Raw genomic sequence first — 144,179 nt, 5'->3', positions numbered from 1 at the left:
ATCCAACCTCACATGGGCGGCATGGTTGTGTAGTGGTTAACACTGCTGCCTCATGCCACCAAGATCCCAGGTTCAATTCCAGCCTTGGGCAACTGTCTGTGTGGAGTTTGCATGTTCTCCCTGTGTCTGTGTGGGTTTCCTTCAGGTGTTCCAGTTTCCTCTCACAGTCCAAAGCTGTGCAGGTTAGGTGAATTGGCCATACTAAATTGTCCATATTGATAGGTGCATTAATCAGAGGGGGGTGGGTTACTCTTTGGAGGGGTGGTGTGGACTGATTTGGCTGAAGGGTCTGTTTTCACACTGTAGGGAATCTAATCTAATAAAAACCTAGTCCTAAAGAAACGTTACACCCGAAACATTGACTTTTCCACATCTTGACGCTTTCCAGCCTCCTGCTTGTCTACCTTAGATAGAATACAGAGGCAGATGCAGTATTCTTGGGGTTCAGTAAGGCTCTCTTAAAAAGCTGGGTTGAGAGTGTGTTGCTAGAAAAACACAGCAGATCAGGAAGCATCAAAGGAACAGGAAAATCGACATTTCAGGCTGTAGCCCTTCATCAGGTTCCTGATCTCCAGCATCTGCAGACCTCACTGTCTCCTCTCTTAAAAAAACTGCTAACTAAAATAAAGATAGTGGGAATCACTGGAAATATTACACAATGGAAATGTACTTGGTTGAACAATGGAAAAGAGAGAGAGGTGGTAAAGGAATTACCATCAGCCTGCAAGAAAATTAGCAGCAGCAAGTACAGCAAAGAGTACAGAGGACATTGAAAGTCTGCAGAGGGATATAAATAGGATAAGCGGGTGGGCAAGGGTCTCGCAGATGAATACAATGTTGGTAAATATCATGTTGTCCACTTTGGTAGGGCTAACGGCAAAACAGACTATTATTTAAATGGTGAAAAATGGCAGCATGCTGTTGTATTGAGGGACTTGGGTGTCCTTGTGCATGAACCACAAACGATGTTCTTGTGCTGGTGCTGAACTGGGGTGGACAAAATCACAAGTCACACAACACCAGATTATAGTCCAACAGATTTATTTGAAATTACAAGCTTTCAGAGAACTGTTCCCTCACTTGAGCAAAAGTCAGCCATCTGGCCCATTGAGTCTCGAATACTGGGTACAGTTTTGTTCTGCTCACTTGAGAAAGGATGTACTGGCACTGGAGGGCATGCAGAAGAGGTTCACTAAGTTGATTCCAGAATTGAGAAGATTGCTTTATGAGGAGAGATTGAGTAAACTTAGACTGTACTCACTGGAATTTTGAACAATGAGAGGGGATCTTGCAGAAACATATAAAATTATGGTGGGAATAATTTAATGTGTTACTACAAGGAGGCTGTTTGTATTTGCAGGTGAAACTAGAACTAGGGAGCACAGTCTCAAAATAAGAGGAAGCATATTTAGAACTGGGTTGAATAGCAACCTTTACGTGCAAAGGGTTGTGGATCTGTGGAATTCCCTGCTCAATGAAGCAGTTGAGGCTACCTCGTTGGATGTTTTAAAGAAAAAGTTGGATAGATTTTTGAACAGTATAGGAAGTAACGACTATGTTGAGTGGATGGTTCAGTGGTGTTGAGTCCACAAATAGATCAAGCATGACCTTATTGAATGTTGGAGCCGGCTCAAAGGGTCTGATAGCCTACTTCTGCTCCTACTTCTTATGTTCTTATCCCACAGGTTTGTGGACCTCGATAGATCAGAGTAGTGCTGGAAAAGCACAGCAGGTCAGGCAGCATCCGAGGAGCAGGAAAATCGACGTTTTGGGCAAGGCCCTTCATCAGGAATCGGATGCTGCCTGACCTGCTGTGCTTTTCCAGAATCACTCTGATATAAACTCTGGTTTCCAGCATCTGCAGTCCTCACATTTGCCTTGTGGACCTTGACAGTTGACTTGGTGCTCAGAGTCACAGGCATTGTGGCCAAATTCACAGATAATGATGGTGGTGGGCAAACTGTCAAACAAAACATGTTTCTAGAAGCTGTGGACATATTTAGTGATGCGTTAGACAAAAAAATCAATGAGAAAACAAGTGACCTCGAATGCTGATGGGCACAACATTAAAATTACTGCAACAGTGGCAGTGATTAAAATAAATCAGATTTTGGAAAGTATTAAAGAATCAATACAGAGCTAATACCGTGACGACCCTGCACTTTATAAATCATTACAACCACTTAGAATACTAGATATGGTTCTCATCACTTTAGCACATAAAATGTATTGTAGCTATTGTAAGGATACAGAAGAGGATAACCAGAATGATTAAATGGATGGAGAGATTGGTACCTGGTAAGCTATTATTTAAGCAAAACATAAATTCATTGGGAAAGAGAAGGTTGAGAGACAGTGTCATTGTTGTTGTGATTAGATGTCTAAAGGAACTATAATGTAGCCACATCAATGGATTTTGCCTTGTTCTGAACAGTAAAACCACACAAAGATTGAAAAGGATAGAGTGGTAGACGTTGTCTACATGGAGTTTAGTGAAGCCTTTAACAAGATTCCAAATGGTAGACTGATTAATTAAGTTGAATCACATGGGATTCAGGGAGAGCTTGCCAATCGGATACAACATTAGCCTCACAGTAGATGACAAAGGGTGGTGGTGCAGTTTTTCAGACAGGAGGACTGTGACCAGCCATGTTTTGCAGAGATTGGTGCTGCGTCCATTTCGAAAAGTGTGGTGCTGGAAAAGCACAGCCAGTCAGGCAGCATCAAGGAGCAGGAGAATTGACATTTCAAGCATAAGCCCTTCATTATGAAGGCTGAAACATTGATTCTCCTGCTCTTCGGATGCTACCTGACCGGCTGTGCTTTTTAACTCTGATCTCCAGCATTTGTAGTCCTCACTTTCTCTTAGCTAGGTCCATTGTTGTTTGTCATTTATATAAATGATTTGTATGAGAATTTAAGAGGTATGATTAGTAAGTTTGCAGGTGATGCCAAAATTGGTAGTATAGCCAACAGTCAAGAAGGTTATCTAAGATCACAAAATATAAGGTTGAAGCATATGTACCTCAGGCACCTTGTATCTAAGGTAGCGCCATAGGTGGCAACTTGTAAACTTTTCACTGTACTGATTTGTGCACACATGATAATTAAGCTAATACAATTTAATTCAATTCAAATAAGTCTTGATCTATTGGGCCAATAGGCTGATGAGTGATATATAAAATTTAATTTAGATAAATGTGAAGTTTGAATTTTGATAAAACAAGTAAGGGCAGGACTTATACACTTAATGGTAGTAGTCTGGATAATGTTGTCGAACAGAGAGGCCTGGGAGTTCAAGTATATAATTCTTTGAAATTTGCATCACTAGTAGACAGGGTGGTTATGAAAGCATTTAGCAAGTTTGCCTTCATTGCTCAGACCATTGAGTATGGAAGTTGTGATGTCATGTTGAAGTTGTATAAATATTGGCGAGGCCACTTTTGGAATACCTTGTGCAGTTCTGACTGCCCAGTTACAGGAAGGATACTATTGAATTGGAGAGGGTTCAAAAAAGATTTACCAGGATGTAGCCGAGAATGGAGGGTTTTAGTTAAGGGGAGAGGATGCATAGTTTGAATGTTTTTCAATGGTGCGTAGGAGGTTGAGGGTTGACTTTATAAAGATTTATAAAATCATGAGGGGCATAGATAGGATGAATAGCAAAGGTCTCTTCCCTAGGTTGGAGGAGTTCAAAACTAGAGGGCATATTTTTAAGGTGAAAGGAGAAAGATTTAAAAAGGAGCAGAAGATGGCTCAAATATGGAATGAACTGACCGAAGTAGATGCAGGTACAGTTACAATATTTAAATGACATTCCGATAATTAATGGGAATCACTCCAGAGTCTGTGGAATTTTGGAAGATTATCACAAATGCATTGACTACTTCTAAGCCCATCTCCTCTGACAATGGTATGCAGACTAGCTGTTCCTGGAGATTTATTAACTTTCAGCCCTTTAATTTCATTAGCACATCTTCCTACTCGTGATAATCTCCTCAAACCTTCATTCTCTATAGCCATTTGGATCTCTAGTTGTGGGAGATTTCTTGTATCTTCCTCAGTTGAAACAGAATAGGAAAGCTTTGGAAGGGTATGGGCCAAACATAGGCAAATGGAAATAGTTTAGTTTGGGAAACGTTTGGCATGGATGAGTTGGAACAAAGGGTATGTTTCTGTGGAGCATGACTCTATGACTCTATCGAAAACTGAATTTGTACAGGACATGTGGATAGAGAAAGTTTAGTCAAAGATGGTGCAGGCACGGAGAGATGGCCTTAATGATACTTAGGTAAATCCTAAACTGATCTCGGAAAGAATGGGCTGAATTTTCATGTCAAGTATTGGCTGGCAATGCTACTGCAAAGTCTCTTTGGTTGCTTTCCAATATTAAAGATGTTATACAACCACTAGTTGTTAGTGTTGACAGCACAAGTTCATCCAGCGTATCTCCATTGTTAACTCCATGGTAGAACTAAATATCAGGAGGAACTAGGGAGATACACAAAATGGACGGGCTCCTTGCAAATCATGATACTTGTTGTCGTGAGTTATATTCCTTGGACGACTGGAAACAATTTCAAAAAAACAGTCACTCACCATGTACAGTGTTCTGTGAGTTTATTGTAAATATATTAGTAGACAACTTTGGTAAATTTATATAACAACTCTTTGTTTACTCAGTGTTCCCATTGATTTAATTCAAATAAATTTAAAAAGTAAGAACAAAATACTTGAGTTTTTCTAATTCTTTCAATGAAATCTGGGGGACAAAATAATTTTGTGGTCAAATTAAATGCTTTTGAAATGCAGTCACTGTTGTAATGTAGCAAAATGGGAAATAAATTAAGCAAAACTCCCAAAAACAATATGATGATGATTTCAACATCTGTTTTAGTGACATTGATTGAGAAATAAAAAATTACAACTGTGTTAAATTCCTTGTTTGACTTTATAAAACTGTGTCATGAGATCTTGCTGATTAATCTAACTGGTTCAACAAGTAATCTGAAGTTCAGCATCTCCAATAGTACAATGCTCCTTTAATATGGCATTTTGCATTCAAGATGTTGCAGTGGATAATGAACCCACTTCCTTCTGACACCAAGTACTGCACATTGGAATATGACTGATTGCTCTAAAATGAGCTCTATTTCAAAGGCAGAAGCAGTTGCCTGCAGTTGGATGAAACAGAAATATGGAAGCCACCAGACCTTTGGAGGTTACCTCAGATGCCCCATAGGCTGGTTAACAGATGTAGCACATGTCTGCAAGGTTCACATGGATAGAGGAGTGGCTGCAGGCTTTCTTCCAGAGCAGTAATTGGATTCTATCTTTTTTACGATGCTCTTTTTTAGCATGAGTACTACTTGCCACTTGTCAGCATGAACTTGGATCATGTCCAGGTCTTGTTGCATTTTGACACAGACTGCTTCAGCATCCGAGGAGTCATGAATTGTGCTGAATATTATGAAATTATCAGGAACATCTCCACTTCTGACCTTATGATACAGGGAAGCTCATTGATGAAGTAGATGAAGATGGTTGGGACAAGGATAGTACCCTGAGAAATTGCTGCAGAGATATCCTCAAGGTATGATGACTGATCTCCAACAACCATAGCCATATATCAAATGAATAGAGAAGCTTTCATACCCACCTCCATTTTGTATCTGGATGTCTCCTTCCAGAGTCACTTACCTCTCCTGGTGAACTACCAGCCTGATGACTCAGTGGGCCCCCTAATGGTCCTTTTGGTTTTCGGCACCATTGATCATTCTTAATTGCCCATGGACAGTTAAGAAACTCCTGTTGCAAACAGGAGTGTCAGGGGTTCAGTTCACTCTGAGAGCTGGCTCTGACAGAGAGAAAAAAAAGGAAGAAGGAAAAGAAAAATGTAAACAGGAGTGTCAGAGATTCTGTTCACTCTGGCACTCCTGAAAAAAGAAAAAACAAAGCTCCTGTTGTAAACAGGACTGTTAGCGGTTCTGTTCACTCTGAGAGCTGGCTCTGATGGAGAAAAAAGAAGAAGTTCCTGTTGTAATGGTGCCAAATGGCATATCACTACAGCCATGTCTGAAATGGAAGCCAACATCAAAACAATGTTCTAACGATGAACAGTAGGAACAAACAGTTTCACGTCAAGTATTGCTTGGCAATGCTACTGTGAAATCTCTTTGATCATCCTGGTTCCTTCTGATACTTAGTTCTACCGTAGAGTAAACAATGGAGATAGCACAAGATTGTCCAGTCTATCAACAACAACAACGACTTGCATTTATAAAACACCTTTAATATTGGAAAGTAACCAAAGAGATTTCACAGTAGCATTGTCAACCAATACTTGACATGAAACTACTTAATATGATATTAAGACAGGCAGAGTTGGTTTTTACGGGCTATCAGAAAAGAGGAGAGACAATCGTAGGAAGATGGAAGGCTTAGGGAAACAATTCTAAAACAGAAGGCCTTGACAACTGAAAGTATTGATTCTAATAATATAAAATCCAGGATGTATAAGAGTTCAGAATTGGAGGAACATAGATCTTAGAGGGTTGTAGGGCTGGAGGAATTCACAGAGACAGGAATGGGTAATTAGGCTAAATAGCATTTTAACCAGGGGCAGGAAAATAACCACCATTACAACCAGCAAATAAAAACAAAGAATTTGACTGTATGCTTTAAAAAAGTAAAAAATGAGGTCTGCAGATGCTGGAGATCACAGCTGCAAATGTGTTGCTGGTCAAAGCACAGCAGGTTAGGCAGCATCTCAGGAATAGAGAATTCGACGTTTCGAGCATAAGCCCTTCATCAGGAATAAGAGAGAGAGAGCCAAGCCGGATCCCTACCTTTTATCTCAGCCGGCTTGGCTCTCTCTCTCTTATTCCTGATGAAGGGCTTATGCTCGAAACGTCGAATTCTCTATTCCTGAGATGCTGCCTAACCTGGTATGCTTTAAAAAGCCAACAAAGGCTCACTGACACTCTTCTTCATGTTATTCACTCTGACACAACTTCAAAATCATTGGGAATCTAGACAAAAAGGTTCTTTGCTCAATGATCAGCAAAATCCAGCAAACATGAAGTTCCTTTAATTAAACAAATGCATCTGACAAAGTTCCCAGTGAAATGATATTTTACAAGAGCTTTGGTAATGAAAACTCCATGATGTGAATCCTGTCAGGAGTTGAGAATTAAAGGGAAGTGGAACAGAAGTCATACTAAGGCAGTGAGCTGGTATGAGGTAGACTTTTCCAAATGTTCACATCACAGTTCAAACATTGATTGTCAATTCCACTTGTATTTTGAGGTTTTTGGAGGTTTGCTCATGGTTAACGTTAGTTGAGTGGGGTGATTTTGCCGATTATGATCATAGGCAACACGAAACAGCAATCCCTATCCACTGTTCATGACAGTAATGATCAGTGAAACACTCAATAACTTAAATCCTGGAGATAAGAGAACTCTTCAAGGAAACTTCTGATATACTGAAAATGTTTGTTCTAAGTTCAGAAAAAACACTACAGCCAAACTTTAAAGCTAGGTGCAAAAGCTCAGAAAAATTCTAGTATTGAATATGTGAAATATTAACAGGAAACACAGGATAACGGAGTAGGGTAGATTTAACCTTTCAGCTGTGGATTCTTTATGAGTATTGAACAATTTGTTTAGTGCATCCAGCATTTCTAGTTTTGGAGGCACAAGGTGATAACGATGTTTAAAAAAGAAACATGAGATCTCATTAGATTCATTCAGCACAAAATATTGGTCCAGATCTTGGAAGATCAAGAACGCATTGTTACTTATTTTCCTTTGCGGATCAACTTTCCCCTCACTCTTCCTTGTCCAGCTGCTCAGTACATCATCCTCATAACCATTTACCTCCACATTTTCCATGCAGTTTTCCTCATCTCTGTTTTTCCAGTTACAGCTCACCGAAGTAGCATTCCAGAAATCAAGATGTGCTATTCCTGTTCTGAAGAAGAGTCAGTGGACTTGAAACATTTGCTTTGCCTCCACAGATGCTGCCTGACCCGCTGAGTTTTTCCAACAATTTCTGCTTTTATTTTTCCTGCTATTCCTGAAATCATCACTAATGTTAAATATTTTAGAAATATGTAAAGTTGCCCACTTTATCTGTCTTTTAGACTTACATTGATAAAAGAGCATGGACCAGGATTTTGTACTCAACAAGAATGACTATTTATTGCAAGTAATTACTGTCTAGCTGCACATAAACAGTTATAAACTATCCACATTTAATACTACCAATTAAAACTCTATTCCCCTTTTCAATGCATTGACAATGGACATGTTATAGACAGAGGAATAAGTGCAGAGACAGTTCACTCATGAAATGATTCTTGTGACTCTCCTGCTGGTCAGCACAGTGCTTTGGTTTTCTTTTTTCAATGCTTCCATTGGTTGTTAAGTCATGCAAGATGATTGGTTCACTAATAAATCATTACTGACTTATCAGTTAACAGTCACAGATTACAACAGTTATAGGTAAGATAAATTGCTTTTTTATCAGATCACAGTGAGTTTTAACTGCAGAGAACAGAGAGGGTCTGCTCTCAAGCTGGGGAGGACTGAACACTTGAAGCGAAATAGGTGGAGAAACTCAGCAGGTCTGGTAGAATCTGTGGAGAGAAACAGGTGCTAATATTTCAAGTTCAGTAACTCTTTATCAGAACAACCCCCATGTCCCAGCAGCAGATGTCCTGACCTTCCTGAGAAGATACATCCAGCTTCAGGGAAAGCGTACCGATGTGGTCGATCCTTTCGGGATCTGGACCAGCAAAAGACAGGTCAGGGTAACACTGAGGGGTCGATGCCAGTGGGAACATCCTCCACCCACCCTCCAGCTTTGCCATCAAAGGAAGCAGAGGTTACCTGATATACGCAGGGCAGGCAAAAGTGTGCCAAACCTGCGAGAGGTCAGGCCACATGGCGACGGATTGTAAGGTGACCGTCTGCCAAAACTGCAAGCAGGAAGGCCACCCAACCAAGGAATGTAAGGAGGCCAAGAACTGTAATCTGCGCAGAGAGGCGGGCCACATGTACAAGGCCTGCCCAAGACGAAGGGCTACCACCTACGCACATATTGCCGGAGGTGGCAACATGAGCCATGGACCACCTAAGACCAGCAAGGTACCACAAAACAGCACGGGAACGGTGTCTGGAGGCACTCAGAAGGAAGGGCAGGCTGTAACGGAGCAGACAACAGACAGCGGGGAGATGCAGCAGCCAATCCAAGCTCCTTCAAGACAGACGAAGGAAATGGAAGAGGAGGGATCAAAGGAGGCAGAGGATTGGATTACTGTCAAAAGCAGGAAGAGGAAATCTCGCCAGGCCCCCAAAGCCACCCAGCGAAGGAGGAAGTGACACCTACATGATGAGGGTACAGACAGCTCTTCCAACGGTGAGGACGGGTGCAAGGAGGGTCGTCACCAGAGGAAGTGACAAAGCACCATGGGGAGAAAGGAGGGCAGCACCGCCCAAGCAGGGAAAGAGAATCAGTCTGAGAGGATGAGTAAAGGCCTCCCCCTGCCCCGTAAGAACCAAGAGGTACCCACCGGCCCACAGCTCCAGGTAACTGGGAGCAGCGGTCCTATGACAGCCCCGCTGTCAGATGGAGAACTGGACGGTGTGGACCCTGGGCCTGATCCGAAGACACCAGAGCAGGGAAATGGCCCCAGCATGGAGCTGGACAGCTACCTCAGCCCTGGGAAGGTCCAACAGTTTGCCGTCACACGGGGATGCACACAGCTACCTCAGAGGGGCAAGACCAGCAGCAAATGGACACTGTTAACCTCGTAAAGTGTTAAAATGGGGTTAAAAATTGCCAGCATCAATGTGCGTAGCATCAAATCGGCAACGCGATGTGGTTCTACGATGGCCTTCGTGGCCAGCATTAAAGCCGACATCCTGTTTCTGCAGGAGTGTGGGATACCGCACCTCAGCAGCTACAGGAGATGGTCAAGCTTGTGGGCCCATGGGCTGTCAGTTTGATCAGGGGGGGCAACGATAGCCGTGCCTCCTGTTGCGAGGAGGCAACTTCACCATCTCCGAGGTTAAGGAGGTGGTGGGCGGGCGCCTCCTCGTCACCGACGTCATGTACAGGAATGCTCCCCTGAGACTGATTAATGTTTACACCCCAGAGGGTAAGAGGGAACGGTTGGCCATCCTGCAGCAGCTTCCACTGTTGCTGGCTACGTCCAGGCCGGACACTTCAACTGTATCATTGAGGCAGATGGACTTTCCAGCGTGGGGGACAGTAAACTGGATGCCACGTCCTGAGCCCTGATGGACACGGTAAAAGATGCCAAGCTGCACGACATCTTCAGCACCCCCGCAGATGGCGTACAGCGTAGATACACCTGGTCACAGGCAGACGGGTCTATCTGCTCAAGGATAGATTATCTGTTTGTGTCCCGACCGCTCTCGGTCAGACCCATCGAAGTCAAGCCGGTGTTCTTCTCTGACCACTGCCTCCTGCTGGCCGACTGTCACCTACAGGACGAGCAGCGGGCTGGTAAGGGAACGTGGAAGCTGAACACAAAGCTGTTGACTCCGGGAAACATTGAGGAGCTCAAGAGGGACTATGCAGGTTGGAGAACCGTGAAGCCCCTCTTTGAGTCCCCAGCGGACTAGTGGGAAACAGTAAAAGGGAACATCAAGAGGTTCTTCATCCTCAAAGATGTTCAGGAGGCGAGAGAGAGTCAGGGAAAACTGTCCCAACTCCAGGAAAGTATGCAGAACCTGCTCCTGCTGCAGACGATGGGGGTCGATGTCACGGAGGATCTCCAGGAGGTGAAGGACCAGCAAGCCTCGCTCTTCGCCTCAGAGTCCTCCAAGATAATCTTTCGGTCCAGGGTCTGCTCGGTGGAACAGGACGAGACGTGCTTACGTTTCTTCTTCCAAAAGGTGCACAAAGAGAGCTCAGTGCTCAGCAGCCTGAAGGAAGAAGATGGCTCCATAACGTCATCTCAGGCTGATGTCATGAGGATCAGTAAATCCTTCTATGCCAGTCTGTATGAAGTGAAGCCGAACGACAGCGTGGACTCCCAGTCATTCCTGTCCTCTATCATGGAGGTCTTAGACGACAGAACACGCGAGAGGCTGGACCAGCCACTATCTCTGTACGAGCTGACCAAGGACCTCAAGTCCTTCGAAAAGAATAAAACTCCCGGAAAAGACAGCTTACCGGTTGAGCTCTATTCAGCTCTGGGGGATTGATTGGCCAGGACCTGCTGGAGGTGTATGTCAGTATGCTTCGGGCAGGTACCATGAGTGAATCCATGAGGAAAGGCATCATCATCCTCAACTACAAGCGGAAGGGGGAGAAGGAGGAACTCAAAAATTGGAGACCAATCTCACTGTTGAATGCGGATTACAAAATTTTGTTAAAGGTAATCTCCAGCTGGGTCAGGTCTGCTCTGGGGTCGGTGATTCACCCTGACCAAACCTGTGCTGTACCAGGCAGGAAGATTGCTGAGAGTCTCGTACTCCTCAGGGCTACGATCGCCTTCGTGCAGGACAAAGGGTTGGGCACCTGCCTGATCAGCCTGGACCAGGATAAAGCCTTTGACAGGATATCACACACGCATATGAGAGATGTTCTCTTCAAAATGGGCTTTGGGGAGGGAATCTGCAATTGGATCAGACTGCTCCACACCAACATTGTCAGTGCAGTCTCAATCAATGGGTGGGAATCAGATAGTTTCCCAGTCAGATCTGGAGTCAGGCAGGGCTGCCCTCTCTCTCCTGCCTTGTTTGTGTGCTGCATGGAGCCATTTGCCGAGTCCATCAGGAAGGATGCGAGCCTGAGAGGGGTGACTATTCCTGGCAACGGGGGCCTGCAGGTTAAGGCCTCCCTGTACATGGATGATGCCGCCATTTTCTGCTTCGATCTGCTGTCCGTGTGCAGACTCATGTGCATATGTGACCAGTACAAACGGACCTCGGGAGCCAAGATAAACCAAGGCAAGAGCGAGGCCATGCTCTTCGGGAACTGGGCCGACCAATCCTCGATCCCCTTCACCGACCACCTGAAGGTGCTGGGTATTTGGTACGGGGGTGGGGGTGCGGGGCATGTGCCAAGTCTTGGGAGGAGCGTATCAGCAAAGTGAGGCAGAAACTGGGCAGATGGAAGCGATCGTCGCTCTCCATTGTGGGAAAAAACCTGGTCATCAGGTGTGAGGCACTGTCATTGCTATTATACATGGCACAAGTATGGCTGATTCCCAGAACCTGTGCCACTGCAGTCACCCGGGCCATCCTCCAGTTTATATGGAGGTCAAAGGTGGACCGGGTCCAAAGGGACTCGCTGTACAAAGATCTGGGCAACAGGGGAAAAAATACACCCAATGCCACCCTCACCCTGATGGCCACCTTTGTGCGTGGCTGCATCAAGCTGTGCGTGGATCCCCAGTAAGCAAATATCAAGTGTCACTATGTACTGAGGTTCTACCTGTCCCCGGTGTTGCGAAGGATGGGCCTGGCCTCTCTGCCGCGGAATGCTCTGAATAGTTGGACCGTTCCGTATCACCTGTCCTTCATGGAGAAGTTTATGAAGAAAAACACCTTTGACCACAAGTCTATCAGGAAGTGGTCAGCATGTAGTGTCCTTAAGACCGTTCAGGTAAAGGAGAGGGTGGATCCTATCGAGCGGTTCCCTGAGCAGACTGTCAAAGCCATTTGGCAGAATGCCTCATCGCCAGAACTTTCCAATAAGCACCAAGACATGGCTTGGCTGGTGGTAAGAAGGGGCTCTGCCTGTGAGATCCTTTATGCACGTCCAGACTCTCAATCGCACTGCACACTGCCCTCGAAACGATTGCAGGGGGAAGGAGACTGTCACACACCTCCTTCTGGAATGTGCCTACGCAGAAGAAGTCTGGAGAGGAATGCAGTGTGTTTGTCAAGGTTCGTCCCGAGCAGCGCGTGACGCGGACTCCGTGCTCTATGGCCTGTTCCCCTGGACGCACACCGAGAGAACATCAACTGTGCCTGGAGGATCATCAACTTGGTGAAGGCCGCTCTCTCGACAGTCTGAAACCTGTTGATCTTCCAGCTGAAGTAGTTGACCCCGACTGAGTGTTGCAGATTGGCACATTCCAAGGTCCAGGACTACATGTTGAGGGACGCACTGAAGCTTGGGGCAACTGACGCCAAGGCGCGGTAGGGAAAGACCACCGTGTAACATTTGCCTGCCTAAAGAAGAACAGGGGGCCCGCACAGTCATTTGGGCTCTGCTGACGCCTCAGCTAAAAATGTAATCGTACAGACCTGTAAATAGGAATGATTACACTGTTTCAGTATGCAAACAAATGGAATGTTTACATATGTATGGCATGTCCAGTTGTATAGATCATCAAAGTATTTATGAATGAAGTATATTTTTGAAATAAAAAAAAACGTTTCTTTGAAAAACACCTTTGACCACAAGTCCATCAGGAAGTGGTCAGCATGTAGTGTCCTTGAGACATTTCAGGAAAAGGAGAGGGCGGATCCTATTGAGCGGTTCCCTGAGCAGACTGTCAAAGCCATTTGGCAGAATGCCTCATCGCTAGAACTTTCTAACAAGCACCAAGACATGGCTTGGCTGGTGGTGAGAAGGGCTCTGCCTGTGAGATCCTTTATGCATGCCCGGACTCTCAGCTACACCACACGCTGCCCTCGAAGAGGCTGCGGGGAGGGGGTGGAAGAGACTGTCAGACACCTCCTTCTGGAATGTGCCTATGCAGAAGAAGTCTGGAGAGGAATGCAGTGGTGTTTGTCGAGGTTCGTCCTGAGCAGTGCCATGACGCGGGACGCCATGCTCACCAGCCTGTTCCCCGAAATGCACACCGAGATGAACATCAACTGTGCCTGGATGGTCATCAATTCAGTGAAGGATGCTCTCTGGGTGGTCTGAAACCTGTTGATCTTACAGCTAAAGGAGCTGACCCTGACTGAGTGTTGCGGACTGGCACATTCCAAGGTCCAGACTACATGTTGAGGAACACGCTGAAGCTTGGGGCAGCTGCCGCCAAGGCGCGGTGGGGAGAGACCACCGTATAACGTCTGACTGGCTAAGCATAGGGGGCCGACTCAGTAAGGGGCTCCGCTGACCCCCCCCAGCTAAATATGTGAATAGTAATCGTACAGACCTGTATATATGAATGATTACTCTGTCTCTGTATGCAAAGAAATGGAATGTTTATGTATGTATGGCATGGCCAATTGTACAGATCAAAATATTTTATGAATAAAGTATATTTTTGAAATAAAAAAATCTTTTCTTTCTCTACAATGGGTCTGTGTGAACCCTGGTCCTGAGCCAGAGGCAGGGAAATGCCTGCAGCGTGGAGCCGGACAGGTACCTCAGCCCTGCAAGGGTCCAGCAGTTTGTGTTCGCCATAGGAATGCAGATAGCTACCCCAGAGAGGCTGGACCAACAGCAAATGGACACTGGTAACCTGACAAACTGTTGAAATGGGGATAAAAATTGCCAGTATTAATGTGCGCAGCATTAAATCTGCTACGTGATGTGTCTTTATGATGGCCTTCCTGGCCAGCGTCAAAGCCGATGTTCTGTTTCTGCAGGCTCGTGGGATACCGCACCTCAGCAGTTACAGGGAATGGTCGAGCTTGTGGACTCATGGGCCGTCAGTTTTGTCGGGGGGCAACGATAGCCGCGCCTCCGGCCTGGGTATCTTGTTGCGAGGAGGCAACTTCACTGTCTCTGAGGTTAAGGAGGTGGTGGGCAGGCGCTTCCTCGTCGCCGATGTCATGAACAGAAATGCGCCTCTGAGACTGATTATTGTGTGGGTAAGAGTGAACGGTTGGCTGTCCTGCAGCAGCTTCCACTGTTGCTGGGGAGGGAATCTGCAACAGGATCAGACTGCTCTACACCAACATTGCAGTCTCAATCAATGGGTGGGAATCAGAAAGCTTCCCAGTCAGATCTGGAGTCAGGCAGGGTAGCCCTCTCTCTCCTGCCTTGTTTGTGCGCTGCATAGAGCCATTTGCCGAGTCCATCAGGAAGGATGCGAGCCTGGGAGGGGTGACTATTCCTGGAGGCGGGAGCCGGCAGGTTAAGGCCTCCCTGTACATGGATGATGCCGCCATTTTCTGCTTGGATCTGCTGTCCGTGAGGAGACTCATGTGCATATGTGACCAGTTCGAACGGACCTCGGGGGCCAAGGTAAACCGAGGCAAGAGCGAGGCCATGCTCTTCAGGAAATGGGCTGACCAATCCTTCGTCCCCTTCACCGTCAGGACCAACCACCTGAAGGTGCTGGGTATTTGGTACGCGGTGGTGGAGAGGTGGCTGGGGCATGCGTCAAGTCTTGGGAGGAGCGTATCAAGAAAGTGAGGCAGAAACTGGGCAGATGGAAGCTACAGTCACTCTCCATCGCAGGAAAAAACCTGGTCATCAGGTGTGAGGCACTGTCAGTATTGTTATATGTGGCACAGGTCTGGCCTATTCCCAGGACCTGTGCCATTGCAGTCACCCAGGCCATTTTCCATTTTATATAGAGATCAAAGATGGCCAGGGTCCAAAGAGACTCAATGTACAAAGCTCTGGGCAATAGGGAAAAAAACACACCAAATGCCACCCTCACCCTGATAGCCACCTTTGTTATTGGCTGCATCAAGCTGTGCGTGGATCCCCGGTACGCAAACACCAAGTGTCACTATGTACTGAGGTTCTACCTGTGCCCGGTGTTGCGAAGAATGGACCTGACCTCGCTGCCGCGGAACACTCCAAGTAGTTGGACTGTTCCGTATCACCTGTACTTCCTGGAGAAATTTAAGAAGAAAAACACCTTTGACCACAAGTCCATCAGGGCGGCACGGTGGCACAGTGGTTAGCACTGCTGCCTCACAGCGCCTGAAGACCCGGGTTCAATTCCCGACTCAGGCGACTGACTGTGTGGAGTTTGCACATTCTCCCCGTGTCTGCGTGGGTTTCCTCCGGGTGCTCCGGTTTCCTCCCACAGTCCAAAGATGTGCGGGTCAGGTGAATTGGCCATGCTAAATTGCACGTAGTGTTAGGTAAGGGGTAAATATAAGGGTATGGGTATGGGTGGGTTGCGCTTCGGCGGGTCGGTGTGGACTTGTTGGGCCGAAGGGCCTGTTTCCACACTGTAAGTAATCTAATCTAAGAATCAGTAACTGAAGTGGTCAGCACGTAGTGTCCTTAAGACCCTTCAGGAAAAGGAGAGGGCGGCTTCTATTGAGCGGTTCCCTGAGCAGACTGTCAAAGTCATTTGGCAGAATGCCTCATCTCCAGAACTTTCCAATAAGCACCAAGACATACTTGGCTGGTGGTGAGAAGGGCTCTGCCTGTGGGATCCTTTATGCAGGCCCGGACTCTCTGCCGCACTGCACGCTGCCCTCGAAGCGGCTGCGGGGGGACGAGACTGTCACACATCTCCTTCTGGAATGTGCCTGTTAAAAGGAAGTCTGGAGAGGAATGCAGTGGTGTTTGTCAAGGTTGGTCCCAAGCAGCACCATGACGCGGTACTCCGTGCTTTACGGTCTGTTCCCTGGGATGCACACCAAGACAAACATCAACTGTGCCTGGGGGATCATCAACTTGGTGAAGGACACTCTCTGGGCGGTCCGAAACCTGTTGATCTTCCAGCTGAAGGAGCTGACCCCGACTGAGTATTGTGGACTGGCACATTCCAAGTCCAGGACTACGTGTTGAGGGACGTGCTGAAGCTTGGGGCAGCTACCACCAAGGCGCGGTGGGGAAAGACCACCGTGTAACGTCTGCCTGCCTAAGCACAGGGGGCCCACACAGTAAGTGGGTTCTGCTGATGCCTCAGCTAAATATATGGATCGTAAAAGTACAGACCGATATATACGAATGATTATTCTATCTCTGAATTCAAAGAATTTGACGTATGTATGGCATGACCAATTGTACACATCATGAAAACATTTTTATGAATAAAGTATATTTTTGAAATAAAAAAAATCTTTCTCTGCAACTTGTTCCAGCATCAAGCAGTTCAGTTATCTAAGAACCAATCACACAATTGTTGATAGGCAAAAGAAAACTCCATCATTTATAACTGATCACTAGTCCCAAGACCAATCAACTTTTTGTTGCCAACAAACATTGCACAAATGCATTCCTTTACTCCAAGAAATGCTGCTCCAAGTTACTCATTCAAACAGTTGCTCACATGATGACACTGTCACGGGTGTCAGGTTACGTGTTTTTGAATCTGCGGCCATTTTTTCTTAATTTTTTTTTAAACTGCTCTTTCTCATCTCAATTTTAAAACACAAAATAATAAGGAATGATCACAACAATCCATCCATTGCTCTACACACCTTCCTGGTTGTGCAATGTCAATCTCATAGTTACCCTCACCAAATGCCATCCATTCACTGGATGAACTAATGGTATTTCTTTCATTTATGAATATCCTCTTTTCCACCTGACAGGAGAAAAGAGATCTCTAGCTTGTTTATAGCTCCATTCTGCCACTCGGTATATCCAAAATCATTTGTCACTGTTGTAGACCAACATCATTGATGCCATCTGTAAAAGGCCATAGTGCACCCAGACAAGCACTGTTCTTCTGAAGCTGCCCTGTACCTGACATTTCACCTGAATATAGCAGAGAAGAGAAAATTGTCACCTCATTTTGTGAGCAAGGGCCTGGAGGTCTTGTTGGTCAGGATAGCACAAAAGCAGGAAATACCCTTCCTGCAGGAGTAGGCCACAATCCCAGACCATGTCAGCCAGGCCCAAGGTTTATAGCCTGGTGCATTCTCAGCCATCTGAAGGAATGAACAATAATGCAGAAAGAAGGCTAATGAATTTTTGTACTCCACCAGTCTAAAGACCAGAAATGTCCCTCTGAAACCATACACTCAACCTCTCTCTGCTACTGCAGCTCCCTCAACCAAAGCTCAAGCTCCACCCCTCTCACTATTACCTGCAATATCTTCCCCATTCGCTGTCACCCATTCCAACTGCAGACAGCACTAACTTGTACATATACTCACTCACTTAGGACATCTTTCTAACTGGATCAAAAGTAACAGCTGTTCCACCTATTTTTCTCGCCTTTAAAACCTGCCACTCTCTCATCCCAAGAGGAAACCTTCCCAAAATGGGTCTTTGCAAAAATGTGTTCAGTTCTGCAGAAAAGTTATAATGGGCTCAAACCATTAACTCTGCTTCACTCTCTACACATGCTGACTGACCTGCAGAATTTCTTCAACATTTTCTGTTTTTGTTCTTAATTTTGAAACCTGTGTGCACCTGGCATATTATTTGAAAATATGTCCAGGGTGAGTGGGAAAGGTGGGAGTATCACCTCTCATATCTTCATACTTGCCCATTAAAAACATGTTGCGAGGGATGTTGAAATCAGCGAATGGAGTTTTAATTTTCCAAATCTAGGGATAAAAGTGCATTTTCAATTCACTTTATGTATAATTCTTTCAAAATTGTACTTAAAGTTCATTTAGAGTAAAGTCACCATATTCTTACCAGACCACAGGACTGCTGCTTAGAGAGAGAGAAATCTAGTGGTGGATTTACCTGAGGGTCACCACATCTCAGGCAAAGGGAGAGTTGAAAAGGAGAGTCCTTCATGGTAACCTCAGCTGTTGCAGGAATCAAAGCCACACCATTGGTGTCAGCTTGCATTGTCAAACCAATCATCCATGCTACTGAGCTATAAATGAACCCCAGCACATTCAGGGTAATGCCACATTTATTACAGGGCTCTATAATAAATTTGCATCCTATTGCAGATGCCCTTGTGGAGTGATGGGTTACGTGAAGCTACAGAGTGCATGCATAAAGAGCAAGATCTTACTGCATGAGGTCTAATGGAAATTTAGCATGGGTCTGTAAAATTTCAGAAAGACGTTTCCTCTTGTCGTCTCTTGTCACACTCAACGATTGTTAACATTTACTCACCTGAGTAGAGATGAGCTTGCTACTGTTTTATTTCATTGCAGGTTGTGTACAATTCCTCTAAGCATTGGAATGTGATTTTTTTTCTCATAATATCTCCTCCATCCTTGACACTCCATCTTATGACCTTCATGATCGTGGTATTGAAATTTGCTGAGTCTTCGCCGTTTCAATGCAGGATAAACCCATAAATTGCCAGGAAGTGAAATTTGATGGTTCATCAAAATGATTTGTGCACCATCTGTTAGACAGTAAAAAGGTAGATAAAGAAATTGTATTAATAATAAAAAAAATGCGCCGTGTACAATTTCTGGTCTTGAGGATGAAATAAAAACGTGCATGATGGAAATCAGACAATGGCAGGTCAGACAGCATATGAAAGAAACAAGCTGTCACTACACTTGGAAATAATACAAAAAAAGAACATCACTAGATTAACAAAAACCAGTGCCCATGCCACACTCAGTTAAAGGGATCACCCCTGGCACTCAGCCTATTTGTTTGGTAAATTCATTTTGATATTTCCATATACCAAGAGCTGACCAGTACTGGGGTGACACTAACACAATGTATAATTGGTATTGAATACCTTTGTTACATTTAGATTTGACTATCTTGCTGTTCTCCTTACCATCTGTACATCCTTCAGCTGCCATATAATTAAACTCTTGCAAGTATTGCTGCCGGTATTCTAACTTGTCTTCAGCCTTGTTCACCCACCATCCCTTCTCGCTCTGATTTATACTGCTTCCAAAGCTGTCTACTCTTTGTTCTTTACATAAGCCTTTTATTTTCAAAACTCTCCAACAATCCACCAGCCTTTCTACATTCCTCCTGTTCTAGACTTCTGTGCAACTCATGTCTCCTTTTGGTTCAGGTCGCTAACTTCCTAAGTTTTAAATGTTGTAATTCCATTCCTAAATCTCTCCATCTCTCTCTCCATCTTGCTGCTCCTTTTTATACTCTCCTTAAAACCTATTCATCAGCCCAAATGTTTGGTGGCTTGATCTAATATGAGGAAAGAGGAGGCATATGTTTAAATATATTGCATTTGTTGATAGCTGCTGTTTTCTTTGTGAATCTAGTTGCAAGATTTCAACATCGTGCAGACACTTTGATAGATGAAAATATTCAGCAGGCCAGGCAACAACTGTGAAGAGAAACAAAGACATTTCAGATTGTCACCAACCAGAAATATAGAGAAATCAAGATTCTTCGCCCCTGATCTCAACTCTAGTTCTTCTCCCTTGTTCATCCTGTACCTCCTCTTTTCCTTTTGCTTAAGGAAATTTGCTTAAATCCATACTTCTCTTCAGTTTGGATAAAAATGTTACCTACATGAAATGCCAACTGTTTCTCTTCAGAGATACTGCTGTGTTCAGGCATTTCTTTTTTTTGCGTGGTGCAGATTTCAGCATAGAGTCATAGAGATGTACAGCATGGAAACAAACCTTTCATTCCAAGTCGTTCATGCTGACCAGCTATCCTAAATTAACTTAGTCCTATTTGCAAGCACCTTGCCCATATCCTTTATAACAATGTTCATTTTATCTCAGAAAAAGGAAAAGAAACAGGGATATGTATTATCGCATTGAAGAATTCACAGATCTTCTTTACAATTGATTTTTAAATACAAATCTTATATTCTTTACTTATTTTTATGTCTGGCTGAATTTAAATTTACTAGATCACCACGTTAAAGCATGTTTACAATACAGGGTCATGCTTCAAATGATCCAAGGTGGGATGGAGTCTGATGTCTTTATACCTTTAGGTCAGATGCTATGATACAATGACAATAATGTAAACATTTCCCATCATTGTACACTGACATGCGATTGTGAGGTGTAACAAAACAGATGTCAGAAAACATGTCAGACGTGGGAGGAGACAGCTAATGGTGAGTGTCAGCTAGAAACTCCATGCAGATTGAATACACTATATTATCTGTGGTAATTTAGGGGCACAAACTTTTGGTAGATATCAAAAAACGTAGATGTCACCACAATATAAATTTCCTACTCAAATCGAAAGACTGTGTGATCAGATCTGATGCTTTATTGGAAGTAAATAAGGTCAGGTTTAGAGCTGACCTTAAATGTATGGGGACTCACACATAGTGAATCCATGGATTGTAGTGATTGGAACCATGTGAAATATCTAGGCTATGAACTCCTTGATTGGGGTTGTTAACTTGGGCCAATCAGGAAGCTCTGGCTGACCAACATAAACTGAAGATTTAAATAAGCACTACCGCAGTTAGGCGATAGTGTGGGGGTTAATAAAAAAAAATATAAACAGGGGTTCACCCTCTACAGATGGGGAAGGTTAAGTCAGAGGATTCCCTGTGGGTCTACTCCTGGGCCTGATCATTAATAGAAAGAAAAAAAAAGACAAAAAAAACTGAAGATTTAAATAAGCACTACCGCAGTTAGGCGGTAGTGTGGGGGGTTAAAAAAATATATATATAACCAAAAAAAAAACAGGAGGGTGTGAAGGGCACTGCTTAAAAAAAACAGAAGATTTAAATAAGCACTACCACAGTTAGGCGGTAGTGTGGGGGTTAATTTTTTTTTAAAAAAGGAAAAAGAAAAAAAGGAAAATAAAAAAAACAGAAGATTTAACTGGAAGGGGCATGGGGTGGACCAAGAACCAGAAAGTGGATAAGGGCAACCTGCCTGCCTGCCTTAGAGTGGTTGGAAGGTGGGAGGGATGGGGGCTTGCTGGGTCTGTATTGTCTGCACTTCTGTATGTAACAATATTGTCAAATGTACAAATGTCATTGTCACTGTCTTGTCATATGTGGAACTGGGATTTGAGGTTTGTCCTCATCTCCCTGTAAAATGGTTGAACGGTAGAGTTTGGGGCCTAGCTCTGCTGCTCCTCTCTCTTGTAAAATTGCTGTCTCTTGTGTACAGCTGTAAAAGTTTTTTGTAAACTGTTTTGTAATATGTTTAATAAAATAAATAGGAGATTGAGTCTCCTCAGTTTAGGGCATTGACAAAAAAACATATAAACAGAAGATTTAACTGGAAGGGGCAGAGGGTGGACCGAGAACTAGAAGGTGGGTAGGGGTGGCCTGCCTTAGAGTGGTCGGAAGGTGGGAGGGACGGAGGCTTGCTGGGTCTGTATTGTCTGCACTTTTTTATGTAACTGGATTGTCTTATGTACAAATGTCATTGTTGATGTCTCTTTATATTTTTATGTGAAACTGGGATTTGAGGTTTGTCCTCGTCTCTCTGTAAACTGTTTGAATGGTAGGGTTTGGGGCCTGGCTTTGCTGCTCCTCTCCCTTGTAAAATTGCTGTCTCTTGTATGCAGCTGTAAATGTAACTATTTGCTGGAAACTGTTTTTGTAAGTTGTTTAATAAAATAAAAATTTTTAAAAACCAGAAGATTTAGAATCTCCTCTCTTCAGGGGATCGACTCTGAACTGGCTGGGCACAGCCAGTGTACTGTACACAGGTTAATCCAGAATGACTTGGTGATGAAGTATCGGTCTGTGTTAAGTTATTTCACAGATAATGAGGAGTATGTGTAACTGTCCTCTGAGCTTCTTACTCCCTCAATTAGAATGCTTTCCCATGTTTTCTAAACCTGCACTGGCATGAACTTTTTTGCCAACCGCATTCATCTCACTCTTTAGAGTCAGAGAGATAACAGCATTGAAACAAACCCTTGCGTCCATTTTTCCAGCATTTGCCCCACATCTCTCTAAACCCTTCCATTTCATGTACCCATCCAGCTGCCTTTTAAATGTTAGCATTGTACCAGCCTCCACTACTTCCTGTGCCAGCTCATTCGATACACGCATCAGCCTCTATGTGAAAAGGATGTCCCTTACGCTGCTCTTAAATCTTTGCCCTCTCGTCATAAACCTATGCCCTCTAGTTTTAACTCCCATACCCAGAGAAAAAGATCTTAGCTATACATCTTATCCATGCCCCTCATAACTTTATGAACCTTTACAAGGTCACCCCTCAGATCCTGCCACTCCAGGGAAAATAGCCACAGCCTATTCAGCCTCTCTCATACGCTCCAAACCTTTGCAAGTTTAACAACATCTTTTCTATAGCAGAGAGACCAGAATTGAACACACTGTTCCAAAAGTGGCCTAACCAATGTCCTGTACAGCCGTAAATGACTCCAGTAAAGGCAAACATACCAATTGCCTTCTTCACTGTCTTATCTAGTCACGACTCCACTTTCAGGAAACTATAAACCTGCACTCCAAGGTCTCTTATTTTGGCAACATTCCTCAGAACCTTAAAATTAAGTGTATAAGTCCTGCCTGATTTGCCTTTCCAAAATGCAGCACCTAAAGTAAACTCCATCTGCCACTTCTTGGCCCACCAGCCCATCTGATCAAGATCCCGTTTTACTCTGAGGTAATCTTCATTGCTATCCACTAGTCAAGAATCAAGAATCAAGAGTAGCTTTATTTATCTGATACAACTGATCCAGTAAAAATGTTTTTACAGAAAAATGACACTATACCTCAATTCTCATGTCATCTTACAAACTTACTAGTCATAATTCCAATATTCACATCCAAATCATTTATATTAATGTCAAAAAGCAGTGGACCCAGCACCGATTCTTGTGACACACTGCTGGTCACAGATCTCCAGTCTGAAAAGCAACTCTCCGCCACCACCACCCTCTGGCTCCTACCTTCAAGCCAGTTCTATATCAAAATGGCTAATTCCCCCATATTCCATGTGATCTAAGCTTGTCAAATGTCTTACTGAAGTCCATATAGATCACATCCACTGCTCTATTTTCATCAGCCCTCTTTGTCATTTCTTCAAAAAACTCAGTCAAGTTTGTGAGACACAAGTTCCCATGCACAAAGCTAAGTTGAATATCCCTAATCAGTTCTTGCATTTGCAAATACATGTAAATCCTGTCCCTCAGAATTTCCTCTAACAATTTGCCTACCACTGACAACAGGCTCACCAGTCTATAGCTCCGTGGCTTTTCCTCACCATCTCTCTTAAATAGTGGCACCTCGTTCACTACCCTTCAGTCTTCTCACCTCATCTGTGACTATCGATAATACACGTATCTCAGCAAGTGGCCCAGCAATCTCTTCACTAACTTCCATAAACTTCTTGGGTATACCTGATCAGGTACTAGGGATTTATCCATCTTTATGCATTATAAGATGCACAAAACCTCCTCCTCTATAATATAGACACTTTTTGAGATGTCACAATTTATTCCCTCAAGTTCTTTAGCTTTCACATCCTTCTCCACAGGAACTACTGATGCAAAATACTTAGTATCATCTCCTGTAGTTCCACACATAGATGATCTTGCTGATCTTTAAGGGACCCTATTCTGTATCCAGTTACCCTTTTGTCCTTAATGTATTTGTAGAATCATTTTGGATTCTTCTTAACCCTATTTGCCAAAGTTATCTCTTGTCCCCTTTTTGCATTCCTGATTTCCCAATTAAGTATACTCTTACTGCCCTTCTACTCCTCTTGAGATTGACTTGGTCCCCCCTGCTATCTATACCTAACCTATGCTTCCTTCTTTTTCTTGACCTGAATCTGAATTTCTCTAGTCAGCCAGCATTCCCCACACCTATCAGCCTTATCCTTCACCCTAACAGTGACATATTGTCTCTGGAATCTTATTATCTCATTTTTGAATGCTTCCAATTTTCCAGCCATCCCTTCCCCAATCAACTTTTGAAAGTTCTTTCCTAATTCTGTCAAAATTGGCCTTCCTCCAACTTAGAATGTCAACTTTTAGATTAGGTCTATCCTTCTCCACCATTATTTAAAAACTGATAGAATTTGATCACTAGCCCTAAAGTACTCCCCCACTGACACCATAGTCACTTGTCCTGCCTTATTTCTCAAGAAAAGGCTAAGCTTTGCTCCTTCTCTAGTAGGTACATGCCCATACTAAATAAAAACATTTTCTTGTACACACTGAACAAATTTCTCTCCATCCAAGCCTTTAACAGTACAGCAGCCCCAATCTATGTTTGCAAAGTTAAAATCCCCTAGCGTTACCACCCTATTATTCTTACAGGTAACGGAAATCTCCTCATAAATTTGCTTCTGAACTTTGTATTGATTGTTGAGTGGTCTATAATATATTCCCTTACTTTCATTCCGGGAGAAAAGATCCCACATTAGGATGAAAAGATCCAAAAGTGGTGAAATCTACCTGCTCATTTCCTGTGAGGAGACGATCCTCACCAGAGTGGGATAGGGCCATGATGGCTCATGTGGTGTTACTAAGATATCCATCTCCTGGCAGCTAAGTAAGATTCATTATCTAATTATGTACTGTTTTGTTTTCCCATTCCAGTATGTATTCCTCATATGCCTAAACCGCCACTGCTATTTTATTACTCATGTTGTCTCTCTTATCCGCAGGTATTCGTGGCAACTTCATGATCACTGGCCTGAAGCGGACAACCCTTCCAGCCATCAACTCTTCCCCTACCTTTGAGGAAGAACCACAGATCCCTCAGGGGATGCAACTGACAAGTTACTTTATGTACCCTTCACCAGCTCAGATATGGGCACCTCCTCAAGTATGTCACTAATATAAAGTCAGAAGCACATTCTGGTGAGTACATCGTTGCCACGTCTGCTTGATTGGTCAAAGGAAAAATGCCCCCAGGCCACTGGCAATGAGAGGAGTGACCAGCTCTGCCTTACCAATAGCTATGCTTTCCATAGAACCAACACTAACATAAAACTCTATCAATATTGAGGAAGAGAGAGCAGATGTTGTGAGGACTTCCATCAATTTGTCATCACAATTTTTATTAAATAGCATGACCCTCATAGAAAGACCAAACTGTTCGCCTTCATCTGCGGTTCAGATTATCGAAGTAATATCTTAATAATAATCTTAGTAACAATAAAATAATCATGCTCAGTGATGGGTGACTTCACACAACTCAGTTCCATTGAACAAAGTTCATAAAGATGTCCTTTGTATTGTTTTGGCCCAAGCTGCTTCACTCTAGGATGCTTTAAATGCTGTTCAGTCTGAAGAAAATCTGTAGTGCTCTGTCTCTCACAGATCTCCATCACACTTCCCATAAAGTCAGTGCTCCCTCCAGTTGTCCGGAGCAGAAATTCTGTAGATCAAGCAGCACCCTCTGGCTGAACAGTACTGGCCCAAAGCCATTGACATATCCTGTATGGAAACCGGATGTGGAGGGGTCTTTGTATGGTTTTCGGTGGCCCAAGTAGAAGATTGCAAATTGTCTGGTCATCATGAAGTGATGCTCTGACTTCATCTCTGGACAGAATATGACACTGCCACCTGTCTCTCATCTGTTCAGCATTCTATGGGGGACAGGTGACTGTGGCTCTCCTGCATCTTAACTAACTCATTTGGGCATCTACAGCTAGAAGGTCTGCAGTAGGGTTAGATCCACATCAGCTGGGGACTGATGCTGGCATGTGTTCAACATTCATTCATATAGTATCCTCCAGCAAAGTTATATCCCTCCTATAATGTAGATTCCAGAACTGCAGTTTTGAAAGAGATGGTTATGGAGAAAATGGATCTAATGGCGATCACCTTTCAAAATGCTATGAATTCTGCAATACTGCTTGCAAACATAACCCCAGTTAATATGAAGGAAACTAGAGAGAAAATAGATAACTATAGAGTTTTAAGCCTAGTTGTGACAATATTAGAATTTATTACAAATTATGTGGTTACTGGATAATTAGAAAATGAAATTTGGTGAGGCAGATTGAACATGGTGCTATTAAGGAAAAATTAAATTTGACAAACATGATAGAGTTTTTTGAAGATGTTACTTTTAGATTCACTAAGGTGGATCTAATGTGTGGAACGTATTTGAATTTTCAGAATTTTGAATTTCTGATGAAGTCTTACTCAGGCAGTTGTTGAAAGAAATTAAAGTCTATGGAATTGTGGACAATATGGGGGTGGATTGAGGATTGGTAACAAACAGAAAGAAGGCAACAAGAATAAATGAGATATTTTCAGGTTGGTAGGCTGCAACCATGGGGTACAACAATGATCAGTCTTTAGGCCCCAACTGTTCACAATCTATATCAACGGTTTGTTGTATGGGGTGGTGGGGGTGGGGTGAAGCTATTCAACTTTTTCCAATTTTGCAGATGATGTAAAACTTGGAGGGATTGAAAGTTGTGAGGAAGGTGGCAACAGACTTCATGAAGGATTTAGGCTGGATGAGTCAGTGGGCAAGAACATGGCAAATGAAATGTAACATGAATAATCATGAGGTTTTCCGCTTTGGTCGAAGGAACAAAAATGCAGAGAATTGTTTACACCATGAGATATTGGCAACCATCTCTCCCTGTCCACATTCACGATTCTTCCAATAACTCATAATATCTTAACAATTTTGTTTCTTCGCTCAAACTGCCTTCTCTTCACTACGGACATGCACTCAATAAGATGCTTAAAAAAAGTCTTGCAACCTACGTTATTGGTGTATTTGTGAGTTTTCTATCCTGGTTGGTGTGTTTCCTATATCATAGAGAAAACAGTTGGACTTCATTGACTATAAGAAACTCTGGAGGGGCTTGACTCTGTGAAAGGTGAGTTAAGATTAGATTAGATTACTTACAGTGTGGAAACTGTAAACAGTTAAATTGAAAACATTTCTGGACTATCCTGTTTTTAACTTCTTATGCTCTAAAGATCTGTTGTATAAATAGTGGTGTTCATTCTGTATTTAAGAATACTTCAGTTGATATTTAGTAATACAATCTTACCTGAATGAGGCAAATTATTTGCAACTCAGACAACAAGTAAGCGATTTGCTTTGGTCTTCGAAGGACAAATCGTTAGCATTAAAATGCTGGACAACCACCAAGCCATGTGGCATTAATAATTGCTTTTACTGAAGTACAAGTGCCTGTGTGTTTGACCAGAAGCTGTCAACTGACTGGATTTATTATTGTCTGGCAACACTTGTTTTTATCTGAAGACTGCTTAGTTTCAATAATCTTTCCAGCTGATATTGCCATGACCTTGGGATCTACTTAGAATGGTTGGATTAAACTCAGAGAAGCTGCTGCAGCAAGAGTTGAAAGGTTAGAGGTGAACAAATGTTTTCATTTTAGCTGTCAGTCTCATCATGTCTGACTCCAACCTCATTGGCAGCAGGTACTCTTATGCAGAACAGCATGTGAGGCATTGATTTACTGTAACTTTCATCTGACCTTTGCATGGAAGATGAACTGAGACCAAAATGAAACAATTGGTATTATCTTCATCTCCTTCTGAATGCATACAGCTTTTCTCATCTATCTTGGAGATTGACTGAAGCATTTTCTTCCCCTTATTCTCTTCCAGTTAATTCCACGAGTAAATAAAGGAATTAAAGATAATCCTATTTATTTTAAGTGATAATAATTCTATTTATTAAACAATGAAGCATCAATGTTTTTTGAATTTTAGTTAATTCTTATTGTCTGGGTTTTTGTTTTATAAATATTTGTTAAGATTATATTTTTTCAGTTTATGTAGTTTACACTAAATTACATGAATTGTGAAAGAATATAACATGGTCAATGGTAGCACTAATGGGATCTCAAATCTGTATTGTTATACGTAGTTCAAATATTCACGAGCATTTTCCTTAATGTGATCTCCAGGGATGCAGCAGACACTTCAACTGACCTGTGATGCACTGTTTTTAATTATTCAACGCAGCAGGCTTGCTCGTACTTAGACAGTTATATAAAATATCCAGCACAGAAACAAGCTATTTGGTAAATTGATGGTCGTTAGATTCCATGCAAGTCTCTTTCCACCCCTTCTCATCTATCCCTTCCCAATATATATTCTATTTCTTTCTTCCTTGCCTTCCAGCTTCCTCTTAAAGGCACCAATGTGTTGTTGAGCTTCATTTTGTACAATTTATTTTATGTTAAAAGATGTATGCCCTTTTTGTCTTAACAATAATTGCCCAATAATTTGGGCAGCACGGTGGCACAGTGGTTAGCACTGCTGCCTCATAGCGCCAGAGACCCGGGTTCAATTCCTCAGGCGACTGACTGTGTGGAGTTTGCACGTTCTCCCCGTGTCTGCGTGGGTTTCCTCCGGGTGCTCCGGTTTCCTCCCACAGTCCAAAGATGTGCGGGTCAGGTGAATTGGCCATGCTAAATTGCCCGTAGAGTTAGGTAAGGGGTAAATGTAGGGGTATGGGTGGGTTGCGCTTCGGCGGGTCGGTGTGGACTTGTTGGGCCAAAGGGCCTGTTTCCACACTGTAAGTAATCTAAAAAAAATTCTATTTATGATCTTTTGGGTCCCTCCAACTGAGTACTTCCAATCAATGAGTAGTTGGTATGGAGAGTTAGTCAGTTGGAGCAATACAGTGACTCCCTTCTCCACTAGAGATAATGTCCAATCTCTGCCAGTGGCTCATTGAATGCTGATTTGCTCTTTCTTTGTTGATCTCAGATTTGTTGTCATCTACCTGTAGGCATGACAATCAGCCCTACTGACAGCAGCCTGGGAAGAGAAGATTCAGCCAGAAAGCCCATTTTTAATCCACTAGTGTCGTTGCCTAACAATCTATGAAAGTTGATAGACCTCAATTATGTCATCTGTCCAATATGTATTGCCAAAAGCCATTTCTCAAGTGTAGGACCTAGTGGAATGCAGCAGAATGAGACTAACGTGACAACATTGGGCCATTGGCAGGTGAATAGTGTCTGGCCTATTCTTGCAGTCTCTCTCAAATCTAAAAATCCAGGCAGCAGAATGAAGACTCACATCCAAACAATAGGCATCTGGGCCAGGTTTTGGGGGGTCATAACATTATGAATCTGCATAAAGGACCAACTTTAGGGGATGTGGGAAAATCAGCATAGATTTTCTAAAATACACCTGTTAAATACATATGAAAGATTTTCAAATCACTGCATTGGATCAGCCAAAAAATATAGACAGAACCCATTTTTCATCTCACTGATTTCAACCAAATGTTTGACACCAGTGTCACCCGCTGAATGTCTCTCTGCTATATATTGGCCACTCAGACAAGCTTCTTTTTGATCTTTTATTCTGTGCACTGATTCACATTGTGCCAGCTTGCTTGGCAACAGAAAGCGATATCTGCAAACTGCCTGTCACTTTCCAGTCTCAGGAGAGCCAGCTTATTTGTTCCTTAAATTGTTGTCAGAGAAATGAATTATTGTGAGTAAATCAGATAGTTATCTCCATACATAATTATAGCAGGTTCTGAATCGTCTATGATCTTTGCATTCTTCAAAAGTTCAAACAGTTTAGTTCCCATAAAGGGTTTTGAAGTGAAGATCAGTCTGTTTTAGCTCTTTAAAAGAACTGCCATTTGAAAAGATAGTGACAAAATCCCAGTTATAATGTATGGCTTCAGGATGTGTAAGAAATATTCAGTAGGCAGTGTGCAATAGATCTGCTTATTGCATTGAGTATGTGTGTTTTAGTTTCTGCTTTATGTTAATACACCCACTTAGTGTAATTAGGGTGTAAATTGCCCTGAATCAGTTTCAAGCTATCATTAAGATATTACATCAATGAAATAAACTATAAAAACTCCAATTTTGCAGGACAGCTGCCGAGTCAGGGATTAAAGATGTAGATGTGGCAGTGTTGGACTGGGGTGGACAAAGTCAGAAATCACATGACACCAGGTTAAAGTTGACCAGGTCTATTTGAAATCACAAGCTTTCAGAGAGCAGCCGTTCGTCAGGTGAAGTGAGAGGGAAGCACACAGACACAGAATTTATGGGCTAAGAGATCAAGGGCAGAGAGACCAAAAGATCATACAGATGGTGTGAGTGGTGTGTCAAATAATAAGTCTCTGCAGGTGAGTAAGGGTGTTCGACAGTGTGAGCTAAGTGTCAATAGCTGAATAACAACTGAGGGGATGACCTATACTCTGATTTAATGAGGCAGCGAGATAATTACAAAAAATTAAAAATAAGGTGGTGCTGGAGATAAACTAAATGAATGGAATAATGTGGAACACAATCAGAAGCCACTGGAAAAGCCCAGCAGGTCAGGCAGTATCTGTGAAGAGAAACCAGAGGAAGGGTCAGCAGACCTGAAACGTTCACTCTGATTTTTCTTCACAGATGCTGCCAGACCTGCTGAGATCCCCCACTCTGCCCCCACCCACCCCCCAATCGAGCAACTCCTGCCCCTGCTCCTGATTTACAGCATCCGCAGTTCTTTCGGTTTTTGTTTGATTGGAATAGCATGAGAGGTAAAAGAGTTGCATACCGAGGGTCTAACAAAAGTAATAGGTAACCCAAAACTGTTCAAGCTAATTAAGGTAGAGAGATCATAATGATTTGTCATGGTGATGATGTTAAAACAGGGCAGTAAGGAAGATTTTACAGATTCAGAATATTGTGGTGGGTCACATGGAGGGCAAGATGACCCAATAGCACAGTTGAAGCCATCTTTATGGGTATGGAACGTGGCTATCAGTTTCCATTTGATGACTCCGTGTTATTGTGCATCTCAAAGGTCACCTTGGAGGTCGCCTACCTGAAGATCGGAGGTTGAATGTCCTTGACGTGTTCCCAACTGGGAGGGAACAGTCCTGTCTGGTATAGTTGCGCAGTTTCCACTCATCCGTTGTCATAGTGTCTGCATGATCTTGCCAATGTACCATGCCTTGGGGCATCCTTGCCTGCAGCATATGAGGTAGACAACACTGGCCGAGTCACACGAGTATCTACCACGCACATGGTGGGTGGTGTTCCCATGTGTGATAGTAGTATCCACATCAACAATCTGAGATGTCTTACAGTGGTTGCCATGACAGAGTTATGTGGTCTTGTGGTCGATGTGGTTGGTGTGAATAATGGCCTGTTTAAGATTTGATGGTTGTTGGAAGGCAAGAAGTAGAGGCGTAAGGATGATCTTGTCCAGATGCTCGTCATCAGCATGAAGAACATGGCATTGTCTCTCTGCTCCGGGGGAATATTGGACAATGAAGGGTACATTATCGTTCATGTCCTGTGTCTGTCTTCTGGGGAGTTTGGTGTGGTTTTTTGCTGTGGCACATTGGAACTGGCAATTGATGAGTTGAGCATTGTATCCCATCCAGTCAAATAAAAACTGAAAGAACTGCAGATATTATAAATCAGGGGCAAGAGCAGGGGTTGCTCATGGGGTGCAGGGTCAGCAGGTCTGACAGCATCCGTGAAGAAAAATCAGTGTTAACGTTTTGGGTCTAGTGACCCTTCCTCTGATTTCTCTTCACAGATGCAATTGGCCCTGCTTGTGGGCTTTTCCAGCAGCTTCTGATTGTGTTCCACGTTATTCTAGTCATTTGGTTAGTCTATAACACCACCTTATTTTTAATTTTTTGTAATTATCTCGCTGCCGCATTTAATCAGATCATAGGTCATCCCCTCTTTGATACTTTACTCTCACCATTTGTATGATCTTTTGATCTCTCTCTGCCCATAAATTCTGTGTTCCGAGTGCCTGCCCGTCACATCACCTGATCAAGGGGCTACGCTCTGAAACCTTGTGATTTCAAATAAACCTATAACCAGAAATTAATGATAAATCATAACAGTAAATGAAGATGAAAGTAAGAAGTGACAGATACAAATGGATAAGAATCTCTAAATAATAAACTGAAGTCGAAAACAAATCGTGCACCAACGTTTAAATCTGTAATTCAATAGAAACAAAGAGGAATACAGTTTTATACGATGTCTCCTATTACCTCAAGAAATACAAAGTAACCAGGCAGGTATTTTTGAAGTGTAGACCCTTTAATCTGGGAAACACAGCAGCTAATTTACACTCTGCAAGGCCCCACAGAGAGCAATGTGATAACAATCAGATAATCTGTTTCAGTTATGTTGTTTCTGGATAAATATTGACACCTTGGTATCTCACGAGATTGCTTTACAATAGCCACAGTGATTGTAAAACAATCGGGTGAAGTTTGCAGTCAATGCCTTTGCCCATTGATTTACAATATTTAATTTATTGTGAATCCACGAGGGCACTCAGCTCAGAATTAGGACAATTTTAGGAGTGCAAGTCCAATTCTTGAGTTTAAACTCTCAGTGCAATGTTAAAGGAGCACCCCTCCCCTGCCCCACATTATGGGAAGTGCCACCTTGTGGAGAAAGTGCTGAGCAAAGGCCCTACCTTTCCATTGTGGTACACCTAAAGGATGCTATGAGGCTATTTTGAATGGAAATTTTACTGGCCAAGAGTTATCCTGAGACCTCATAACCAGTATAGATAATCTGATTGTTATCACATTGCTCTAGTAAGAACACTTGTTGCTGACTTTGAAGAAAACTGCTTGCAAGTATGAAGTGATCACTGGGATGCAGGATTATTCTTTGCCAATAGCAGTTTGAATCTGTCACTAAGTCAAGGGGATCTCTGGATGTCTGGCAACAGTGCTGTCAGCAAACAAGGTAAGTTGCCTCAAACATCAAAACAATCTTATGGACAGAAAGCCAGGATATTAAAGGTAATGATTATCTTTCAAAACTAACAACTTCTAGAGAGCAAAATAATAATTATTATTTCCTTAACAGAAAAGGTAAAATACAGTATCAACTCCATTAGAAATAAAAACAGGGAATAATTAGTCATTTGGCCTGTAATGCCATTCAGTAAGATCATCTTCCGCTTCCACATTCTCACATTATCCCCACATTCCTTATTTCCCTTAAACCTCAAATACACATGGACTTCTTCTTAGGAGGTGCACAACGATAACTTTAATTTGTTTTGGAGCAGGAAATTCCAAATAATAACTATTCTCTGCACAAAAGCATTTCTCTTCATCTCAGTTCTCAATGGTCAACCTGTTTTTCTGAGACTATGACCTATGTTCTTGATTTCCCAGCCAGGGAAAAGCATTTTGCCTGTCAAGCTCCATGAGAATTTTCCATGTTTCAATTAAATCATCACTCACTCTTCTAAAATCCAGGTAATATGGAACCCAGACTACACAGTCTCTCCTCACTCAACATTCCTCACATGCCACAAACCAGTCCAATGAAACTTTATTGCACTCCTTTGAGGACAAATGTTTCATTCCTTAGGTAAAGAGACCAAAATTACTTTCAGTGTTCCAACTTCGGCCTCACCAATGCCCTATATAATTGTATTAGACATCTTTACTCGTATGCTCCAATTACTTTGTAATAAAAGCTAACATATCATATTCCTTGCTAATTGCTTGCTGGATCTGAATATTAACTTCTGTGATTTATGTACAAGGACACCAAGTCCTTCTGAAATGAAAGGTTTCTCAGTCTCTCACTTTGCAAATAAGATTTTTTTTAAGTTTGCGAAGTGGATAACGCACAATTTCCCACATTATGTTCCATTTGTCACACTCTTGTCCACTCACTAAACCCTCTAATATTCCTTTGCAGCCTCTTTGCATTATCTTCACCCCTTGCTTCCCTACCTAACTTTGTATCATCAGTAAATTCAGATGAATTACACTTAGCTCCTTTATCTAAAACATTAAAATAGAATGCAAATTGCAGATGCGGCACAGTGGTTAGCACTGCTGCCTCACAGCGCCTGAGACCCGGGTTCAATTCCAGACTCAGGTGACTGACTGTGTGGAGTTTGCACGTTCTCCCCGTGTCTGCGTGGGTTTCCTCCGGGTGCTCCGGTTTCCTCCCACAGTCCAAAGATGTGTGGGTCGGGTGAATTGGCCATGCTAAATTGCCCGTAGTGTTAGGTAAGGGGTATGGGTGGGTCGGTATGGACTTGTTGTTCCACACTGTAAGTCTAATCTAATCTAAAAACACTAATTGGCTTTATGAAAAGAGACAGAGCACAGTGGTGGAGGGTTGTTTTTTGGACTGGAAGTCTGTAAACAGCATTGTGTCCACATATTTATATAAATAATTTGGATGACAATGTAGGGGGCATGGTTAGAAGTTTGTAGATGACATCAAAATTGGTTGTATAGTGGACTGTGAATGAAAACATTACAAAGAGATCTTGACCAAGTGGGTCCATGGGCTGGAGAGTGGCATTGGGAGTTTAATTTGGACAAGTATTAGGTATTCCATTTTGATAAAACAAACAAGGACAGGACTAATGCAAGTAATGGTAGGGCCTTGGATAGTACGTAGAACAGAGAGATCTAGGATTTCAGCTACATAATTCTTTGAAATTTGTGTCACGAGTAGACAAGATTGTTAAGAACACGGGCGGCACGGTGGCACAGTGGTTAGCACTGCTGCCTCACAGCGCCTGTAGACCCGGGTTCAATTCCCGACTCAGGCGACTGACTGTGTGGAGTTTGCGCGTTCTCCCCGTGTCTGCGTGGGTTTCCTCCGGGTGCTCCGGTTTCCTCCCACAGTCCAAAGATGTGCGGGTCAGGTGAATTGGCCATGCTAAATTGCCCGTAGTGTTAGGTAAGGGGTAAATGTAGGGGTATGGGTGGGTTGCGCTTCGGTGGGTCGGTGTGGACTTGTTGGGCCGAAGGGCCTGTTTCCACACTGTAAGCCTAATCTAATCTAATAAAAAAACACACTTAGCATGCTTGCCTTACTTGCCCACTCCTTTGCGTATAGGAGCTGGGATGTCATGTTGAGATTGTACAGGATGTTGGTGAGCTCTCATCTGGAGTACTGTGTCCAGTTCTGGTCGCCCTGTTACAGGAAGGATATTATTAAATGGAGAGGGTTCAAAAAAGATTTACTAGGATGTTGACAGGAATGGAAGATTGGAAAGGCTGGGACTTTTTTTTCACTGGACTATAGGAGGTTGAGGGGTGACCTTATTGAGCTTTATAAAATCATGGCAGGAATAAGATTAGGTGAATGATGAGGGTCTTTTCCTTAAGGTGAAGGTTTTTAAAACTTGGGGGCATATTTTTAAAGTAAGAGGAGAAAGATTTGAAAAGGACATGAACTGTCAGAGAAAGTAGTGGATGCAGGTACAATTACAACAGTTAAAAGACATTTGGATAAGTTCATGAGTAGGAAAGGTTTGAAGGGATATGGGCCAAACAAAGGCAAGTGGGACTAGTTTAGTTTGGGAGCATGGTTGGCACGGACTGTTTGGACCGAAGGGACTGATTCCATGCTGTATGACTCTATTATTTTATGACAATATGTGATTGCAGCTGTCCCTAGAAAACACACTAGTTGGAGCAAAAAAATCTGAAATGTTCTCTTTATTCCTAGTCTATATTTTCCATCTATTCAACTATCCTTAATATTAACATATTACCTTCAAGTCTATGATTCCAATTCTTATGTAAAATATCTTTTGTAATACCTTACTGAATGTAGTTTTAAGTCCAAATAAATTTTTAAGACTACTTTATTTTTAACTTCCTGTCCCTGAGTGGCATTGATGATGTCTGGGGTGAAAACCAGTGAGGACTCAGACTCACAGCTTCAGCGTGGTCTCGAACCACAGGCCTCGGCATGCACTTACACTCCTGGCCTCAATATGGATTCAGACTCCTGGCCTCAGCGTGGACTCAGAATCCCGGCCTTAGGTCGGACTCAGACTCTTGGCTGCAGAATGGTCTCGAACACCCAGCCTCAGCATGGACACAGACCCCTGATCTCAGCATGGACACAGACTCTTGGACTCAGGATAGACTCAGACCCCCAGTCTCAGAGTGGACTCAGACTCCAGCCTCTCTGTAGACCCAGACTCCTGTCCTCTGTGTGGACAGGAACTCCCAGACTCAGCGTGGAATCAAACCCCCGGACTCAGCGTGGACTCAGAAACCCAGCCTCAGTGTGGACTCAGACTCCCAGACTCAGTATGGTCTCCAATTCCTGGCCTCAGCGTGGACTCAGACTCTTGGCTGCAGAATGGTTATGAATACACAGCCTCAGTGTGGACTCAGAATCCTGGACTCAGGATGGACTCAGACCTTGGCCTCAGCATGGACTCATATTCTCGGCCTCAACATGATCTTGAACCTTCAGCCTCAGTGTGGATTCAGACCCCTAGCCTCAACATGGACTCAGGCTCTCAGCATCAGTGTTGACTCAGACCCCTGGCCTCAGTGTGGTCTCCAAGCCCCAGCCTAAGCATAGACTCAGAATCCTGGCCTCAGTTTGGACTCAGACTCCCGGCCACTCTGTGAACTTGAACTCCCGACCTCTGTGTGGACTCAGACTCCCAGACTCAGTATGGTCTCCAATTCGTGGCCTCAGCGTAGATTCAGACTCCAGCCTCTCTGTAGACCCAGACTCCTGGCCTCTGTGTGGACTTGAACCCCCAGACTCAGCATGGACTCAGGTTCCGGCCTCAGCGTGGACCCAGATTCCCGGTCTCAGCATGTACTTAGACCATCTGACCTCAGCATGGACTCACCTTCCTGGCCTCAGTGTGGACTCAGACTCTCAGCTGCAGAATGGTCTCGAACACACAGCCTCAGCGTGGACTCAGACCCCTGGTCTCAACATGGACTCAGAATCTCAGCCTCAGTGTGGACTCAGACTCCTGGACTCAGGATGGACTCAGACCCCTGGCCTCAGCATGGACTCATATTCCCGGCCTCAGCGTGGACTCAGACTCTTGGCCACAGAGTGGTCTCGAACCACTAGACTCTCTGTGGACTCAGACTCCTGGACTCGAGATGGACTCAAGCCTCGACCTCAGCATGGACTCATATTCTCGGCCTCAACATGATCTTGAATCTTCGGCCTCAGTATGGATTCAGACCCCCCTGCCTCAACATGGACTCAGGCTCTCAGTATCAGTGTTGACTCAGACCCCTGGCCTCAGTGTGGTCTCCAAGCCCCAGCCTCAGTGTAGACTCAGAATCCTGGTCTCAGTTTGGACTCAGTCTCCCAGCCTCAATGTAGTCTCAGATTCCTGGCCTCAGCATGGTCTCCAAACTCCAGCCTCAGCGTAGACTCAGACTCCTAGCCTCAGTGTGGACTCATACTCCTGGCCTCAGCTTTGACTCGAATTCCGGCCTCTATGTGGTCTTGAACTCCCTGCTCTCCAGGCCATGACTCTCAGTGAAGCCTAGCGTGGTCTGGGCTGGAAGGACTTCCATTCTGAACTCTTATTTCTCTAATTTTTTGCTGAACATGTTGTTTTCTTCCCTAAGACTCCATACTTCAGCATCTGGGTTCCTTGGTATCCAAGATGATGCCATACGTGGTGACTTATAAACCTTTCACTGTACTCATGTGAGTACATGTGACAATAAAGCTAATTCTTGTAATTCTTATTCTTGTTATTGACAATATGTTCTGGATTTCTAGAACATATTGTTCTGCGTAGGTGCAAACTTCTGAATTTGCTACATGATTCAATGGGGTTGTACTGACCAAATCCAACAGTTTTGCAGTCGATACCACCAAAGATTTCAGTCCATTTCTTCTGAACTCGACACATTGCACAACAGAAGGATAGCATTGACTTGCTATACCTTCGCCAGATCAATCGAAAATCAGTTTCAATTTCCCCCAGTCTGTGGTCTTTGCAATATTTATTTTGTTATTTCCATTGGAAGCAGCAATGACATCCTAGAGATGCCAAATGAATGCCAAAATCCAAAATAGAATAACTTTTGCATATGGTAAAGAAACAAAACAACATAATTTAATATTTTAAAACAAATGACTTCTGATGACGAGTCACCAGCTGTAATGTTAACTTGAAAGAATGGAGCTTTGTGTTTCATAATTAAGAAGAGAAGATGCATAATGTGCACAACAGGGATGTAGGAAAAGAAAGAAACCAAAGTAAGTAAATTATCTAGGTTAGAACAACCATATTTCAACAGACTATAAATTACTTTTGGAAAAGGATTGGAGTGAATAAAAATTCCAAGGGTGAACAATTTATTGAAAGAAAAATAAAACTGCCACTTGATGGTCTTTGTGTGATGTTACTATTGGAATAATTGCTGAAAGTGAGGAACGTCGTGAGATTCTGAAGCCAGAGGGAAAAGAATAAACTAGTTCCTGACTTGCACACAGTTCTATACGTAGAGATAGATTCAGCTAGTTTCTAAAGGAGGAACCTTGAAATGTTATTTTGAAGGATAATTTGCTGAGCATCTGTTTCTTCATCCAATTAGACTGTCAGATCGAAACACACACGGTCAATGTTGGAACAATGATAGAAATTTGTTTCTTAAAGTCTTTGATACACTGTGAAGAGCAGATAGGAATGATGGCAAGGAATCAATGTGATGTTCTGATTGCATTTTTTACTCAATGGTTTATGAGCAGTCTGCATAATTTGCTTTGAACATTGAGTACAACATATTTGAACGAGAAGGTCCACTTGATCGCATGATAGATTGGAAGATTAATATTTCTGTATGTATGGAAAGAAATTACCATTGATTTGATTTTATTGATGTTTTTCTTGGATAATAACCTCTTTGCTTTTCTCCCCTTCACAATATCTTCCTGTGTTGTTGCCACGTTGACAACTGGATGCGAGAATGAGTTTTGTCTTAGATGAATGACTCATCGGTTATCCATTCCTTTCTCACAACAATTGACATGTGTTGTGGACAAGAAGGGTGGGAGAATTGAATTGCTTTTCAGATCTTCATCTTCTGTACATAACAAAGGAGAATTTTCAAATGTTGTTTTATTTATTTTCCTTTTCAAAACAGGCTATAGGAGATTTCAAGTAAAAAGTGAGGTCTGCAGATGCTGGAGATCACAGTTGAAAATGTGTTGCTGGTTAAAGCACAGCAGGTCAGGCAGCATCCAAGGAACAGGAAATTCGATGTTTCGGGCATAAGCCCTTCATCAGGAATGAGAAGAGGGTGCCAGGCAGATAGATGATGTGTGTGGAGGTACAGGTGAACTTGTGGCGGATATGGAAGGATCCCTTAACTTGTGGCAGATATGGAAGGATCCCTTTACTTGTGGCGGATATGGAAGGATCCCTTAACTTGTGGCATCCACTGCACCCGATGTGGCCTCCTCTACATTGGGGAGACGGGCCGCTTACTTGCGGAACGCTTCAGAGAACATCTCAGGGACGCCCGGACCAACCAACCCAACCACCCCGTGGCTCAACACTTTAACTCTCCCTCCCACTCCACCGAGGACATGCAGGTCCTTGGACTCCTCCACCGGCAAAACATAACAACACGACGGTTGGAGGAAGAACGCCTCATCTTCCGCCTGGGAACCCTCCAACCTCAAGGGATGAACTCGGATTTCTCCAGTTTCCTCATTTCCCCTCCCCCCACCTTGTCTCAGTCGGTTCCCTCAACTCAGCACCGCCCTCCTAACCTGCAATCTTCTTCCTGACCTCTCCGCCCCCACACCACTCCGGCCTATCATCCTCACCTTGACCTCCTTCCACCTATCACATCTCCATCGCCCCTCCCCCAAGTCCCTCCTCCCTACCTTTTATCTTAGCCTGCCTGGCACCCTCTTCTCATTCCTGATGAAGGGCTTATGCCCGAAACGTCGAATTTCCTATTCCTTGGATGCTGCCTGACCTGCTGTGCTTTAACCAGCAACACATTTTCAACTATAGGAGATTTCAACCAAACTCTTTGTAAATTCCATTTTGCAATTGATCCTCAACGAACACTTTTTTAGAATGAAATACAGATGGTCGGTTTACTCAAGCTTCCTATATTTTCCAAAATGCACACAAGAGAAAAAAAGGAAAGTCAGTTGCAATTATGAATGACATTTTTAAAAATGATATGGGAATCTCTTACTTCACATGAATTAGAGTCCAGTGAGTCCATATCCAATGAAGTTTCTTGCAATTCACTGTTCCGGCAGAATTCCTTTAAGTTAGATCATAAATTCATGTAGACGCAGTTGAAGACAAAGCAACATGATAGTAAGATCAAAGAAATGTAGTTGGTGGAAATCTGAAACACAAACAGAAAGCACTGAAGAAGGTCAGCAGGTCTGGCAGCATCTAGACAGAGAGAGAGAGAGAGAGAGAGAAAGACAAAGGCAGAGAGAGAGAACCAGAGTTAATGTTTCCAATCCACAGATCCTTTGTCAGTTCTGAGTTTCTTCAGCACTTTTTGTTCATGTTGCAAAGCAATATGGTCCTTGTAGAACAGGGACTTGGTTCGCTTTGAGAGAAAAGTACAGGAGTCCTGTCAGAAATCAGTAATTTCAAAAAGTTTGCGATGAGAGGCAGGATTTTAGCTTAGCCCCCACTTGTCTATGGTTTCAAGTGAAAATGAAGACTGAGGAAAGAATTGAAAGCTATGTAATTAAAACAATTCAAAACCCATAAATTCAGAATTCACATAACACCAGATTATAGTCCAACAGATTTATTTGAAATCACAAGCTTTTGAAGCGCTGCTTATTTGTCAGGTAAAGTGGAGGGAAGCACGAAGACACAGATTTTTATGAAGCAAGATAATGGCAAGCTAATTCCCTCAGAATCTCTCTGCATAAAAAAAAATTATGTTTGTGTGCTTCCCTCCACTTCACCTGACAAAGGAGCAGTGCTCTGAAAGCTTCTGATTTCAAATAAACCTGTTGGACTGTAAGCTGATGTCGTGGGGCTTCTGACTTTGTCCACCCCAGTCTAACAATGACACCACCAATTCAAAACCGAAAAGGTTCAGTCACATGCCAAGGGTTTTGAGATGAATCTGTTTTGTTAACAAGATAGCTTTGATATATTTATTCAACAAACATTTGGAGGTAGATATTGGGCCATCACAGACATAGTGAGCTTCAATAGCCTTTCCTTTGAGCAGAAATAGTATTGTAGCCATCTAGTCTGCTATTCCTTTGTGCTGGCCTGACTGGAGTGTCTATACGTTATAAGGCTGTGAAATTTCAGGAGAGTTATCTTATTCACTGGATGTTTCTGTAAAACGCCATCTGGTCATCAGAAACTATCCAAAGTCTAGAAAATGGCTATTTAACAATAAGACAATATGGTCCCTCATTTAAAAAAAGTCAGAAGTCACATGACATCAGAATTTAGTCCATCGGGTTTATTTGAAAGCACAAACTTTCAGAGCTCTGCTCCTTCATCAAGTGGAGGGAAGCAGACAGGCACAGAGAGATTCCAAGGAAATTATCTTACTATTATCACTTTGTATAAAAATTTTGTGCCTGTGTGCTTCTCTCCACTTCACCCGATGAAGGAACAGTTCTCTGAAAGCTTGCGATTTCAAATAAACCTGTTGGACTATAACTTGTTGTCATGTGACTTCTGGCTTTGTCCACTGCAGTCCAACCATCAGCACCTTCACCTCATAAGAAAGATTTTAAGAGCTCTCTTTGTGTTTTCTGGGGAATGACACAAGTTTCAATTCAACATTTCCCAAGGTGATAAATCTGGTACTAAAAATATGACCCAGTGGAGTTGTACATTTCTGTATATATTACATTGACAACATAATGTTCGTCTGAAATTGTCTCTGTGGTTGTGTCAAGTTCCAAACTAAATGAGGATGCTTTTTAGCATTGGTTCCTCTTTAAATCTGGAAGCACAAAAGTGGACTTAGGGAAATGTTACTCAAAACAATAAATCTTTATTGGGCAGCTGAGAGAGAAAGAGGTTTTTTTAAACATCGTATTTATATTTCTGACTATACTGTTCATAGACAATAATTGATTATTTGAAGATAACATCTTTATGTACATTCCCCTGGCTCTTTTGAAATATATGAAGAAGTTGTTTGAGCAGTTTTGTAACTACGTCATAACAGACATAGTCATAGTATCATGGAAATATGCAGCAAGGAAACAGACCTCTCGATCCAATTTGTCCGTACCAACCAGATTTGCCAACCTAACCTATTCCCATTTGCCAGCACTTGGCTCTCAACCCTGCCTATTCATATACTCATCCAGATACTTATTAAATGCTGTAATTGTACCAGCCTCCATCACTTCCTCTGGCAGCTCATTCCATACACACAACACCCTCTGCATGATAAAGTTGTCCCTTGGGTTTCTTTTAAGTTTTGCCCCTCTCGCCCTCAACCAATGACCTCTATGGACTCCCCTACCCCAGGGAAAAGACCTTGTCTATTTACCCTATTCGTGCCCCTCATGATTTTATAAACCTCTGTAAGGTCACCCTTCAGCCTCTGAAGCTCTGGGAAAGCAATCCCAGTCTATTCAGCCTTTCTTTACAACTCAAATCTTCCAATCCTGGCAACATCCTTGTAAATCGTTTCTGAACCATTCTAGGTATCTAAGTAATGTATTAATTATTCTATTCATATTATATCTTTAAAGCTAATGTATAATGACTTTAAGTTAAATTGTGAAAGAGGAAGAACACATTGGAATGTTGGACGACAAATTGAATGTGGAATTGTGGTACAGAATAGCCATGACATAACTGAACTAAAAATTGCAGCAGTTATAGAGAGAAAAGCAGAGTCAATGTTTCAAGTCCAGTGATGTTTCTTCACTGCTGAGTTTCTTCAGCAATTTCTGTTTTTATTTCAAATTTCTAGCATATGCATTCCTTTGTCTGATATTTGTGACAAAATTGAACCCTGGTTAGTGTTTTTTCTTAAGGTCATTCAAATCTCAGTTGACAATCTCTTATCTCAAAGCAATTCCCACTCATTCCCCTCTCACCCATGTTTACTGATTTATATTGGTTCCCAGTATACATTGACTTTAAAAATCTCAATCTTGTTTCCAGTTTTCTCATTGCCTTGCCCCTCCTTATCTCTGCAGTTTCTTCTGAGCACATAATCCTCACAGATTCCCTCATGTCTCAAATTCTGATCTTTTGAACATTCCCAATATAATTGCTCCATGAAAGATGGGCATGCCTTCAGTTGTGTAGGTTCCAAGCTCTGAAATTCCCCCCTGACATCTCTCTAGCCTTCTTTCGTCCTTTTAAAGAAACCTACCTTCATGACCAAGTACTTGCTCTTCTGCTCAAATATCTCCTACTTTGATCAGTGTATAGTTCGCTTCTAATGTCCTTGTGAATCTTGTCTTGTGATGATTAATTACTTTAAAGGCACCATATAAATATAAGCTACTGTTTTTGGTTCATTGGAAAAAACTGGGGAACCCAATGATCTACTTCTGTTCCTGTGACTGAAGTAATTGCCCCACAGAAGACTGTCAGATGTTAAAAATGTGTATGGGCCTTTTCCTGCTGGATGCAAACCCTACCTATGCAATCTTTCCAGATTTGGTCAACTTACAGACTGTTTCCAGGGACCCAGTCATTGAAAAGATTGTGTAAAAAGTGAGGTCTGCAGATGCTGGAGATCAGAGCTGAAAATGTGTTGCTGGTTAAAGCACAGCAGGTAAGGCAGCATGTTCCTTGGATGCTGCCTGACCTGCTGTGCTTTAACCAGCAACACATTGAAAAGATTGTGGGCAAGCACCCAACCAACAGGATCAGTTTCTATAACTAAGGCTGTAGACAGCTAGCACTCACATTTGTACAGATGAGTGCTGTTGTTGAGGTGGGAGTCTGTGAGGCTATTTAAAGATGGAGCCACCTCCGAAAATAGCTTCAATCATCAAAACTGAGGGCAAAATGTCATCAATGGGGAGGGACATGTGAAAGGTAATATATTAGTTATTTTCTCAACTACCTCATAAAATCAAAGAGTCTTGCAATTCAACTCACCTGCACCAAATAGACATCCCAATCTGATATGGTCCCATTTGGCTCATTTTCCTCTAAACCCTTTCTATTCATATCACCCACCCAGATGCCTTTAAATGTTGTAATTGTAATGTGTGAAAAATACTCCTCAGGTCCTTTTAAAATCTTTCCTTTCTCACCTTAGAACTATGCCTCTAGTTTTGGTCCCCCTCTCCCTAGAAAAATAAACCTTGGCTAGTTACCCTATCCATCTTGCTCATGATTTAATAAACATCTGAAAACATTACCCTCAGCCTCCAATATTCCAGGGAAAATAGGCTCAGCCTATTCAGCACCTCCTTATAACTTGAAGTCTCTAGTCCTGGAACCACCCATGAAAGTCCTTTCTTCACCCTTTCAAGCTTCATAATATCATTCCTATAGAAGGAGGACCAGACTTGTACGCAGTATTCTAAAAGTGGCCTCACTGGTTGCTAGTGCAACTGCAAAATGATGACTCAACACTTTGAGTATAAGTTCTGACCAATGAAAGCAAATGTGCCAAGCGCCTTCTTCATCACCCTGTCTACCTGCAACTCCATTTCCAAGGATCAATGCACCTGCACCCCTCGGTCTCTTTGATCAGCAACGCTCCCAAGGGCTCTATCATTATCTGTATACACCCTTCTCTCGTTTGCTTTACCGAAATGCAATACCTTTATCTAAAGTAAACTCAATCTACCATTTCTTGGCACATCGGTCCATCTGATCAAGGTCCCATTGCACTCTGAAACAATCTTCTTCACTTTCCACTATACTACCCATTTTGGTGTCATCTAGTCAGAGATGCCACTACATACATCTGGAGCAGGTAGGTCTTGAACCCAGACCTCCTGGCTCAGAGGTATGGAGTATGTTATACTGTTAATAAAGTCAAATAACTGCTTTATTAATGTTAACTATGGATTTGGTGCAGCTTTGAGATTCTTTTCTATGTCTCAACCTCTTTTCTGTTGGAGTTTTGCGATGCAAGTATCAGAGAAACCGCATCAATATAAAAGCATGACAATCCTCCTAACAGTTAAAACATTGTAGTGGAAGTTGATATTTCAGGCTCTTGAGCTTAAACCCAATTTTGAATTCAACTTTTGAGAGCACTACTCAGATTTAATAAAGTTTAAACATAAAGTCAGAAAGCCGAGAAAAGCTTAGGCATTTGCATGATGACAAATACATTTAGATATGTTTAAGAGAAAGAACTGAACACATCCTCATGATTTTAAAAGTCATCCAATTTGCACACAACTGAAATAAACTAAGAGGGTTCAAATCAATAAAATGTAATAGAAAACAACAAATGACATACAATCAATAACACCCTTAAACCAGGTTAAAACCTGAATGATTTAGGGAGGGAGAAAAAACTTAGTCACAGACAGCTGGAGTCAATCATGATTTAAAACCTGAGCAAGAGAATTAGAGCTTTCCTGCACACAATTAACTAACACTTGTCTAACCAGGTACCTACTAATTCAATATGATTCAGTGTCAGCCTTATTGTGGTGGCAATTTGCTCAGATAAACTTACTGGAGAAGCTTTCTCATCAGTGGTTTAACTCTGCTGGAGCTCTCCAGTTGCATGTGTGAGGAGAGGATGATGAAAGAGAGTTAAATCTCTTTGGGAGACTAAGAATTAAGCCTCTTATCACCTAACTTTTCCCTTTTGTTCTGATCAAATCTTCTACCAATGTTAGTTACAGCTTTTACTATTGAGCTTGTTCCTTCTCCATATCAAGTCAATATAAAGCATTATTGCAGTGGCTGGCTATAGAAACAAAGAAAATTGGAACAGAAAGTAGACCACTCAGCCTTTTGAGTCTGATTGCCTTTCAATATGATCAAAGCTGATCATCCTACCCAGTTCCTAATGCCATTTGATCCCTTGCACCCTAAGAACTTTATTTTATATATATATGATTTTATAAACATCTGAAAGGTCACCCTCAGCCTCCAATGTTCCAAAGAAAATAGGCTCAGCCTATTCAGCCTCTCCTCATAACTTGAAGTCTCCAGTCCTGGCACCACCAATGTAAGTCTTTTCTGCATCTTTCAAGTTTCACAACATCCTTCAAATAGAATGATAACCAGACTTGTACACAACATTCTAAAAGTGGCCGCACCAATGTCTAATGCAATTGCAACATGATGTCCCAACACTTATATGCAAAGTTCTGACCAATGAAAGCAAATGTGCCAAGTGCCTTCTTCATCACCCTGTCTACGTGCAACTCCATTTCCAAGGATCAATACAGTTGCACTCCTATGTGTCTTTATTCAGCACAGCGGCCCAATGGTCAGCACTGCTGCCTCACAGTGACAAGGACCTGCGTTCGATTCTAGCGTTGAACAACTATCTGTATGGAGTTTGCACATTCTCCCTGTGTCTCATGGGTTTCCTCTGGGTGTTCCAGTTTCCTCCCACAGTCCAAAGATGTGCAGGTTAGGTGGATTGGCCATGCTAAATTGCCCGTAGTGTTTAGGGATGTGTAGGCGAGGTGCATTAGTCAGGAGTAAATATAGGGTAGGGGAATGGGTCTGGGTGGGTTAGTCTTCAGAGGGTTGATATGGACTTGGTGGGCTGAAGGGCCTGTTTCCACACTGTAGGGATTCTAATTCTAATTGCATTCATAGGACAAGGGCATCAACATGTAAGCCAGCATTTATTCTGACCCCTAACTGCTAAACGTCAAGTTAAGAATCAACCATCTTGTTGTTGTACTGGTGACACATATAAGCCATGCCAGATGTGGACAGTATTTTCCTTCCCTAAAGAACGTGAGTGCAACAATTGATAATGGTTTCATGATCATCATTTTATTGACTTCAAATGCCACCATTTGCTCTGACAGGATTTGAAGTCAGGTCCTCAGAACCTTACGTGAGTCTTAAGATTACTGTTAAAGTATTAATCCTGGTAAGGCCATTGCCTTCCCCTTCGAGATTTAGCTTCAATGACTTTCTGTAGCAAGAAATTCCACAAACTCACTGCTCTCTGCGTGAAGGAATTGCTCCTCATCTCAATCCTACACAGCCGACCCCACATTGTTATCATAGGTAAAGATAGACAGAGCCTCTAGATGGTACACAAAACAAAAAAAAGAAACTGCTCTCAGGTCAATGCAATGATGTATTTACATAATCTATACCTGATTATTCAACCGGTAAATTATAAATCAATTCCAGTATACTTGGGCACACATTGAATATTTATGCAGTAGTTGCATTTCTTTCAGCACTGCAATGTTAGCAAATCTTTTATGATAGATGACTGACAAGGAGATTGATAATTTGGAACAAATTTAGCTCAAATATTTCATGGTTAATGATGGTGTATAGCTCCCAAAAGAATATTCAAATAAATCAATGTTGATGCAGTCAATCATAGACTGAATATTCATATGGTTATTATAGTTTGTTTCACAGGCAAGGATGGATGAAAAGCCTTGTGTGATTTATTAATGACCACTCTACCTTCATTAAAGTACTTAGCTGAAAGGCCACATATTGTTGGAATTAGTTTATATACCTGCCCTAAGTTGTGTTGCTATTTGCAGTTCTGAATAGAATACTTATGCAACTATGCCAGTCGGTTTTCCTCAGGGTATTTGAATATCTATTAAGGTATTCTTTTTCATCAGATTAACCCACTTGAAGAGTTTTCCAAAATGCTAAGAATTATATTTTTTAAGAACTCTATTTCCTTCTTCAGTGAATTTAAAATTTGCAGGGTCTTGAGCATCAAAAAGAATAGGGCTCCACCCATCAGATTACAAGTGCAAAAGCATGTTTTTTGTGAAGGTGCTTTGAAACATCCTGAGACTGTGAAAGATGCTATGCAAGCAAGTTGTACTTTGTGTGTCACATGTGTATTCCAAGAAGAACAAAGCACGTAATATTGCAACATGCATAACTTAATTGAAACATGACACAAAACATAAATATGGAATATGTCAGATTCTATAAATCTGAAATAAAAACAGAATATGCTGGAAAAACTCAGCAGGTTTGACAGCATCTCAGACAAGAGAAATATAATTACCTTTTCGAGTTCAAGAGCACTTGGAGAGAGACTGTGATGTTTGTCTTTGTAACTTGCTTTTCTGTCCTTTGGTTATATTGTGTATAGCTGTAATGTATATTTTTCTTCATTTCTCTATTCTGTAACTCAGGATTGTATCTAGGTACTCTGTACCTAAGGTGGTGTTGTAAGTGGTGACTTATAAACATTTCACTGTACTCATTTGAGTACAGGTACACAATCCTTTATCCGAAATGCTCGTGACCAGTTGTTTTTCAGAATTCAGAATTTTTTGAATTTCGGAATAAGTGACAGTTCAGCGGTGAAATTTTTTAAAATCTTCCCGAACAGCAGACCCACTGTGAGTACTACAAAACCTGAGACAGAATTGAGGTCTGCCAGTGCTGGGACATGCCCGCCCGCTCCCCACATCACACCTGAGTGATACATATCCAGTGGATGTAGAGTTGGGCTGATTGTTTGTTAATGAGGTAAAAACTTCATGAAAATGTCTTCAGATTTTGAAGCTTTTTGGATTTTGGGATTTTGGATAAAGGGTTGTCTACCTGCACTTGTGACAGTAAAGCTAAGTCAGTTCAAAGACCCTTCTTCAAAACCAGAGTTTGGATTTGAAATAGTAACTCTGTTTCTTTCTACAGATTCTGTCAGACCTGATGAGTTTCTCCAACATTTTCTGTTTTTATATCACAATATATCCTGCATTTGTAAGACATAGTTTCATTGAATCACTAAGGCACAGCCTGAAATGGATTTGTTAAGAAACCTATCCTCCCACCACATCATCTTGCCATCTTTCCACAGTTTATGATGTGAAGGTGCTGGTGTTGGACTGGCTGAGACAAAGGTAAAAATCACACGACACCAGGTTATAGTCCAACAGGTTCATTTGGAAGTATAGTTCTCCGAAAGCTGTACTTTCAAATAAACCTGTTTGTCTATAACCTGTCGTTGTGTGATTTTTAACTTTTTTCACTGTTTAATAGTCTTATATTATTGATAAGGATTACAAAGGTAAGTCATCCCATCGTCTCATAATACTTATTTTTTTCTGTTTTCCCTACTAATTTGCATTTAGCCCTATCCTGCATGTTCCAGCTGAAATGCATTGCATCCTTGTTGTGGTATTTGTAGCAGACTTTTCCTTTCCTAATTCAAGAACATTGAAGTGAACATAAAGCCTTAATGCAACCCTATGTGTCATTCACCAACTCAATGTTGATCAGCAGTGCAGTCTAGAACTTGAATAGTGCAAATGTTTAATCTACTGGAGAAATGAAAACACACTAAGCTACCAAAGTGGTCTGGTGTGTTTCTCCAGTGTGTCCTGTTTTAAAGAGGACCTTCAGTTCCTTATCACATTAAAAAAAAACTTTAATACAGTTCAGTCCATCTTCACTTAGAATGTTAATTAACAACTGTAACCAGTTATAGCCAAAAAGTAGAGATCATTTTATAAATCCCTTCTATTTATGGAATTATTAAACAGTTTACTCTTAGAATCATAGAGATGTACAACACGGAAACAGACCCTTCAGTCCAACTCTTCCATGCTCACTAGATATCCTAACCTAATCTAGTTCCATTTACCAGCACTTGGCCCATATCATTCTGAACCCTTTCTATTCATATACACATCCAGATGCCTTTTAAATGTTGCAATTGTACCAGCCTTCACCAATTTCTCTGGCAGCTCATTCTATACACGCGCCATCCTCTGCATGAAAAAAATGTGCCTTAGATGCCTTTTAACTTCTTCCCCTCTCACCCTAAACCTATACCCTCTACTTCTGGACTCACCCACCCTGGGGAAAAGACCTTGTCCATTTATACTATCCATGCCCCTCATGATTTTATAAACCTCTATAAGGTCACCCTTCAGCCTCTGACACTCCAGGGAAAACAGACCCAGCCTATTCATCATCTTCCTAGAGCTCAAATCTTCCAATCCTGGCGATATCCTTGTAAATCTTTTCTGAACCCTTTCAAGTTTTACAACATCCTTCCAATAGCAGGATAACTAGAATTGCACGCAATACTCCAAAAGTGGCCAACCCAATGTCCTATACAGCTGCAACATGACCTCCCAACTCTTGTACTCAATGCACTGACCAATAAAGGAAAGCGGACCAAACACCTTCTTCACTATCCTATCTACCTGAGACTCCACTCTCAAGGAACTATGAACCTGCACTCCTAGGTCCCTTTGTTCGGCAACACTCCAAAGGCTCTTATCATTAAGTGTATGAGTCCTGCTCTGATTTGCCTTTCCAAAACACTTAGGGTTGAAGAGGTGTGAGATAAGAATTATATTCCCCTTCACTGCCTGGACAATAAGCTTACTTGCCTGATTGAGTGCCCACTTTGTCATGCTACCATCAGGTGTAAAGTTGTTAGTGATCCCATGCTGCAAAAAAGGATTAAAATAATATTTGTTCTTCACCTCAGCTATGTTTGCAATATATTCAGGAAAGTAGTCATATGGTTAAAAAACATAAATTGCCGAAGAAACGCAGCAGGTCTGACAGCATCTGGTGAGAGAAGAACAGAGTTAACATTTTGAGTCAAGTGACACTTTATCAGAACTAAACAGCCAGTTAGGATGAAGGGTCACTAGATTTAAAATAGGAATTCAGTGTTTCTCTCAACAGATGCTGTCAGACCTGCTGTGTTTCTCCAGCAACATCTGTTTTTGTTTCAGGTTTCAAATGTCCTGTTCTTTGAGTTTGTTTGTTTGTGAGGGGTAAATGTATTGAAAGTAGTTCAAAGGCGGCTTGCTAGACTAATACCTGGAAGGAAAGAATTGTCTTATGAGGAAAAGTTGGACATGCTAGACTTGTATCTACTACAGTGTAGAAGATTAAGGTGACTTGATTGAAACATTTCAGATCTTGAGCAGTCTTGGTGGGATAAATGTTGAGATAATGCTTCTCTTTTGGGAGGATATAGAACTAAGAGTATCTGTTTTCAAATAAATATTTAAAACAAATAAGGAACATTTTTATTTTCCTTACAGAGGGTGATGAGTCTTTGAGCCTGAACTCAATTCTTGAAAAAGCAGTAGAAGTTGTCATTGATTACTTTAATACAACAAAGATGGATAGATTCTTAGCAAGCAAGGTTATGGAGGATAGGCAGGAATGTGAATTTGTGATAACAATCAGATCAACCATGAGATAATTTCAAGGTAGAAGAATGGCCAAATGGCCTGCACCTTCTTTGGGTGCTCATTTGTACACAGACTCACATGTCGGATATCATACATTATCAAAGAAGGTAAATGTCATTACCGATCTGTCAACTCCCTATGTATAAACACACAGAATTTAAAGTTGTACACTCTTGCAAATTTGGTTATTATGCAGAAAAAGAGACTTTTTCATTAAAAGGGGAATTTCACTCCCGCAGTAATCAGCCAAGCTCAATTTAGTATTGTTTGAGATCATATGGTGCAACATTAGTTACAAGAAACTGTATGAAATCTTTGTGTGACTACATCACCTGCTATTTCAGTGAAGACATCAGGCATGTATTTTAACACAAGAACAGAAAGTGCATTCACACACAGTAGGTCCTTTAGGATTCGAAAATTAAAGAACTTCTTCCATTCTATCAAGAGTTTTCATTAGCAGAGCCTTATTCTGAAATGTTTGTCCACCTTTCTTCATTTCAATCTGTTGTATATTTCCACCATCTTTGACTAACATGCTATCCTGGCTTAGTGGTTGTGCTCTCATATTCCAGTTAGAAGTCCCACTTGAGATTTTTAAGCACATATGGTGAGAAATGCTCCTTTTAGAATTATTTGGAATGTACAGTTTCTTTCAAACTTATTTAGGCAGCCACATTCATGCATATATCTCAGAGAAATTTCAAATAGTGTGTAGTTATGTCCCCATAAAGTTTCATGGAAACATTACTGATGAGATTTTAGACTCATTTTGAAACTGTGAATACATTTCAGATGTTGGCTGTGTTTGTATTGTTGCTTTGGAATGGCTATTATCCAAGACAAAAGGAAGAATTTGCTGCTACTTTGCTGTCTTTTGAAGCTGTGCCTGAGAAGATAGACAGCACCTAAACTCAGCATTTCGTAAGAGAAACAGCACCTATGGCAATGCAGCACTCCTGCTGTACAGTCCTGGAAATTCATCCTTGATTTTGTGTTCAAGTCTCTGGAGTGAGACTTGAACCAAAAATGATTTGATTCCGAGATGAGCGTGTTCTACTGCACTTAGCTCATATTCACTTCAGTTGCTGAGGGTTGGAGATGCCACCATCTGTGAGATGTCAAATAAAGGTTCCTCTGACTGTTCAGGAACACCTGGAGGAATAAAGCAGCAGAGTTCGCTGAACAGCTTGGGATAGGAACACAAACTTATTTGATATCTTCACTGATCACAAATGGTGATGACACATGACCTTGATCTACTACTCAAGGGATCATAATAAAATGTAAATCATAGAGGGTGTTCACAAATCTACCAGGGAATTCAAAACATTGACAAATCTCTCATAGTGCATCACGATTCACAAAAGTAAGTACCTTTGTCAGGTCAACAAAAACAAAGAGCTAATGCTCATGAAGGTTTGATGCTCTTCTCAACACTTTTTGTCTTGGAATGGTAAGTTAAGAAAATAATGCAGAATATTCTGCAACTGAAAGCTGCAATGGTTTTTGTAGAGATTATTTTTCCAATAGTTTCTCATTCAATGAACAGGCCAACACCAACGAAGTGAAATCACACAATAATTATTATATTAACACACAAACATATGAATTAAGAGCTGGTGTAGGCCATTTGGCTGAGTGAACCTATTCCACCATTCAATAAGATCATGACTGACCTGATTGTGGCCTCAATTCCACTTTCCTGCTTATCCCCATTATTGGTCAAGAACATACCTAATTCAACCTTGAAATATTCAATGTTCCTGCCTCCACTAGTTTGGGGTAGATAGTTCCATGACACGCAATCCTCTGAAACACAAAGAAAGTATCCTTATCTCCATTATCAATGGGGGATTGACTTTAGACCTAACTCTCCTACAATGGGAAAAACCTTTTTAGCATCCACTCTGCCAAGTCCTCTTAGAATTGTTTGTAATGTTATGGCAACTTACATCCTGGTTTCCATATTTTATTTCTGCGCTGGAGGCATGTGGTGAAAAAGAATGGGCAGAATTTTACAAAGTTAGGGCATGGTAGTTTTAGGGCGGCATATGGCTCAGTGGTTAGTACTGTTGCCTCACAGCATCAGGGATCCGGTGGCTGTCTATGTGCAGTTTGCACCTTCCCCATGTAGGTTTCCTTCGGGTGCTCCGGTTTCCTCCTGCAGTCCAAAAATGTGCAGAGGTAGGTGAATTGACCATGCTAAATTGCCCGTAGAGTCTAGGAATATGCAGGCTAGTTGAAATTGCCCTAGGATATGCGGGGTATAGAGACAGACTGGAGGGGGTAGGTCTGAGGGGGATGCTCTTTGGAGGGTCAGTGTGGACTTGATAGGCCAAATGGCCTTCCACACTTTAGGGATTATATGATTCTATGTATAAGTATTGTGGGCTACAATTGGATTAGTAGCAGAATCATGTAAAAAGTCTAGTGAGGCCCATCTCGACGTTGGAAGCAACTCACTGTATCTTTTATGCATCATGAAATGGTGAGATGAGTTAGTGGTGAGCTCACAAATAAGAGAGATTATAGCTTGTTACTTGCCCCATTAATATTCAGCTTTCTATTTTACCAAGCATACTGAGTAAAGTAGACAATTAAAAAAAGTTGACATGGAGATCAGAGTGGATACCTGGAGAATTCAATCTGCCTCTTGCTCCAAATCTGCCTCTTGAACATTTGAGCACTAATACCTCAAGGCTCAATCTAGGGGCACCAGTCACATGCACCTCATGACCATGGACATTTGTATTCAATGTGTGCCAGCTTCTAAGAACCCTCACTGCAATCTTTGATCTACACATAGGATACGTCTACACTTCAATGCTGCATCTCAAGCTGCCCTAGTGACTAACATTGTAATGCTGCTGCAAGGACTCTTTGTGCTCTGGGACATGCATCCAGCTCATGTACTAGCCCAGCTTCATCGCTGAGCTGGTTGCTTAATGCTCACTCACTCTTACCTTTACTTACCTGGGTACTCACACTTACCTACCTTAACTTTCTGCACATTTCCTACTCTGCCAGAGAGACCAGACTCTCAGACTGCTGTATTGCCATACTATTTGGCACAGACACAAAGCCAGGAAATTTGTCATGGTTCACAGAGATAATAAGATTGGAGAGGAGAAGATGATAGCACTTACGCTGGGGCAGTTGAAAAAGTCATTGACCTTTTTCCTCCAGTGCTGGGCATTCCTCTGGATGGCTTAGAGTGCTGTAACCCAGGTGCTTCATCAGATCAGGTTAGCATTCTCAGCTATTTTTATCTGGTGGTGCTGGGGCAAGAGGAATTTCTGTCTGTGAGCCATCTAATTCAGAAGGATTGCCAGGTCTTGCCCACCACACACCCCCCCCCCCCCCACACCCCCTCATCTGCCACGTCCAGGGCAAATGTCAGGTCCCTTGAAGTGCAGCGCGAGACTGACATTGCTCAGCCAGATGAACGTTGGACTTTTAGAGATAACATTGGTTCCAGGGTTGCCAGTCACTCCAGGATATCCGGTTACTGTCGTGTAGAATGGTGCATGGTAAGTTGAGGATACAATTGGATGAGAGTGATCCCAGAAGACCATGGAGGGTTCTTGATGAAGCGTGTTTGCTAATATACACTGAGAAACCTGGATAGGCTTCACACTGAAAATCCCTCCAAAAAACCCATTGCAAATGTAAGATTCAGCCCACTGTGTTGGTCTGTTAGTCCACCTGCCACATACAGAGCAGCAAGAAACACACGCAACAGATCTTTATTATTTTGAGTTGAAAGTATAATTATTTTTATCTTTTGGAAACCAGAAAACATAATAATGACAACTAGAGTTTAAGCTGCAATGTTTGTGCAAGACAACTCCCAGTGTTAGCAACATCTTTTATGGTACAATTGTATGTCTCTTGATCTCAGAGGCATGCTCCATGATGGAGCTGTCCTCAGCTTTGCCTTGATTTGACGATGATGTCTGCTCAGAGTTGTGGGCTACTGCCATGGATTTTCACAGGCCAGTGAAGAGGCCAATTCATACCCCAGAACTCTGAAGGTACATGGGGCAGGACGTCTCACTAAGTATCATGCTTTCTCTTTTGTTGCTCTGCTTCATCTCTAAGACCAAGTGACCTATAATGTGATGGAGCTTAAATGTGGAGTTGTCTCCATTCTGAATACTTGGGAGCAAGTCTTAGTTGTCACTGATGTCAATTCTGCTGCCAAACATTTTCCATGTCCTTCCCTGGAAGGCTGGTGATTTGAAACTTGAGAAAGCAGGACTTGCTAGATGATGTGATTTTCAGATGGATGAAGTGTCCAATCCATGGAAAAAGATTCTGTAGTTTTACCTGAATTGTTGTGGAACTGGCCTCAAGAAAGAGTCAGACGTGTTTAATGGTCTTCCATTGAATCCGCAAAATGGAGGAGTGGAGACATCGCTGACACACTTCTCTAACACAATCATGTATTTCTTATACAGTGCCTGAATTTCCCTACCTGTGATTCACAACTGAAACTTGACCTCCTGCTGTTTTCACCGAAACAGAATTGAAACTAGCTCAGTACAGACCAGGGATCAAAACCTGAAAATATATCATCCAAATACAGTAGCGCCTCGACATACGAATGACCCCATTCACGAACAAATCAGTTTATGAACAGGATTGTATGTAAAATTTTGCTTCAACGTACGTACAAAATTCAAAGTATGAACGCAAAAAGCCCATGCGTGACCACGTGGTTTCATTGTTCTGCTTTGCTATGCGCTTGTTGAATGCAAAAGCTCTCGGGCCCTGCGTGATTTTATTCAATTTGTCTTTGGCGTGTGCGCTGTGAACAGTGTTCGTTGCTACGTCCAAGCATTCTTACACTATCCGAACAATGGGAAAAATTGATTTTTTGTTCGCAAACTGGGTCCCGGAACGGATTAAGTTCGTAAATTGAGGCGCCACTTTACTTAGATGAAGAAATGGCTTAAATCACACTCCACTCTGCTTTCTGTCAATGAACTTACTAATGAAAGCTGATTATTATCACTGAATCTAGTACCTGAGATCTTGTAAAAAAGATAATTTATATGCATTTGAAATGTCTTCAAAAGTTGTGTCACATAAATTGCACAATAGTGAAACGAGGCTCCATTCCACAGCAGGTTAGAGGGAAATGGCATGCCCTTTATATATTATATATGAGCCTTGTGGTGCCTGATAGAAATATTACTGACTGCAAGTTTTATCATTGGCAGAAAAATACGAAGTAGTGTCTTGTCAATTTATACTGTATAACCTTAGGTCACATTCAGTATCCATGCTTCCAGATTAGGGAGGGGAGAGGAGCTCAGCTGCCTGTTCCCTGGCTCAGATTTTTAAAAAATTTGTGGCCTGGACCAGAGATGGGAAGGCAACCAATTTGGACAAATTACAACAGCGACCCCAGCTCTGTCAGTGGGCCCAAAAAAGCTTCCACAAACAGCTGATGCTGAAGAGGTCAGGCAGCTACAAGTTTTGTAAGCCATTTGTCCCTCCCAGTTTCATTCTGCAAGTAAGCAGCTCCTGTCTCAACGGTAGGGTTGCCAAGGTTTGACAGACAGATGGCCTCCCATTGACTGTCCAGCAGCGAAAGTCCCACCATTCCCTGATGAGACGGTGATCCGTCTCCCTGTCCCATTAATTGGCTGAGCAGTTGAAAATCCCTCCGTTTGTGCTTAAAGCTGTGGGGGTCAGGACTAAACAACTAATCTTTTTCATCAGCAAGTTCTTTTCCAAGTGATGGAGTGGGATGTGATTCAAGTTTATACTTCATTTAAAGGTTTGGGTGAGATTTCCTCCAGTTTTCCCCCCTGGTCTGTACTGAACGAGCTTTAATTCTTCAGTAATGAAGGCATGTCACATATTAATATTACTGAGGAACCTGTTTTCTGCAATAATTCCCATCTTTGGTTTTTGAGACCAGATTTAAAATCTGATCCAAGTGTAGTTATTTTACTGAACTGCTGTGTGTGTGTGTGTGTGTGTGTGTGTATAGCAGAGGGGGTTATTTGTAATGAAAGTGAATCACAGGGACTGATTTTCCATCATCATTCTAGTTCAACATTGCTCCCAATTAATGTGAGAACAGATTGTGATTCCTGCAATGTTCAAATAGCCTGCTGACACCATATACACTTAAATGGGGCTGATGTGGTTTCATAATTACATTGTTACAAAACTGAAAACCAGCTGAAGATTCCCTGACATTCATAGAGTAAATAAGTAAATTGTTAACAAAAAAGGAAGCTTTGAGAGTAGCTTGGTCCTCCGTCTCTAACCTGTAACTTCAAACTGCAGTTAAAAAGTAGAGCCTCTGCCTCATCTGACACAAATACACCAACAGAGGAACCTGAACTGGGATAAAAGGAAAACATGTCAAAAGTGACTTGTTGAGTTAGTATAATTGAGGTTCTACCCTGAGCACCCATTGATGACTTTGCACTGTTTTTCTCTGTAGAATGAACCATGCCTGACTTCAGCCACCAAAAGCATTTAGTTGCAGCCAGTCTGAGTGGAATACCAGACAGAAATTCTTCCCTGTTGTGTGCAGACTTCTCTGAAGGAAATGCAGCGCAGGCATGCTTTTTAATGGTATTGTCTTTCCCACTGGAGTAGAAAATAACTTCAGCCTATCAGCAGCTAAAGGGCAGCAGATCACGCCTCACAGAGAAATAGAACAGAATTTTTTTTTTTTCGTTTTAAAATTACCTGCCTGAGTGTTTCACTCACTGTATCTAGCAGTTTGTGATTATCTCGAAAGGTTTCTCTTATTGATTTGAGTATGTGCGTAATACCAGTGTGTCTGTAAATCGTTATGTAGGCCAGTTGATTTTGTCCAAGGAATCGCCTACAAACAAGGAGAAAGACTGTCCTTCCAATGCTGTAACTGTCTGCTTCTTTCTCTCTCTCACAAATTGCCTTTTGTATCTCTATTTATCCCTGACTCCTTTTTCTAGCTTTGCTATTCATTCGACAGAACTCTCCTTCTTTTGAGCTTTTCTGATGTCTGTGGCTCACAAGCTCAGCGTTTCCTTAGGATCCTTACAAGCATTTCAAAATGCCCATTTTTTAAAATGCACTGTGCTTAGTTACTTTTTAAAATGCTATTCAAAGGATGTTAGTGACATGAGCAAGGTTTCATTTATTACTAATCTGGCTTGCTCTGAGTGGATGAGCTTTATCCTTGAACCACTGCAGACCTTACAGTGATGCTACTTTCACAATGGTATCAGGTCGGGAATTCTGGGATGAAGAGGACAAAAATTCATGTTACAGGTAGTCTGGATGTCATGATGTTCCACAATATTGCTACTCTTTATTAGCTTCTGTTGTAGGAGCTACAGAGCTGAAATCTTCTATCGCTGAGACTTCTTATCTGATCAATGCCTAAATAAGAAGTGATTTAGAATATGCAGTGTTGCTGATGTACTTCAGCAAACAGTGCATGGAGACACACAAGCAGATAGGAGAGCTTCAGGAGCCAGTATAATAACCTGTATTAGTAAAATGGTTTGCATTTGATAGACTTTCAACTGGTAGAAGCCTGAGTATTGCTAAAAAAAATTAAATGATGTAGCACTCTTCGGCAAAAGGTTAAAACCAATTGGACTTCAATTAGTGTCTATGGGAGAGTGGTAAAAATACGACTGAATTTTCATGAGTTAAAATCCAGTTTTTTGCATAGACACCATTCCTTTACTCTGCTTTCCATACTCTAATAAAATGTGAACCAGTGCTCTTGTGTTGCAATGGCAGTGTTCTTCCTCTGGGTCAGGATAGCTGAGTTCAAGTCCCACCTACCCAAGAGGTATGTAAAAACATCTCTGAACAGGCTCATTAGAAAATATCTGCAGTGTGAATGAATCCACAATGCTGTCCTCCCAGCTTAAAGCTATTTTTACCAGTGTCAATACAGCAGATGAGAAATATTTGACTGTAGAAAATCACTGTTTTTGGAATGTGGTGAAAAGAACTTTTCTAATCTTGTTTTATCAATTCTTCAACAACATAAGATGTTCATATAAATAAATGCAAATTACAGCAGATGATGGAGGTCGTAAATAAAAAGAGAATGCAGCAGGTATGACAGCACCTATGGAAACAGAGTTAACGTTTAAAGTCCAAAGAGTTCTCTTTGGAACAGATGGGGGTTGGAGAATAATGGCTTTTAACCTGCTGATAAAGAGTGAAGAGGAGCAAGTGGAACATATTGTGAAGGTGAGGGCTTTGTCAATTACAGTGATGGTGGTAGTGGAGAGGAGAGATTCTTTGATTGAGAAAAATGCATGACAAGCTGGGAAGCAGTCCTGTAAAATGATTGCATCATTGGACTGGATGCAATTTATTGGGAACACTATTTTCTTCATGTATGGGTAGGTCCAAGACCTTTTATCAGACCTTTTAGGCTTTCTAACAGCTCATGAGATCATTCAGCCCTTTGGGTTCATGTTGGTTCTGACCAGCATATCAAATTAATCTTGTTCTTACTGTAAAAATACACATTTTTCTGAAGCTTTTCAACATACACTCAGCAAGTCAGATTGCAAAAAGACTCAAATGACTGACTAGCATCATTCTCAAGTGCATTATCACAGCAATGTCTCTACGAACATACTCTCCTTGTGTACAACATGTCAGTTTTCTTTTACTTTGCTGTTTCTCAAACATTCTCCTGATGAGTGCAAGACAAAATTCTTTAACAAATCTGTTTTTTTCAACACTACTTCAGCTCTGTCCTACTAAACGACAACTGACCTTGTTACTGTGCTCTTTCCCAATATCTTACATTTGTTTTCCTTTTTATGGTTAGCTATCAAATTCCCTTTTGAACATTACTTTTGATTTTGTCACATTACTTATTCAAACATTGAAATCCAATTTATCAGAAAATAAATGATGTGCAAATAAATACCATGATCTCTCCTTGCGTCTGTGGGGAAGTGCAAACAGTTGAAGAGCCGACTTGCCTGACTGCATTTTGTTCAGTGTTCCTTTTGTATTCTTGTTATGTCATTGCTATTGCAATGAGTTCCAGCTGATGTAGCATATTAATACATTTCAGTGTAAAATATTATTATAATGTGTAAATAAGTGAAAGTGAGATTTTCAAACAATTTTGGTACATCTTTAAAAACGTAAGTTGGAATTTTTCTGCTAACTGATAAGATTACCGTGTTATTAAAACAAAACAATGAGGAAGCATGATGAATGCTGATGGGCGATTTGGTATTTTTGTAACCTTTTGTGTTGATTATCACAATCAGCTAACGCAGTAGGACAAAAACCTATTCTTGTGAAGTGGCCGCATGATGAGAATCTAATGTTATTTGCGAAATGTTAATGTTCTTTTTTTCTCCAAAATAAGAGAATCAACTTTTAACGCATTGCAGGTGTACAATAGCGTAATGGTTAGATCACTGGGCTTGGAATCTAGAAGTCCTGACTAATGCTTTTGAGAAGTAAATTCAAATCCCACTATGGCAGCCAGGGAATTTAGGTTCAATCTGTAGAATTGAAATGTTACAGTCGATACTGATCATTCAAAAACTGTTGGATTTCCAGGGGAGAGATACCTAGCTAGATAATGTTCTTGAAGGAAGCAATCTCATCATTTGGATTATATGTGACTTCAGACTCATTAATGTGATGACATTTGACATTGCTAAAATGGCCCACCAAATCACATTTTGCATTCAAAGAAGCAGCTCACCACCATCTCAAGTTCACCTCCAAACCACATATCATTTGTCTTCGACCTTTTTTGCAGTCGCTGGTTCAAAAACAACCAGAAGATGTCAGAACAGAAGTAGGCCATTCAGCCCCTGGAGTCTGTTTTAATATTCAATGAGATCATGGCTGATCTGATAATCCTCAACTCTACTTTCCTGCACTTTCCGTGAGCGATTAAAAATGTCTACCTCAGCCTTGAATATAATTATTGACCCAGCCTTGTCAACCCTGCATAGTGATAATCTGAAATAATCACTAAGTTTCTACTGATTCCACAGATCCATAAAGGTAGCAGGACAGTTAATGCGGCATATGGGGCACTTGCCTTCTTCTGTTATGGTATAGATAATTAAAGCAAAGGATGTTATGATGGAGTCATACAAAACTTTGGTTAGGTCACAGATAGTGTGCTGTGTGCTATTCTCTTCACCATACTATAGGAAGAATGTGGTTGCACTGGGAGAATGCAGAGCAGATTCACTAGGATGCCGCACAGACTGGAGCATTTTAGTTAGCAAAAGAGGCTGGATTAGTTCAGGTCTGTCTCCCACACTCACACATGCATCCTCTCAGAGACCTAGACCACTCTACACTCAAGCACACAGATATACACACTCTCTCAGACACTCACAAACCCCCACCCAGACACACACACACGCACCCCTTCACAGACTTAAGACACTCTACACTCACATACACATACACTCTCTCCCTCACAACCAGCCCCCCCCCCCCCCCCAATCCAGACAGACATACACACACACACACACACACACACACAAAAGACCCACATGCACACATATACATATACGTTTGTGGGGTGAATTTGGACTTGCAGAGTTACATCGTACTTTGCTCAAAATCTGCACAAATTAATGTAAAACTCACTTTTTAGTTTACAAACAGTCTAAACATCATGGCAAAGACAGAGAACGCAGGGGGCGAACACCTTCAACATATTGTCTAGCTAACACCCATTGTTACAGTTAACCAGAGAATGCAACTTTTTTAAAAAAGGTTTTGTGATTTATACATGAAAGAAGTGAAACTATCATAGTATTCAAACAGATGAAAGCCTCAACAAATAATTAAGATATTATTCAATGTATAATTTTAGTTATATCACACTGTAAACTTTTGCTTTAAATTCTGCGTCTGACAATTGTGTCCTCCACAACTACCTGAAGGAGCGATGCTCCAAAAGCTAGTGCTTCCAATTAAACCTGTTGGACTATAACCTGGTGTTGTGTGATTTTTAACTTTGTGCACCCCAGTCCAACACCGGCTTCTCCAAACCATTAGTTCAGGTAGTTTTCTCTAGAGCAGAGAAGGCTGACAGGGCACTTGATTGAGACATATTTGGTTGGAGGGGTGTGGACAAGATAGATTGGAAGCAACTTTTCCCATTTGGGTGGCACGATGGCACAATGGTTAGCAATACTGCCTCCCACAACCTGGGGCTCAGGTTTGATTCAGCATTGGGAAATGATCTGTGTAAAGTCTGCATGTTCTCCCTGTGTCGTTTGGCTTCTACTGGGTGCTCTGATTTCCTCCCACAGTCCAAAGATGTGCAGGTGAGGTGGATTGGCCTTGATTAATTGTTCCAGGGATGTGTAGGCTAGGTGGGTTAATGATTATAATTGTGCAGTTATGACGATAGGGTTGGATGCTCTTTCGTGAGTTGATGCAGACTTGATGGGCAGAATGACCTCTCTTGGCACTTTAGGAATTCTATGATTCCTAGTTGAAAAGTCAATTGTTTGGGAACATAACTTTACAGTGAAAGGCAAGAGGTTTACAGAAGTTTGAGGAAACATCTTTTTTGCACCCAGAGGGTGGTGGCAATCAGGAATGCACTGCCTGGGAGAGTAGTTGAAGTAGAAAACCTCAACCTTTTTAAAAAGCACTTGGATGTGCAATTGTAATGTTATAACATTCAAGGGTATAACCAAGTGCTGGAAATTAGGACTAGTGTAAATTTCCAGTCACTTTAGTTGATGCAGATTTGGTGGGTTGAAGGGCCTCCTCTGTAATGTATGATTTTAAGATTCATTTGAATATAATTTTCAATCAAACAGACATTGTTCAAAAAAAAGCATGAAAAAGTAGCATTTACAATATGGATATTTACAGAAACACATGAGGTAGCAAAGTGTCAAGATTATAAGTCCCCTGCTGTTGGTAAGTCAGGGAGCTGAGATTTGAAGAGCAATAATAAAATAACTTCGGTACTGAACTCCATGGTGTACGATAATCACTCACCACTTAGTTTTGCTTTGGTCAGCTTTAGAATGCTGCCGGGCCCTCTGCTGTCCCTATCCCTGGACCAGAAGGCTCAGGTTCAAGTCCTACCTTTTCCTGAGATGTGTAGTAACATCTCTGAACAGGTTGATCTTGAATCCAGCATTTCTTCCAGAGTGGCTCCCTCTATAGGGAATTCATGATATCTGCAAGCGGTCTGAGAAACAGACAGACTTTGCAAACAATCAGAGAGAAGCATCCTCGTTTAGATGTGCAGAGACAAAACTACAATGCATGAATGTGAAATTTAAATTGGAGACAAATTAAGCACTGAAAACAAAGTAAAAATTGGGAAAGTGTGATTACAAAGAAAAAGCATGTATTTTTAAAACATTTTCTGTTGATTTTAATCTCCCTTCCATAACCCCCATCAGTATTTGATAAATGTTCTTTCCTTTGATAGCATGAAAACATTTCAACTCTTATTTATTTTTAAATCTCCAATGTTAATTTCATTGTAAGAGAATGCAGTTCCACAATTGAAATGTTCGTATTTCACCAGAAGTTGTTCAGCAGTACATATCACTTGATATCACTTGGTCCCCACACCTCAGGAAGGACACACTGGCAGAGGGTCCAGCGGAGATTCACATGGATGATCCCTGGAATGGCAAGTCAAACATATGAGGAACGGCTGAGGATCCTTGGATTGTATTCATTGGAGTTTAGAAGATTAAGGGGAGATCTATTAGAAACTTACAAGATAATACATGGCTTGGAAAGGGTGGACGCTAGGAAATTGTTTCCGTTAGGCGAGGAGACTAGGACCCATGGACACAGCCTTAGAATTAGAGGGGGTAAATTCAGAACAGAAATGCGGAGACATTTCTTCAGCCAGAGAGTGGTGGGCCTGTGGAATTCATTGCCGCAGAGTGCAGTGGAGGCCGGGATGCTAAATGTCTTCAAGGCAGAGATTGATAAATTCTTGATGTCACAAGGAATTGAGGGCTCCGGGGAGAATGCGGGTTAGTGGAGTTGAAATGCCCATCAGTCATGATCGAATTGTAGAGTGGACTCGATGGGCTGAATGGCCTTACTTCCACTCCTATGTCTTATGGTTTTAAAATCCCACTTAGTTCTGAATGCACCAGCTCTAAAACTTTCAGGTCTTTTTACTGAGGAATGAATGGTGAAATATAGAAAACACAGAATATGCAGATATTTCAGTGCTGAACTGACAGACAAAAATTTCAAGTGCACCATATGGAGAAATCGATTATCTTTGACAGCATGTTCCAGATTTTTATGATTTAGTTCGCATATACAAATGTCAATGTTTACTGTCTGATTTACTCCACATTTACATTGAGCCCTGATACTCTCACTATTTCATGGATAGAGCGGAACAAATGAAAGATGAAAGTATTAAGTCGCCATATCTAAAGATCCCACTATTCGCCAATTATATTCCTGACCGTTGAAAACCTATTTTGTCATGACCTAAAGAATTGTTTCTGCCAGCTGCTCATCTGAATGGAGCCTGTAGCATATCTGACTGCCATTGCAGGGACTTAGTGGGTAAAATTTAACTCAGCCCATTAGACCTAGTGTGATGGTGGAATGTCTTCATTAACTGGTAAGGAGAACCCACATCAATAGGATCACTCGTGTTATTGTAGGCGTGAAGGAGCGAGAGGGAATTGGGGTTGGGGGTGCAGATGGAGGGAGAGTGAGGAAAAGTGAGAGGGGAATGGGGTTGAGGAGAGGGGAAAGAAAGGGTAGAGTGGCAGAGAAAGGAGGGGTGAGGGACAAATTAAAGGGAAGTGGGGAGGGTGAGGGAGGGGATAGAGGACATGAGAGAGGAGGAAGGAGGGGATGGGGCAAAGTGCGAGATACACGGCAGCACTGCTAGCTCATAGCGCCAGAGACCCGGATTCGATTCCAGCCTTGGACGACTGTCTGTGTGGCGTTTGCACATTCTCCTCATGTCTGTGTGGGTTTCCTTTGGTGCTGCCACACTCCAAAGGTGTGCAGATTAGGTGGATTGGCCATGCTAAATTGTGCCATAGTGTTCAGGGATGTGCAGGCAAGGTAGGTTAGCCATGGAAAATGTGGGGTTACAGGGATTGGCAAGGGTGGGTCTGGGTGGGATGCTCTTTGGTGTGTCAGTGTGGACTTGATAGGCCGAATAGTCTGCTTCCATACTTTAGAGATTCCATGATCAACTCATTGGTTCAAGTTTCATCAAACAGAGAGTTTGGGATTTGTGTCATTTGGTCAGCCAGTGACACCATTTCCTGTCTCCATGTCTTTGCCCCAAGTCACTTTATAAAAAGGCTGAACATGCTCTAAAGTGTTAACATAGTAGTAGGTTTAACTAAGCTTAAAACAATTGTTTTTTTTTCCATACTCTGAGCTGATTGTTTATGTTTTCCACCCCATTCTGTTTGACAAATTCCTAGCCCCAGGCTAATACCAGACAAGTGTTTCATCGTAAAGAAGGATCTTATGAAACTGACTCAATCCTATGTTGGTTTTATTGGTTCTCAAAGTGTAAACTGTTCTGAACATTCATTGTTAATCTGAGAACTACCATTTTAAAGAAGAGGCTAGCACCCTTGTTATATTGAACATTTTCAAACATTAAGTTATGTATTTGTTCAGAACAGTTCATGTTCAATGTTTAAAAAATAGGGAAAAAAAACTTGTAAAGAAACAAAAACAGAAATTGCTGGAAAAGCTCAGCAGGTGTGGCAGCATCTGTGGAGAGAAATTAAAGTTAATGTTTCGGATCCAGCGACCCTTCTTCAGAACTGGCGGTAGCTAGGAATGAATTACTTTTTGTGCAGGAGATAGGGTGATGGGGTGTGGGTAAGGAGCAAATGATAAGTGGAGATAGAGCCCAAAGGGAGGGGAGATAACAGTTGGACAGAGAAAGGAGTGGATAATGGTCAACCTAGGAAAATGAATAACTATTAGTATGGACTATGAGTAGCTAACAATGGGTAGTGTTTAATAGTAGATCTGTGATAGCAAAGTCGAGAGTGTGTTGCTGGGAAAGCAGAGCAGGTCAGGCAGCATCCAAGGAGCTGAACCAACGTTTCGGGCATAAGCCGTTCACCTGCCCTTCAGATGCTTCCTGACCTGCTGTGCTTTTCCAGCAACACACTCTCAACTCTGATCTCCAGCATCTGCAGTCCTCACATTCTCCACAAAGCCTGGTATGGGGGAGTTGGGGTAAAAAATACTTGAATTTATATCATATATCTCAGCCCACATTAAAGATGGCATGGGAGAATGCAGAATGAGAGATGCTTTAGATTAACAAGAGGGATGATTGAAAGCACAATTTGAAGCAAAGGTTCCAAAAGAAAGAAAGAGGGAAGGGCATATCAATTGAAAATAAGGTCCCTGTGCAGGGTGGCTCAACCTTTTTAGACTACAGCCTTTTTCAATCATCATCTTGTATTTTGGAGAAACTAGATGCAGTGAAATTACAGTTTTTTTTGGTTTAGTTGTCAGTCACTTTATCTTGTTAACACTTCCTGTAATGACATTGTAGGCTAATTATTTGGCTTTTCACTGCCTGAGGGAACTTCAGCTGCTGAGACAGCATAGCAGTGTTTCAGACATGCACACTGTGCAGACTTTTCTGACTATTATTTAGTGGATGGAAAATTGTGTGCCTAAAATGTGCTCTTGGCTGGCAGTTTGAAGTTGCAAAGTTACTTTTCATGTTTAATTACAGCACCATTGACATACTCATGCATACTAAGAGCAAAATTTCTTGCTGAGTTTCCAATCTCTATTCAAGACCAGCTAGATGTTGTAAAGAATATAAAAATGAATGATGGTTGACTCGTGACACATCATAATGTGTGCAGATCACTCATTTCTGGTTCCTCTGTGTATAAAAGAAACAGTCAACTTATTCTTTCTTTTATGCATGGATATTTTATGATACAAGCAGATCTTGTTGGAAGACAGAAAACTTTTTACTTCACCCAGTCTTAGCATTGAGTACTGCCAAATCATGCGTTTGTGCTTTCTATTGATCTTCAGTTTACTGTAAGCCTAATTTCAAAAAAGCAATCCTTACTGAACTACTTTGGCATATATCTAATTCAAAGATAACTTCCTGAATTTTCCAAATGAGATTGCTAATCACTGCTATACCAGCTCAATCTTGAGCCCCCCATCAATCCCCACTTGAATAGTCAGATCCTTCCTATTTTTAATATTTTTTATAGGTTATTTTTCTTACACAGAATTCCTTTTCATTCCAATTTCAATGAACACAAATGTAGCCCAGTTACCTGATCCATAACCTTTTGGTGTTCCAAAATTAGTACAACTTCAGGGAATAGTAAGTATCAAAATACCAACATGTACCGGGAAATAGAGAAGGCATGTCAGAAAGGCAAGGTCACAATGATCATGGGAGACTTCAACATGCAGGTGGACTGGGTAAATAATGTCGCCAGTGGATCCAAAGAAAGGGAATTCATGGAATGCTTACAGGATGGCTTTTTGGAACAGCTTGTCATGGAGCCCACAAGGGAGCAGGCTATTCTGGACCTAGTGCTTTGCAATGAACCAGACTTTATAAAAGATCTTAAAGTAAGGGAACACTTAGCGATCATAATATGGTAGAGTTCAGTCTGCAGTTTGAAAGAGAGAAGGCAAAATCGGATGTAATGGTGTTACAGTTAAATAAAGGTAATTATGAGGGCATGAGAGAGGAACTGACAAAAATAGACTGGAAGCAGAGCTTAGCGGGGAAGACAGTAGAGCAAAAATGGCATGAGTTTGTGGGTATAATTGAGAACACTGTATAGAGGTTCATCCCCAAGAAAAGAAAGATTATCCGGGGAGGGATTAGATAGCCATGGCTGACAAAGGAAGTCAGGAAATGTATTAAAGAAAAAGAGAGATCCTATAAAATGGCCAAGAGCAGTGGGAAATCAGAAGATTGGGGAGGCTACAAAAACAAACAGAGGATAACAAAGAGAGTAATAAGAAAGGAGAGGATCAAATATGAAGTTAGGCTAGCCAGTAATATTAGAAATGATAGTAAAAATTTCTTTCAATACATAAGAAACAAATGACAGGCAAAAGTAGGCATTGGGCCACTTCAAACTGATGCTGGAAGCCTAGTGATGGGAGATAAGGAAATAGCAGGAGAACTTAACAAGTACTTTGCGTCAGTTTTCACAGTGGAAGACATGAGTAATATCCCAACAATTAAAGGGAGTCAGGGGACTGAGTTGAGTATGGTTGCCATTACAAAAGAGATAGTGCTAGAAAAGCTAAAAGGTCTTAAAATTGATAAATCTCCTGGCCCCGATGGAATATATCCTAGAGTTCTGAGAGAGGTGGCTGAGGAAATAGAGGAGGCATTGGTTGAGATCTTTCAAGAGTCACTGGAGTCAGGGAAAGTCCCAGATGATTGGAAGATCGCTGTTGTAACCCTTTTGTTCAAGAAAGGATCAAGACAAAAGATGAAAAATTATAGGCCAATTAGCCTAACCTCAGTTGTTGGTAAAATTCTAGAATCCATCATTCAGGATGAGGTTTCTAAATTCTTGGAAGAGCAGAGTCTGATTAGACCGAGTCAACATGGATTTAGTAAGGGGAGGTCATGCCTGACAAACCTGTTGGAATTCTTTGAAGAGGTGCCAATTAGATTAGACCAGGGAAACCCAGTGGATGTGGTCTATCTAGACTTCCAAAAGGCCTTTGATAAGGTTGCCACACGGGAGGCTGCTAAGCAAGGTGAGGGCCCATGGTGTTCGAGGTGAGCTGCTGGGATGGATTGAGGATTGGCTATCTGACAGAAGGCAGAGAGTTGGAATAAAAGGTTCTTTTTCAGAATGGCAGCCAGTGACAAGCGGTGTCCCGCAGGGTTCAGCGTTGGGGCCACAGCTGTTTGCATTATATATTAATGATCTGGATGAAGAGACTGGGGGCATTCTAGAAGTTCGCAGATGATATGAAGTTAGGTGGACAGGCAAGTAGTACTGAGGAAGTGTGGAGGCTATAGAAGGATCTAGACAGTTTGGGAGAGTGGTCCAGGAAATGGCTGATGGAATTCAACATGAGCAAGTGCGAGGTCTTGCACTTTGGCAAAAAGAAAAAGCATAGATGACTTTCTAAAGGGTGAGAAAATTTATAAAGCCAAAGTACAAAGGGATCTGGGAGTGCTAGTCGAGGAGTCTCTGAAGGTAAACATGCAGGTTGAGTCCGTGATTAAGAAAGCGAATGTAATGTTGTCACTTATCTCAAGAGGGTTGGAATATAAAAGCACTGTTGTGCTACTGAGACTTTATAAAGCTCTGGTTAGGCCCCATTTGGAGTACTGTGTCCAGTTTTGGTCCCCACACCTCAGGAAGCACCGGAACATGTCCAGTGGAGATTCACATGGATGATCCCTGGAATGGTTGGTCTAACATATGAGGAACAGCTGTGGATCCTAGGATTGTATTCATTGGAGTTTAGAAGATTAAGGGGAGACTTAATAGAAGCTTACAAGATAATACATGGCTTGGAAAGGGTGGACGCTAGGAAATTGTTTCCGTTAGGTGAGGAGACTAACCCGTGGACACAGCCTTAAAATTAGAGGGGGTCAATTCAGAACAGAAATGTGGAGACATTTCTTCAGTCAGAGAGTGGTGGGCCTGTGGAATTCATTGCCGCAGAGTGCAGTGGAGGCCGGGACGCTAAATGTCTTCAAGGCAGAGATTGATAGATCTTGATGTTTCGAGGAATTAAGGGCTACGGGAAGAATGCGGGTAAGTGGAGTTGAAATGCCCATCAGCCATGATTGAATGGCGGAGTGGACTCGATGGGCCGAATGGCCTTACTTCCACTCCTGTGTCTTATAGTCTTATGGTCTTAAGGTACTTGTGGCTATCCTAGAAAGTAGACCCAACACATCAAAGTCAATGGTACAAAACAGACACAATTCAGGCTGTATCTACAAAGGTCTTGTGACACAGTGGTAATGTGATTCCTTGTGATTTAGGTGGTCTGGATTCAGGTGCCACATTTGTCAGATTTGTGCCATAACATACACCCACCTTGCGCTATGGTATTAATATGGAGATTCCACATCCAATGATAGAAAAACGAACATTTCATCTAGTTGCTATCCCACTCAGCGTCCTAATCGTTTTTCTGGTCATGACTCTGAGCAGTGTTGAAACAGAATTGCCAAGTAGGTAAGTAATTAAAGCAAGGGCAAGAACAGACTATAGAGCACTAAATGCAAATGTGATGCAGGCCTTCCCTAGACATACATTTGCCAGTGGCACCATGCCAGTGCCTTTGGGCAGAATGGGTACTGATCTCGAGTCCCAGGTGCACACCAGTGGTGCAGATTTCTGGTCCCAGTGTGGGTGATAGGAAGCACACTGTTCTACTTAAAGAAATTTCACAGTTTGTATTCTCGACATTGGTAGCAGGTTTATATTTGATAAAATGAAGGAATCACTGAGCTTTATGATTGTATTCTGCCATGTTGAATGTGAATATTTTCAAAAGTAATGATTCTAAAATCAGTCAACTCTTCTTAAGATTTTTGACTATAACGTGATATGGCTGGAAGTATTTACCTTTCTGGCTGGGAAGTGTGCAAGTGTGAGTCAATGAGTAAATGTTATTTAAATTAATCTATAGGACGTGGGTGAAGATTTATTACCCATCTCCAATTGCCATTGAGGTGATGGTGAGCTGCCTTTCTGGAATCACTGAAGTCCATTTGGTGTAATGCCATTAGGAATGGTTTTCCAGGATTCTGACCCACTGAAACGATGATATATTTTCAAGACAGGATGGTGAGTGGTTTGAAGGAGATTTGCGGTTGAAGTTCCCATGAATCTGGTTCCCTTCCATTCCTCCTGGATGTGGTCATGAATATAAAGGTGCATTTTGAGGCCCCTGGTGAATTTCTGCAGTGCATTTTGTGGGTAGTTCCTGCTACTGAGCATCGCTGATGGAGGGAATGAATGTATGTGGATGTGGTGTCGATCAAATAGGCCACATTGTCCTGGATGGTATCAATCTCTCTGGAGGAGAAAGTGAGGTCTGCAGATGCTGGAGATCAGACCTGAAAATGTGTTGCTGGAAAAACGCAGCAGGTCAGGCAGCATCCAAGGAACAGGAAATTCGACGTTTCGGGCATAAGCCCTTCTTCAGGAATCAATCTCTCTGAATAGTTTTGGAGCTGCACACTCCCCGGCAAATCAGGAGACTTCCATCACACTCCTGACTCTTGTAGATATTGGACAGCCTTTTGTTCATGTAATTTCCTCTGATGGTACTTTCACATGTGCCTCAGTGAGAAGAGATATCAAGCTGAGTCAGATAGATATCTACACAGAGATCCCAAGACATTGTTGAGAGAAGAGCAGATGTCACAGTCATGATTGTTCCCTTAAACAATAACTATGAAAATGTGTAGGATCCTGTGGAACCTTGCAGTTCACAATTTGCAAATTTCTATTCACATTTGGAGTACACTTGGAATAGGGGCGGCATAGTGGCTCAGTGGTTAGCACTGCTGTCTCACAGCACCAGGGACCCAAGTTCGATTCCAGCCTCAAGTGACTGACTGTGTGGCGTTTGCACATTCTCCCTGTGTCTGCGTAGGTTTTCTCCGGGTGCTCCGGTTTCCTTCCACAATTCAAAGGTGTGTAGGTCAGGTGAATTGGCCATGCTAAATTGCCCATAGTGTCAGGGGTGAATATAGGATAGGGGAATGGGTCTGGGTGGGTTACTCTTCGGAGGATTGGTGTGGACTTATTAGGCCGAAGGACCTGTTTCCACACTGTAGGGAATCTAATCTAATCTAAGTCAAGAATAAAATTATAAAGCATTTTGAGATGCACTGACTTTGCCCTGTAAATAAAAGTATACAACTTTCCTCTGTGTCTTTGCTGTTTCAGGTAGATTGTAATTAATTTTTCACCTTTGTGTTATTATTAATCAGTACAGAAGTCACATGGGAGCAGGCTTATGGGAAAAAATATGGGCAAGCATTTCAGATTTTGTATTGAGCCTAACTTTGCCACATTGCAACAAGTCTCCATTGTTATGTCATCCTTTACAACAAAAGTTTGATATATTAAGTCCTAATGGTTCTAACCAATGTCTTACCATTAGCACACTCTCCCTTTGTGTGTGAGAAAATGTAAGTCTCCTGTGTTAAATTGTTTTTGGCCTACATTGATAATGTTCAGTTTTCTTTGGAAACTTTGGACTTTTGCTTAGGCAAGGGGTGTTTCGGAAACAATAGTCAGGAATGTTTTTAGGTGCCAAACCCAAATTGATTTTCATGCATATGCCAAGTGACCTGATTTGGTTCATTAGCTGCATGTGCAGACAGAAGACTTTCAGCCTGAAAGGACCAGCACCCAGAAATGGATGGTAAGTGTGCAATAGGAGCTGTGCTTTTCCAGCACCACTCTAATCTAGACTCTTATTCAACATTAAGGCACTCCAACATTTAACAAAAATACATTCTTTTAAACTTTGGCTTTTGTAGCCAGCTGAGCAGGATGGGAGGTGGAGAGAACAGAAATACCCTATATTGGACAGCCTAAAGCTCCTCTGTGCTTAGATAGACAGAGAGTGCCGTAAGACCTACCACAGAACACGGGTTTTTTTGGCTGACTGCCAAGCACCTAAACTGTTCCCTGCAACCAACAGGAACCTAGTGGCTTCTTTTAATTGGACTGAATTGATGTTAAAAATAGCAAACACCACAGCTCCTCAGAAATGGATCAGAAGCTGGATGGAACTGGGGAACCAGCGTGCTGGATTGCAGGGATAGTTTTAGCTCCTGCCATCCCCTGAGATTGGTCTTAGCAAGAAACAAATTTGCAAGCCAGCCACTTCGTCCTCAACATTTTTAATCCCACTATTGAATTGTGGCCTGCCGTAGATTTTAAATTGTAAATATGCTTGTGTCCTGTCCTTGGAGAACAAGAACATGTTGCTAAAAAATTTATTGCTCTGCATCTTGCAGAGATAAATAAAGTAATTAACCTTTTCGCAGGTTGTCGATTCCCTGATAGCGTTGTATGTCAATGCAACCAACAACTGGCAGCTTGTGGTTCAGTGTAATCCTGTCACAAATCCTTCTTCTGGACTGGTTCTAAGAGCCTGTTTGGTTAACAGTGGTTGAGGATGAATAATTAGTGAGTTTTAACAAAAAGGGTCAATTGTTTTCACAAAAAAGATGTAGTTCATTGCATGGTAGCAATAGCTACAGATTGTATTGGCCAAGCCTAAGACTATCAGTGGTCTGACCCCATCAGGATCTTGAGTTGAACTACTCAATATTTTGCATTGAAACTTATCAGATTGTGTTGTGTTCTTGAATCCGCTGCCCTTGTCCTTCTAGGTGGTAGAGGTTATGGTTTGGAAGGTGCAGTTGAAGGAGATTGTGTTAGTTTTTATTGTGTATCTTGTTGGGCATGTTGCTACAGTTGTGCTGGATGGTGGTGAGAGAATGTTGAAAATGGTGGTTTATGCATCAGTTAGTGGCTGCTTTGGCCTGAATGGTTTAGAACTTCATGAGGTTTGTTGGAATTGCACACATCTAGGCAAATAGGGAATATTTTATCAGACTCTATCTTGTGCTTTATAGATCATAAACAGGCATTGGTGAAACTGAAGAGTGTTAATTAATTCAAAATTCCTTCTCTCTGACCTGATCTTGCAGCCACTATATTTATATGGCTGGTCCAGTTCACTTTCTGGCCAATGATTAGATTACTTACAGTGTGGAAACAGGCCCTTCGGCCCAACAAGTTCACACCGACTGCCGAAGCGCAACCCACCCATACCCCTACATTTACCCCTTACCTAACACTACGGGCAATTTAGCGTGGCCAATTCACCTGACCTGCACATCTTTGGACTGTGGGAAGAAACCGGAGTACCCGGAGGAAACCCACGCAGACACGGGGAGAACGTGCAAACTCCACACAGTCTGTCGCCTGAGTCGGGAATTGAACCCGGGTCTCAGGCGCTGTGAGGCAGCAGTGCTAACCACTGTGCCACCGTGCCGCCCACAAATGCAGAGGCTGTTGAAAGTGTGACATTTACAATTGTAATCCAAATATATATCAGAAGAATTGATTCGATTCTCTCTCTTGTTAGAGATGGTCATTGCTTATTGCCATTTATCTCTCCAGATCTTGCTACATTTGGACATAATTTACTATCTGAGGAGTTCCGTAATGGTGCTGGACATTTTGAAATCCTCAGCAAACATCCCCATTTCTGACCCTAAGATGAAAAAGGCAAGTCATTGAGAATCAGCTTGAAGATTGTTCTGCCTCGGGTACTACCCAGAGATTCTCAGTTTACACATAGAGTCATAGAGGTGTACAGCACAGAAACAGACCCTTCAGTCCAACCCATTCATGTTGACCAGATATCCAAACCCAATCTAGTCCCAATAGCCAGCACCTGGTCCATATCCCTCCAAATCCTTCCTATTCATACACCCATCCAAATGCCTCTTAAATGTTGCAATTGTACCAGCCACCACCACTTCCTCTGGCAGTTCATTCTGTACACCTAAAAGCCTCTGAGTGAAAAAGTTGTCCCTTAGGTCTCTTTTATATATTTTTCCTCTCACTCTAAACCTATACCCTCTAATTCTGGACTCCCCAACCCCAGGGAAAAGACTTTGCCTATTTAACCTATCCATGCCCCTCATAATTTTGTAAACCTCTATAAGGTCACCCTTCAGCCTCCAACACTCCAGGGAAAACAGCTCCAGCCTGTTCAGCCTCTCCCTATAGCTCAAAACCTCCAACCCTGGCAACATCCTTGTAGATCTTTTCTGAACCCTTTCAAGTTTCACAACATCTTTCCGATAGGAAGGAGACCAGAATTGCACGCAATATTCCAACAGTGGTCTAAACAATGTCCTATACAGCCGCAACATGACCTCCCAACTCCTGTATTCAATACTCTGACCAATAAAGGAAAGCATACCAAACACCGTCTTCACTATCCTATCTACCTGCAACTCCACTTTCATGGAGCTATGAGCCTGCACTCCAAGGTATCTTTGTTCAGCAACACTCCCAAGGACAGATGGAGTGAAGGGAAGTGGCAGATGGAGTTTAATGCAGAAAAGTGCGAGTTGTTGCATTTTGGGAAAACTAATCTTAGCAGGACTTCTACACTTAATGGTAAGGTCCTTAGTTAAAAATCACACTACACAAGGTTATAGTCCATCAGGTTTAATTGGAAGCACACTAGCTTTCGGAGCGACGCTCCTTCATCAGATGATTGTGGAGGGTTCAATCGTAACACAGAATCTATAGCAAAGATTTGCAGTGTAATGTAACTGAAATTATATATTGAAAAATTGATTGTCTGTTAAGCCTTTCATCTGTTAAAATACAGTGATAGGTTCAGAAGTGAAACTATTACTGTATTCTAACAGATGAAAGGCTTAACAGACAATCAATTTTTCAATGCATAATTTCAGTTACATCACACTGCAAATTTTTGCTATAAATTATGTGTTACGATCGAGCCCTCCACTATCACCTGATGAAGGAGTGTCGCTTCGAAAGCTAGTGTGCTTTTAATTAAACCTGTTGGACTATAACCTGGTGTTGTATGATTCTTAACTTTGTACATTCCAGTCCAACACCGGCATATCCAAATCATGGTAAGGTCCTTGGGAGTGTTGCTGAACAAAGAGACCTTGGAATGGAGGTTATAGCTCCTTGAAAGTGGAGTCACAGGTAGATAGGATAGTGAAGAAGATACTTGGTATGCTTTCCTTTATTAGTCAAACTCCATCTGCCACGTCTCAGCCCATTGACCCATCTGATTAAGATCCCATTATAATCTTCGTTATCCATTACACCTCCAATTTTGGTGTCATCTGCAAGCTTACTAATTATACCTCTTATGCTCTCATCCAAATCATTTATATAAATGACAAAAAGTAGTGGACCCAACACCAATTCTTTGGGCACTCCACTGGTTACAGGCCTCCAGTCTGAAAAACAACGCTCCACCACTACCCTATGTCTTCTACGTTTGAGCCAATTATGTATTCAGATTGCTAGTTCTCCCCGTATTCCATGAGATCTAACCTTGCTGACCAGTCTCCCATGGGGAACCTTGTCAAATACCTTACTGAAGTCCATATAGATCACATCTACCGCTCTGCCCTCATCAATCCTCTTTGTTACTTTTTCAAGAACTCAACCAAGTTTGTGAGACATGATTTCCCATGCATAAAGACATGTTGACTATCCCTAATAAAGACATGTTGATAATCCCTAATCAGCGCTTTTCCAGCAACACATTTTTAAGCTCTGATCTCCAGCATCTGCAGTCCTTACTTTATCCCTAATCAATCCTTACCTTTACAAATACATGTACATCCTGTGCCTCAGGATTCCCTCCAACAACTTGCCCACCACTGACATCAGGCTCACTGGTCTATAGTTCCCTGGCTTGTCCTTACCATCAGGAATGAGCTGAAAATGTGTTGCTGGTTAAAGCACAGCAGGTCAGGCAGCATCCAAGGAACAGGAAATTCGACGTTTTGGGCCAGAGCCCTTCATCAGGAATGAGGAGAGGGTGCCAGGCAGGCTCAGATAAAAGGTAGGGGGGAGGGGCGATGGAGATGTGATAGGTGGAAGGAGGTCAAGGTGAGGGTGATAGGCCGGAGAGGGGGTGGGGGTGGTGAGGTCAGGAAGAGGATTGCAGGTTAGGAGGGTGGTGCTGAGTCCAAGGGAGTCGACTGAGACAAGGTGGGGGGAGGGGAAATGAGGAAACTGGAGAAATCCGAGTTCATCCCTTGTGGCTGGCGGGTTCCCAGGCAGAAGATAAGGCGCTCTTCCTCCAACCATCGTGTTGTTATGTTCTGGCGATGGAGGAGTCCAAGGACCTGCTTGTCTTCAGTGGAGTGGGAGGGAGAGTTAAAGTGTTGAGCCACGGGGTGGTTGGGTTGGTTGGTTCGGGCGTCCCAGAGGTGTTCCCTGAAGCGTTCTGCAAGTAGGCGGCCTGTCTCCCCAATATAGAGGAGGCCATATCGGGTGCAGCAGATGCAATAGATGATGTATGTGGAGGTGCAGGTGAATTTGTGGCAGATATGGAAGGATCCCTAGGGGCCTTGAAGAGAAGTAAGGGAGGAGGTGTGGGCGCAAGTTTTGCATTTCCTGCGGTTGCAGGGGAAGGTGCCGGGAGTGGAGGTTGGGTTGGTGGAGGTTGTGGACCTGACGAGGGAGTCGTGAAGGGAGTGGTCTTTGCGGAACGCTGATAGGGGAGGGGAGGGAAATATATCCCTGGTGGTGGGGTCCATTTGGAGTTGGTGGAAATGACGGCGGATGATACGCTGTATACGGAGGTTGGTGGGGTGGTAGGTGAGAACCAGTGGGGTTCTGTCTTGGTGGCGGTTGGAGGGGCGGGGCTCAAGGGCGGAGGAGCGGGAAGTGGAGGAGATGCGGTGGAGGGCATCGTCGATCACGTCTGGGGGGAATCTGCGGTCCTTGAAGAAGGAGGCCATCTGGGCTGTACAGTATTGGAACTGGTCCTCCTGGAGCAGATGCGGCGGAGATGAAGGAATTGGGAATATGGGATGGAGTTTTTACAGGGGGCAGGGTGGGAGGAGGTATAGTCCAGGTAGCTGTGGGAGTCAGTCGGTTTATAGAAGATGTCTGTGTTGAGTCGGTCGCCCGAGATAGAAATTGAAAGGTCTAGGAAGGGGAGGGAGGAGTCTGAGACAGTCCAGGTGAATTTAAGGTTGGGATGGAAGGTGTTGGTAAAGTTGATGAACTGTTCAACCTCCTCGTGGGAGCACGAGGCAGCGCCGATACAGTCATCGATGTAGCGGAGGAAAAGGTGGGGGGTGGTGCCAGTGTAGTTGTGGAAGATGGACTGTTCCACATATCCTACAAAGAGACAGGCATAGCTGGGGCCCATGCGGGTGCCCATGGCAACTCCTTTAGTTTGGAGGAAGTGGGAGGATTGGAAAGAGAAGTTATTCAGGGTGAGGACCAGTTCAGTCAGTCGAAGGAGGGTGTCAGTGGAAGGGTACTGGTTGGTGCAGCGGGAAAGGAAGAAGCAGAGGGCTTTGAGTCCTTCTTGATGGGGGATGGAGGTGTACAGGGACTGGATGTCCATCGTGAAGATAAGGCGTTGGGGGCCGGGGAAGCGAAAATCATGGAGGAGATGGAGGGCGTGGGTGGTGTCCCGAACATAGGTGGGGAGTTCCTGGACTAAAGGGGACAGAACTATGTCGAGGTACACGGAGATGAGTTCGGTGGGGCAGGAGCAGGCTGAGACAATGGGTCGGCCGGGACAGTCAGGTTTGTGGATTTTGGGCAGGAGGTAGAAAGCAGAGTTAATATTTTGGTCCACTGAACTCTTCTGAAGAAGGATCATTGGATCCGAACCATTGACTCTGCCCCTCTCTCCACAGATGCTCCCAGGCCTACTGAGTTTCTCCACCAATTTCTGTTTTTTATTGAGATTATACAGCCCTGGTGAAAGAGTCAGCACCAGCGATTGTATTAAGCAGAATGACTTTCCATGAGTACATTAGCAACCTCATTAAACATGTTTTTGAGTTGAGACAATTCTTGCTCTACCTTTTTTTACAAAAGAAAATATAATTGCAGGTTCTTGCATCATGGGTAAGATCAGTCTTCATTATCAATGACTAATTGCCTTTGATTAAGTAGTGGTGAGCCATCTCCTTGTAAATAACTGGATAGTTGTTTGGCTATTTCAAAGGACAATTAAGAATCAATAACATTGCTTTTAGTATAGAGTGACATGTATGTTAGAGAAGGTAATGTTAGCAGATCAGTGTTTTTTTTAAAATGAAAATCATGATTACTGTTACTGAAGTGAGCATTTTATTTCAGATTTCATTATATTAACTGACCTTAAATTTCCCAACTAGAACTGTAGGTTTGAGCTTTTAGCTCAACATTACTTGTGTGGGTTTGTGGATTGCTCGGTAAGTAACATATTCATTGTGCTACTGTCCTAGACATCACAGTGGTTTAAAAACTTATTGGACCGACCACTAGCAGACACAGAAAAAGCCGTCTTAGTAAAAGGGGTGAACTACAACGACAGAGATGTGCACGAAAAGGACTCATTAACAGCATCAGAGACAACCATGAAAGGTTGACTCACAGAAGAAACCCAGCAGACTATCAGACAGACAGTTGCACCATCACTAAGCAGGAAGAAGGAAGGGAACACCCTCACCACACAGGCAAGGAAAGCCCTAGAAGGACTTAGAAAAAAAAACTAAAACATTGTTATCCTACCTGCATACTAAGGGTGCATGACATTAATCCTCAACAGAACATAGCACATTGAAAAGCCAAATTCACTGACACTTACCAACGGTTATGATAGACTCAATTCCACAGCTAGAAAACTGTTTTACGGCTTAATTGAAGAAGCTTCATAAATCAGGCCAAATTAACAAGACAGATCTCCAAAAAAAGTGATCCAACACACCCTGCTTCTATGGATTACCTAAGGTGCACAAACCAGGGCCCCACACCACCACCATCCCCATCCCCCAGACCCATAGTTTCACTCCCTGGCACACCGACATACAGCCTAGCAAAGGACCTCCACCGGAAACTAAAATACCTAGTAGAAGACTTATACCACTCCATCCACTCTACCCAAGAATTCCTAAACATCATCAAAGATACCAAGATAGAAGAGGATGAACTAATGGTCTCCTTTGATGTAACAGCCCTATTCACATCAATTAATACCAGTCTGGCCAAAGAAAGACTGACCCCACTATAAGACGAAACAAGGGCACAAACACCAGACAGTACCAACTTCATCAGCAAGGACAACCTCCTCAATCTGGTAGACCTGTGCCTCACTACCCACATCACTTTCAATGACAAGACCTACAAACAAATCAACAGAACACCGCTGGGATCACCAATATCAGGCTTCTTAGCAGAAGCAGTAATGTAGAGACTCAAGCGAACAGCCTTCCCCATGATCCAACACAAACTTTGGATGACACCTTTGTCATCACAAAACGGAACAGAGGAAACCTATAACATTATCAACAACATCCTTACTGGCATAAATTTCACAAAAGAGAACAACAACAGACTCCCTTTCCTAGATGTCTCAGTGGAAAGAACAGTTAATGGAGAACTGCAGACCAGCGTCTACAGGAAAGCAACACACACAGATCAGATACTCAAATACAGGAGCAATTATCCCAACACCCACAAATGGAGCTGCAACAGGGCATTATTTAAATGGTCCACAACACACTGCAGCACCCAGCAACTAGGGACAGCAGAAGAAAAATATCTGCACAGTGTATTCCAGAAGGACAGGTACCCAATAAACACAGTCCACCAGTTCTTAATAAACAAACCCAAACAAGTAGACACAAAATGCTCAGAAACTCTAGCCACACTACCGTCTACAAAAGACATCTTGGGGTTGACAACCAGACTACTCCAACCCCTGGGCATCATGGGAGCCCACAAACCTACCAGCACACTGAAGCAGCTACTGAAGAACCTAAAGGACACTATACCAACAACCGGCAAAATGAATGTCATTTACAAAATACAAACACACAGACAAACAAAAAACTAGCCACCAAGATACACGAACACCAACTAGCCACCAAAAAACATGACCCACCAGCACTAGTGACCTTACATACAGGTGAAGAAGTGGGACAAAGCATCCATCCTGAGACAGGCGTGGCAATTCCTAGAGGCCTGGCATTCAAAGCAGAACTCTAACATTAAATACATCGATTTGGACCCCATTTACCAACCTGTGAGAAAAAGAACCGGAAATTATACCATCCACTTTAGCAGAACAAGACGCTTAAGTAGAAAGGGGGGCAGAATGCCAGTGCTTCACCAGAGCCTCAATGATGTTATCTAGCATAGTGACAAAATGTCTGAAAACAAACCTACCAGCTCAACAAGCAAAATTACAACCTGAACCTCAAACTGAGCTACAAGTCTTCTAAAAAATCACACTTTCCCCCATCTTTACTTCACTGAGTGAACATTGTTTCTATACCAACTTCATCAGTGACATTTAGCATGATACTAATCAAAGGGAACATTGTAGCTGAACTTTAACTTCTCTTCACTGGCTACCGCGCACACTCACAGTTTGAAAATGAATAAGCTTCAATCTGAAACAAGTTTCAGATTGTTTGTTTTTCCCTATCCAAAAATACTGCTGAAAATTGTAGGATCCTTCCCAGCATTAGTATTGTGATCTAAACATTTAGAATTTTCATGTAACTTCAAGAAAAAGTGATTGCTTGATACAAATCCAGTCCTTTCTATGTACAGTGCAACCTTACTAACTTACAGTGTGCATTATCCTCTTGCTATATGTTGTCTATAAATTAGACACCTCTTCTAATTGATGATCACTATATGTTTCTGAAATCCTGACCTTGATGTGTAATACCGAGCACTCTTGATATCTTAATAAGTGTAAATGCTCATTTTGCAGAAATAAAAAGGTAAATGATAGTGAAGATGTCTGTAACCAGATGGTAATAGATAAGATATTAGACCTTAAGGCTGATGATCTAATCTGTAGGGAGATGATTCATTGAAAGAAACATCACTGCGAGAACTTGAATTACCCTTTAAATTGCTGCAAAGAACCATAAGTCAAATAGCTTATTGTAATGCATAATGAATAGCTCATGGCTCATTTGACTATGTCCTGGAACTTACATAGGTCTGTGTGTGTCTGAACGGTACTTCCATTCCATTCATTGACATAATATGAGGTGTGCGCATAGCCCATAAAGTTGAAAGTAACGTGATATATCAAAAACTGCGTCCATCTAATTTTTTTGTTCTTTTCCTCAGTCTCTCACCTCTCTGACTGCTGTTACTTTTCATTTCTGAGACGGTACAAGTTACATGGATATCAACTGACCTACAGTAATGTGCTCAAGTTCTTTATGGATAGCTTTACATCATTTTAGCATGAAACCATTATCTCTGATCCCAGCACCAATGTACATTTTTGCTTGAGGAAACATCAGATAGCATGAAACTCTGATCATTTATTTCACTCTTGTGAGCCACAAGACACTAAGACCAATTAAATCAAAGCAAAATTGAGTGCTTATTTTACTTGCATTTTCTTCCTTGTGTGGGTTTTCTTTTCTTAAACAAGGACATCTGTAAAATTAATTTCTGCACAATGCCTTTTGAGGGTTAAGAGACACAAATACATCTCACCACGTTGAGGATGATTGTTGATTCATGACTTCAGTTGTAAGGACACAGAGCATTGGAATGCAGGTTGATGTGTATTGGATGTTTAATCCCAGCCATTGTGACTAAAGATAATGTTTATGCCATCAAGGTGGAATGCAAAACCTGAGCGGGTCAACTTCTGTAGACTTCTCCGTTATGTTCTGATGGATACTTAAGAAACAGCTTTGACTCAAAGTCTTAACTGATGTCGCCAGATTTCCAATTAAGAAATTTATGCAGAAAATAAAAATACTCAAGGAGGACAGGTAAAAGTTAAATCATCTTGACACAGGTCCCACCAGAGGACCCTCCCAGTGTGTGGCACAGTCATGCAGGTCAGAAGCAGCTGGTGAATGCATTCACACAACAGCACAGCTAATTAAGGAGCAAAATGTGTGGGGCCTGTCTAACTATTCAACAAGAGCAGATTTATCAAGACAAAAGATGGAAAATTATAGGCCAATTAGCCTAACCTCGGTTGTTGGTAAAATTCTAGAATCCATCATTAAGGATGAGGTTTCTAAATTCTTGGAAGAACAGGGTCAGATTAAAACAAGTCAACATGGATTTAGTAAGGGAAGGTCATGCCTGACAAACCTGTTGGAATTCTTTGAAGAGGTGACAAGTATGTTAGACTAGGGAAACCCAGTGGATGTGGTCTATCTAGACTTTCAAAAGGCCTTTGATAAGGTGCCACACGGGAGGCTGCTGTGCAAGGTGAGGGCCCATGGTGTTCGAGGTGAGCAACTGGTATGGATTGAGGATTGGCTATCTGACAGAAGGCAGAGAGTTGGGATAAAGGGTTCTTTTTCGGAATGGCAGCCGGTGACAAGCGGTGTCCTGCAGGGTTTGTTGTTGGGGTCACAGCTGTTCACGTTATATATTAATGATCTAGATTGAAGAGACTGGGGTCATTCTAGCGAAGTTTGCCGATGATACGAAGTTAGGTGGACAGGCAGGTAGTACTGAGGAAGTGGGGAGGCTGCAGAAGGATCTAGACAATTTGGGAGAGTGGTCGAGGAAATAGCTGATGGAATTCAATGTGAGCAAATGCGAGGTCTTGCACTTTGGAAAAAAAATACAAGCAAGATTTAGTGGATTATGACTCACGCTTTAATTACGTGTGCCTCCAAAAAGTCTTGAATTTGTCTGTTTTGGCAAAAGATTGCTTAAGTGATGAGCAGATTATGTTCCACAGCTTAGTGAGCAAGAGAATCCCATTGGTGTTGCAATGTCTGACTCTTTCCTTTCCCATGGTTCCTTTCCAGAGCTGGGCATCCTTTACAACACTGGCATTGAAGTCTCCACAGAGGATGATTTTATCTTCCTTCGGGATGTTTGTGAGTATGGTCTCACGGGTAGAGCAGAGACCTTCTTTGGGCTCATCTGTGGTATCAAGAGTTGATGCATATGTACTCATAACTGTTATGTGCTGGTTTTGTGGCAAATTGTTGATGGAGAGTCATAAGGTGATCATTGATGCCATGAGTTTCAAGAGTTGGTTACTGAGATTGTCCTTGATAGTGAATCATGTCCCATGTGTCCTGGGTTGGTCTTCCATTTCAGAAGAAGGTACACAAAAAGACAACGTGTCTTTCATCTCCCAATTATATCAAACAACTTTCTGGATTCACACATTTACTCAAAGTAATATTGGGTTGATAATCCAACGTGCAAGCGAGATTTGTTAATTCGATGTCAATTTGAATTCCCTGGCACAGGAAGCGAAGAGATTAAATTGTGCAATTTCATTCAGGAAGGCAATAAATTGTTTTTAAGAATATACAGCTTTGTAAATTTTATATATTAGAAAATTCTTTCTAACTATTTTAAATTTTTTTGCATGATATCCCTGAATGTTATTCAACCACACTAATTCATCTTTCTCCACCATTGTTTTTTCCATTATTTTCTTAATATTTAAATACCATTAGTTCAGGAGATAGACTGGCAGTTCTGATCTGTGTTGAGATCCCAGATAATCATTTCCATATTTAGACTTTTTTTTTTCAACATGTAACCAATAGGATATATAAAGAAAAATGGTAGATGTCGTCTACTTGGATTTCATAAAAGGCATTTGACACAGTGTTACACAAATGGTTAATGTGCAAGATAAGAACTCAAAGAGTTAACATACTATAATAGGGATAAATAGGGCATTTTTAAGTTGGCAGGCTATAACTAATGCAACATTTTAAAGATCAGTGTTGGGTCCTGAGCTGTTCACATTCTATACAAATAATTTATGGATATAAAAAATAAAAATTAGCTCGCGATGCAAAACTAAGTGAGAGTACAGGCACTGAGGAAGACATAAGGAGCTTGCAATAGATGAATTTAGTGAGTGAGCAACAAAGTGGTAGAGTGAGTATAACTTGGGGATGTGTAAAGTCATTCACTTTTGTTGTAAAAATGTAAAATCACATTTATTTTAAAAGGCAGGAAAATGTGATTGTTGGTTATTTGAGGAATTTGGGTGTACTCAGAAAAGAACAGAGGAAGTTAACATAAAGGCACAGCCTACAAATAGGAAGGCAATGCCTTATTGAAGAGGAATGGAATACAACAACAAAATAATGCTTGCTACAATTGAATTGGATTTCATTCCTGGATAATGCATGCAGTTTGTTCCTTATATTTCAGGAAAGATTTCCTTGCATTGGAGGTGATAAAGCGAATTTCACTAGGGTTAGTTCCAAGGATGGGCGTATTAACTTATGATGAGAGACTGAGTGAGTTTGTTCTATACTTTCTATGTTTTAGAAGAATAAGGGGTGATTTCATTGATGCATACACGACTTTGAAGGAGTTTGACATTGTAGACACTGAGAGGTTATTTCCTATGGTGGGTGAATCTATAATAAGTGACATAGTTTCTAGATAAGGGACAGATCATTTAGGACTGAGTTGAGAACAGATTTTTTTCTCATTGAATAGGTTGGGAATCTTTGTGCATTTCAACTGAGAAGGTTATAGATTTTCAGTCATTGAGCTAGGGACAGACAGATTTTAGCTAACTCAGGGAAACAAAAGATATGGAAAATAGACAGGAAAGTAGAGTCTAGACAACAGTCAGCTACAGTCGTCCTGTATAGAAGAACACATTTGATGAGCCATTCAATCTATTTCAATGTTCTTATGTCCTTACACATGCCAATTGACATATACAGCAAATGTTTTCAAGCTGAAGGACACCAGAAGAAATGAATTAACAGCTAATTTCAAAAGGATGCTCCACAGCAACAAAACTAACCTTGACATTTCATTACATAATACGACCAGAAAGAATAAATAATCTGCATTTAAATGCAATTTACTTTGTGGCCAATTAGCACAAATTATCAGATAATTAACTTTATTTGTACTTTACATTGTTTAATTCAAGCTTTGAAGGCTTTTACTTTCTTCAATGTAATGAGAAATAGATTGCAGCACTTTCTCAGTTTCCAGCAACTTGTCTTTGTCTTTCCATGTAGGTTAATAAGATTGTGAAAGGGCAACACATGTGGTTGATTCTTAGTTGAAAGCAGGAAGCCTTGTACAACCTCTGCAGATTCTGTGGCTTTGTAAGGTACTCTCACCAGTTATGGCAGACAAGTGGGAGAAGTTGCCAGGAAAACTAACTGATAATACAAGTAAGGAAACAGGCAATACCTAAAGGAAACTGCTTACATTCTAAGATTGAGTGAACAGAGGTCACTGAAATTTTATTAATGAAATGTTAAGTTGCATTCAGGTCACTGTGACTGTCTCTGTTGTTACTAATATCGCTTCAGAGTTAGTGGGTATCCCTAACCCTTTACCTGCCTTGAAAGAATTGACTTGCTTAGATGTGATTCTTTGGACATTTCTACAATCTTGTGCTTCATTATTCTTGTATGAATCACATCGATAAAAGTAATCACTGTCAATCAAAGAAAACTCATCTGGTTCACAAAGATCCTTTGGGGAACAAAAGCTGCCTTCCTTACCTGGTCAGCCATACATGTGACTCCAGACCCTCAGCAATGTGGTCAACCCTTAACTGCTCTCTTGGGCAGTTAGGAGTCTGGAATAAATGAGGGTCCAACCAGAAGCACTGGCGTCCCATGACAAATGAAAAAAAAATGTAAGCTGTTATAAGTACAGCAGGAATCAATCCTGGGGCCATAGTTATTTACAATATATGAATGGCTTCCGCATAGGAAGTGAATACTCGATAACAAATTTTGCAGATGAAACAAAAATAGGTGGGAAGACCAGTGATGAGGATGACAGATCTGTAGACAGATATAAATAGCTTAAGAGAGTGGGCTAAAAGTGTGGCAGATGGAATATAATGCAGGAAATATGAAGTTTTACAATACAATATTATGCAGCACAGGAACAGGCCCTGTGGCCCACCCAGCCTACTCTGATTCCTAGTCCTTATTTAGGTCTGCTACTTACTACCCGTGCGCAGTTTTGATGCATCTGTTCCTCTCCTATTCATGTAACTATCAAAATACACCTTAAACATTGCTAATGTGATTATTTCCACCACTTCCACTGGCAGTCTGTTTCAGGTACCTCCCACTCTCTGTGTAAAAAGTTTTCCCCATACTTCTCCATTAAACCGTCCCCCTCTTACCTTGAACCTTTTTAATCTTGTCAGAAGTCACATGACACCAGAATCTAGTCCAACAGGTTGATTTGAAATCACAATCTTTCAGAGCATTGCTTCTCTGTCACTTGATGAAGGAGCAACGCTCCGAAAACTTGTGATTTCAAATCAACCTGTTGGACTATAACCTGGTGTCATGTGATTTCTGACTTTGCCCATCCCAGTCCAACACTGGCACCTCCATATCTGTGCAATCCTATAGCTGATCTTTCCACCCTGTGAAAATATCGTCTGAATTTCCGCCCTATCTATGCTTCTCATAATTTTGCAGACATTTGAAAGGTCGCCCCCTCAGCCTTCGTTTTCCCAGTGTGAACAATCTGAGTTTATCCAACCTCTCCTCACAATTAAAACCCTTCAGACCAGGCAACATCCTGGTGAACCTTCTCTGCACCCTCTCCAAAGTATCCACATCCTTCTGGTAGTATAGTGACCAGAACTGCACGCTATATTCAATTGTGGCCTAACTAAAATTTTGTACAGCTGTAATATGACTTGTCAACTTTTTTATTCAATGCCCTAACCAAAGACTGCAAGTCCACTGTTTGTCTTCTTAACCACTTTATTCATCTACCATTTCTCTGCCCAAATCTGCAATCTATCCATATCCTACTGAATCCTCCTCACTAAATGCAACTCCGCCAATTTCAATGTCATCCTGCAAACTTACTAATCAGACCACTTACATTTTCCTTCAGATAATTTATATATATATTACAAAGAACAAAAGTTCCAACATTGATCCCTGTGGAACACCACTAGTTACTGATCTCCATTCCAAAAAGCACCCTCCACAGCTACTCTGTCTTTTATGACCAAGCCAGTTTTGTATCCATTTAACCAGCTCACCTCAGATCCCATGAGATTCTCCCTTATGTGCCAGCATGCCAGGTTCTGCACTTACTTTGGCAAGAATACAGGACCTTAACATTATTTAAATGGAGAAGGACTGCAAAAAGCTATGGAACAGAAGAATTTAGAAGTCATACAAAAAATCACAAAAAATCTAGTAACCAAGTTCAGCAGGTAATAGGGAAGCAAAATAGTTTGTCGGCCTCTATTTCAAAGGGAATTGAATATCAGAGTAGGGAGGTTGTTTCTGCAACTATATAAGACAGTAGTCAGGTCACGTGTGGAATGCTATGATCAGGTTTGAGCACTTTATGAAGGAAAAGCCTTGAGGACTGTCCAAGGGAGATTCAGCAGGTTGATACCATGCATGGACGGACAGTCTCACGAGGAGAAATTGAGTGATTTGGACCTTTATTTGTTGGAATTTAGAAGAAAGAGAATAAGAAAAGCCTTATTGAAATCTGCAAGTTTTTTTAGGAGACCTGACGAGGTAATTGTGGAAAAGTTGTGCCCCCTTGTCGTACGTCTAGGACCAGAGGGCAAAATATATTTTAAAAAGGGTCAAACATTTAAGACACATATGAGGAGGAATTTCTTTTTTTCATAAGATAGTGAATCTGTAGAATTCTTCACTGCACTGGGCTGTAGAGGTTAGGTCACTCAGTATATTCAAGGCAGAGACAGATTTTAATCAATAAGAGAACACAGAGTTATGGGAAAAGTCAGGAAAATGGAGTTGAGGATTATCAGATTAGCCAGGATTTCATTGAATGGTGAAGCAGAATCAATTCTGCGTGGCCTACTCCTCTGTTTTATTATTTTACTTAGATTGCTAGTTTGATATTAATGCTGTTATTCAGATGACACATTAATCCTCAGATCATTTTAACTCTTTGTGCAAATGTCATAGAGTCAGAGATTTATACAGATGTACAGCATGGAAACAGACCCTTCGGTCCAACTCACCCGTGCCAACCAAATATCTCAACCCAAATCTAGTCCCACCTGCCAGCACCTGGCCTATATCCATCCAAACTCTTCCAATTCATATACCCATCTATTTGCCTTTTAAATGTTGCAATTGTACCAACCTCCACCACTTTCCCAGGCAGGTCATTCTATACACATACCACCCTCTGTGTGAAAAAGTTGCCCCCTAGGTCTCTTTTATATCTTTCCCTTCTCTCCCGAAACCTATGCCTTCTAGTTCTAGTCTCCCCCATCACAGGGAAATGATCTTGTTTATTTATCCTGTGCAATCCCCTCATGATTTTATAAACCTCTATAAGATCACCTCTCAGCCTCCGACGCTCCAGGGAAAACAGCCCCAGCCTATTCAACGTCTCTATCTATCACTCAAACCCTCCAATCCTGGCAACACCCTTGTAAATCTTTTCAAGTTTCACAATACCTTCCCGATAAGAAGGAGACCAGAATTGCCGATAATATTCCAAAATGTAAAAGATCACATGATACAATTTGAAGAAGAACAGGGAATTCTTTTGCTCCATTGTTTTCTGAACCAATGTTAGCCAAGTTGATCCTTCATTGACCAATCCTACGTCACATATGTCACCTATAAGTCAACTGCTGTTGTTGTCTACATTACAAAAGTGACTACTCTTCAAAAGTAGTCCGCTGGCTGTGTTGCACTTTGGGATGTAAGATAAATAAATTACTTGACACAAGTTTAGATATACTGAAATAGCCTTCTTGTATTCAGGGGAGTCAGTTACTATCTGAAATCTGTATTTATAGCTCAATTGTTCACCCACATTGATGTAAACCTATTTATATTTCTTAATCTAGCAACCTATCCAACAAGTAACTTGGAATCTCCCAAGTTTATATTGCACTTAAACATCTGCAGCATTAAAGAGCAGTAAATTATAGAGGACATTAATGTGCACTTCGATAATGTGAATTTGCTATAACACGAATGATGAATTGGAATCACTGTTTCTGTAGCGCAAACTTTAAAAGCAGGTATTAGTTATAACACGATTCCCACCCCCATTAATTTAAATGGTGCTGCTGTATGCTATTTTCTTATAACAGCCGATTGAATGAGAATGGAACTATTGCGTTATAGCAGAACTGACTGGAGCACAAATGAGTGGATTTATTAGCTCAATTGGTTCAGCAGCTGTTTGTAAAGTGAGGGTTCAATTCCAGCTCCAGCTGATCTTACCATAAAGGTTTTCCTTCTCAACCTCTCCCTCATTAAATCACCTCCAGCCATCTTTCTCTCTAATAAGAGAACAGCTGTAGACTGGACCGATGTCAAGAAGGAGGATGGTGACTTTATCTTCAGATGGTTCAGAGATGAACATCATAAATTAAGCCTTTGGACTCATTCTTAGCCACAAACTAATTTAAAAGTGTAAGAGCGGTGATAACATTATTTATATTGTGTGGAGAATTTAGTGTCTTCGAGACAGACAAGGGGTTTCCATGGTGTCCTTATGGTTACTTCACTACTCCCCCAAGAAACTCTCAATCCGTTCATATTGCTGATGCAATCAAACATGAATGTACTTGTCAAAAATTTGTTCAGGGGATGTGAGGATTGTTGACTGTAACAGCATTTATTGCCCATCCCTAAACGTCCTTGAGAGTGTGGTATCAAGCTGTTACAGACAAAAGGTATGTCCTTCGTGAATGACTATAGGAGGGGAAAAAACAGTCAAATTTGCTTGCCCCCATTATAATATGATCTGACTAGAGATATTGCTTTGGTTATTATGGCTTTGGGAGGACCTCAAATTAGGATAAGTGCCATAATTAAAATTACATTTCAGTCTGTACTCTCTAATAACTTTGCAGATTGCATCTTGACAGTTTTCATTTGTCTGGAGATTACCAGCTGCCGATTATTCAGAAGCAAGTTAATCTTCAGCTTCAGTGAAGCTGGAAAATAGAGTAAGAATGAAACGTTGGCTGCTTCATGTTAAAGACAGCAACCTTGGAATAATTTTAAAGTGTTCACCTCCTGATTAGAATCCTTTCTCACCAGGAGCTCATTTAGACAATTGAAGTTGCATGCCAATGAATCTCTGTCCATTGGATGGAAAATTGCATGAGAGTGTGGCAATTTGATGATGCGTTTTCTTTACTGGGAGAACTTACCATCAGAATGTCAAGTATTAATTGTCTCCCATGTTCTCCGTGCAGTACTGTATTCCATATGAAACATTACATATTCTGGAGAGAAAAACAGAACCTGCACTGTTTTACATCATGTATGATACAAAGATAGATTGTGAAACAGCACACAGACATCACAGATTGTGCATAGCCTGCAGTGACTTCTATGCACATTGAGGGAGGGAGGGGGAGTGGGGGGAATTACCCCTTATAGCGGATTGCTCATCCAACAGCCTGAAATCCAGGACAAATCCTGTCACGTCCATTGTGACTCTCCCCATTCCCACCTTGACTTAGTGTCAATCAGGTCACAGACTGTTTGTCACCTTGAGGCAAGTTGGCACACTGGATCCAAAATTGGATTGAAAATAAGAGTCAGAGGGTAATGGTAGAGGGTTACTTTTGTGATTGGAAGCCTGTGACCAGCAGTGTACCACAAAAATCGGTGCTTGGGACCCTAGCTGTTTGTTATTTACATTAATGAATTGGATGTGAATGTAGAAGGTATGTTTGTAGACGATACACAAATTGTTGCTGATAGTGAGGAGAGTGGTCTCAGGCTACAGTCTGATATTGATCAGCTGGTAAATTAGGCAGAAGAATGGCAAATGGAATTTAATCCTGATAAATGTGAAGTGATGCATTTTTGGAGGTCCAATGAGAGAAGGATATACAACTGAAAGGTAGGTTCTAAGGGAATACTGAGGGAAATAGGGACCTTGGCATAGAAGTCCAAAGATCCCTGAAGATATCAGCACAGGTAGACAGAGTAGTGAAGAAGACAGACAAGATACAAACCTTCATTTGCCAGCGTGTAGAATATAGGACCAAGGAAGCCCCATTACAATTTTCTAAAACATTGGTGAAAATGTAGATGGAATACTGTGTGCAGTTCTGTTCACCACACTATCAGAAGAACATGATTGCACTGGAGAGGGTGCAGAGGAGATTCACTAGGATGCTACCTGAAATGAAAAGCCTCAGTTATGAGGACAGACTGGATAGGCTGGGTTTGTTTTCCTTAGAGCAGAGGAGACTGAGGGGCTTTCTGAGTGAAGTATACAAAATTATGAGAGGCATAGACAGAGTAGATTGTGAGAATCTCTTCCCCATGGCAGACATGTCTAAGACCAGACAGCACATGTTTAAGGTGAGGAGTAAGTGAGGGACATCTGAGAACATATTTTTCACCCAGAGAGTACCAGAAATATGGAACGTGCTACCTGAGAGATTATTGGAGAACAGTATTCTCAATACTTAAGAATTATGTAGATGAGGACTTAAAGTGCCAGAGCATAGTATGCTATGGAGCAAATGCAGGTAAATGGAATTAGCGCAGTTTGGTGTTTGTGGGTCAACATAGACATGGTGGGCTGGACAACCTGTTTTTATGTTACATGATTCCTTGACTCTATGATTTTCCCTCCTCTGAGGCCTGCTAACAATCAAAGGCCACAGATTTTCCAGTGTAAGTCATGCCACTGGGACCAATGGCCATGAGATGCAGAATGTAGGATCATTGTTGGACTCTGGAGTGAAATGAAAGGAGCTGGGCATACTAGGGCCAACTGGAGTGGCTACCTGGTTTTGTTTCATTCTTTGAATGTCTGAAAGATTAAAAAAGGACAATGGTAGAGTTGTGTTTTGAGAAAGGACAAAATGAAAAAGATATATGCTTTCATCACCTGCAACTTGTATATCAGAAGAATGTGTGAAATGAAGTGGAAGTCATGTATGAGCTTCGGAATTAAGTATGAAGATACCATCATCTTTGATACATTAAAACTCACCATGAGCCATGGCCTCAGCAATGGGTGTTCCAATGATAGCAAGTCTCCTCTCCTACAAGGAGTTAGGATATGTACCTTGGCATCTTTCCTTCCAATTAGCTCCTGCTAGTTCTGGTTATCTACCACCTTTTCCTTTTGAAAGAGAGTGAAGTAGTGCAGTGATTATGGTGAAACTTGTTTGGCTGATATTGCCATCATGGTGGACTAGGTGAAAGTACGTACAATCTCTGAGACTCGGCTGTGGGGCTTGCAGCAATTCAATGTGTATGAATGTGAGGTGACCCTGTGAATGTTGGATATTAACCTTGCTTGGTAGAGATTGTGAGTAGTCATGTAATAGGAGTGCAGTCATCTGAACCGAACTGGGGCTAATGGAACTGTTGGTATATAACATGACATTTGAAGAAGCATTTTATGACCATGATCTATTTTATATAGTCATTGATCACCTTATAACACTTCATGAGTTGGTCACTTGGATTGATCTCCCGGATATCACTGCCTTTCGATCATGGAAACTAGATCTCTCTACATTTCACACCTCCAAAGCTTCTAGTTGGGCTTGAAAGTCTTGTGCACTTGCTCACTCAGTCTGAGATCTCTCTTCAAGCATGGCACCAGACATCTACTCCAGCCACAGTGAACTTTCCCTTTAAGAGATATAAGCAATATTAAAGTGATGCTAGCTAGTCATTCACAATATTAACCCTATGATGATGCCAATGAACATTGCCACTAGCTTTGGCCAGATGCAGAAATTCATCCAATGAGCGCATACTTTGAGTACTGCTTGCATTAGAATCAATTGCATTTTTTAATTCCCATAGCCATTCTTGTTGGATATTCAATTTCATTCCCAGTGTGTTTCAAAAAGATAAAATACAGTCTGCAAAGTGTTCATGTGGGATAGCATAGAATGCCCTGCAGGTTTAAGTATTGAACTTCCGTGACTGCTAAAGTAGGCCATCCGTACTTTTTCCCTGAGGATTTTTTTGACAAATGTTCAGATTAAAACGAAAAAGATTATGTGTAAGCCAAGTTAGTGTTATATCTTTCTATCTTGCTATTTCTAAGGATAAAGACACTGAGATAATCATAAATTGTGCACACATCCTCTAAAATCAATCTGAATTGATATAGAAACACCATAATGTCATATTTCCTTCAATTATATTAAATTCAAAGAATATTCATTCTCTGTTAGTTAAATACATGTCTATTTAATTTCAGAATGGGACAAATTGGTCATCTTTAGCTACTTTAACAATAGTTTGCAGCAGAAGACAATAGATGTTATGTTTCCCAGATTTGATTTGATATATATTGAGTATAAATGAAGACCTAGTAAAATTGTACTCGGCAAACAATTTCCAATAAATCGATTTGGTCTGACAGCTTTGCAAATCTGGTTGAAGGCCATAAGAGTTAATATTGTGGTGTTACTTCATTTGTCATCATGTAACAAATTGTCATTCTAATGATGTTGGAGATGAGACTCAGGCATTGGCCATCTTCGTCCAATCTATTGCATTGGAGACTGATTAAAAAGATAAAAGGATTTCGAATTCAGGAAAACTTGGCAAGATGGATCCAACATTAGCTCAGTGATGGGAGATAGAGGAGGGTGTGGTAAATGATTGTTTTGTGACTCAAGTCTGGTGTCCCATGGCACAGGTCCATGGTTTGCATGGTACAAATGATAGTGCAGAGGGAATGATAAGTAAGTGTGCGAATGACTCCAAGATTGGTCAGATGGTTAGTAGTGAGGAACGAAGTCTTCAGTTACAGGTTGGGCAGATGGATTTTAACCTTGAAAGTGTGAGGAGATGAACCTTAAAAGAAGTAAAAAGACAAAGGAGGACAATAAATGGCAGATACTCAGAAGCTCAGAGGGTTGGAAGGATCCTGGGGTGCAAGTCCACAAATACCTGAAGATGGCAAGACAGGTTAATAAGATAGTTAAAAAGGCATACAAGACAGTTGTCTTCAGAGAAGGGAAGCTGTGTTGAAACTGTTCAGGACTTGGGTTAGGCCACACTTGGACTATCATGTATATATCTGGGCACCACACTACAGAAAAGCTGTGATTGCACTGGATGGTGTTCAGCAAAGATTCACTAGGCTGTGGCCTGAAATGGTTTGGCTGTGAAGAGGGGCTGGATTACTTCAAGGTGATTTCTTTGAAGCAGAGAAGGCTGTAAGGGAACCCAATGCAGGGTTTCAAGTAGAAGCACACATAATTTTAAGGTAAAAGACAGGAGATTTAGAGGAGCTTGAGGACAAGTGTTTTGAGTCAGAGGGTAATGGGAATCTGGAATGTAATGCCTGGTAAAGTAGTAGAGGCAGAAAACCTCACAACCTTTAAATATGAGCTGATGAGCACTTGAAATGTCATAGCATTCCAGGCTATGGGCCAAGTGCTGGAAAAGGGGACCAGTGTAGACAGGTCAGTGCAAGCCTTTCCTGCATGACTTTGACTCAATGGTACATTCACATTACTGAATTCAAAACGTGAAGAAGACTTTATTGTCTGCAGTCAGGCTGACAAATGTGCCAAACTTCTGAGAATGTAAAGCTAAACTGGACTGCTGATTTTCATTGGGAGTGCTTTGATCAATATATAGAAAGTTATGTAACAAGCTTTAAGGTATCCAAAAACCAAAACTGTCTTTTTAAAAAATATTGTTTCTTATTTTCCTGAAAAAAGGAAGAATGCCCCATTTGATATTCCCTTGAATAAACCTTCCTAATCACCTGGCCTATAGTATTCTTGAATATTGAACAGGACGTATGCTGGAAAGGTGTGGGTACTGACTTAGTGCCTGAAAAATTTGTCTGGATAGATTGTACTTGCTAAATTTCAAATGATCAGTCCTGCTCCCAGAAGCACAAGGGAAACCTTATAATATTGAAGAGGAGAGGTGTTTGACTGATCCTTAGTGGAATGACAATGTTGTGAGGAAAGGTTGCCAAGATAACCTTGAAGGGAAACAAATTATGAAGAATCGTACGCAGTTGTATACCATGTTAGATGGAATAGTGAAGACTAATTGTCTCCCCTAATTAAAATCAAAGTCAAGGGGATATAGATATAGACTGATGGATAACACAGATATAAACAAAACAAATGACACATGATAGGAGCTATCATTAAATCCATAAAAGACCAAAAGATGTTTCAAAGGGATATTGATATGTTAGGAATAGCCTAATAAGTGATAGATGGAATTCAGTGTCAGTGAGAATGAAATGATGCTCTTTGTTAAAGAAAAGAATCAGCAGTAATTCTATGCTGAATGGAAGTAGGTTAGGTAGTGTGCAATAGCAAAGGGATTTGCAGTACAAAATATAAAAGTCAATAGGTAATGATGAGGGATATAAAAGCTTAATAAGGCCCTCAGTTACAAACTGTGCAGCATCATTGGCTTCAAAGCTGGAAGAAAATATTGAGGATTTAGAGACAATTCAATAATGTCTGTCATGAGGAAATGCAAAGTCAGTACAAAGAAAATCTGAAAAAATGGTGGTTACTTTGTTCGAAAATAGATTACAAGGTTATATGAGTAAAGTGTTTAACTTTATGAAGGTATAGAATTTGATTCGTAGAAGTAGATTGTTTCTGTTAATTTACTGGTCTGGAAAATGAGATGTGAAATAGAAATGCTACAATTTAAATTCTAAAATAAATCTAATATAAATTCAAAAATTTAAGTAAGAAATTTAGAATAGAAAGCAAGAGAAATTTCTTCTCATAGTTCAGACACTGAAATTCTTCTCTAAATTTAGGATATCATGATCTCACTATGAAAGAAATTAGAAATGGAGATGGATGGAGGAAACTGGATGGAGGAAAGGTAATGCATGGCTTAGAAAGGGTGGACACTGGGAATTTGTTTCTGTCACACGGGGATACTAGGACCTACGGGCGTATCCTTAGAATTGGAGGAGGTCAATTTTAAAACAGAAATGAGGAAACATATCTTCAGTCAGAGAATGGTGGGCCTGTGGAATTTATGCCACGGAGCGCAGTGGAGGGCGGGACATTAAATGTCATTGAGTCATAGAGATGTACAGCATGAAAACAGACCCTTCGGTCCAACCCGTCCATGTCGACCAGATATCCCAATCCAATCTAGTCCCACCTGCCAGCACCCGGCCCATATTCCTTCAAACCCTTTCTATTCATATACCCATCCAAATGCCTCTTAAATATTGCAATTGTACCAGCCTCCACCACTTCCTCTGCAGCTCATTCCATACATGTACCAAATGTCTTCAGGCAGAGAATGATAAATTCTTAATCTTGCAAGGAATTAAGGGATATAGGGACAGTATAGGTAATTGACATTGAAATACCCATTAGTCATGATTGAATGGCAGAGTGGTCTCTGTGGGCTGAATGGCCTTACTTCCACTCCACATCTTATGGTCTTATGGTCTTAAAACGTTGATGAAGGAATGCAGGAAGAGAATGGGTAAATGTGATTAGGGCTATTTACTTATATAGAGGGTATATCTTACCTGGTTGAATTGAATATAAGTTTTTGAGTTGGCTAGATGATTGGTTTGCAATGCGAAGTCATGCCAACAGCATGGGTTCAATTTGTTTACTATCTGAGGTTACTATGACGGGCTCTGCTTCGCAATGTTTCTCCTCACCTGAAGCATGGTGACCCTCATAAAACTATTTGCCAGTCATCTCTCTATAACAACACAGCAGCCCTATGGTCCAATATGATTATGGTGACTTCACCATGACGATTATTTTTTCACACGTGAAGGGTTAATACCTCGCATGATTGAATAATGGCTAGTTTGGATAGGGGAAAGTTCTGGAGTCTTTGGAAGAATTATAGAGTACATTGGGATAGTAATAATGTTGAATAATTAGAATGGTCTTTCACTATAATTGTTAATATTCTGGTCCTGTGGACACAACTCCCTCCCAACATCAAACATTCCATCTCCTCAGTTTAACATTGTCGTATTGTTTCCTTCTGAAAGCCATTCTATCATGAAAGCACAAAGCTATGTCACTAGTCACCTTTTCTCACATAATCTGCAGACTGGTTTATAGGAGTGTTTTGAACAATCACCCTTGCTGTTTTCTGTCTTGCTGATATTCTGTGTGGGACATTAACCTCGGTTTTTCAGTAGTTTAGTTTACTGAAACAAACAACTGAACCTGACAGAAGTGTCATGCCATTGATGTGCATCACACCCTCAACATCAATAATTTTTGTGGCTCACTGTAGAAAAAGAATGGCTTTGTCAGTGTTTTTGTGGATACGCTTTGGAAGGATTGATGCTATATGAATCAGTGAAGTTTTAAAGGTAACTTCAAGATTGAGATGTTAAACTATTACCAAGATGTTTCTGCAAATGCCAAAAAAGAAATTGAAGAAATTATCACAATAAAGAACTGCTCAGAACCCAAGAATTTAAAAATGAATCAAGTAATATCACCCAGGGCGACAATTATGATTTGCAGAATAGCAATCAAAAACAAATTTACCATATCAAATTGATTTGGTTTGCTTTTCTTCTCATCTTTAATTACTTTGGAAAATTAACTTGTTTTTCCAAACTAGCAGCTTTTATTGTAGGATGCTAAATAAAGTCAAAATTTATCATAATACCTTGTTGACATTAAATCGATGTTAGAATATTAAGGCCACCATTTTGATGTTTCTATTTTTTTCTTAATATATTCACTCCTGTTAAGAATAAACGTATTAAAAACATAGAAATGTTTATTGAAAATGGGTGCATGAATTTAGCCAACAAGCCTGCTCCATGTCTGCTCCTCTATCTCAATGCTCTCTCCCTATACTCCCTGACACTTTAGGTTTCTAGAAATCTATCAATTTCTTTCTTAAGTCAATGACTTTACTGATGGAATAGAAGGAATCGATAGAAGGAAGACACCACAATGAGAAAGATTAGGAACTAAATAGCAAATTAAACTGTCTTTTCCTTGTACAGCAGAAGTATTGCTTTCATTATCATGAGAATTCTGTTCTCATAAACTCCCAAACTTATCAGTTTATTTCTGTCAGATTGGGATACCTCTTACAATGAGTACTTCATGCTATAATGGAGTAACGATACAAGATAGAATGGTCAATTTGTAGAGTGCAATTCTAACAGCAATCTTCACAGAGTTAAGATGCTTTTGAATTATTTTGGGAGCTTGCTAAGTTACTCATGGAAGTCTTTTGCAACTACTTTATTGTTTGTCAATAAAAATATGTATGACAGAAGATGTTGTTCTCTGTATTCACATTAAGGATTAGTTAGCCTATCGTCTACTCAATCAAAACCACTCCGTGTAATGTAAAATTTAAAGCCTTACACAATTATAGACAGTCAAGGTTGTGGGTGCTTCAGAGGTGCCTCTTTGGAATGCCAAAGACATATAAAATATAGTTTTCTTTTTGTTTTTCAAGGAAATACTTTGAAGAATTCTAAGTGAACAGAACAGAATGTAACCAAGACTGATAATCGTGGAACAAAATGCAGAACAAATGAATAAATAATCATTAAACAGAATCATACAATGGTTACACATGAAAGAAGTCATTTGGATGGCAAGTCTATCCCAGATAGAATATAGAGAACATAGAACTGTACAGCACAAGAATGGCCCTTCAACCCGTAATGCTGTGCTGAATGTGACGCCAAATTAAACTAATCCCTCCCAGCTGTCCTTGGTCCATATCCCTCCATTCTTTGCATAATCATGTGCTTATCTAAATGTCTCTTGAATGTCACTAGCCTATCTGCCTGCATCATCATCACTGGCAGCATGTTCCACTTTCCAACCACTCTATATGTCAGAAAAACATGCCTGTCACATTTCCTTTGAACTTTCCCCCTCTCACCTTAAATGCATGCCCGCTCCAATTAGATATTTCAACTGTGAGGAAAAGATTCCAACCATCAACCTCATTTATGCATCTCATAATTTTATACCCTTCTATCAAGTCTCCCCTTAGCCTCCACCGCTCCAGAGAAAACAGCCGAATTTTTCTAGCCTCTGCTTATAGCTCATACCCTCAATCTAGGCAGCATCCTGGTAAACCTATTTTGCACCCTCCCGAAAGTCTCCACATCCTTCCTGTAATGTGGTGATCAGAATTAACACAGTAATCTAAGAGTGGCATAAAACAGTTTAGATAGTTTCATGCTCCCGCTCTGCAATTGTGATCCCACCCCCAAGATGATTACCAAGTTTTATTTTGAAGGGTAAAATTAAAATTCCCTCCACCAAACTCTGAAGTAATGCAATCCTGATCCTAAACACTTGTTGCAAAAACAAACATTTTTCCTGTTGTTAGTTTGGTCTTTTTGTCAAATTCTATTTTTTTCAGGTTTTGACCCCTCTGCCAATGAAAATACCATCTCTCCATTAAATGTGTCCTGGTCTTCATGATTTTGATTTCCTCCAGGGTCAATTTTCTCTTCCCCTCCAAGGGGGAAAATACCCACCCACTTCTCCAAATTACCTTTGTAACTGAGATCATGTACTCACTCTTGTCAAAATTTTCGATAACCACAACACATAGGATAGAAATTAGGCCATTCAGCCCATCAGGTCTGCTCAACTATTCAGTCATGGCTGACAAGTTTCTCAATTCCATTTTCCTGCTTTTTCCCTGTAATCCTTGATCCCCTTTATACTCAAGAACCTACCTGTCTCAACCTTAAATATACGCAATGAGCTGGCCTCCACAGCCTTCTGTGGCAATGAATTCCCTAGATTCACCACTCTCTGGCTGAAGAAGTTTCTCCTTATCTCTGTTCGAAAAGATGTTCACTTTTATTCTGAGGCTAGCCCTTTGGTCCTAGTCTCTCCTACCAATGGAAGCATCTTTTCAACATCTACTCTGCCCAGGTCACACAGTGTTCTGTATGTTTCAATTAGATCCCTCTAATCTTTCTAAACTCCATTAGTATAGAGTCAGCATGCTCAAAGGTTCCTCATATGTTAAGCTTTTCATTCTTGGGACCATTCTCGTGAACCTCCTCTGATCACGATCCAGGGCCAGTACCTCTTTCCTGAGATATGGGGCCCAAACCTGTGACAATACTCCAAACGTGGTCTGACCAGAGTCTTATAGACCCTCAGAAGTACATCCCTGCTTTTATGTTCAAGTCCTCTCAAATTAAATGCAATCATAAACCCTCTAAAGTGGACAGTCATGACACTCCTCAAGTGTAGTGTCCAGCACAGAATGCAATACTCCAGCTGAAATCTAACTAGTCTCAGCAAAAAACCTAACTGGAGCTCAGCAAACATTAATGTTTTTTTTTACACGGAGAGTGGTAGGAGCATGGAACGTGCTGCCAGGGATGGTGGTGCAGGCAGATACAGTAGGGGTGTTCAAGAGACTTTTAGATAAACAAATTATTATATAAGAAATGGAGGGATATGGGCCAAAGGCAGCTGGAAGAGATTGGTTTAATTTGACATCACATTCGGCACAGTATTGTGGGCTGAAAGGCCCATCCCTGTGCTGTACAGTTTTATGTTCTTTCTGTTCTATCTGACACAGACTTGCTATCCAAATGGCTTCTTTCATTGTGTAATCATTGAATGATTCTGTTTAACAATTATTTATTGATTTGTTCTGCATTTTGTTCCATAATTATCAGTCTTGGTCACATGCTGTTCTGTTCACTTAGAATTCTTGAAAAATAAAAATAAAACTCTATATTTTATATGTCTTTGGCATTCCAAAGGGGCATCTCTGAGGCATCCACAACTATGACTACCTATAATTACGTAAGGCTTTAAATTTTACATTACATTGAGTGCTTTTGATTTAGTAGATGGTAGGCTAACTAATTCTTAATGTGAATATGGAGAACAACATCTTCCCTCATTTTTTTTTATTTACAGACAATAAAGTAGTTGCAGAAGATTTCCATGAGCAACTTAGCAAGCTCCAGAACTAATTCAAAAGCATGTCAATTCTGTAAGGATTGTTGTTTGAATTGTACTGCACAATTTGACCATTCTACCTTGCATTCTTCCTTCATTTATAACATGAACCATTCACTGTAAGAGGTGCCCCAATCTAATAGAAGTAAACTGATAAATTTGGAAATTAATGAGAACTGAATTCTCACGATAATGAAAGCAACATTAATGTTGACCTGAAACATTAACTCCCCTGTTCCTGTAATACTGCTTCAGCTGCTGTGCTTTTTCTAGTTCCACACTGTATCAGCCTCTTTGTGAATACTTGGCTGAGCTCCAACTCTAATGGATTATCTCAATATCGGTCTGGTCTCACAAATGGAGGGGGAGTGTTTGCTTTGACTGACTTATTCATGAGATTATACTAGTTATTGTTTTTGTAAGCACTTCATTTAAATGTTTGATAGTTTATTTGTGCAAGATTAAAAAGATGTGATGTGATGTATAGTCTTTGTTATGATAATATAATGGCTCTGTTTAATTAACATTCCAGCATCGTAAGAGCTATACATTAGATGAGAATCAAATCTATGAATCGATGTTGCTTGAGTACTTTCTAAGATTTGCCATAAGTGTTGTAGATTTGCACAGCTCGTTTGTTCTATAGTTCATACTGGATGATGGGACAGAAAATGCAAGGATACATGGTACATTCATGGAGGTATTGTGAAGGGCATGAAGGTGGCATGGGGTCATGCAGAGGGCATGAAAATGGCACAAAAATATGGAGAGGTGGGAGCAAGGTAAGACTTCAAACTGCCTTTCTAAATGGTCCCAAAGTTGGAGTGTGCTTTATGGCTCCTCGAAGGGTTTCTGAAACCTGTGTCCTTGAGATGTTGTCTGACTTGCAATATGAAAATAAAAGGAAAATTATAGAACTCCTGTATTTCTAAGGAGTCAATGTAGAAAGATGATTGAAACAATGATGACTAATTCTGTTGAAAATTGGAGTTGTTCAGACAATAATATCTTCAATGTATCTGAATAATTTGAGTCATATCTGGGTTTATTGTAAGCTAATTAATACAGATTGATTATCTTCAGTTGAAAACTTAATTAGTATTGTCCATTATGACCACCCGAGTTGTAGAAGGCATACTAGGTGGACCTGGATCTTTTCATCATCTAGTAATTCCTATGCTCCCTGATGGTTATATAATACAAATCTGTGACATGGACCATTAAACAATAATTAAATTCACAAGTATTTTTATATACCGTTACATAATGATACAATGCAATCTCTTTTTGCAAGTGCCTGGACATTCTGATGACTGAATAATTGATAACCTAGTTTTAGGAACGTGCCTTTCTGGTAGTAAAATTATATCATAATTAGTGAGCATGCAATTTTAAAAGTTTACAGATATAGTTTTGATTTTATCCAATAATTTTAAACATATTATTGTAAAGTGGGAACCCACAATAGATTTTGAATAATCTAAATCATTTTAGTGGGAGAAATTCACTTTCCTGTCTCTTATTTTGCATTATCACACACCAAGGGAAAAATGCATTCCCCACTGCAAACACACAATCTATTAAAGTAATTTTTGAAAGGTAAATACCATTTGCAGATGCCCTTCTTATTGTGTGAATAGAATGAGCAGATTGGGCAAGATTGGAATCTTTCAAGTCTTCATGCTTCATGAAACATAATTGGGCCAAGCTTTCATTTCTGAGGTTAAAGGTCATGTTGGGCCTGAAAAGCAGGAGTGATCTCTGAAGAGTGGGTAGACTTTTCTTGTGTGCCTACATTATATGTGCAAGCATGGGAAAGTGCCAATTTTACTGACAGGATGGCAATTTCTAGCCTCCTTTTGGAGCCTGTGTGCTCCAATATCTCAGCACTATATTTCAGGAACAGAAGAAGGTTGTTCATCTCCAGTAAGTCAACCCACCATTCAAGATCATGGCTGATCACCTCCTCAGTGCCATTTGCCTGCAGAATTTCCATAGCTTTTTAAAGTTATTCCAAATGAAGTGTATGAATTAGTAATGCAAATAGATATAAATGGGTATGATATAAGGAGGATTATGGAGAAATGGCTTCAGGACGACCAGAGGTGTGAGCTGAATATTGATGGGACATTCACTTCTTGGGAAGGACAAACAAAAAGGTAAAGGATGAGAGATAAAATGATAGGTTATAAAGGGGAATATAAAACAGGATACTTGCTCCTGTGAAATGGAATTTGGACGGGGAAAGCGTAGAAACAATTAAAAATTACAGTGATTATATAAAGATTCCCAAACTGTAGTGGTAACATTGGGGAAGATGTTAAACAGAAAATTAGTTAATAAAGGCGTAGATATACAGATAACTTTAATCTGCATACAGATTGGGCAAACTAAGTTAGTAACAATGCTGGAGACAAATTTTTGGAAAGTGTACATGATAATTTCAATATCGAAAGTTCCTCGATACATTGATGGTCCAGTTAGGGAACAGGCCATCCAAGACTTGGTATTGTGTAATCAGAAGAAATACCATATTCACCTGTATGAGGCCCAATGGGGAAGAGTGATCATATTATGATACAATTCTTCATTAAGTTTGGGATTGACTTACATGATTCAGAGGAGAAAGTGAGATCTGCAGATGCTGGAGATCAGAGCTGAAAATATGTTGCTGGAAAAGCGCAGCAGGTCAGGCAGCATCCAAGGAACAGGAAATTCGACGAATTTCCTTACATGATTCAGAGACTAGGTTCCTGAATCTAAATGAAGGAAACTGTGGTGCTATGGGGTTTGAGATGGCTATAATAAATTGCAATAATGGTGTTAGGCAATGCCAAACATTTGAAGAGTGTATGGAGTAGCTGCAAGAATTGTTCGTTCCTATGTGGCACAGAAACAAAATGGACAGGGTAACCTGACAATGGCTAACAAGGGAAATTAGTCTTTGCATCAAGTGCAAGGAAGGGGCATACGAATTGATTTAAAATAAACCCAGCAGACCTGAGGTTTGGGAGCAGTTTAGAGTTTAGCAAAGAAGAACAAAAAGATTGATTAAGTGGGAACAATAGCGTATGAGAGAAGGTTTGTGGAGAGCACACAAAATGACTATAAACATTTATATAGATATTGAAAAGAAAAACAAAAGTGAAGACAGATCTAGATCCCTTACAGTAAAAATAAAACAGGTGAAGTTATAATGAAGAACAAAATGATGCAGAGCCAATTAAATCCTAATGTTGGTTCTGTCTTCACAAAGGAGGAGAAAGTGAGGACTGCAGATGCTAGAGATCAGAGCTGAAAATGTGTTGCTGGAAAAGTGCAGCAGGTCAGGCAGCATCCAAGGAGCAGGAGAATCGACGTTTCGGGCATGAGCCCTTCTTCAGGAATGAGGAAAGTGTGCCAGGCAGGCTAAGATAAAAGGTAGGGAGGAGGGACATGGGGGAGGGGCGTTGGATGGAGGTTAAGGTGAGGGTGATAGGCCGGAGTGGGGGTGGGCGCGGAGAGGTCAGGAAGAAGATTGCAGGTTAGGAAGGTGGTGCTGAGTTCGAGGGTTGCAACTGAGACAAGGTGGGAGGAGGGGAAATGAGGAAACTGGAGAAATCTGAGTTCATCCCTTGTGATTGGAGGGTTCCTAGGAGGAAGATGAAGCGCTCTTCCTCCAGCCGTCGTGTTGCTATCGTCTGGCGATGGAGGAGTCCAAGGACCTACATGTCCTTGGTGGAGTGGGAGGGTTCAACTTGGGGAAGGGGCGTTGGAAATGCGATAGGTGGAAGGAGGTTAAGGTGAGGGTGATAGGCCGGAGTGGGGGTGGGCGCGGAGAGGTCAGGAAGAAGATTGCAGGTTAGAAAGGTGGTGCTGAGTTCAAGGGATTTGACTGAGATAAGGTGGGGGGAGGGGAAATGAGGAAACTGGAGAAATATGAGTTCATCCCTTGTGGTTGGAGGGTTCCTAGGTGGAAGATGAGGCGCTTTTCCTCCAGCCGTCGTGTTGCTATGGTCTGGCGATGGAGGAGTCCAAAGACCTGCATGTCCTTGGTGGAGTGGGAGGGGGAGTTGAAGTGTTGAGCCACGGGATGGTTGGGTTGGTTGGTCCGGGTGTCCCAGACGTGTTCTCTGAAATGTTCCGCAAGTAGGCGGCCTGTCTCCCCAATATAGAGGAGAGCACATCGGGTGCAGCGGATGCAGGAAATGATGTGTGTGGAGGTACAGGTGAATTTGTGGTGGATATGGAAGGATCCATTGGGGCCTTGGAGGGAAGTAAAGGGAGGTGGGTATGGGTACAAGTTTTGTATTTCTTACGGTTGCAGGGAAAGGTGCTGGGAGTGGCGCCATCCCATATTCCCAATTCCTTCTTCTCCGCCGCATCTGCTCCCAGGAGGACCAGTTCCAATACCATACAACCCAGATGGCATCCTTCTTCAAAGACCGCAATTTCCCCCCAGACGTGATCGAAGGTGCCCTCCACCACATCTCCTCCACTTCCCGCTCCTCTGCCCTTGAGCCCCGCCCCTCCAATTGCCACAAGGACAGAACCCCACTGGTCCTCACCTACCACCCCACCAACCTCCATATACATCGTATCATCCGTCGTCATTTCCGCCACCTCCAAACGGACCCCACCACCAAGGATATATTTTCCTCCCCTCCCCTATCAGCGTTCCAAAAAGACCACTCCCTCCATGACTCCCTCGTCAGGTCCACACCCGCCACCAACCCAACATCCACTTCCGGCACCTTCCCCTGCAACCGCAAGAAATGCAAAACTTGCGCCCACACCTCCCCCCTTACTTCCCTCCAAGGCCCCAATGGATCCTTCCATATTCACCACAAATTTACCTGCCAATCCACACACATCAGATACTGCATCCGCTGCACCCGATGTGGGCTCATCTATATTGGGGAGACAGGCCGCCTACTTGCGGAACATTTCAGAGAACACCTCTGGGACGCCCGGACTAACCAACCCAACCACGCCGTGGCTCAGCACTTCAACTCCCCCTCCCACTCCACCAATGACATGCAGGTCCTTGGACTCCTCCATCGCCAGACCATAGCAACACGACGGCTGGAGGAAGAGCGCCTCATCTTCCACCTAGGAACCCTCCAACCACAAGGGATGAACTCATATTTCTCCAGTTTCCTCATTTCCCCTCCTCCCACCTTGTCTCAGTTGCAACCCTCGAACTCAGCACCGCCTTCCTAACCTGCAGTCTTCTTCCTGACCTCTCCGCCTCCACCCCTACTCTGGCCTATCACCCTCACCTTAACCTCCTTCTACATATCCCATTTCCAACGCCCGTCCCCCATGTCCCTCCTCCCTACCTTTTATCTTAGCCTGCTTGGCACACTTTCCTCATTCCTGATGAAGGGCTCATGCCCGAAGCGTCGATTCTCCTGCTCCTTGGATGTTGCCTGACCTGGTGCACTTTTCCAGCAACACATTTTCAGCTCTGTCTTCACAAAGGAAAAAAAAACCTCCTAAAAATGTTGGTGAGCATTGGATCTTATAAGAGGGAGGAACTGAATGGAATCAGAAACATTAAGGAAATGGAAAAATTTCTTTCAAATTGCTATAGACTCTGGAACAGTTCCTATGGATTAGTGGGTGGCTAATGTCCACCAATTATTTAAAAAAGATAGAAAGGAAACAAGGATTTATAGACTGGTTAGCCTGACAATAGAAGGGGGAAAGTCGAGACTCCATTAAAATTTTTTTAATAGCATGTGGAAAACAGGTAAAGGATTGGACAGTCTGAATGGATTTCCGAAAGGTTTGACTAATCAATCAGAATGTTTTGAGGATGTAACTAATATAATTGATAAGGAGGAGCCAGTAGATGTATTTTTCTTAGACTTTCATAGAACATAGAACACTACAGCGCATTACAGGCCCTTTGGCTCTCGATGTTGCGCTGACCTGTGAAACGAATCTGAAGCCCATCTAACCTACACTATTCAATTTTCATCCCTATGTCTATCCAATGACCACTTAAATGCCCTTAAAGGCGGTGAGTCTACTATTGTTGCAGGCAGTGTGCTCCACGCCCCTACTACTCTCTGAGTAAAGAAACTATCACTGACATCTGTCTTACAACTATCACCCCTCAATTTAAAACTATGCCCCCTCAGGCTAGCCATCACTATCTGAGGAAAAACTTTCGATAAGAGTTTAGTGTGTAAAGTTAAAGCATGTGGGATTGGGGGAATATATTGACATGGATAGAGAACTAGTTGGCAGATAGGAAATAAAGAATTGGACTCAACAGACCTTTTTTGTTTAGTGGCAGACAGTGAAATTTGACATATTGCAGAGATCAGTATATGGACACCAGATATTCATAATGTATATTCATGATTTAGATGAGGGAGCTAAGTGTCATGTCTCCAAGTTTACAGATGATATAAAGCTGGATGAGAGAATAAACCGTGAGAAGGATGAGAAATACCTCAATGTGATTTGGTCAAGTTGAGTGTGCACAATATAATATAATGAATGTTAGGTTACCGCTTTGGTAGCACTATAAGGAATGGTGATTATTGTCTGAATGATCAGTTGGAAAAGGAGAGGCAAAATGAGACCTGAGTTTCCTTGTACAGCAGTGACTGAAGCAAGTGCAACATAAAGTCACAGAGCATGGAAACAGACCATTTGGTCCGACCAGTCCATGCCAAACATAATCCCAAACTAAACTAGTCCCTCCTGCAGATGGTGAGGAAAGCATGTAAAGGTATGAAGGCTTTCATAGCAAGATAGTTTGAGTTTAGAAGCAGAGATACCTGCTGCATTTGTATAGTGACTTGCTGAGACCACAGTGGTATATTGTATGGCATTTCCATCTCCTTAGCTATGGAAGGGATGTTCAAGCTATGAAGGGTATGCAACAAAGACTTTCCATAGTGATTCAATGGAATGATAGGACTGACATAAGAGACTGAAATGGTGGATGAGGACGGGGATTGCATAGAAACCTGTAAAAATCTAACAAGACAATACAAGGTAAATGCAGTAAGATGTCCTTATGACCAGGGAGTTCAGAACCAGAAGTATTAATTTCAGGATAGTAGGGAAGCAATTTAAAACTGAGATAAGGAGAAATTTCTTCACCCAAAGAGTGATAAGAATTTCCTGCCACATAAAGTGACTAAGGCCAAAACTTTGAATGTTTTCTAGAAGGAGACAGAAATATTTTTAGGTCTAAAGGGAGTGAAGGATATGGGGAGAGGTTGAACCAGGATACTGAGCTAGGTGATCAGCCATGATTATATCAAATGGCCGAGTAGTCTCAATGACCCAAGTGGTCTACTCTTGTTCTTTTTTCTAAGTTTCTGCATTTAATCAGTCTCCATAAACCATTCATTTTTGTCTTGAACTTGCTTAATGATTGAGCTTTCACAGCCCCTGAGGTGAAGAATTACAAAGATTCAACATCTTTGAAGTGAAGAAATTGGTCCTCATTTCAAGTTTAAATTGTCTGCCCCTTCCCTTGATTCTCGAGTTTCCAGCCAGGTGAAACACACCATGAAATGCCCCAATAAGGATTTTGTAAGTTTCAATGAGATCAACTCCCATTCAACAAAAATCAACAGAATACAGTCACAGTTATCTCAATCCTTCCTTTTATGACAATCCTTCTATTCCCAAGGAGTAATCTGGTGAACCGCCTTTACAGTCTGTCTCTGGCACAAGGGAGTCTTCTGAGACTTTTAAGGGTGCTTCCAAAGGAAGCCTTCCTTAGAAAACGTGATGAAATGGTACATAATACTACAGCCAATTATGGCCCCATCAGCCTACTCTCAATTATCGGTAAAGAAATGGAATTGGTCTACAAAAGTGCTCTTAGCAGCTTACCTGCTCACAGATGTTCAGTTTGTATTCAACCAGGTCCATTCAGCATTGAATCAAACACAAACAAAGAGCTGAACTTCAGCAGTGAGTTGAGTGGAACCGGCCTTGACACAAAGGGCATAATGACAGAATATAGCATCGAAGAACAAAATTAGAGTAAATGAGAAAATGGGGGAATGTCTTCACTGATTACTATCGTACCTTGTATAAAGGAAGATATTTGTGTTTGTTGAATGTCTAACATCTCAACTCCACGGTATCTCTACAGGAATTCCTCAAGGTTCTGCCCAAGGCCCAAATATCTTCAGCTGCTTCATCATCGAATGTTCTTCCAACACATGGGCAGAGCTGCAGATAGTCCCTCGTGATTTTGTAATGTTTTGGTTCTGCTCGCCGAGCTGGAAGTTTTTGCTGCAAACGTTTCATTCCCTGGCTAGGGAACATCATCAGTGCTGTTGGAGCCTCGTGTGAAGCGCTGCTTTGATGTTTCTTCCGGTATTTATATTGGTTTGTTCTTGCCGCTTCCGGGTGTCAGTTTCAGCTGCAGTGATTTGTATGTGGGGTCCAGGTCGATGTGTCTGTTGATGGATGTTCTTGCCGTTTCTGGGTGTCAGTTTCAGCTGTAGTGGTTTGTATATGGTGTCCAGGTCAATGTGTCTGTTGATGGAGTTTGGGGATGAATGCCATGCTTCTAGGAATTCTCTGGCTGTTCTCTGTCTGGCTTGTCCTATGATAGTGGTGTTTTCCCAGTCAAATTCATGTTGCTGGTTGTCTGAGTGTATGGCTACTAGAGAATGCTGGTCGTGTCGTTTTGTGGCTAGCTGATGTTCATGGATCCGCATCCATGAACATCAGCTAGCCACAAAACGACACGACCAGCTATCTCTAGTAGCCATACACTCAGACAACCAGCAACATGAATTTGACTGGGAAAACACCACTATCATAGGACAAGCCAGACAGAGAACAGCCAGAGAATTCCTAGAAGCATGGCATTCATCCCCAAACTCCATCAACAGACACATTGACCTGGACACCATATACAAACCACTACAGCTGAAACTGACACCCGGAAATGGCAAGAACATACATCAACAGACACATCGACCTGGACCCCAAATACAAATCACTGCAGCTGAAACTGACACCCGGAAGCGGCAAGAACAAACCAATATAAATACTGGAAGAAACATCAAAGCAGCGCTTCACACGAGGCTCCAACAGCACTGATGATGTTCCCTAGCCAGGGAACGAAACGTTTGCAGCAAAAACTTCCAGCTCGGCGAGCAGAACCACAACAACGGACACCCGAGCTACAAATCTTCAATCAGATTTTGATTTTGTAATGTTCAGTCCAACTAGTGACTCCTCAGTTACCGAATATTGAAATGCCATCAGACCTGCACAATATTGGGACTGATAAGGGGCATTACTGTTCTATTGCTCTCATTGGGCAATAAAACTGTATTTCCTTTCCTAATAGGATGGTGGGTGTACCTGAACTATATACATGCAGATCCTCAAGTAGATCACCAACCTCATCTCAAAAGCAAGTAGGTGCTAACCTTGCCAATGATGTTACCATTTCCATGAAATTTAAAAACACCTTATGGACTATCTCAAGAAGAACAGGAATGTTTTCTCTTATGTTTTAGCCAATATTTATCCTCTAAACATTTTCATTAAAAGTGATTTTCTAGCTTGTTAGTGGGACTTTGATTTGTTAATATTGACTCTTTTGTTTTCCCAATAGCAATGACCATACACTGTGCCATAAAAGTAATTGGCTGTAAAGTGCTCTGTGACCTTCTCTGATTGTGAAAGATGTAGAAATAAACGTTCCTCCTGCCTTCATCATGCTGATGGTCTATATTTAAGTTCAAATGCTAACTGGTGGAATCATGCTGTGAGATACTTACAGCACGGTACTACTCTTTAAAAATAAAATAATTAATCTTACACAACAAACTAAACAACATCTTCCTCATGATAGAAATTTCATACCATTGTGTAGATATTTAAAAACGTGACTTCATCTGCAACTTTTAATTTATCCTCTGTACAGGCATCTTCTAGTGTCATTTAACTTTAGGGCTGAAGTTCTTTTTTTTGCAATTTTAACTATAAATGTAACCGAACCTTATTCATCATTTGCAAGTGTAGTAAATGACAGGTCAAATCAGTAATCACAACTATTCTTGTCATTTGTGAGCAATACATTGCTGTTTCTTTAAGATTATTATTTCATCTCTGAGAGAGGACCATTTAGTTACAAATTTTCTGTGCGTACTATGCCGCATATAAAATTGTTGTCATTTTTCGAACTTATGCAATCCCTTAATGCTGACTGTTGACAGTCCCACTCAGAATACTGCAGAATAAACTGCAGAATAACAAGTGTGAGAAGTGGAAACATATCATACTACTACAGTCAGCATAATTCTCAGGTTGGTTTGAAATATTTTCTTGTGGTAAGACAGAGGCAACTTTATTTTACATTCATCTACACAGTAACTGACTTAGATGTTTGAAATGCTGACTGCGGTCTGCTAAATACAAAAGTACTATTGATCAAAAGTATTAGCATTAAAAGCAGGTTTCGAAAAATTCCAGAAATCCCCTTGTGCCTGCTGCTTGTGAGGGTTTTGAGTGGCTGTATATCTTAAGACAGGTTCATTCAGTGAAACTTTGAGGGGAATTTAACAGGTTTGGCATGACCAATGTTCGGAGCCCACATGTTGGAAGTTCAGAACATGGAAGACTGCAAAACATGTGAAAACTTTCATGTCCAAATTCCTGTTGTTATTCTCTAGTTCAGTGCCAGGTGTACTAATTGCTAAAACCTCCCATATGTACCATGCATTACCCCCTCCCTTCACCTCAACTACCCTCCCCCACCGTGCCACTTTTAAAATACTGAGATAGGTTTACAAGTGCATTTGGGAAAACTTTTACAATTACAGTTCAGTATTGCCTTAGCAGTCGTTTGGATTTAAATACCACCTTCAAACTCTGTGAAGATGCCATCAATGCACATGAGCTGCTTATTGACTGAGAAAGCACACTGCTCTGAAACAACAACAGATAAAATGAATGAGGAGATAAATTAAAGAATCAAGGTGTTATTGAACCATTGAATGAATTAACACTGAAAATATTGCTGTTTGTCAATAGTTTCAGCACTGATGGCAATGCTGTAGTCTATGGGTTTACTCATAGAATTCAATAAAACCTAGTTTGTAAAATATTCAGTGTCAGTGTGATAGATAAGACAGAAATACTAGGTATAATCCAGTCAGTTCTTCTATCCATGAATTTATTGCAGTGAATGGCATTAAGAGGGAATTGTAGCTGGATAGTGAGTTTCTTCCAGAATATATTTCACATTGTAAATATATGAGAAGACTACAGCAGATATTAGCGTTAAATGGCTTAGAGGGTAAATGCACTGTCTGAGTGTAGCTTTCAACCATTATGTACACAAAGCCTGCTGGTTTGGTTCATGGTCTATGACTTCAACCACCATTTCTCTAGTGCTGAAGAGTCTACGTGCATTTGTTTGTTTTGTGTGGCACCAACAGAGATGCTTATTGGCTGGAGCATGCTCCTCACTATTTTCAATTTACTTGATTAATGACAGACACCAGGAATGAACCTAATAATTTCTTTGTGCCTGTAGCTGCCTTTGCAGTAAATTCCTGGAACTTTCTCTTCAAATCTTCATACCTTTCTTACTTTGATGCTTAAAAACTATTTGCCCTACTACCTCCTATGTCACTTGATACCAAATTTTGTTCAATAAAGTTTCTGAGAAGTGCCTTGTGGCATTTTGCTACATGAGAGATGCTATACAAATGCAAGTTGTTTTTCCTCGGACAGGAATGACTGAGGCATACACACTAAATATGACCTATCTGCTTTAAAAATTGTTAACATTGATGGAGACACAGACGACATAGAAAATAGTAACAGCAGTAGGCCATTTAGCCTATTAGTTTCACTCTGTCATTCAACATAATCACAGCTGATCCTTTATCTTATTGCCATATTTACTATTCTCTCCCATGCCATTTGATACTTTCAACTTCCCAAAATCTATCCGTTTCTTTCTTAAGTATATTCGGTGATTTTTACTTCCACCACTTTCTATGGTAGAGAATTCTAGATCTCTACCATTCTCTAAGTGAAGAAATTTTTTCTAATCTCAGCCTGGAATGACCTACCACCTATCCTGAGACTACCTACCTTCCTTCTGGAAATACTAACTGGGGGAAATATTACCCCTGCATTCCACCCCATCAGAATTCTATATGTTTCAGAATTAATCAGTTCATTCTTCTGAACTCCAGTGAACACAGTTGACGAGAATTTTTCTCAGAAGACAAACCTGCTACCCCAGGAACAAGTCTCCTGAACCTTCACTGGACTCCCTCTGTGAAAAGCATATCATTCCTGATGTAAGTAAATGAAAAATGCACACAGTACTCCAAGTGTGGTCACTCCAAGAACTTGTGAAGCTGAAAGAAGACATTCTTGCTCAAACCACCTTTCAAAAAAGGCCAATATGCCATTTAAGACTGAAAGTAGGACAGAGTATAAACAGGAGATAGTGATGGCACATAAAAAGGTCAGTGCATTCATTATTAATGACTTTAATCTTTATGCAGATATGGAATTCAAATTAGCAGAGGCAACTTTGAGGAAGAATTTACATAGTAGATTTGAGAACCCTTTTTTCAAACAATGTGTGTTGATCCAATGAGGGCTTGGACTATTTTGGATCTGGTAATGTGCAATTTTACAGATTTAACAAAGTAAAGAGCTCAAAATAAAAGTCACCCCCAAAACAGAGGCTATAACATGTTGGAATTTCATATTCAAGCTGAAAAGATCTGTGCTAAACGTAACTAAGGGTAGTTACAAAAGGACAAGGGTGTTTAGTTGGGGTGGACTGAGAATTAATTTTAGTAGAAAAAATGATTGAAGTTAAATGAGAAACAAGGCACCTAGGAAGGGAATAAGCCAGCCACGGTTAACCTGGGAAATTAAGGATAGTATCAAATTGAAAGCAAAAAGGTTCATTACTGCAAAGATTTATAGTAAGCCAGAGGATTGGGAAGTTTCCAAAAAGACAACAATGAAGAAAAGCAGGGAGAAATCAAGCTTTGAGGGTAACCTTGTAAGTAATATGAAGACAGACAGCAAGACTGTATTTAAGTATATAGAGAGGAAGAAAGAGGCAAAAATGTGAATAGACTCTTCAGAGAATGAGGCTAAGGATAGAATAATGGTGAACTAGAAAATAGTAGAGCAGTTAAATGAAGACTTTGTATCAGTCTTCACAGTGGAAGGCACTAATACCATACCAAAATTAATAAATAATCAAGGGTCAAAATAGGGAGATAAAATAAGTACACTAACTACCACAAGAGAAAATATGCAAGAGAAATTAATCGGGCTAAAAGCTAACTAGTCTCCTGGACCAGATGGGATGCATCCACGGATTTCAATGGACGAAGCTACAGAGATAATGGATGCACTGATAGTAATCTACCAAGACTCCTTAGATTCTGGATATGTCCTGGAGGATTGGAAAACAACTAAGGTCAATGACAAAGAAACAGGTATTTGTAGGCCAGATAGTGTAACAGCTGTTGTTGGAAAAATATTAGATTCTATCATAAAGGTGAAAGTGGGTACTGCAGGTACTGGAGATTAGAGTCAAGATTAGAGTAATGCTGGAAAGGCACAGCAGGTCAGGCAGCATCCATGGAGCAGGAAAATGAAGTTTTAGGCCAAAATTCTTTATCAGGAATGGTTCCTGATGAAGGGCTTTGGCCTGAAACATCAATTTTCCTGCTCCTCAGATGCTGTCTTACCTGCTGTGCTTTTCCAGCATTACTCCAATCTTGACTGTATCATAGAGGATGTAATAATGTGTCATTCAGAATTATATGGTAGAATCAAGCAGAGTTGGCATGGTTTCATGAAGGGGAAATCATCCCTGTCAAATGAATGAGGAAGCTTTGAAGAGGCAACAAATAGGATTGATGATAGGGAACCAGTGAGTGTTCTTGCCCTGGTTTCAGCTTCCCTAATCTTATGCTGAATCCTATCATATTATTAACTGTTTTTCTTAAATTTTTTTTATTAACTTTACCACCAGTTAATATACTATGCTAGAATTTAAGAAAAGAAATTGATTACTTACCAGAGAATCATCGAACACCTTGGTCCTTTCTCTATAATGGAGGAGGAATCAATCCCTATCAGTTCCAATAAATTGAGCTCTGTCTCTGACTGCCTTCAGGCCTTAATGTCACTCATGTCAGAATGTGACACTGAATGCCTGTCTCAGAGTCCTTAACTTGTCTACTCCACTCTATAGTGAATCAGTCCTAGAAAGATGAAAATTGGAGGGGAAATATCCAGTTATTTTGTGCAGTTTTTCTTTCAAGAGAGTTAAATCATTTCCAAATAAGCCTTAAATTTGATTATATTAAGCTGTAGAATAGACAAGAAGAAAATAAGATGGCACATGCTATGTTTAGTGTTCAGAAGTTCTTGGCCTCAAAATTTGATGATTTTGCAGCAATTGATGATAAATTCAACTGCTAAAGAGGGTCCTTCTGTCATCAATCATCTAATATAATGAGAAAAATGTCCTGTTAAAAACTGTCATCTTACAGTCTAATCATCATTCATAATGTAATGCTTCACAGTTCCTTAACAACTCTTCCAGGCTCCTGAGATACTTCCAACTCCTTTGAGATCATGTGAGTGCATTTCTTTGCCTTCACATAAATTATAAAAAAGTTTGATGTTTTTGTTTATTCAACACATGAAAAAAAACTGCAGTTTGCTCCTCATTGCTTTTTAATTAGTTATCTACTTTACTTTATTGAAAGTCAATAGTTGTGAGAAGTTGAACAGTTGAAAACTAATTAATATTTGAGTTGTTGAATTGTTGATTAGCATTCCCTTTGATGCTGTGAATCTTGCAAATTGTTCATTACTCCATGTTAGTTTGTGCTGCTTCAAAAATTTGAGTCCCACTGATAAGCAAAGTTCAAAGGAACACAGGGACATTTTACAGTCAGAAAGTGTGGGAGAACTATCCTACTGCTCGAGCTAATGTACTGATTGTTCACTCTTATGTCATAAACAGTGGTCAAGTAGGTTCTATCATTTTAAGTACTTGTACAATTCACAATTTCGAAACATATGAGAAGAAGCCCAAAACTAAATCTAATACATTTGTCTCTAACTTGGCAATAATTTTAATTTGACAGTGAATGTGCAAGGTGGAAAATCGTTTTATTTCTCAGCACTGATGTCTCACCTGAATGAGCATAAAGAATATTATTGTTCTGAGTACATATTTTATACAGTCATGTTTACCGTTCCTTGCAGGCATGAATAAGTGATATCTACAGAGACTCTTTCAAAATAAACTATATGTGCATTTTACAATACTATTCACATAGCAGGATATGCCAAAGTGCTTTATGGGAAGACCATTTGGCCCATTGCTCATTAAATGAGCATCATTACCCAATGCTTATTTCCACCTTTTCCCCTACATTCTTGTACTTCTTTTTATCCACACAATGGTCTAATATCATCTGGAATACCTCCTTCACACTTTCAGGCAGTGCCATATCCCTACGAATCACTGAGTGAAAAGTTTTTCCTCACTTTGCAATTGCTTCTTTTGCACATCACTTTAAATTATTGCCTTCTCGTTCTTGTTCCTTTTATTACATGCATCGTTTCTCCTTATCTACTCTGTACAACTCATGATTTTACAAATTAGGACCCCTGGCTTCAGCACAGACATGATAAGTGACCTCTGTAGCAGTCTCCCAGCCTGGCATCTGTTAGTCTGGCATGGTGGTCTCCCGGCATGGCGTGGCATGGCAGTCTCCCATTGTGGTCGTCTCTTGGCCTGGCATGGTGGCCTCTCAGTCTGGCATGGCGGTCTCCTGCCCTAGCATGGCAGTCACCTGGCCTGGCATGGTGGTCTCCCTACCTGGCATGGTGGTCTTCCAGCCTGGTGTGGCAGTTTCCCGGTCTGGTGTAGCAGCCTACCAGAGTGGCCTGCCAGCATGGCGGCCTGGCATGGCCTCAAGATATTTAAGGTGAAGCCCAGCATGGTATTGAGCAAGATGGACTGGAGACTAAGAGCCAGCTTGATATGAGTTGGAAGAGCGCTGTTCTGGACTTATATTTCTGCAATGCTGGACATTTTATTTCTGTCTTTTCTAAATATTATAACTAAAGAAGCTGCACCTATGCACCATTTTTACCTTAGAATGGTGCTATAAGTGGCGATATATAAACTTTCCACTGTACTCATTGAATGTATGTGACGACAAAACTCATTCATTCACCAGATTTGTTCTTAGCCACCTTCTTTCTCCTCCCAACTTCTTTACCCAATCCTCATAATCAATGCTCCTCATACCTGGATCATTTTTGTAATCTGATTCCTTCCTCTCTCAAATATATTCATTTCCTTCCTATAACATAGCACCCAGAACTGTCCACGATCTGAGGGCAAATAGACTTCTTGCACAAGTTCAGTATCACCTCCTTGCTCTTGTGCACTGTACCCCTGTTAATAAAGCCAACACCGAATACCGTTGAAGGTCAATAAAAACAAAATTAGGTCAATGAAGCTTTGGATTTTAAGCTGAATTGTTAACATCCTGGGATTAATAGAACTGGACTACCAGGTCAGGCCTAAGGCTAAGAATCCTGCAGTGAGTAACTTAAATCCTGTTTCCCCAAAGCCTGTCCACTATCTACAGAGTACAAGGGTGATGGAATACTCCCCATTTCCTAGATGAGCAGCTCCAATAATACTCAAGAAGTTTGACACCATTCATAACAAATAGCCACAATCCAGAGTGCCCAAGAGAGGCTGATAGCCAAGTTCGCTACCCATGAGGATGTCCTCAATCGAGAGGTTGGACTGTTTTTCACTCCAGGTGACCCCACTACACTATACACTGTCATAGGAGAAAGTGAGGACTGCAGATGCTGGAGATCAGAGCTGAAAATGTGTTGCTGGAAAAGTGCAGCAGGTCAGGCAGCATCAAAGAAGAAGGAGAATCGACATTTCGGGCATGAGCCCTTCTTCAGGAATCATTGTCATACACTGTCATGCAGACATCGTCTGGAAATTGAACTCAACCAGAAGAATGAAGAGAGATCACACACAGACAGTTGTAGCTAAATGGAGGAATCTGAGAGAAAGAGGCAGCAGAAAGTGCAGGAACAGAAAGAGGATTGGGAACCATAATACATCCTCTTTCTGCTGGGATACTATCAAAGAGTTAGCTCATTCTAGATTAGGGAAAGAGGTATTCTGTTGCTTTGCTTTTGTCTAAACATTTTAAGCCTCCAGAAATTTAGAGTCTGCTACAAAAGAAGAAGCAAATTTGTGTTAAGGATATGAAAATAAACAAAGAATCTAATAATAAAATAACAATATCATATAAAATGTAGGAAAACCTAAATTTAAAGTTGAATGCAATAAATAAGTACTTCCTTGGAGCACATGGACAATGACAGGGTAATTGATTTTTTCAGAGTTGCAATATGTGGGAGTTCCTGGATATCAGTTTGATCCAGAGCAAAGATGGCTGCAGCAAATCTCTGAGGTTCAAGTAACTGTGGAGGCTGAACTTTTGGCACTGCAATGTGTTGGAGAGAGAGAAAGTTACATGGATTCTTTGAACTACGTGGTAGTCACACCTCTGAGAGTAGAATCGTGATTTAGTCAGTGTTCAAGTTCAGGAGAATGCAATTGTGAATTAGATAGGCAAGGGACCCAGCCTTTGTAATTGTCCAATAGGATTGAAGCTCTTTTCACATGTTTGCATCAGCTTTAAAATTGCAGGGTGGGGTGAGATAACTGATCAAGGTACCATGGTACAAGAAGAATCTCAGGAGGAGGTAATAATGTTGTGATAGTAGGGGACAGCATAGTGATGGGAATTGATGCTGATGTCTGCAGCACAGAATGGGGGCAGTTGGCTGTATCTGCTCAGGGATGGAAGAAAACTTAGAGTCGGAACAGAAGATCCAGTCATCTTGGTATGTAAATACCAAGTTACATGGGTACCAAATTAAGAGACTGTACTTCAATCACAATTTGGATTGAAATGATAAAGACAACATGCATGAGCCTCCCAAGAACCAAGAGTTAAATGGGCATAAAAGAAGGACTAATGAGAGGTTGACAGAAAGGTGTGGAAGATTTTAATCCTCATATTGACTGGAAAAGTCAGGTGGGCAAAGGTAGCCTAGATATTGAGTTCAGAGAATGATTTCAGCCGAGATACTTAGAATATTAAACTCTGGAGCTGACCAGAAAGACAAGATCTGGTCTTCTGCAATGCGAAAAGATTAATGATCTCATAGTTAGATTTTTACTATTGAGTAATCATTACTCCCGAGTATCCTTCGATACCAATATGAGTGAATTTTACATTCAGCTTGTGGGGTTGCGTCCAAAACTATTTTTTGTTATAAATAAATAAGGGTAAGTAAGAAACCTCCTTGATTTAGTTAAGGTCCCATTAGGCTGATTACTTACAGATTACTTAGTGTGGAAACAGGCCCTTTGGCCCAACAAGTCCACACCGACCCGCCGAAGTGCAACCCACCCATACCCCTACATATACCCCTTACCTAACACTACGGGCAACTTAGCATGGCCAATTCACCAGACCCGCACATCTTTGTGACTGTGGGAGGAAACCGGAGCACCGGGAGGAAACCCACGCAGATACGGGGAGAACGTGCAAACTCCACACAGTCAGTCGCCTGAGGCGGGAATTGAACCCAGGTCCCTGGCGCTGTGAGGCAGCAGTGCTAACCATTGTGCCACTGTGCTGAAGATAGTAAATGTGACTCATGTATTCAAAAAGGTGAGACAGAAACTGTGGCCAACAAGCCTGACTTCAGTCATTGAAAAAATGTTAAGAGCTTTATTAAAGAAGCTATATCAACACCTTTGGATAAATTCAGTGGAATCAGGCAATGTCAATATGGTGTTGTTAAAGGCAAATCATGCTTGATCAATCTATTGGAGTTATTTGAGGGGGGAATAACATGTGCTGTAGATAAAGGGGAATTTATGGATGCACAATATTAAGATTTTTAGCGTCATGGAGCCATAGAGATGTACAGCATGGAAACAGACCTTTTGTTCCAACCCGTCCATGCCGACCAGATATCCCAACCCAATCTAGTCCCATCTGCCAGCAGCCGGCCCATTTCCCTCCAAACCCTTCCTATTCATATACCCATCCAAATGCCTCTTAAATGTTGCAATTGTACAAGCCTCCACCACTTCCTCTGGCAGCTCATTCCATATACGTACCACCATCTGCGTGAAAAGGTTGCCCCTTAGGTGTCTTTTGCATCTTTCCCCTCTCACCCTAAACCTATGCCCCCTAGTTCTGGACTCCCCGACCCCAAGGAAAAGACTTTGCCTATTTATCCTATCCATGCCCCTCATAATTTTGTAAACCTCTATAAGGTCACCCCTCAGTCTCCGATGCTCCAGGAAAAACAGCCCCAGCCTGTTCATCCTCTCCCTATAGCTCAAATCCTCTAACCCTGGCAACGTCCTTGTAAATCTTTTCTGAACGCTTTCAAGTTTCACAACATCTTTCCGATAGGAAGGAGACCAGAATTGCACGCAATATTCCAACAGTGGCCTAACGAATGTCCTGTACAGCCGCAACATGACCTCCCAACTCCTGTACTCAATACTCTGACCAATAATTGATGAAGTGCTACCTCAAAGGCTACTACAAAGAATAACAAATATGTAGAAAGTAGCTTATTGACATGGATGGAACCCTAGCTGGCTAACAGGAAGCAGAGATTATGTAAAAATGGATCATTTTCAGCTTGACAAGATGGAACTAGTGGAATCAGCTGTTTACAATTCAAATCAATGTCTCAGATGAAGAGGTGGAGTGTATTTTTGTCAACTTTGCTGATAGCACAAACCTATTTAGGAAAGGATGCTGTGAAGAGCACACAAAAATATAAATTATCATCAACTTTATTCATATTATAATTAAAATAAAGTATAATTATAAACATATTTAGAGAGGTTGTGAGTGCAAAAAAGATGTGGCAAATTAAGTATGATATTGAAAAATATTATCCATTTTGGCTCCAAGAGTAAATATAGTGTGTATTATCTGAGTGGTGAGAGATTACAGAGCTCTGAGATGCAGTAGCCTTGGGTGTCCTCATGCATAAAACTGAAGAGGTTCGTATGTAGGCATAACAAGTAATTAGAAAAGCTGACAGGATGCTATCCCATACTACCAGGGGAATTGAATTTAAAAGGGAAGCAGTTATACGTCAGTTACCAGTGTACTGAAAATCCACTTCTAGAATACTGTATACAGTATTAATCCTTCTTATTTAAGGCCGTTCAGCCAATGTTTACTCAACTAAACCCTGGAATGGGTAGGTTGTGAGATAGGTGAGGAGATTGTGGAGGTATTCATGGCAATCTTTCAGGAATCTCTGGAGTCAGGTCCGCGAAGATTTGAAAATGGGTAATATAACACCCCTGTTTAAGAAGGGAGGGAGGAAGAAGGTGAAAAAGTTTGGGCTAGTCTTTGGTAAACTTTTACAGTTCATTATTAAAGATGAGATTGTGGACTACCTGGGTGTGCATGGTAAAATAGGGCTGAATTTGCACGGCTTCATCAAGAGAAGGTCATGCCTGACAAGTGTGCTAGAATTCTTTGAGGAGATGATGAGGAAATTAGACCAAAGAGAGCCAGTAGACAGGGTCTATTTGGATTTTGAGAAGGCCTTGGATAAGGTACAGCTCTGGAGGCTGTTAAATAAAATAGAGTCCATGACATTAAGGGCAAAGTACGGCATGAATAGAGGATTGGCTGACTCGTAGAAAGAAGGGCTTTTGCCTGAAGCGTCAATTTTCCTGCTCCTTGGATACTGCATGAGCTGCTGTGCTTTTCCAGCACCACTCTAATCCAGACTCTGATCTCCAGCATCTGCAGTCCTCACTTTTGCCTGATTGATAGATAGCAGAGAGTGTGGATAAGGAGGTCTTTTTCAGCCTTTTGGCAGCCTGTGGTTAGTGGAGTTTCACAGGAGGCAGTATTGGGACCACAATGATCCATATTAACAATCTGGATGAAGGAGTGGAGGAAATTGTTGCTAAATTTGCAGATTACACAAAAATAGTTGGAGGCCAGGTAGTTTTGAGGAAGCACGAGGCTGCAGAAGGACTTGGACAGGCTGGAAGAACGGGCAAAGAGATGACAGATGGAATACATGATTAAAGGGCGGCCCAGTGGCTCAGTGGTTAGCGCTGCTGCCTCACAGCACTAAGAGCCTGGATTCTATTCCAGCCTCAGGAGACTGTGTGGAGTTTGCACATTCTCCCCGTGTCTGCGTGGGTATTCTCTGGGTGCTCTGGTTGTGCAGGTCAGGTGAATTGGTCATGCTAAATTGCCCATGGGGTTAGGTGTGTTAGTCAGGGTTGAATATAGGGTGGGGGAAATGGGTCTGGGTGGGTTACTCTTCAGAGGGTCGGTGTGGACTTGCTGGGCTGAAGGGCCCTTTTCCGTACTGTAGGTAATCTGATCCAAAAGTGTGAGGTTACGTACTTTGGTACGAAGAGGTGTAGACTATTTTCTAAATAGGGATACAGCTTCAGAAATATGAAGCACAAACTGACTTTAGAATCTGAGTTGAGGTTGCTCTAAAGATTAACATACAAGTTTGGTTGGCTGTTAGGAAGGTAAATGCAATGTTTGTATTCATTTCGAGACTGTTAGAGTACAAGAACAGGGATGTATTTTTGAGGCTGTATAAGACTGGTCAGATTGCATTTGAAAAATTGTGAACAGTTTTGGGTCCTGTATCTAAGGAAGAATGTACTGCCTTGATGGGGTCCTGAGGATATTTCAAAGAATAATCTGGGAGTGGAAGTCTTGTCACACGAGGAGCAGTTCAAGACTCTGTGTCTATACTAAATGGAATTTAGAAGGATGAGGGGGAATCTCCTTGAAACTTACAGAATACTGATAAGCCTAAATAGAGTGTGCATGGAGAAGATGATTCCATCAGTAGGAAAGAATGAGACCCAAGGACACAGCCGCAGAATGAAGAGACTCCCCTTTAGAACTGAGATGAAGAGGAACTCCTGTGATGAAACTGTGGAACTCATTTCCACAGAAGACTGTGGAGGCCAAATCGCTGAGTGTATTTAAGACAGATCTAGGTTCTTCATTAGTAAGATGATCATGAGTTACAGGAGAAGGCAGGAAAATAAGTTATATCTTATGTCCTTCGGCTTATGTGGAAAAGGTGAACCAGCTAGATTTATATCTGCTGGAGTTTAGAATTGTAAGAAACAACTTAGTTTGAACATTAAAATTGTGAGGGGTCTTGACAGGCTAGTTGTTACCTTTGAGATAGAATTTAGAATGAATAATCACTGTTGTAAAATCAGGAGACATTGTTTAAAAGAGACGAGGTAATTTTGTTTTCTTTAACAAGATTGTGAACCTTTGGAAATCTCTCCTTTAAAAGGAATAGGAGGATAGAGCAGATGAAGGCATGGCTGAGGAGCTGGTGTATGGGAGCAGGGTTCACATTTTTGGATCATTGGAATCTCTTTTGAGGTAGAACTGTACAGGAAGGATGGATTGCACCTAAATTGGAAGGGGACTAATATACTGGCAGGGAGATTTGCTAGAGCTGCTTGGGAGCACTTAAACTAGTAAGATGGCGGGGTGGGGGTGGGGAACCCAGGGAGATAGTGAGGAAAGAGATCAATCTGAGACTGATACAGTTGAGAACAGAAGCGAATCAAACAGTCAGGGCAGGCAGGGAAAAGGTAGGACTCATAAATTAAACTGCATTTATTTCAATGTGAGGGGTCTAACAGGGAAGGCAAACAAACTCAGGGCATGGTTAGGAACATGGGACTGGGATAACATAGCAATTACAGAAACATGGCTCAGGGATGGGCAGGACTGGCAGCTTAATGTTCCAGGTTACAAATGCTACAGGAAGGATAGAAAGGGAGACAAGAGAGGATGGGGAGTGGCATTTTTGATAAGGAATAGCATGACAGCAGTACTGGGGGAGGATATTCCCAGAAATACATCCAGGGAAGTTATTTTGGTGGAACTGAGAAATAAGAAAGGGATAATCACCTTATTTGGATTGTATTATAGACTCCTTAATAGTCAGAAGGAAATTGAGAAAAAAACTTGTAAGGAGAATAATAGGGTGGTTATGGCAGGGGATTTTAACTTTCCAAACATACTCTGGGACTGCCATAGTGTTAAGGGTTTAGATGGAGAGGAATTTGTTAAGTCTGCACAAGACAATTGTCTGATTCAGTATATGCATGTACCTACTAGAGAAGGTGAAAAACCTGACCTACTCTTGGGAAATAGGATAGGGCAGGTGACTGAGGTGTCAGTGGGGGAGCACTTTAGACCATAAGACCATAAGACATAGGAGTGGAAGTAAGGCCATTCGGCCAATCGAGTCCACTCCGCCATTCAATCATGGCTGATGGGCATTTCAACTCCACTTACCCGCATTCTCCCCGTAACCCTTAATTCCTTGTGACATCAAGAATCTATCAACCTCTGCCTTGAAGACACTTAGCGTCCCGGCCTTCACTGCACTCTGCGGCAATGAATTCCACAAGCACACCACTCTCTGGCTGAAGAAATGTCTCCGCATTTCTGTTCTGAATTGACCCCCTCAATTTTAAGGCTGTGTCCACAGGTCCTAGTCTCCTCGCCTAACGGAAAAAATTTCCTAGCGTCCACTATTTCCAAGCCATGTATTATCTTGTAAGTTTCTATTAAGTCTCCCCTCAATCTTCTAAACTCCAACGAATACAATCCTAGGATTCTCAGCCGTTCCTTGTATGTCAGACCAACCATTCCAGGGATCATCCGTGTGAATCTCTGCTGGACATGTTCAAGTGCCAATTCTTTGAAGAGGTGACAAGTAGGTTAGACCAGGGAAACCCAGTGGATGTGGTCTATCTAGACTTCCAAAAGGCCTTTGATAAGGTGCCTTCCTGAGGTGAGGGGACCAAAACTGGACACAGTACTCCAAATGGGGCCTAACCAGAGATTTATAAAGTCTCAGTAGCACAACTGTGCTTTTGTATTCCAACCCTCTTGAGATAAGTGACAACATTGCATTCGCTTTCTTAATCACGGACTCAACCTGCATGTTTACCTTTAGAGAATCCTCGACTTGCACTCCCAGATCCCTTTGTACTTTGGCTTTACGAATTTTCTCACCCTTTAGAAAGTAGTCTATGCTTTTATTCTTTTTTCCAAAGTGCAAGACCTCGCATTTGCTCATGTTGAATTCCATCAGCCATTTCCTGGACCACTCTCCCAAACTGTCTAGATCCTTCTGTAGCCTCCCCACTTCCTCAGTACTACCTGCCTGTCCACCTAACTTCATATCATCGGCAAACTTCGCTAGAATGCCCCCAGTCCCTTCATCCAGATCATTAATATATAATGCAAACAGCTGTGGCCCCAACAGTGAACCCTGCGGGACACTGCTTGTCACTGGCTGCCATTCCAAAAAAGAACCTTTTATCCCAACTCTCTGCCTTCTGTCAGACAACCAATCCTCAATCCATCCCAGTAGCTCACCTCGAACACCATGGGCCCTCACCTTGCTCAGCAGCCTCCCGTGTGGCACCTTATCAAAGGCCTTTTGGAAGTCTAGATAGACCACATCCACTGGGTTTCCCTGGTCTAAACTACTTGTCACCTCTTCAAAGAATTCCAACAGGTTTGTCAGACACGACCTCCCCTTACTAAATCCATGTTGACTTGTTCTAATCAGACTCTGCTCTTTCAAGAATTTAGAAACCTCATCCTTAACGATGGATTCTAGAATATTACCAACAACCGATGTTAGGCTAATTGGCCTATAATTTTCCATTGGAGCCAGCGACCATAATTCTATTAGATTTAAGCTAATGATGGAAAACGATAGACCAGATCTAAAAATTGAAGTTCTAAATTGGAGAAAGGCTAATTTTGAGGGTATTAGGCAAGAACGTTTGAAAGCTGATTGGGGGCAGATGTTCGCAGGTAAAGGGACGGCTGGAAAATGGGAAGCCTTCAGAAATTTGATAACAAGAATCCAGAGAAAGTATATTCCTGTCAGGGTGAAAGGAAAGGCTGGTAGGTATAGGGAATGCTGGATGATTAAAGAAATTGAGACTTTGGTTCAGAAAAAGAAGGAAGCATATGTCAGGTACAGACAGGATAGATCGAGTGAATCCTTAGAAGAGAACAAAGGAAGTAGGAGTATACTTAAAAGGAAATCAGGAGGGCAAAAAGGGGACATGAGATAGCTTTGGCAAATAGAATTAAGGAGAATCCAAAGAGATTTTACAGATACATTAAGGACAAAGGGGTAACTAGGGAGAGAATAGGGCCCTTCAAATATCAGCAAGGTGGTCTTTGTGTGGAGCCGCAGAAAATGGGGGAGATACTAAATAAGTATTTTGCATCAGTATTTACTGTGGAAAAGGATATGGAAGATATAGACTGCAGGGAAATAGTTGGTGACATCTTGCAAAATGTCCATATTACAGAGGAAGAAGTGCTGGATGTCTTGAAATGGGTAAAGGTGGATAAATCCCCAGGACCTGATCAGGTATACCTGAGAACTTAGTGAGAAGCTAGATAAGTGATTGATGGGCCTCTTGCTGAGATATTTGTATCATCGATAGTCACAGGTGAGGTGCTGGAAGACTGGAGATTGGCTAACATGATGCCACTGTTTAAGAAAGGTAGTAAAGACAAGCCAGAGAACTATAGATCAGTGAGCCTGATGTCGGTGTTGGGCAAGTTGTAGGAAGGACTCCTTAGGGAGAGGATGTACATGTATTTGGAAATGCAAAAACTGATTAGGGATAGTCAAAATGGCTTTGTGTGTGGGAAATCATGTCTCACAAACTTGATTGAGTTTTTTGAGGAAGTAACAAAGAGGATTGAAGAGGGCAGAGCAGTGGATGAGATCCAAATGACTTCAGTAAGGCATTCGACAAGGTTTCTCATGGGAAGCTGATTAGCAAGGTTTGATCTCATAGTATACAGGGAGAACTAGCCATTTGGATATAGAACTAGCTCAAAGGTAGAAGACAGAGGGTGGTGGTGGAGGGTTGTTTTTCACACTGGAGGCCTGTGACCAGTGGAGTACTACAAGGATCGGTCCTGGGTCCACTACTTTTTGTAACTTACATAAATAATTTGGATGTGGACATAAGAGGTACAGTTAGTAAGTTGGCAGATGACACCAACATTGGAGGTGTAGTGGACAGCGAAGAAACTTACCTCAGATTACAACAGGATCTTGACCAGATGGGCCAATGGGCTGAGAAGTGACAGATGGAGTTTAATTCAGATAAATGCAAGGTGCTGCATTTTGGGAAAGCAAATCTTAGCAGGACTAATGCACTTAATGTTAAGGTCCTAGGGAGTGTTGCTGAACAAAGAGACGTTGGAGTGCAGTTTCATAGCTCCTTGAAAATGGAGTCACAGGTAGATAGGATAGTGAAGAAGGCATTTGGTATGCTTTCCTTTATTGGTCAGAGTATTGAGTATAGGAGTTGGGAGGTCATGTTGCAGCTTTACAGGACATTGATGCGGCCACTGTTGAAACATTGCATGGAATTCTGGTCTCCTTCCTATCGGAAAGATGTTGTGAAATTTGAAAGGATTCAGAAAAGATTTTCAAGGATGTTGCCAGGGTGGAGGATTTGAGCTATCGGGAGAGGCTGAACAGGCTGTTTTCCCTGGAGCGTCGGAGACTGAGGAGTGACCTTATAGAGGTTTACAAAATTATGACGGGCATGGATAGAGTAAATAGACAAAGTCTTTTCTCTCAGGTGGGGGAGCCCAGAACTAGAGTGCATAGGTTTAGGGTGAGAGGGGAAAGATATAAAAGAGACCTTCGAGGCAACTTCTTCACACAGAACTTGGTAGGTGTATGGAATGAGCTGGCAAAGGGAGTGGTGGAGACTTATACAATTGCAACATTTAAGAGGCATTTGGATGGGTAGCTGAATAGGAAGGGTTTGGACGGATATGGACTGGGTGCTGACAGGTGGGACTAGGTTAGGTTGGGATATCTGGTCGGCATGGACGGGTTGGTCCGAAAGGTCTGTTTCCAAGCTGTACATCTCTATGACTCTATAACTTTTGAAAGCTGATTGGGGGCAAATGTTCGCAGGTAAAGGGACGGCTGGAAAATGGGAAGCCTTCAGAAATGAGATAACAAGAATCTAGAGTAAGTTTATCCTGTCAGGGTGAAAGAGAAGGCTGGTAGGTATAGGGAATGCTGCATGACTAAAGAAATTGAGGGTTTGTTTAAGAAGAAGAAGGAAGTATATGTAAGATATAGACAGGATAGATTGAGTGAATCTTTAGAAGAGTACAAAGGAAGCAGGAGTATACTTAAGAGAGAAATCAGGAGGGCAAAACAGGGACATGAGATAACTTTGCAAATAGAATTAAGGAGAATCCAAAGTGTTTTTACAAATACATTAAGGACGAAGGGGTAACTAGGGAGAGAATAGGGCCTCTCAAAGATCAGCAAGGTGGCCTTTGTGTGGAGCCACAGAAAAATGAGAGAGATATTAAACGAGTATTTTGCATCAGTATATACTGTGGAAAAGGATATGGAAGATACAGTCTGTAGGGAAATAGATGGTGACATCTTGCAAAATGTCCCGATTACAGAGGAGGAAGTGCTGGATGTCTTGAAATGGGTGAAAGTGGATAAATCCCCAGGACTTGATCAGATGTAATTGAGAACACTATGGGAAGCTAGAGAAGTGATTGCTGGGCCTCTTGCTCAGATATTTGGATCATCGATAGTCACAGGTGAGGTGCCGGAAGACTGGAGATTGGCTAATGTGGTGCACTGCTAAAGAAGTATGGTAAGGACAAGCCAGGGAACTATAGACCAGTGAGCCTGATGTTAGCGGTGGGCAAGTTGTTGGAGGGCATTCTGAGGGACAGGATGTACATGTATTTGGAAAGGCAAGGACTGATTAGGGATAGTCAACATGGATTTGTGTGTGGGAAATCATGTCTCACAAACTTGATTGAGTTTTTTGAGTAAATAACAAAGAGGATTGATGAGGGCAGAGTGGTAGATGTGATCTATATGGACTTCAGTAAGTCATTCGACAAGGTTCCCTATGGGAGACTGATTAGCAAGGTTTGATCTCATAGTATACAGTGAGAACTAGCCATTTGGGTACAGAACTGGCTCAAAGGTAGAAGACAGAGGGTGGTGGTGGAGGATTGTTTTTTAGACTGGAGGCCTGTGACCAGTGGAGTGCCACAAGGATCGTGGTGGGTCCTCTGTTTTTTGTCATTTACGTAAATGATTTGGATGCGAGTGTAAGAGGTACAGTTAGTAAGTTTGCAGATGACACCAAAATTGGAGGTGTAGTGGACAACGAAGAAGGTCACCTGAGATTACAACAGGATCTTAACCAGATGGGCCAATGGGCTGCAAAGTGGCAGAGGAGTTTAATTCAGATAAATGCGAAGTGCTGCATTTTGAGAAAGCAAATTTTAGCAGGACTTATACACTTAATGGTAAAGTCCTAGAGAGTGTTGCTGAACAAAGAGACCTTGGAGTGCAGGTTCATTGTGCCTTGAAAGTGGAATTGCAGGTTGATAGGATAGTGAAGAAGGCGTTTGGTGTGCTTTCATTTATTGGTCACAGCATTGGGTAAAGGAGTTGGGAGGTCATGTTGTGGCTGTACAGGACATTGGTTAGGCCACTGTTGGAATATTGTGTGCAATTCCGGTCTCCTTCTTTTCAGAAAGATGATGTGAAACTTGAAAAGGTTCAGAAAAGGTTTACAAGGATGTTGGTAGGTTTGGAGAATTTTACCTATATGGAGAGGCTTAATAGGCTGGGGCTGTTTTCCCAGGAGAGTCGGAGGTTGAGGGGTGACCTTATAGAGGTTTACAAAATTATGAGGGGCATGGATAGGATAAATAGGCAAAGCCTTTTCCCTGGGGTTGGTGAGTCCAGAACTAGAGGGCATAGGTTTAGGCTGAGTGCGTAAAGATATAAAAGAGACCTACGGGGCAACTTTTTCACACAGAGGTTGGTACGTGTATGGAATGAGCTGCTAGAGGACGTTGTAGAGGCTGGTACAATTGCAACATTTAAGAGGCATTTGGATGGGTATATTAATAGTAAGGGTTTGGAGGATATGAGCCCAGTGCTGGCAGGTGGGTCTAGTTTGGGTTGGGATATCTGGTCAGCATGGACGTGTTGGACCGAAGGGTGAGTTTCCATGCTGTACATCTCTATGACTCTTATAGAATTGTTCAATCTGGCAATATAATAGGGACAAGCATTTGATACAATTTATTATTTGATGCAACATTTTATTTTAAAATTATCATTGTGCTCGATTTTTAAGTTCATAAAATTGGAATTAGATGTTTCCAAAAAGCTTCCAAATGAATTAAAAATGTCAGTGTCAATTCTATTTCCAAAGGAGATGACAATGGTTGATAGTCTTTGGGTGGTTCAACAGTCTAACCCTGATGGGTATGCCATAGCACAAACTTATGCTCAAGGCAGAAGCTATCAAATGTTACTATGGAATTTGAATCCTATATAATGCTTTTTTTTTGAACACCTGGTACTTAAGTTGTTTCCTTTGATTCTTAACGCTTAAAATGTTTGCAGTGAGATGTTCATATTCTTTGACTACAAAAATGCTACAAAGCAAGGTTCTTAACAAAGTTTATGTATATATTCCGAGGCCCCTTCTTACAAGTTATATTTTTATGCTTTTTTTCCAGAGTGAGAGATTTTGCTATGGTGAAGTCTTTATCTTAAGAATAACTAGAAATCTTAAATTTAAAGGATCACATTTGCAATAGGGAAACTAATTTGACTAACAATGCTTTCCAGGTATTAGCTTTAGGAAATACGTTTGTTGAACCTCAGGTGGATTGAAAGTAGGAAAAGAATGGAAAATGTTTGGACTTGGATTCAAAATAGGTTCTTAATAGTGGTTAACTGGACAGATCAAATGGCCTTGTCACACATTTCCAATTTTGGAATTTTAGAATCTGCTAGCTCTCAAACAAACATCATGATCACTGTTTAGCTCACTCACTTTCCTTCCTGAGGTGTCAGTTTATGCTTACATACAAACACAGGGGCATTCACATGTTCTTCGGATTTATGGCTAGGTTTTAAGCGTTGGCATTTTTTTCAAAGATGGAGGATATAATTGTCAAGGTCCACTCATGTGCTCACTTGTTTCCATGAATCTTCGGAGAGGGGGATTGGGGTTCCTACCCTAATTTATTTTCCCTCTCACGAGCTCAAATGTACTTGCTGTAATAAATGTACTATCATCCTGACTACAAACAGCCAACTCAGCTGAGTTCAAAACTTATATTGTTGATTGAAGGGTACCAAATTGTTTCATTTAACTGCCTAACAGCATTGTGAATTTACCTGGATTTCTCAGACTACATTGATTCAAGAAGGCAACTCACCACCAACTTTTCAAGGACAACTAAACATGAATAATAAATATTGCCCTTGCCAGCATTGCTCACGGTTAAAAAAAAAGCCTAATTGCAGAGTTGTTTTTTTTTCCAAGGAGTGGTTGTATTATTTAGATGTAGAGGTATATATGGAGCTGGGTAATTAGAGTTTGGAGGCATTTACTGACTTTTTATCAATGCAAGAGAGGTTAGCTGTTACAGATGTAAAACTGAACTCTGAAGCTATTCTGTCAGAACAGTAATTCAGTTGACACAGAGTTAAGTTCAACAAAAATTGGTTTGGGATATTACATGGTGAGTGTTTTGCAATGTTTTAAGAAACAATTACACTGCTAATCTATCATATTTGACAAAGGAACAAATTGTAGTGACATTATCGGCTATAATTCATAATTAATAATCATAAGATCAGTGAGGCCATATGTTCAAAGTTACAATCGTAAACTAACCTGACAGGTGACATTATAGGATGGAGCAGAATATTTCATTATGTTACATGGTGTCATCATTATCGGTGTATGACTGGGATTTCTATTACACCAGCGCTCTATTTGTGGTGACTTGGCACACAGCAAAGCTTTTAACATTGAACCCAACACCCAACAATGTAAATCCTGCCTTCGTCAAGTTCAACCTGATAGGAAACATTGTGCCCTCTGCTGTGTTTGAAGGCAAATTACCTGCCCTATGTGGATTTGAGCCATGCAGTTTAGTACAAATGAACACTACGCCAACTGCATTGATTATTTAGGTCAGGGCTATAGATAGAGTATTAGAGTTTAATTGAGTGTTCCTGGATTAAGGAAGGTTAAAAGAAAATCCATGTTGCACTGAATGTTAATCACATCATAAGACTCATAATTTATATATATATAAAAAATGATTGATACTTTACTATGTATCAGAAATGAAATTATTGCATCAAATATTAGTTATAGTTCGCAATGCCCTCACCTCAGGCCTAAATGCACCAATCAATCTTAGATGAATAAAAATGTTTTTTTTTGTCATTTCAGCCTTGACTGGTCAAGAGTACAGGTCAATTCTGGCAGTCCAATATCATGAATATGGACATATTTCCTGTTTCATTAACCTATTGGTGAAGGTGACTTTATTTAATGATATTCCTATCCTTAATCTTCTGAACTGCACCTCCAACCAGTGGTTCTCAAACATGTTTTTTAGTTGAAGGGCCCTTTTCAAATAGTCCTGGAAAGTCAATCTACATTATAATTTTATATCATATTCAATTGCAAAGTGCTGTATAGAGAGAATGTTGCAATAATTTACCAAAACAGATAGTTGCACAGCATCATGTTGAGGACAATATCACTGATGTACATGGTGATGTGACCAGGCAAACCAAAGATAAATGATGACCCCAATACAACATTCCACTACGTGCTGAAAGAACCATTTTTAGTGCAGTTAAGTATTGTCTGTTTTTGGTATACAGACCCAATCAGTTCACAGATCACATCCAATGTGACTAGCCATTTGCCCAATCAATATTAATGACATCCATATTTAAATGCTTAGCAAACCAGTGCAATTCCAGTCAAATTTGAATGTATTATTGAATCGTGCAGTTAATTAATAACATTGCAATATCCTGGAAGATGTATGCAAGTCAAATTGGCAGCCTTTTTAAATGATAACAAGAAAGAAACCATCAAGATATTAATTTTAAAAATGTTATAAATATCCCACATTGTAATTGCACTCACTTGATTCTAAATTGCACTAATAGTACTACTATAGCAGAAGTTGGCAGAAATAAAAGTGAGACTTATTGGTGAAATGAATGGCAGATGTGGCTTGGATCACTGCAAAGAAGGTCAATAATTCAGTCATCCTGTGAGTGGAAATCTTATTAGATACTTGAGCAGAATTTCATGGTTAATTCATAGCCATTTGTATAAATGTTCAAACTGTGCCTACTGTCAACTTTCACCACAGCATGAGTGGATCTGATGTAGCTCCATCTTGGATGTTACACAAGGAACAGAAAGAACAGCAATAAAAATACAAACACCAACATCAACACCAACAGCTGCAGAGGAAAACACAGCAACATCAATCATGTTCACTTTAGTCATGTGTCACTCCACAGTACAGATGTGATGGAGATAGAGATCCAGCTTGATAATGCAACAACCCAATACAGGATCCAACTTATGGGAAATGACTTTTATAGAGTTGAAAATCACTTGTGAAACAAAGATTTGGATCTCTGAACAAGTTCTCTGAGCACAAACCTTTCACCAAAGTATGCCACAGCTATTTAGTTTCACTTTTTACAGGATTTTCAGCTATTCAGTCTCACTGAACAATACCTAATGTGCCCTCTCTTTGATCTTGGCGAGTTCTACACAGTTCAAGAAACCCATCAGCACTATGGTAGAGGTAAAATGCTACATTAAGTTTGTCAAGAAATTACATCAATATCTTACAGATCATCTTGTTTTCAAATTAATTACTTAAATGGCTGACTTGAAAGCTCAGCAGTTAAAGCCTGAAGCAGATGAAATCATGTATCAATCCAACAGTATTTTCTGAAGTTTAACATCCTAATAACCTAAACTTAATCCTCCACCCCATCCAATTAAAATGATTCTCACAAACATTGTATCCTTCATCATACATGCTATCTGGCCTATTGTGTATTTAATATGCGTTAAGTATAGCATGCCGATGTGTGAAAATATAACTTTGTATCTGTGACCCCTAAAGGTCTCCACCAATGGGGTTTTGTGAGGTAGTAAATTCTAAGCATTTTGGCTTTTCCCCATCACCATTTTCTCGACCTGCCTCTTAACCATGTTTGGAAATGTTGTAGATGAATTGATAGGGATTGATTGCAGTAATTAGTTCACAATTCCATTATTGTAGCATCACACAACAGCCAGAATGGTGGATCTTGGATTTTTTTAATCCAGCAATTCCTCTTGTTCCTACAAAGTACTGTGCTTCAGAAAGCCCACATGTCAATTGATTGCTTTCAGTACCCAATCTGGTTATTTTCTCAAAATAGTCAACTAAGTTCCAGAAGTCATGTGGTGAGTTTCTAGTAACCTGAGTTCGATTCTGGTATTGAAAGATTGTCTCTATTGATTCCACTTTCCAAAAACCAAAGTTAAGCTAATGGTTCTATAATTTCCAGGATCTGACTTGATATTTCACGTTAGTTTCACTTTCACTTTATTCTATGGAGACAGTCCTTGCTATGATTCAACTATTTAAAAGATAAATTCACAAGGCTCACAAAGCGTAATTTTTGTTGTCTTAAGCACACAGAAGATGAATTCCATTAGGCCCAACAACCTGATCAGTTTTGAGATCCCTTCTTCTGTCCTGTGTTTGATGTGTATGTGCCTCATTGTTTTACATTTTAGTGCTCCCTGCACTTTTTATACTTGGTAACTAAAACTTGTCTATTGAGGGAACACTGATGCCAAATAGCCATTTAGCTAAAGCATGATTATTTGAACTTAACATGATAAAATATGGGAAGCCCATGGGTTTTGAAAAGGATGTGATAATAGGAATATGGGCCTGATACTTCAGATAAGCTGAAGCTTATGGAGGGTTGAGATTTGAAAACTCAGTTGGAGGTTATTAGAGGGGTCAAACCTTGACATTTTAGTAATGAAAGGAGAGGAATAAGGATGGTGGCAGAAATACAACTGAAGTGCAAGATGTTGATGACATAGAAAATATGATTGAAAAAGTAGAATATTGGAAAGTTTGTAAAAACTTCCTCTGTTAGAATCGTGGGACAAAATTTCAATGCATTTATTTGGAGGAGTTCTGAGAACAGAGTAGAGGAAATTCTTCTTCTCCATTGGCAGTCTTTTAGAATGGCTTTCTTCCTTTCTGGGCTCATGGGTCCTCAGGTGTCTAAGCAGTCCATTGTTGGAATCTGCACATCCAGCCCCAGGTGGGGGAAGCAGTTTCCAAACATCGAGATCAATGGGATGCTGAAGTTTTCGCATGCTGCTTCTGCTGTCAGTGTTTGACTCCCACTGGGGGCTGTCACAGACATTCAAAATGGCTGGTATCTTCATGAAACTCTTCTCAAGTTTCAGTAACGTTACATATCCCAGGAATCAGTAGGCATGTTACATTTCTTTCAGGGAGGCATATGAGATCACTGAAAATAAAGAAGAAATTGTGCTGAGGTGGAAAGCAGTGCATTGATTGCAATATAGTCTTCCTTTAACAGTGAGGAGAGGAGTCTGATCCATTGCTGAATGAGTCTTGTCAGATTCCAGAATAGATTGTGCACTTACCACCTCAGTACCAGTGTAATGTGTTATCACTTTCACATGTCTGAACCATTAACTGAGCCATTGTGTATGTCACAGGGCAATTATAGTTGCCTGTGAAAAATGATCTCCTACAGTGCTGATATGCTCCAATGACAAGTAATGCGGCTGTCTTTTCCTGTAGGTGCCATGATGCATCATCATGGGGAGCAACCGATTCCTAATATCATTATCAATTTTTTAATTTAAATTTTTTTCAATGTTAGCAACACCCTCTGTTAATGTCATTCTCTGAATGCGATTGTTCACAGGTTCTTACAGACCAGATGTATTGGAATAACAACAGCATCGGGGCTGCACCATCAACACGTCTATTTCACAGATCAGGATCTCTGTTTTGACAACATTGCAAAGAACAGCCGCAGTGGAGCTTTAATTTTATTTTAAAATCAATCTGTATTGAATAATACCTATCCACTTTCAGGTTTAGTTTTAAATCAATCTCTATTAAATAATACCAACCAATTTTCAGGTCCAAAAAAAGAAGATAGCCACAGGCAGATCATGCAGCGATGTTTCAGTAAATCTTACTGTGTCTGGATTCTTTCACCGAACAGTATGAAGGAATTTTGTATCTATCTTTACTAAAGTAATAGATATGAGATGGAGAAAAGTTCTGAGTAATTAAGAGTGAGATGCTTGATCAAAGAAACATTTGTGAGAAATTAATTGATTTGAAGGACAGTAAGGGAGTACCAGGATTTGACAGAATACAACATCGGGTGCCAAAGGTGGAAATTACAGGGCTCCAAGGTACTATAATCAGGCAGTTAGGACATTAGAAGCACAGGGAAAACTGCCTGAAGCTCCGTCTGTTTGATGCTGTCCCAACTTCAGACAAGTTTATTAGGGAAGCAGGCTGCCATGGGAGTCAGTAATCCACTCCATAGAAGGGGGACAGTCAGTCACTCCAATTCAGGCACTATCAAAGTGTCCGCAAGCAGGCTTAACAGGCAGCATTCCTAACACTGGACACCTTCCTGACTAAACATGAAGTAGGTAGGATTTGTGTGCCACTGGCTGTGCTGGCATTTATTGCACCCCCTTAGATGCCCTTGAGAAGATGGTGTTAAGTTGTATTCTTGAAACACAGCAATCCATTTGGTGTAGGTACATCCACAATGTTATTATGGAGGGAGTTTCAAGTTTTCAATCAGTAGCACTGAAGGTGAAAGAAATATTTTGACAGAGCTGGATTTTTACAGTTTGATAGTTTGAGATTCTCCATTATTGATGGTATCTTTTATTCTAAATTTATTTAACAAACATAATTCAATCAATAAGCTGTCATGGTGAGATTTGAACTCTTGTCTTATTAGTCCAGGTCTCTGAATTTCCAATCTAATGACATAACTATATTATCATAGCCTTGAATTGAATTAAATTAAATTAATTAAATGTGCTGTGCTAAAGCACAATTAGATAATTGGACTGCAACTTCTGATGTATTAAGTTAAGCCTTACTGAGGCACAGTGCTGAACTGGCTCTATTTTATATGGAGTTAAAGTGGCAGTAGATACGCTGTACAAACTTTGCCAACAGCCATTTAGAAAAATCCATTCAACCTGTTCACACAGATTAAATAGATTAAAATACAGGTTTTATTCAACAATGTTTCCATTTATAAGGAACATTTAATGCAGCATTGTATCACAAGGGAGAAGCCAAATGCCAACTCGAGGACACCTCTTCCTACTGCCCCCTCGACCACGACCCCACCCCCAATCACCAAACCATCATCTCCCAGACCATACAGAGCCTCATCACCTCAGGAGATCTCCCATCCACAGCTTCCAATCTCATAGTCCAGGAATCCCGCACTGCCCGGTTCTACCTCCTTCCCAAGATCCACAAGCCTGACCACACTGGCCGACCCATTGTCTCAGCATACTCCTGCCCCACTGAACTCATCTCTACCTATCCCCTCTGTCCTATCCCCCCTAGTCCAGGAACTCCCCACATACACTCGAGACACCACCTACGCCCTCCACCTCCTCCAAGACTTCCATTTCCCCGGCCCCCAACGCCTCATCTTCACCATGGATATCCAATCCCCCTACACCTCCATCCACCATCACCAGGGCCTCCAAGCTCTCCGTTTTGTTCCTCTCCAGACGTCCCCAACAGTACCCTTCCACCGACACTCTCATTCGTTTGGCCGAACTGGTCCTCACCCTTAACAATTTCTCCTGCGAATCCTTTTTTTTGGGGTGGCACGGTGGCACAGTGGTTAGCACTGCTGCCTCACAGCGCCAGAGACCGGGTTCAATTCCCAACTCAGGCGACAGACTGTGTGGAGTTTGCACATTCTCCCCGTGTCTGCGTGCGTTTCCTCCGGGTACTCCGGTTTCCTCCCACAGTCCAAAAATGTGCAGATCAGGTGAATTGGCCATGCTAAATTGCCCATAGTGTTAGATAAGGGGTAAATGTATGGGTATGGGTGGGTTGCGCTTCGGCGGGTCAGTGTGGACTTGTTGGGCCGAAGGGCCTGTTTCCACACTGTAAGTAATCTAATCTAATCTCCCACTTCCTCCAGACCAAAGGGGTAGCCATGGGCACATGTATGGGCCCCAGCAATACCTGTTTCTTTGTTGGTTACGTAGAACAGTTGATCTTCCGTAATTACACCAGCACCACTCCCCACCTCTTCCTCCACTACATTGATGACTGCATTGGCGCCACCTCATGCTCCGGCAAGGAGGTTGAGCAATTCACCAACTTCACCAATACATTCCACCCTGACCTTAAATTTACCTGAACCATCTCTGACACCTCCCTCCCTTTCCTGGATCTCTCCATCTCCATTAATGACGACCGACTGGACACTGACATTTTTTACAAACCCGTTGATTCCCACAGCTACCTGGATTACACCTCTTCCCACCCTACCTCTTGCAAAAATGCCATTCTGTATTCCCAATTCCTTCGCCTCCACCGTATCCGCTCCCAGGAGGATCAGTTCCACCACAGAACACACCAGATGACCTCCTTCTTTAGCGACCACAATTTCCCTTCCCACGTGGTTAAAGATGCCCTCCAACACATCTCATCCACATCCCGCACTTCCACCCTCAGACCCCACCCCTCCAACCGTAACAAGGACAGAATGCCCCCGGTGCTCACCTTCCACCCTATCAACGTTCGCATAAACCAAATCATCCACCGACATTTCCGCCACCTCCAAATGGACCCCACCACCAGAGATATATTTCCCTCCCCACCCTTTTCCTCCTTCCGCAAAGACTGTTCCCTCCAGGACTACCACGCTCCCCTACAATCCACCCTCCCATCATGGCACCTTCCCCTGCCACCGCAGGAACTGTAAAACCTGTGCCCACACCTCCTCCCTCACCTCTATCCAAGGCCCTAAAGGAGCCTTCCACATCCATCAAAGTTTTACCTGCACATCCACTAATATCATTTATTGTATCCGTTGCTCCCGATGTGGTCTCTTCTACATTGGAGAGACTGGGCGCCTCCTAGTAGAGCACTTTAGGGAACATCTCTGGGACACCCACACCAATCAACCACACCGCCCCGTGGCCCAACATTTCAACTCTCTCTCCCACTCTGCTGAGGACATGGAGGTCCTGGGCCTCCTTCACCGCTGCTCCCTCACCACCAGACGCCTGGAGGAAGAACGCCTCATCTTCCGCCTCGGAACACTTCAACCCCAGGGCATCAATGCGGACTTCAACAGTTTCCTCATTTCCCCTTCCCCCACCTCACCCTAGTTCCAAACTTTTAGCTCAGCACTATCCCCATGACTTGTCCGGACTTGTCCTACCTGCCTATCTCCTTTTCCATCTATCCACTCCACCCTCTCCTCCCTGACCTATCACCTTCATCCCCTGCCCCACTCACCTATTGTACTCTATGCTACTTTCTCCCCAGCCACACCCTCCTCCAACTTATCTCTCCACGCTTCAGGCTCACTGCCTTTATTCCTGATGAAGGGCTTTTGCCTGAAACGTCGATTTCGCTGCTTCTTGGATGCTGCCTGAACTGCTGTGCTCTTCAAGCACCACTAATCCAGAATCTGGTTTCCAGCATCTGCAGTCATTGTTTTTACCTCCTGCTCTACCACTTCACCCACCAGAGACCCATCATGCAAGTGAACAGTATTTGTCATGCGCTACCACTGAAGTTATGATAGAGTAGAGACAGCAACCCTGAGCAAAATCGTGGCCATCGTTTCTCAGCCTTGAATCAAAACAACTGAGTAGGGACCTCCAGTGAACTGATGGCAGGCACACTCTGGATGTAGCAGACAAAGTCCGTTCTGTGCTCAATTAAATTTAAATACAAGTTCAAGACAAGGGGACCTAGATGCTTATTGAAACAGGGGAAGTTTAAGCATTAAGTTAGAAAGAGCTTCTTTGTGCAAGTTCCGTTTGATATTTAGATCGGACTTTCAACTAGGATCAGGATGCAACATGTGAAATAGGAGCCTACTGACTTTGGGTTGTTACCCTTTCCATCTGCTCAAGTATTTTGATTAAAATTATCGATAGCTACATCCTGGCAACTTCATCATAGGTAATAGAATGAAGATAATTTAACTACCTTTCCCTTACAGTTAGATTACCTACAGTGTGGAAACAGGCCCTTTGGCCCAACAAGTCCACACCAACCCTGTGAAGAGTAAACCCACCCAGACCCATTTCCCTCTGACTAATGCACTTAACACTATGGGCAATTTAGAATGGCCAATTCACCTAACCTGCACATCTTTGGACTGTGCGAGGAAACCCACGCAGACACGGGGAGAATTTGCAAACTCCACACAGATAGTCGCCCAAGGTTGGAATTGAACTTGGGTCCTTGGTGCTGTGAGGCAGCTGTGATAACCACTGAGTCACCATAAGTTTTCATTGGTGATAGGGGTTGGTTAAAATCACACCAATGTAGAGCTTACATTGACTCTGCTGGACAATGAGAATATATAGCAAATACATTGATTCAACATTAATTCAAAATTTCACTAAGTAGATGACTATTGAACAGACTTACCCAATATTCTGCAACTGTGAGCAACCACAAGACAAGTGCTATGGGAATTGACATAATACGAAGCATTTTCATAATGCTGAGGTACGTTAACCAGTCAAAATAAAGAGTTGCTTTCATATGTCATCACAGAAGCATCTCAAACTTCAAATTCAACAATGCTGAATTTCTCTGAAGTGTCATCAATTGCTGATACATAGCTTACTTTACACTCTGTCAAGTTTTGCAGCACTATTCTTAGAGTGCTTGATGTTGATGTTGGGTGCATTGGGAAATTTTTAAGAACATGTCCTGTTTTCCTTATTACTCACACAGATGAATACGTTTTAACAAAATAGAATATTACTTTTAAAAAATCCTCTAGCCTTGTCATTTGAAGTGCCTAGGAGTTAAAGACAGTGATAGAGAGAGAACAGCTGTTCAGTGCCCTGATGCTAAGACAAACATTCAGCAACATATTGTCTACAACAAGACAATTACAGCCATGCATGACATTTATTTATGATCATGTCATGGAGTGTCATCATGATAACCATTATGATTCAAATTAATTGTCTTTGCTGGAAAAACTTGTGCAATTTACAAGGAATATTAACAAAATCATCTGGTTCCTTACCTCAGTGTAATGGAGGCAGAAATAATGAAAGAAAGGAAAGAGGTTTTTTTGAGTTCAAAACACATAAGACATCTAATTGATGTGGGCAGATCAAATATCTTTGGAAACCTCAATTAAGATGATGAAGGTTTTATCGAACAGAAAATGATTGATAATTCATGTGGATTGAAGGCACCAAGCCAAAACTAAACCACTGATAATTTTGATTGTGTGCTGCATTGTCATTAAGGTTCAGTATTAGCTTAGACTCTGTAGTAGTAGATTGACATCAAAGCCAACTGATTGCAAACTGAGCAAATATCTTGGCTCATATTAACGCATGGTGGTGCACAATTGAAAGGGCTGTTTTTTGAACAGAACATTAAATTGACACTCCACTTACATTGTTAAGCTCCCATGGCAATAGTTCAAAATGAAAGGGAGGTTTTCCCCATCTTCTGCTCAATGTTTATGCTTCAACAGCATCACAAAAGCAATCATCAGGTTCTTTTAATTTGTGGGAGCTTGCTGTGTGTGAATTGACAGTCCCATTTTTTATGTAACAACAGGGACTCACTTCAACAATATTCATTTACCTATAAAGTGACTTGTGCCATCATAACAGCATGGAGGGTGCAATAACAATTCAGATATGTTACATTTTGGCACATTAAATGACAATGTTAACAGTAGTCAGTTGACTTTTGTTTTTATGGTAATTAAATGATATGAGCTTGGCATTTTGCCAAGCTTACCATTAATGAATAAGTAGGTACAGAATAAATCTGCGAATATCACATCAGCTTTCCAGTCTCAAGTGTCAGATCATTTATTTACATAATTATGCAATATGGCGGTCACTTAGAAGGTGATTTTAACACAACATGTCAATAGATTGCTAATTCTCAACCTACTGATGGAAATCTTAGGACATGATTTTCATCACTCAACCCAACCAGCTAAGTCAAACAAGTCTCTAATCTGTCTTAATGCTTAAGTGCTCAGAAAAAGTTAAGAAAATGTGCAATTTCTGCTTGTGATATCCTTTGTATGTTCTCACAGGATATTCATTTTTAATTCTTGGAAAGCTCAAGTCAATCCTCATGTTTTAATAAGTCCACTCATTCAGCAGGAGTTGGGCTATTAAAATGACTCAGGTGACTTATGTTACCTTTACAGCAATCCTAATTTCAACGTTTGGTTATGAGAAAGTGGTAAAGGTACCTCTCTGAAACCAACAGAAGCCTACTGTAAATGTGTAGAGCACAGGCTGATAATGCAAGTTAATTCTGATTTTAGCGGGGAACCTGCTGAGGCTTTCCTATAGACTGAGGACAAATTGATACGAATATAGACCCAAAACAG

The sequence above is a fragment of the Hemiscyllium ocellatum genome, chromosome 4 (assembly GCF_020745735.1).
Source record: "Hemiscyllium ocellatum isolate sHemOce1 chromosome 4, sHemOce1.pat.X.cur, whole genome shotgun sequence".
Lineage (NCBI taxonomy): Eukaryota > Metazoa > Chordata > Chondrichthyes > Orectolobiformes > Hemiscylliidae > Hemiscyllium > Hemiscyllium ocellatum.
The sequence above is the reverse complement of the archived record's forward strand: the minus strand, read 5'-3'. Positions refer to the sequence as shown.